General features: G+C 45.5%; 1 protein-coding gene across 6 annotated transcripts; it reads right to left on the bottom strand.

The window, feature by feature from the left end:
* Positions 1 to 19,648: 19,648 nt before the first annotated feature.
* Positions 19,649 to 73,509, bottom strand: LOC135909546 (uncharacterized). 6 transcript variants are annotated; one of them, XM_070527333.1, is made up of 8 exons: positions 73,320 to 73,509; positions 71,458 to 71,764; positions 45,162 to 45,345; positions 41,797 to 41,911; positions 38,527 to 38,788; positions 35,600 to 35,909; positions 29,373 to 29,724; positions 19,649 to 21,197 (listed from the first exon to the last, which is right to left on the bottom strand). In XM_070527333.1, the coding sequence occupies exons 2-8, from the start codon at positions 71,485 to 71,487 to the stop codon at positions 20,798 to 20,800; spliced, it is 1,653 nt and encodes a 550-aa protein (XP_070383434.1). In that variant the 5' UTR covers positions 71,488 to 71,764; positions 73,320 to 73,509; the 3' UTR covers positions 19,649 to 20,797. The 6 variants fall into 6 exon arrangements, 4 of the variants coding, with proteins under 4 accessions (XP_070383434.1, XP_070383431.1, XP_070383432.1 ...); XR_011509034.1 differs by lacking the exons at positions 71,458 to 71,764; positions 73,320 to 73,509 and adding an exon at positions 49,303 to 49,497 and having other exon boundaries at positions 29,373 to 29,513; XR_011509035.1 differs by lacking the exons at positions 71,458 to 71,764; positions 73,320 to 73,509 and adding an exon at positions 49,303 to 49,495 and having other exon boundaries at positions 35,600 to 35,773.
* Positions 73,510 to 106,744: the final 33,235 nt, after the last annotated feature.

Below are 106,744 nucleotides of genomic sequence, written 5' to 3'. Positions count from 1 at the left end.
TTACAAAATGCACGCGGAGGATTCGTTAACTCTCAATAATTTATACAAGAATAAGCTTAGAAAAGTTAGCGGTTGCGCTTGTTGGTTTGACATCATTTTTCCAAAAGGGAGCGCAGAAGCGTAGACGAAAAAGGGGACGTGGACAGGAAAGACGCTCACTTGTAACTAAGTATGTTTTCAGGACAAACCACCAGGAACATTATTGGGCATGCGCTGCCATCGAGAATTATGAAAAAGGTTAATAGTGTTGTACATAAAAATCGCACACCAACGGCGCATGCATCACTACATCAATTATGACAGCTAGTATAGGTGATAGGCACAATGGCACGTGCAAGTAGACTGACAGAAATCGTTCCAAGAAACTTAAGAAGAACATAAGCGGAAAGGATAAGAACACCTGTGAAACGAAGCACATTAAACTCCTCGTCTCCTGTTCTGCCGAAGTGGTATATACAGGCGTTCTAGCAAGCGGGAAAATCGGGAACCTAAGAGATTTTGAGTAGTTTTGAAAAACTACGGAAAAACTCAGGGAATTTGTGCTTCAATCTGGGAAAATTACCTATCAGTTTATTGAAAGGGAAAGAAAGTCGCCCTGCTGCTAGCGTGAGTAAAAGAGGGGGTCGTAACAAATTTTCTGTGACGCCGTGTCGTCATCTGGAGGGGTTGTCGTTGTGCAGTCAACGACCGATTTTCCGCACGGCCGATATTTTTGTGAAATGTCCGATAATGTTAGCGGCTTCACGGCAACACCACATGCCCCATTGAGTCAGTGTATGAGAGTGCCCGTATTATCAAAGGCAAGAAACCTTCGCCTGTCTGATTTTCCGGACTTTTGCAATGACCGCAGGACCGAAACAGCATTTATCAAAGCCAACACCGCCGTTTTGATTATCTCGCCGCCACGAACCAGCGCTCTCGAACACAGATCCGCTGGCAGTCGTTGCCACCAACGCGGCAAAACTAAAAAAAATTAAATTATGGGGTTTTACGTGCCAAAACCACTTTCTGATTATGAGGCACGCCGTAGTGAAGGACTCCGGAAATTTTGACCACCTGGGGTTCTTTAACGTGCACCTAAATCTAAGCACACGGGTGTTTTCGCATTTCGGCCCCATCGAAATGCGGCCGCCGTGGCCGGGATTCGATCCCGCGACCTCGTGCTCAGAAGCCCACCATAGCCACTGAGCAACAACGGCGGGTGCGGCAAAAGTAGGCTTAGCTGCTTCGACCTTTGCTTTTAAGCTTCTTGCCGTTAGGTGCGGTGTTTTTCATTCAAAGAAATTGCCGTAATCAGTAATGGCACTGACTCAGCCTGTGTAATCCTCGCGATTGCCTTCGAAGCTTAGAAAGCATGCGCGTTGCGTAATGCCAGTTTCTGAAAGGCAGCTTTGCCTCACTACAGTATTGTCACGAGGTTAAGCGCACGTGAAGCATTGCGGTGAAGCTTAACATGCGTGTGGAGGGACAATTGGCACGGGACGCAGTAGGCAGTGGCGTAGCCAGGTCGTCTGGCACCCGGGGCCCATAGGTCTTCTGTCAACCTCCTCCCCCCCCCTCCCCTGGCTGTAGTCGAGGAAGGCGAGGATATCAACAATTTCCGGGTTTCAGCACCAGTACAGCCGCCTCGGATACCGCGCACGTCCACCGGGTGCCCCTCTGCTTCGCTTTCGTTCCCAGGGATCGCGAATGCAGCAGGTACTGGCGGCGAGGATTTTGGGAGTCGCCTTTTATCGGAAGCTCCTCGCTGGCGTAGTATGAGGGATCACGCGGCGCGCTCCTCATAGTTTTTGCTATCAGCGCTCACTGAAAACACCATACGGGAGCTCTCCTGGACATTTCTGTAAGTACTTTCGAAACGAGAGAAGGTTTTTGCTGTCAAAATATAATCTTGGGCAAACTGAAAGCGCAGAATCGTTTACAAACGCTATCTCTTTATCGAATACGTACAGTGTACGCCAGTGCGCGCGGTCGCCGTGGTGAAGTCTCCCGAACCGGCGCCTTGCGTTAAAGGTAGGCAAACGCTGAGAGCAAACTATGTGAAATATGTTCTTATAGTGTTTGTATAACTAAATGGAGCGTAATAGAATGAAGTCTCAATGCAGCGATCGACTGCGGGTCTGAATGCATGTCCGCGCGCAATGTTTTGCCTTCGCCGTGTGCGCGTTTTCGCACCGTGCCATGAGCTTTAGGCCGCAGAATATAAGCATTTGCAGCATACAAGCTACCATTGTTGCATGGGCGCTATCAGAGCTGTTCAAAAGTAATTTCATTGCAGAGACTTCGACGCCTACGGGGACTAGGATGCGCCGTCGCGACGATTCAATATTTTTTTTTCTAAATTCTTGGACGTTTCAATATTACTTCTCAAGTTGCGCCGCACTAGATATTTATTGGTGTTCTAAGCGGGCGATTTTCCGCTGCTTCTTTTTTTGTAATCCAGCCCTATTGCAAAAACCAGCGTCTTCCAGTGTGAAACCAGCGCTGGCACTCGCTGGGACTCACTGGGACACCAGTGAGAACGCTGGATAAGAGCTGGGTCACGCTGGAAGAGACGCTGGTTCCACTGCCATGACGCTGGGGCTCACTGATTTGTGCTGTACAGGCGCTGGTTCTCGCTGCAGATCGCTGGTTCGCACTGGAAACTGCGGTGGTTGCGTTTGTGCCGCGCTGGTTCCAGTACGAAAGGTGGAGCGATGCTGAATATTAACGCGATAGCGATAAGGAGCTCGTGTCGCAGAAAAGCCGGTGTCGTCGGCGTCGGGTGTCGGCGTCGGCGGCGTTGACCGTGAGCGATAAATCACGGCAGGCGCTTCATAAATAAAAAGCAACTTCCAAGATTGGCCCGGTGGGAATCGAACCCGGGTCTCCGGAGTGTGAGACAGAGACGCTACCACTCAGCCACGAGTTCGATGCTTCCAAGCGGTGCAAACGCGCCTCTAGTGAATGCGGTGTTGCCTTCGAAACCAGCCGTGGAAAGTTATACTGCGGTGTATATCGGTAATTATGAACATGTAACGTACAGAAGTCACAATTACACGAGTTGCGAAGTGCGTTTCCGCTGCATTTCTTTTGCGCTTTCCGCACACGCAGAGCCATCTTGCGGCAAACACAGAAGACCCCCTCCTCTCAATGTACGGCGCTGCCCCGACAGGAGGCGCGCCGCGCGCGCATTGGGACCGCTGCCAGGCGCGTCGCGGGACTCCCTCTCCCCTGACGACGCTTCGCCGTGCTTCCGGTTTAGATTACTATCTATCTCTCTGCCCGTGCCGATCACGACGTTTGGCTGGCGATGATCGTTTCCCCTCCGAGACACCGAGTTCTTTGGTTCGTTTCGTTCGCTCAGGCGCACGTTTCGTTGTCGCGCCGAACGCTGCGTTGCTCGACGTTCACCGCGTGATAGGTGGGCGCTAAGTCCGATGCGGGGCGCATCGTAAGTGATTGCTGTGCCGTAGCGCATTGTCTTATACCCCTTGGCGGGTCGACGGGAACGCTGTCGCGTCCCACTCTTGAAGGCGAAGCTTAAGCGTCCTCCAATTTTTAAATTCTTTATACAATGTCATCGCTTGATACTCGCCTCTTTTCCTAAATAACGCTATATCTTGGGGTTATAAAACCCTATTTCGTGTCGCAGCTTGAAATAAGGGTGCGTGAGCTGCCCTGTTTATATTCATGGACATTTGAAACTGAAGATCACTTTTGTTTTTGTTTTTTTCATTTTCCCTTTTGACAGGGCGGATAGCTAAATTCTTGAACGAAACCACGTAAGCGCAGATGATGCCGCGTTTTTTAGTAGTTCGCACGTAACATATGACGGGGAGTTGTCGCCGTTGTCGCAGTGTTGTCGAGTGGACATGAAATGCAGAAGTCATTCAGACGCGCGCAAACGGACGCCTAGTTCTAAGCATACATCGCTGACTGATACTACTGCACCTATAACAAAGCTGAGGTGATTCGTGTGCATCCACTTTCCATATTGTACTAAAAAAAAGTTCTGAGGCTCAAATACACACATTTTAGCTTTCGCCTGCTACGCACGCAGAGATCGGTCCCCACCGAAGCTTAGGCCTAGCGTATCCGCCGAGTCCGTCCTCACGCTATCGGCGCGTGAGGACGGACTCGGCGGATACGCTAGGCCTAAGCTTCGGTGGGGACCGATCTCAGGAGGCTCGAGAATCAAGAAATCTAACAAGGATAAATCACTCTTATTTTCAGCTTTCGCATCGGTGTTCTTAAATAAACAATTTTTTCATGTCTACAGTGCCAGCACAAGACGCGATCACCGCAGATGTGACGCCAGAATAGCCTTGGGCTTGTTGGTTTTCCATCCTGCTGTTAATAGCGCAAAATGTAGACAAGAGACGTTTCGTGTCTACATTTTGCGCTATTAACAGCAAGATGTGACGCGTCATAGACACAGATATATGTGCTATCGCCGAAGGCTCCCAGCACTAGCCTGCGCTTCTCTGACGAAGATATATGACTAGGCAGGCGTGTTGACTGAAAGGCATCACTGAACTAAGGAAGCGTTGCATATCCCTTGTGTGAAGAACAAGAAACGGCTATCGAAATCAGCAGTAACAGCCCATACACCGTCCCGGGTCTGTGGTTCATTTAGGAGTTTTTTTTTCGAAGTTAAAACAGTAATCGCAAGTGAAAATAGATGTTGTCGCACTTCCAAGCACACTGCTGATTACGGACAGCAACGTTTTCTTTCTGGTACAGGAGTGAGTTTTAGTTGCTGGGCGATAGCGCATCAACCATGTCTCTACGAGACGTAGCTCTGCGAAACAAACTGCTTCTCGGCTTTTGACATGGGAAATTATCCGTCTATTTCCATCTGACCTCTCCAGTGTAAAGAGAAAGCGTCTTATGAAGGATCTCATTGAAAGTGTGTTCCCTGTTCCATTGTATCGGTTAATGTTTCAACAAGGGCCTGGGCAAGGCGTACTTAAAAGGGTTAAACATGTGTGGATACCGGCAAACGTTAAAACATTCTTCTTCAAGCTTCACACGGGAACATTGCCTGTTAAAACGTGGTTGGAGGAAAGAAGAATTTATGTGCCACGGGGAAGCAGATGCTTTCTGCGCAACAAAGCTGAAATTATCGAACATGTTTTAATTGATTGTAATAATGCCATATTCTTTTGGGATATATTACAGAGAACGTTAAAGATAGACCTACCCCTCAATCCACATGGCATTCGTTCTTTACCACATGAACACGATTTTGAACAGATGGATGTCATCTTTTTACTTGGAATGCACGCAGTCTGGCGTAGTCTGTTGGCATATAGACATTGTGATGTTAAAGGCCGATCTGTGTATGAATATTTTGTGGAAATGGTTGTGAAGGTTCGTGAAGTGTACAAGACGAAGGAATGTGATGAAGCTGTGGTGTCAAGGCTTGACACTTTGACACATATAAAACGAGTGTGATCTATGTTTACAAACTCTTTTGAAGCTTGTAGCCAAGCTGGAAATAAAGGGAAAAAAAGCTGGCGTGGCGTAGTGGTAAAGTGCAGGGCTTGGGATCTGTAGGTCGGACTTTGAAATCCTGTTCCGAGCAGTTTTTTTTATAGCACTAAAAGGATCTTTGTAGCTTTCTTTATTACAAAAAAAGTATATACGGTGTCCAGGCACCGCATACTTAACGCGCTAGCGCTGTTTTTCGCACGAGTAGCCAGTGCCTCCCAGTACGCCAAGCCTTCCCAGCGCGCTGCACTGGGCCCATAATGCGGCGCACTGGGTCCCAGTGGCACAGGGTTTTGCAATAGGAAGTGCATTATTTCATAACAAAAACGTGACCATATGCCATGCTTCTTTTTTAATGTGCTTCTTACCGCTCCCTTTCCACTCCAATGAACTTGCCAGAATCTATAGCATCGACAAGTTCATAGACGAAACCGTGATGACATTAGTCGGGCAGCGGACTCGGGCGAGCGTCTCAGTGCGCGTTTTTCGAACATCGCAGACCCGGCGCCGTAGCAGAAATCGTCCTCGCGTCTGTGCTTGCTACATACCCGAGTTGTAGCCGATGACAGTTCGCCGGTTTTATGTTTCGCGAGCAGAGCCTCACGCAGCTTCTTGTCCTGCGGCTACGTATGAATAAGGCTGACACCGGGCTCCGTTGCGTACGTCCGGCACTGCGGCACCGAGCAGTAGCCTACCATGTAACGCGCCTTCATAGGCAGCCACTACCTATTGTAGTGCTTTCAAGCGTTGTGAAGGAGACACTCAAAGCGAGCAAATCTCGCTACTAAATGAGGACCGCAGCGTACGAGGGAATTTAAACTCTTGTTTTCAGCTCGCTTCGGCGCTCTCGAAGCAGCCGACGCGGCCGCTATGTCCACATGATCCCTAATAGCACGGCCTGCCGACGGAAGCGCCAGCTTTTCCAGTGGTGGAGCTCGAGGCCTATACACGCAGGTGCTGCACTGATAACTTGTGATAAGCGCATGTGCCCATCTTCTGTCAAACTGTAAGACTTGGAAACCAATACAAATGCGGCATCGTGGAAAAACGGCTCACGTCACAAGTAAACAATTTTTTATAAAGTTTTAATTACCAATTTAAAGGCAACATTGCGCTTGCAAAATTGAAGGCCGACATTCATATCCCGCCCAACAACAACTTCACAAAAATCGTCGTAGGTTACTATAGCCCGCAGTATTTTGGCTGTGGACAGCCTTGAATGAAAACGAAAATTAAATTGTGTCTCAGTGACGCTGATCTCCCCACCATATTAGAAAAACGGAAAACGCCACCTGCCTCCCTGCTGCGCGGGCGCCAATGCTATGACAATTACGAGTTCTCTTCATTCTAATCAATAAAGCCTTGTTTTTATTTGCTGCTATACGGACAAACGGCATTAGCCGAGCTGCGGTGCCACGAAAAGATTGGGAACAGATTAGAGCACGCTTCGCGTTAATTCTAGACGTCACCACAAAAAAAAAAAAAGAAGAAGACCGCGATGAAGCCCGTGCCAGCGAAACCTGTTGGTCTGCACTCGCCAAGGAGAGGGTTGACGGATCAACGTCACTGGACCACTATTTCATAATTATATCCCTGCTGCCATACTGGGCGTCGCTCGCAGTGCCATAGTACTGTAGGTTGTAGCACCCAAAATGATTTTGTTTAAGAAGTTTTGGTTGAGTTAATTATATGACTTTGAGTCCTCAATTCTTGCAATTCAAGTGCTTCCTGTATAAGTATTAATTAAGGATATGGTTATTACTTATCTGCCATATTTTTCACGCTACCGAGTTCCTAGTAATCACAGACACATAACTTCATAGAATATCGGGAAATATCCTTACAAAATTCACGTTTTTTTTTGTAAAATTCTGTGCAGCTGACACAGACACTGTACTTGTGACATGAAGTCGCACAACAACAACAGTTTTCTGAAACTTTCGAGGGTAGGAAGAAAAACGTGAAACGTAACGGCAGGTTTCGCAGCGGCTTCATCGGAGCAAGCGGAAGAGGGGAAGTAAAAGCGAGCTGAACATCGTGGCGCCCGCGACTATATACAGCCTGTCGAGTCATACGCCGGCAAACTCTTCGGCCGCACGGATTCTGAAGACGATCCAGAGAATCCCATTCGCGACTTTTGATGGCCGCACTTATGCAACGTCGCTCTCAACGAACGCTTCACCGTAAACGCGAGCGCCCTGCGCGCTGGTTGAACGCCCTCTTGCTGCTGTCTTTGTTCGCTGCGCGTTCTGAACGGAAGAGAAACCCAAGAGCCTCAACGCCTTACAACGCCTGACTGTATGTTTAGCGACGCCTGCTCCCAGCATGAACACTCAGCATGAGCGCACCCCACATTAAACTTTCCGCTAAGGCGAGTGGTTTAGTGACCATTTTGCGAATTAAATTTTTTATCCCGTACATTCGTGCAATTATTTCATGGGGTGTTGATAGAGCTCCACCCGACAATTCTGTGGCGCAACGCATCGGGTGCATGAGATCGGGCTGCTGGATACCGGAGCATTCTTTGCAATTTGCGCCCAGTCAAGCCGGCGGAAAAAGGGGTGTCTTCAGGCGTCTATAACACCGCCCCTCCCCCCCCTCCCACTGGCCCCTTGCACCCGGGGCCCATGGCCCCCCGGCCCCCCCTGTTGCTACGCCACTGGCAGTACATATTCCATACCCACCGTCTCCTGTAATGTACGAGCATCGATATGCCTAATAAATGTACCCTCAGTTCCTTCGGAGCTTTTGCGGAAGTGCCTATGATAATTTCAGCTCTTAAAGGCAGTAAAAGACTTGCTTCTATTTTTTCGTCAGCCCGATTTGATTATTCGGACGTTTTCTTGGCCCCTAGAGAGAAATAAAAATTGCACGTTAACTGTACAACTGACCAAGAGGATCCTTCAAATGGTCCGTGTGCCGAACGCGCGGCGGAACGTGGACGAGAACACAAATGATCGTGGCATTGACGAATGATCTGGAAAGGAACTGTGCCGCCTATTTGAAGGAGCTTGATCTCAAAATGCAGTGTTGGCTGACGCAAAGATGCCGCTGACCCTCATTCAAACCCAAATAAACTCTTGAAAGCAGTGAACCACAAAACAAAGGCATTGTGTGTGGGCTAAGAGTATGTGAGGATAGTTGAGGTTGACTTTCCAACTGTTGAGAAAATCTCACTTGTGACAAAGTTCGGGCCAAATACCAATGATCTTGCGATCATTTGATAGAAATAGGTGATTTTCGAAACTATTTGCTTCTGTATGCATCTCTCTTTATTCCTGTTTGGAAATGTTCCACTAAATTTTCAATTGCCTTTATCAATTTTAATTTGCCAAGATATTTTATTTGCTGTGCATTTTACTGTTTCCCACATTCAGCTTTCTATTTAGAATTAAATATACACTACTCCTTACAAATCAAACTGGATTAAGTTGTTTGTATTTCTTTAAACGCTTTCTTGAATGTGGCAGCATCGGGCGGCGTGTTGTCCCCAGCCTGTCTTGACATAAAATAAAGTTCTGTGTCGCATAGGAAAATCCTGGAAAACTCGGGAAATTTGAAAATGCCAACTTGGTAGACACACTGTATATTCGAAGTGGTATCTGCGACCGTGGCAAAGTTTATATTGGGCAGACGGGGCGCTATGGAAATAGCAAGCTAGGAGAACATTCCTCATTTCTAAAAGCCTTGAGCGATTCCGCGCACCCTCCTGCGCACTGGATAGATTGTGGCTGTAAACACCTTTACGACAAAACCGATATTAAAAGCAGATCTAAAGGCAGTCACGCAAGCGAAATCGTTGAGGTTGGTTAGATTCACGCTCATGCTAACCTTTGTATTAGTGTGACGTCAGTGCACTGATGGATAAAGAATTTAGGTTCCTCGCCCTTGGCTGAAGTTTCAAAGCTCATCCCTTTGTCCTCTTACCCTCGAAAGCTTCCTTTTTTAATGGTATTGGCAGGCCACATCCACGTGTCGTTGTGGCTATCATCTACACTAGCTGTCGTTATTCATGTAATGATGCATGCCCTGTTCTGACGTGATTTCTAAATATAAAAAAATGTAAAAATTTTTCGCAATTCTCGATAGAAGCGCATGCGCAATAACGTTCCTGGTGGTTTCTCTCTGAAAATATACTTATTGCAAGTGAGCGTCTTTCCTGTCCACGTCTCCTTTTTCCGCAACGCATCTGCGTTCACCTTTGCAAAAATAGTTGCAAGCCACACGGTGGTAATTCAATGATTTATTGCAATTGACTGCAGTGTGTACAAATAAATCACGGTCTAAGTTGAGTGCGGTGTGATTGGTGCGAGTGTGTGTTATACATTTAGCGCAGAATATTAAAACATATTTATTCACTGCGAATTTCTTTGATGTTAAAATAGCCATCTAGAGGCGATACGAAACTGCATCGCTCGGCGGGGAGAACACTTAGGGGCGGCTAAAGGAAAGGAGCTTCCGGTCACTTTGCAGATGGCCTAGTCTTCCGGCTGCCTGCTATACCGGCGCTGCATTTCAATTACTACTTTTTCTTTCATGCATGCTGAAAGGCACGCAGGGTAACTTTTAAATACCACTCTATTGCTAGCGCGTTTTTTCGGTTCTTCCATTGGCGTTTTCGCCTGTCGCACACAGGCGTCCACGACAGTGTGCTCTCCGAAGATCATCATCATCATCATCATCATCATCATCATCATTATCAGCCTGGTTAAGCGCACTACAGGGCAAAGGCTTCTCCCACACTTCTGCAAGTACTCCAATCATGTACTAGTTGTGGCCATGTTGTCCCTGTAACTTCTCAATCTCATCCCCCCACCTAACTTTCCGCCGTCCCCTGCTACGCTTCCTTTCCCCTGCAATCCAGTCCGTAACCCTTAATGACCATCGGTTAACTTCCCTCCTCATTACATATCCTGCCCATGCCCATTTCTTTTTCTTCATTTCAACTAAGATGTCATCATTTCGCGTTTTTTCTCTCACCCAATCGGCTCTTATCCCTTAACGTTGCAACTATCATTCTTCTTTCGATAGCTCGTTTCGCCGTCCTCAATTTGAGTAGAACTCTTTTCGTAAGCCTCCATGTTTCGGTCCCGTACGTGAGTACGCTTAAGACACAGCTGTTATACACTTTTCTTTGATCTGATCCCATTTGCATAGTTCCCAAGACTTTGTTTACTTCTTTTGGCATTACATGTGGAATTTGAAATTCCTCTAGATTATTCTCTCTTCCATTATCGTCGTGGGTGCCACTGGTACAGCGCAAATCTCTATTGAACTCCTCAGCCACTTGAACTATCTCATCCACATTAGGAACGATAATGCATACATCTGATTTTTGCCGATTCCTAGCTTCTTCTTTACTGCTTTTAGGCTTCCTCGGTTGCTGGGAGCCTGTTCAATTATATCCATATTATACTTCCTTACGTCAGCTGTCTTACGCTTGTTGATTATTTGGAAAATTCTGCCGGTTCTATTGTAGCTGTGGGGCTAGAGGCTTGCATAGATTGGCGCTTCTTGATCAGATCTTTCGTCTCCTGCGACAGCTTACTGGCATCCTGTCTAAACGAGCTACCGCCGACTTGTAATGCACACTCCTTAATGATGCCCATAAGATTGTCGTTCATATCTTCAACACTAAGTTCGTCTTCCTGAGTTAAAGCCGAATACCTGTTCTGTAGCTTGATCTGGAATTCCGAACTCATTGATCGGCTTCTTATGTACCAATTTTTTCCGTCAGTGTCTTGCATTACTCACTTTCACATCTGTTCACTTTGTTCAATGCTTCGCGCTGTTGGTTGGGTGCTGATTCCTGCTGCGCTGCTCACAGTGCATGTGAAGTGTGTTTGCAGCGTTAGTTGGGTGTCCTGCGGTGCGACGGCAATATTAAAGGAAAGGTTCCGGCCCACAAAACATTTCTGGGGACGCCATAGGTTTTTAACTAAAGTGGACACGGGAGGAACCCCAGAATAGAAATTGGTTGTTGTCACCATTTAGCACTCGTTTGGCCTTTCGCGTATCACAGTGTACCAGATGCGAGTGCAAAAACGAGGAAGACAATAATCCCTTTGTGATGATGGCGCCTTCTGTTTGAGCTCATGTTAGGATTTTGTATTTCCTTACTTTTTCATAACCCACAGTTACTTCAACGGAACCTACGCGAAATCATCGTTCTGTCATCACAGTACAGCCCATTAAGGGAGAATGCCACTGGAGGAAGGTGTTCGTAGATGGCTGAATAATTTAAATGAATAAATATCTACACACAGTTGGCTTAAGACGGCACTCGAGGGTTCTTCAGCGAAGTGCTCGACCGTGACAATTTAACCAGTCTTATTCTTACGTGCTTATAATGCTAAGGTGTTTATTTTGCAACAACAGCGACGTTAGTGGTGTTCTTCAAAAACAGTGTTTACCGATGGATTGCATCCGTCCCCAAAGAAATTGAACTATCCCCGCTGGGTTCTTGCCTGGCTCCCCTTTGCGAGTGAACGCCGTTATGTGACAGTGACGAAGGCTACCAATACGCAGAGGGAAAAAAAGATGCTAGAATTCACTTGGGAAGAATGTTGTGCTCACAGCGAACGAGTTCAATTTCGGAGAAAAAACTGAAGTCTGCTTGGTTTTACAGTTTTTTTTAGAATCGTCAAAAAACATTGATCGTCTTGTTCCGAGCACTCCCTTCCCTTGTTATATCTGCCTCTGTTCTATTACTTCTCCTTCCCAACACTGGTGACCGGCGCTCCTGCGTGATTCGCATATCAATCAAATATGAAGAGCCATGTACGCTTTGTTTTTCACTGTCAAATATAACTTTGCCTTGGATACGCGTTGGAAAACACATGACATTGTTTAACTGGTAGAGAGCTAAACGGGGCCGTAAAATTGTATCTCCAGGATATAATATGTAATATATAATAGTCTTTATTTCAGACAACAAGGTCTCGGATACGAGGGCGAAAGGCAGGTGTGTTCTGCCTGACGGGACCCAAGCACCCGAATGCACACACTCAGAACCTGTGGCCACAGAAAGAACATAAAACACTACCGTCACACAACACAGTTTTATACAAACTAAAAAAAAAATCGAGCAAGGTAAAAGCTTTTACAATCCTAAAGGAAAATGCTTACAAATAAGGAACCGGAGGATCAAAAAAAGGATTCTGTATACACAACCTATTGATTGTTAGGACAGGAAAGGAGGTAAGCTTTAACATCCTTTTTGAAAGAGTTCAGGGACACGCATTTCTGAATAATTCTTACGGCCTGTGTATGTCCGTTGAGAAGACTGGGAATTAAGTATGAAAGCATTTGGGTTCCATAGTTCGTCCTCACAAGTGGAGTTCTCTAATGGTCGTGCCTTAATTCATAAGGCACATTACTACTAGAGTGCAATTGAAGATATTTATAAGGATCGAACTTGATTTCGTTATAGACGTAAGAAAGCAATTTAGACTCATATCATTGATTCGCTTTTAGAACAGAGTGTTCTAAAAAGTACAAACCTGTATGGTCGTTATACGAGTGATTTCCGACATATCTTATCGCTTTTTTCTGTAATGTTATCAACCTCATAAGATTAGTTTTGGTTGTAGACCCCCATATCAGTATACAACAGTAAAGATGAGAATTTATTATAGTGTAGTATAACTGCCATTTCAGCCATTTGGGAACAAGGTTTCTAATTTTGTAGAGCACAGCACACTGAGTGACCTAGATACCTTGGCCCGAATTTTATTAGTATGCTGGGACCAGCTCAAGTGTTTTCGAACAGGACAGCTAAAAATTTGTAGAAAGAAACACGTTCAATTGCATTGTTTTCGAATGTAAGTTGAAGTTCAGAATTTTCAGGTTTGTTGCGTGCTTTAAATAGAAAAAAATAAAACAGGAAAAGCGATATCAATATTTGCAGACAACGGCTGCCGATGTCTGCAAGTGTCCATATCGCGTTTGCTATTTGACAAAGAGCTGAGGATGGTCGCTTTCAAATGTTGTCCATATAAATCCTACGTTTTTTCACACATCATTCACACATGTTTCTGCGATAATCCTTTACAAGAGGCCTTGGCTTTGGTTGAAAAACAAGCTTATTCATACACACGTACAGCGATAAAGACGATGCACATTCTCGTTGACAGTAGAGCACAATGTAAAAATCACAGTTCACGTAGCAACAAAGATATGATCAGACAGCTTAGGCAAAAATGAATCGACGGTCGTACAATCGACAACCTCTTGAGGTAAGAGATTACATTCTCTGTTAGCTTGTGGGAAGTATGAATACTTGAAGGTGTCATTGTGAAATCTATACTACGATAATTGTTTATTGTGCTTCGTTCTTGAAATTCTAGCGTTAAAGTGTACTAAAACCTGCTTTTGTCTAATTTTAGAGCATTCCCCTGGAAAATTACCACGAGAATGAGCCTGAGATATCTAGCACGATCGCTAATTGTTTGGAGTCCGGCGGAGCGTACAAGTTCACCTGGGGAATAATGACGATGGTATTTATTATAAAGCAATCTGGCTGCTTTTCTTTGTATGCTCTCTATCGTCGCTATGGCACATTTAGTGTATGGGAACCAGCACATGGCGCCGTATACTGTAACGGAGAGAATGAGTAAGGTGTACGCCAGTAGTTTGGTAGAGGATGAAACGTATCGATTTGTTTTAGGGAAAAAAGCGCTGAGAGTAATTTTGTTGCTACGTATGACACGTGTTTGTTCCATTTTTGATCGGAAGAAATAATGATCCCCAAATGCTTGTATTCTTGAAAACTTTGTAGTTCTCTTTGCTGAATTTGGTATGGAAACGTTAGTGGTGCTTTCTTTCTCGTGACTGTCATGCGGACCGTTTTTCAAGCAATTAGCGTCTTCTGCCAGTCCTGACAGAATTTCGCTATCTCTTTTAAGTCCGTCATTCAAAACTACCCGATCGTCCTTGGTCTGTATTGCTGTATAAACAATGCAGTCATCTGCGAACATGCTTACCGTTGCATCAATGCCATTTGCTATGTCGTTGATATAAAAGAGGAAGAGAATGGGAGCTAAACATGTGCCCTGAGGCACACAGGATAAAACTTCAACGCAGTTTGAGTATTGGCCTTGGAAATGAACGAATCGTTGACGTCGTAACAAATGTGCTATAACCATTTTGTAAGAATCCCGTATCCCAAAAAACCTTGCAGTTTAGGGATTAGTTTTGGATGCGATACGGGATTAAAGGCTTTTCATAGGTCAAGAAAGATTATGTCTACCTGTCCGTGCTTATCGATTTTTAATGCTAGGTCATGAGTAGTCTCTATTATTAGAGGTGTTGTAGACAAACCACTCCTAAATCCGTGTCCGTTAGGGTTAAAAAAAGAATCACTTTCAACAAAAGTTACTATGTGTTTTAGTATTAAGTCATCAAAAATTTTCCCCGCTGTGCAAGTGAGTGAAATAGCACGGAAATTTGAAGGATTTGTTGCATCACTTTTATGAATAGGAATAATTTTAGCAATCTTCTATTCTTGAGGAACTTGAGATGTTTGCAACAATATTGTAAAAATTAGCAATTAGTATTTAGAAAACCGTTCAGCGTACCTTCTGAGAAAAGCGTTTGGAATCTTATCAGGGCCGCTTGACGTTATTATATCGTGATTAAGTAATAAAGAAACAATTCCCACTTCTGATATAGTTAGCTCATCCGATACGTCACTTATGTCACTTGTCTTTGTCACCTTCTCTGCCTTGGTGTTACTGTCAACTGTGAAAACTGATTGGCAAAATTGACTAAATTGTGTAGCCTTGGTTAAGGCTTCTGTTGGCAATAAGTTGCTCTTCTTCGGAGCCCTAGATATGAGTTAGTGCCAAAATATATGAGCGTTTTTTTAACGAATTTATTTAAGGTTTCATCTAAGTACATTGCTTAGCCGTTCTCGCTGCTATATTAAATGGGTGAGAAAGTTAGCTACTTTTCCTTCTGTACTTGAAGAAAGAAGTTGTTTAGTTTCTGAGTTTCCTGAGCAATGCAATTCTGCGTTTGAAAGCTACAATCTGTCTTGATATCCATGGGATCGTTTTGTGGCTGGCCTTTATTTTCTTACAAATTAATTTTACACAACAGTGCTGAGCACTGGCCCTGAAAAGCACTCGTAAGCTTTTAGTCGGCATGCTTCCGTCGTGGAAACACTGAAGGAATTCGGGGTAAGATCCTTCGAAGAAGTCTAGAACACTAACGTCATCGGCATTTGTCCCGTCGTATATTTGAGTCTTTTTCTTTGGGCTCACGGCCGGTTGTATAATGGTAATGAACACATTAAAGGAGAGCGATTGAGCCGAGCCATTATGACTGCCGTCCCCTTATTAGAGCTTCTGCTTGCTGCGTGCACTAAGCATAAATATCAGCAGAAATGTGCTAGTGAAAACTATATCTGGCGATTCTTGCACATAGAAAAATGCCCATACTTCGAGAATGAAACTATGAGCCGAGAGTGTGAAGGTCCGAATGAATAAATATTGCTGAAAGATGATTGCGATGCAATGCTTTTATTTGTGAAAACAAAGTAGGCATTTCTGGAAGGTTTTGCATAACATATTTAAAACGCCATCACAAAATGCACAGAATGCTTCCGTCTTGTTCACATCACAATTTCACACCTCACACATAGCCAGCATAAGCACTTCAGATTTAAAGGCCATCTGGAACAAAATGTTTAGACAGCACTAAAATTCTCGTTTCAAAGGTTCAGTAGGAAAACGAGAACGCAAAAGCGGGAACCAACGTTTACACAAGTGGACTTGTGATTTTCAAGGCCCTTGGGATTTTACGGGTCAAAACTTCGATGTGATTATGGGGCACACCGTAATGGGGGGTTGTGGAAAGTTTGACCACCTGGGGTTCTCTAACGTACACTTGAATCTAAGTACACGAGTGTTTTCGCACTTTGCCCCCATCGAATTGCGGCTACCGTGGCCGGCATTTCATTCCACGATGTGGTACTTGGCCCGCAACACCACCGCCACTAAGCAACCACGGTGGGTACACCTACGCTAACCTTATCAGTGTTGCGTACACAAACGAAAGCGCAGCAAACGAACGAATTACTGGGAACATCTTGATTTCTTCTTGTAAAACGCCGTCCGCAGTAAAAAAAAAGTTTTGTTCAATTCAGTGTACACTAGAAATGATAACTTGACGCAACCTTCCATTTGAAGCCGCATCTTTACGTGTTCCTCCAGCAATGACACCCCCGTGCGATGTCTCGACATTGGATAGTTTTCAACATCATTATCACCAGCCTGTTTTATGTCCGCTGCAGGACAAATGCCTCTCCCTGCGATCTCCAATTACCCTGTCCTGCTCAACAGATTCCAACTAGCACTCGCGAATACTAATTTCGTCGCTCCACGTAGTCTTCTGCCGTCCTCGACTGTGTTTCCCTTCTGGTGGTATCCATTCTGTAACCGTAATGACTCAATAGTTATCTAACCGGCGCATTCCATGACCGGTCCAACTTAATTTCTTGCTCTTGATGTCAATTAGAATATCGTCTATACCCGTTTGCTCTCTGATCCAAACCGCTCTTTTTCTGTCACTTAACGTTATGCCTAGCCATCTTCGTTCCGTTGCTCTTTGCGCGATCCTTAACTTGTTCTCAAGCTTTTTTGTCAGTCTCCAAGTTCCTGCGCCCTATGTTAGCACTGGTGAATTGCACTGATTGTACACCTTCCTTTTCAATGGTATTGGTAAGCATCCACTCAGGTGCTGACAATGTCTGCCATGTGCGATCCAACCCCTTTTTATTCTTCTGTGAATTTTGTTCTCATGATCAGATTTCCCTGTGAATAATTGGCCTAGGTAAACGTACTCCTTCACCGACTCTAGAGGCTGACTGGCTATCCTGAACTCTCGTTCCTCTGCCCGGAAATCCATCACTATGCTTTTCCTTCTGCACATTAATATTCAACCCCACTCTTACACACTCTCTATTATAGTCCTCAATCATTTGTTGTAACTCGTCTTTGTTGTTGCTGAATAGAACAATATCACCGGCAAACCGAAGGTTGCTGAGATATTCGCCATCGATCCTTACTCCTAAGCCATTTCAGTTTAACAGCTGGAATACTTCTTCCAAGTATTGCAGTTATTATCACTGGAGAGTTTGTGCCTCCCTGTTTAATCCCTTTCTTGGTAGGTATCTTGCTACTCTTCTTATGCAGAATTAAGGCAGCTGCAAAATCTCTGTAGATATTTTCCAAGGCATTTACGTAAGCGTTCTGTACTCCTTGATAACGTTATGCCTCTATGACTGGTGAAATCTCTATTAAATGAAATGCCTTTTCGCAATCTATCAAAGCCATATAGAGAGGCTTATTGTACTGCGTAGATTTTTCGATAACCTGATTAATGACATGGATGTGATCCAATGTAGAGTACTCCTTCCTGAAGCTAGCCTGTTCGCTTGGTTTACTAAAGTCCATAGTTGCCCTTACACTATTGGAGAATATTCTGCAAAATATTTTATGTAACTTACTTAGCTTACTTAGCTTACTCTCAAGCTAACGGGCCTACAATTTTTCAATTCTTTAACGTCTTCCTTTTTGTGGATTAGTATAATGTTTGCATTCTTCCAATTTTTTGGGGATTCTTGCAGTCGATAGGCACTTTGTATAAAGAGCCGCCAGTTTTCCAAGCAGTATGTCGCGTCCTTCCTTCATTATCTCGACTGTTATTGCATCTTCGCCTGCCGCTCTTCCTCGTTTCGCGTCCGTGAGGCCCTCCTGACCTCAATGATAGTTATAAGAGGCGTTTCTATGTCCTGTTCATTACTATTTCTAGTGGAGGTATCCCGACTCCACTGGGTATGATGCAGGTCAGTGTACAATTTTTCCGCTTCTTATACTATATCATAGAGATTGCTGATGATATTATCGCGCTTATCTTTCAGCGCATATACCTCGGGTTTTCGTATTCCACGTTTCTTGCTCACTGATTTCAGGCTGTATTCATTTTTTACAGCTTCCTCAGTCTCTTTCACGTTAGAGTTTAGAATATCACTTATGTCCCCCTTGGTGGTCAGTTTTGACAGTTGGGCACTTGGACATCTTTTCGATTGCACACTTTCTGTGCTTGTCATTTCTTTATTAGGGTCTGTTTACTTTGGAGAGATCGCCTACGTGTTGGCTTTGTGCCTTGCCTCCTACTTCAATTGCTGCCTCTTAAGCCAGCCTAGTTATGGTTTTATTCATTAGCTTTACGTCATCATCTCTCTTCTAGGCTGCCTATTTGTCTGCAAGTACCATCCTGAATTGGTCTGCTTTTACCCTTCTGTATCTAGGTTGATCTGTTTCTTCTTGACCGATTCTGCTCTTTCTTTCTTCAAATTGAGGTGAATCCTAGCCCTCAATGTGCTATGATCACAGCACTTTACCCAAACTGTCACTTCAATATCCTGCACAATGCTGCTATCAGCAGAAAGTATGCAGTCAACTTCATTTCATGTTTCACCATTGGGGCTTTCTAGGTCCACTTTCTGTAGCTACGCTTCCCAAAAAAGGTGTTCATTATTCGCAGCTTATTCCTTTCTGCGAAGTCTACCAGCATCTCTCCTCCAGCGTTACTAGAATCGACGCCATATTTGCCAATTGCTTCTTCGCCAGTCTGCACCTTCAATACAATAAAATTATAATCCTCAGCTTCATTCTTCACAAAGACATATTTCATGTACACGACAAGATATAAAACCCGAATAGCTTGTTTTTCATACAATCGCCTAATATGAGCAATTTATTTCGCTGCTTCATTGATATGGTTTGGTCATATTCCACACAGTATGGCTATATTTTAAGTGAAATACATTGAAATGGATCACCCGTATACCAGAAGCACTTTTTTCGGCGCTTAACCCAAATTTTACGAGCAGTTCGCTTTTGACCTGCATGTACTGGCGTTCACTACTGTGGCTTCTCAAGCAGTTTCACTTGTCAGAGAGTTAGTATTTCAATCGTCTGATAGAATTCCGAACGAAAGCGGTAATACAGTGATGTTTGTACAGCCCACAGTCACTTTATATGAAGCATGACGGACTTCAGTAAAGAAAACATCCAATCAGCCTTAAAAACCTGCAGGTCACGTACATTTTATTCTTTTACGACATGGAAAAAAATAAAGAAGAAATCAAGCGCATCGGCATAAATAAGGTAAGTGAAATGGGACAAAATTTATTTTCAACAATCGTCAATGTAATAAAAGCACATAGCCGTTGTAAAGAATTACAAAATGAGGACTATACAAAAAGTAATGACATAGAATACGACTGAAGGTATCCGTGCAATTACAAGCAGCACCTGGAGTAAATGAAACCATTCGAACGCATCCAATGCGGTTAATGTGTTTGACCTCTGTAGCGCAATTGTGAGATTGGGGCTCTTAAAAAGGAAGATGGTATATATGCGAACTCGCTGGCGCGCTCCATGACTTCCTTCGAATGTCCGTTTAGCTGCTTTGGTTAAGCACCACTCACAGGAACCATCATTGCAACCTCAATTTAGCATAGTGGTGTGATTTGAGCATAGTACCATTACGAGCAAGGCTTTTGATAGCTTCCATTTTCTTGCGTGTAAGTCGCCCATTTTATCGGCCATACGGCAACACCAGTGAGCCTTCGCTACAGCGTAGCCTCTTTACTATACGATCTAACTGCTGCGTCAATGAGGTGGTAACCGCAGCCATAGGAATATGAAAATTCGCACATGGTTTCATTGTCTAAAATGAGGCGTTCGGTACTCTTCTCTTGAAGGGACCTGAATAACTACTCCAAAGACGCTTCTGTGTTCAGATTTGATATTTTGCAGATCAGCTCTTAAAGTATTTAAAAAAATTCTGACATCCATCAGACAGTTTCGCTTTAAACAAGCCATCACTACATCAACGGACCTGGCAAACATTTACACATAGCCCGACGGCATACATTTGCAAGTGGTTTCATTTAGCATCCAATTGTTCTCTGTTGTGTTAGGCTCACTTTTGCTTGACGTAAGCGGCATGCCTTATCTTGATCTCATTGTTAGCAGTGTCGCAAACAAAAATTATTTTCAAAATCTGGATAGGCTGTCTAAATTTTCGCATGCCTCTAACGCAAGAGAAGCGGAAGTTTGTCAATCTATAAAAAAATATGCACTTGCAAGAAACAATGTTGCTGACGTATCTGCTCTGAGGCACATTCTTAGATCAGGTGTCAGTGTCCTACAACGGTGAGAACGGCATGCTCTACGTTTGTCAGAAATTGCCGATAACCTTCCAATATCTTTTGCAGTTCGCCTAAACCCTCTCCTGATTTTCAAATCTACTGACGCTGATCTTCGTCACGCATGCGAACAATAGAAAGCACTTGAAAAACATAAGTACCACGCATTGGAGGATGCGTAACACTAACTATGTACGGCACCAAGTCACCTGTGGAACATGTCAGCTCGCGACGGGCGCAGAGTGTCGGTATTATGCTTGTCTCAACCCCTGTCGTAGTGCTTACGCCGCGATAGTGGGCACACTGGCAGCACAGGAAGTGGGCGTAGGTTGCGTCGACCTCGTACCTCAGTCTCCGAACGTCAGTGTAAATGTGGCACGTCAGGCTCAGCAAGATTTGTAGAGGTTCGCATGGTCCAGTGGCAGTGTTCTTGAGGTCTATTACGAGCTCGCGCAGAAAGGGCATCTCCGTGGTAGTGTCCAATATTCGTGCGAGGTTGCTAAAATTGAGAACACAAGCAATTTCTCTCCGCACCTGATGTCATGACTGAAATGCAACTAGGAGAATGGTTGCCTGTAATTCCACACGGAACAATATGAATGCATCATTGTTTGGAACAACAGCCACATCACTCTAAAACGTTCATATAGAGCTTTGTTTTCTTGCAAGTACTGAAGTACAACAAACAAACTTCCTTAATCAACAGCAGCAAATTATCCGTGCTATTATTAGGCAGCAAACATATTACCTTGTACACATAATTTGTTAAAAGATGGTAAAATAAAGGGAAAAAATTCATAGGGATTTAAAACCACTATATTGTGCACCCATTGAGCAGTGAAAAAGTGCAACGGCGATTGCAAACGAGAGCTCAAAACCATTCAATTGTGACGCCAAGTGCAATTCTTCTCCACATATAGCAACCCGATTCTTGTGTGTGGGTTGCTTTGGCAGTCTTCCTAAGTGGGTCTGTTTGCTTAATTCAAAAGCCCGCACAACACATGAAACAAATAATGGAGGCAATGGTGTAATTACTAGTGAATCAATGTTCCGATGCTCCATATTGCCGCCATGGAAACCCATGTTCGTCATTCGTTGCCAGCAGGACACTCTTGCGCTTGCAGAAGGAAATACCTTGCTACCAAGCAGCGCCGCCGCAAGGCCCTCACAATTTCTTCGCTGCCAAATTTATCGCCAAATAAAGTGATGTTGAGAATAAAAATTACAGTCCACCAGGACGCCACACAAACAACCAACAATATCCGTGATCGAAATGCTATGCAAGTAATCACATTTTTTGAAAAGTTTGGCACCCAACTGCCAAAAAAGCATAGTGTACAAGACATTTACTCGGAGTCTTTTATACAAGATGGCGCTACAAAGGTCGTGCCACGATGCCGCAAAATTTGTTGTTTTCGGAGTTTTGTGCGATATAATATTTCGATATCATGATAGCCTTGTTACAAATAAAACTGAATTTCGAAATGTGGACAATATCCCGACATTTCGCTGTACGCCTAGCGCTAAATGAAAGGCATTGTTCAGTACATAAAACAAGCCCATTTTCAATACAATAACGCTCCCAATGCGTATGTTTTGAGGCAATTTCTTAAGGAAACAGTGCACATAATATGTAAGCAATATTTGTTTTCTGAATACCGCTCGCTCTCTTCCCATCTGCAGTCAGTAAAAGAGCCAATCATTGCCAAATGTCAAGTGTAATCGTTCGAATATTCTCAAGAACATGCACGTTGAAATCTGAAGCAATTATGAAAATGTGGTACAGTAATAAAGACAACATAAATACTTTTCCATGAAGAAGCTGCAAAACATCAAACGCACCCACATTCCTGAAAACACATTACTGATACGGAAGTACCTGTCTACCCTACCACCCACTATAAGCATTCGTGACGCATGGTGATTACCATGACTACATCACTACTTATCTGAAGATCAAAGGTGTGACGAAGTTTACTTAAACCTCGTCGCCCAATCGACTGACCTGCATTTAAAACACGTATGGAGGAAGCCTGTAGAAATCATCTAGCTTGGCACTTGGATAATAAGATCAGACCAACTATTCAAGAATTGAGGAAATTTCAGCTATTCCCTTAACATGCAGAGTGCGATGAGCAATTACAGCGACTTCGAGCCTGCCGACGAAAAAGAGAATGCAAATACCGGCGTACCAAATCGATCCTAGATCTTAGGGAAGCTAAACGCACTCAGAAGACGATTCAGTGGCTTCTTGACATATTCCAGGCCAGTTACCGGAAATTATGATGGGAATTCTCGCACCTCCCTAAGCAGCTTTCACAAGTCTCGATCAGGGTACAAGATCTCGGAAGCCTCAGCAGTGGAGTGTTACCGTTTCAGCACATTTGCTTCACATCAGCGATGTCGCTAAATCAACGCTGATGAAGATTTCTGGGCAAGGTTACGAGGGCCAGAATTCTGCTCTGCTGCCCTTTTTTGAGTCGCTACACTTTGTTCGTGACATGTGCAAATAAATATTCTCGTATTTATGAGAGACTTGGAGGTTTCACTATTTGAGTACCAATGCTGGTCATGTCTAGGACTTGATGGAGTTACACATTTTACGATTGGTATTCTGGGCCCAAATTCTCGAGATAGCATTCTCAAATTTTAAAGGTAAACATGAAAGGAAGAGTCAGTCCCTTAAAATCGAAGTAAAATCAGCTTGTTCTACATTTAACACGTGCCATGTCTTCATTGGGTTCCACATTGTACCGAACTGCTGTATTTGGTAGCTACATTGGTAAAGTGATGAAGAGGAGGGCAGTGAAGCGCCTCCAACAGTGTCGCAAGAGCAACAAGGTATCTCCATGAGCTACGGCTGTCTTCAAACGTGGTCGATCAAGACAGATTGTGATGCATCTCGTGACGTAGGTGCAACGCCGGATACTCCTTAAACGATCACCTGCGCTGCTATTTCTAGACCTCTCTGAGCATGCGGTAACGCGAATCATGAGATAATCATGATAACGTGAATCACGCATTCGAAACTGTAGGAATTGGTGGTCACATTTACAGTTCAATGTGAACATACATGTTTGAAAGTTTATTGCGGTGCCTCAAATTGAACATTTTAACAGCGCAGCTGCTTAAGCTTTTGTTCTTCCGTGGAGCGTTACCAGAAACGTCAGCTCAGCAGTGCACTGCCTCGCGCTGCCTAGCAACCACGTGCGAGAGCGTCGAGCTACGTAAACTCCTCGTGCCCCATGCACGTAAGGTGGAGTCGTATGGTCACAGGCGACTGGAAGCTCGGAACAGCGGTCGCGGAGGTACACCTCTCGCCTCCTCTACTCCGTGCGTACGTGCTGCTGCTATGGGAAGAGTGAAGAAACACCGGACTCCCGAAGAAGCGGCTTACAACGAAGAGCAGCGTACCGTCCAAAGAATAGTGATGCGTCACCGCTAATCTGAGCCGGAACACCCCGCCGAAACCACGGCTGAGAAGAGGCGATGCCGAGTTGAGGATAGTGAGTTTCAGTCCGGGGAACGCGAGACGGTGCCTGAATTGTCGACGTCAGTGAGAAAGCCATCCCAGCCCGCGACTACTCGAAAACTTCCAGGCTCACGACCACCGAAACCTGGGGGTGCGAAAGGCCAGCGCAAATTTCTGGGTTTAGAGTGGCCGAGCCGAGGGTCCTGTGTTTCGCGCCAGAAACTGCGAACCCTGCCGGCTAAATGCTCGGCGCCGCCGGGAATTGGTTGGGGGCCCGCGCATCGCCGAGAATTTCCAACGCCAAGCCCGCAAATACATGGAAGGTGCGAACGGCCGCTTCCAGCGCGTATTCCTCAGCGTATACTTTGGACACAGCTGCTGCATCTGTGACCGGTTCTTGTTCGATGTGAATCTCTCCAAGGTTAGCTCGGTGCGGAGCTTTCGACAGAAGGGCTCTGCCTTGCAACTGCTTCCCGAAGCCTTCTGTGACGCCACCATCCATATCGGCAACCATGAATACTGTCGGACGTTGAGTACGAAGACAGGATCGAAGAATGTGACCGCTGGTACTGAATCACTGCAGATAATAAATCGTCATGGACGTTGAGGGGTTTGTATATATGTGAGTTCCTGAGGCTTGTGTGGCTTACTGGCGTGGCCGTGCATGACCTCGCAAACACTGCGCGACACATAGCAACTCGAGGCGAAACTTAATATGAGCATAATTAAGCCATTCATCACACCGTAAGACTTAGCAAACCTAGTAACGCTTGGTATGAGCGCAGCCAAGCCATCCAGTACCTCGCAAAGCACAGGAAAACCTAGCAACACTTAGTATGAACCTACATGAGCTATGTATAAACTCCCAAAACTTAGGAAAGCTTATCAATACTTAGCAAAAGCCGGAACTAGTTTTCGTTGTGACCCAGCCTTGCACCACTAGCGAAAATTCCCATATTGTTTTTTTTCTGTCGCACTTTTGATGCTCCACCGGGTGGGGTGTTAAGCCCTACGCATTCAAATGCTTTCGAACAGATCTATGGGCGTCGGTCTTGAGAAACAGGGCTACGTAGTATAATGAGGCTACTAACGATGACTTTTCGGTGTAACACACCAATATATTTGGGTGAAAGTGCGAAAGGCCGGTACGAGGGTTTCCATTTAACTACTAGAACAATGCATACTGCTTTGACCAGAAAAGTGCTCTGTGGTTGCCTTCATGCAAAAACCAGATGGTATGGTAAGCTTTTCGTATAGTAAAGCTAACAATCCAAAATAAAAGAACAATCAATTTCGGGGGATCGTCGTCAATAGGGACCTATATTTGGCCCCTACGAATCATATGTTAAAAAGAGGCTTGCATGAATTGTCAGCGAACCGCACTTTTTTTTTTATTGCGATGAAGGCTTGCCTTTAAGGCATAATTCTTGGAGCGTATATGTGTATTATATGTGTGCTGTGAGGCCTGTGTTGTGTATGAATTGAAGCAGTGTTTTGTGAAATCTGTTGTCATGTATCCAGCGGTCATAGCTGGTTGTCACACTGTAGCGGAGGCCGGCTTGCAGTAGGAGACGCGAGCGTTCCGGTTGTAAACCCCTACATGTCCATATTAGGTGGTATGCATCTGATTCCACCGCAGGAACGGAGCAGTATGGACACGTAGCACCCAGTGGTAAATGCGACCAGTTCCACCTTGAGACAACAGCCGGTGTAAGGGCCACCCCGGCCCGAGGCCTCCTAAGCACAACTTCCTCCGCCCTAGTAAGGTGAAGGGGGAGGGAGCAGACACACGGTGGGATAAGAGCGCGTGTGTCCTGCCGGAGAACATTTTTACGGGCTCGCAGCGAGTTACGGGGTTGGGGTTGGAGGGGAATAGGTGCAGGATCAGGATTAGGAGGGCAGTGTGCCTGCTGGTCAGCAGCAATGTTGTAAGGGTTCGCTGAATGGCCTTGAATCCAGTGTACCTTGACGCAAGTAGTTGTCTTACTATTCATAGTGTGTATTCTCTCGCAGATTTCCATCGCCTTATCAACCTTCTTGAGTTCCTGAATAGCCGCTAAAGAATCCGTGAATATATCTAGTTGCTTGATGGTAGGGAGCTTAGATGTCGCATCTTGCACAGCGTCGTGGATGGCTTGAAGTTCCATTACTAGAGCGCTGGTTTCCGTAGACAAATAGCGCTGGTGGCCGCTGATGAAATTATGCGTAGTACTCAGGAATGATGCCCTTCCGCCGTCTGGGAGAATGGCAGCATCCGTATAGACTTTGCAGGTGTTAACGCATGGTGCATCGACGATATTGTGTTCGTCAATAGTACCTGTTGTACCGCTGCGTCGTAACTTCGTTGGCTTATTAGTTGTAATGCTGGTGAATTCCCAGGGAGGCATGGATAGGGCTGATTGTCAATCCGAGAGCCGCGATGAAAATGAGCATTCAACGCAGCGACACCCGGAATAAGTTGCTTTTTTATTTCACGTGCTTTTTCACGTTGCAAGATTAGCTCTGCAATTGTGTTGAGCTGGGCATGTTCCTGTAAGGTTGGTATCGGTGTGATGCGGGGCAGTGCTGTGATTGTGCGCATAGCATCGCGATTAATCGTCTCCAACTGTGCCAGCTGTGCCAAAGTCAGCCGTTGAAACTGTGCTTGATATAAAATTCGTGGCTACAAGACTGCACGCACCAACCGCCGAGGTACGTCAGTACGAGCTCCAGCTGCTTTTGCTGCAATGCGACGAATAAGGTGAAGTGTTTTTGTCGAACTCTGTCTGGTTTTACGGAGCCAGTGTACACCACTGCCGGATTGGTGAATATCGAGACCCAGTATGCGGACCTCAGAAGCCTCAGGGATTGTCACTGCGCCGAGTCTAAATGTAAAGGGGTGCTGCGTGATTCTTGTGCGTCCTTTCTTGTTGGCCACCACAACATGGCTTGATTTTTGGGCGGAAATGTCCAATCCTGCTTTCCGAGCGTAGTTGTTCAGCACATCAAGGCCTTCTTGAAGCTGTTGAGTTGAACCGCACTTAATCCGGAGAAATCATGCGATTCTTTATTGCAATCCATGTGGCTACTGTACCACAATTTTCAGGAGCTTCCTGCGGTATAGCACACTTGATGACGGAAACTCCTGCGCAAGTAACATTCGCAACACTTCAAAGCCTCCAACCTCAAGCATTCCCGACCTATCTTGAACTTTATATGCATACATCTATAGCGGCTACCGAAGCCTTCATGCGTGTTCAACTGATCACGACAGATATTTCATTTCGTATGCTCAGGAAACACATAACATACTGAACTGATTTTCCCTGGCACCATCTGGCTTGCCTACCTACAACGAGGACGTCTACAACGCACGCAATCATCTTTACGCTGCACCCCGGCTCTGTTTAAATAGTTTTTGCGCATGTTAGAAAACCGCCGTCAAACTTTGATGTATACAACAACCCAAGGTACACCTCACTCTTCCTGAATTAAAAAGCTAAGCTGTGGTGGCGTCAAGAGTGTTAGGTGAAGTTACCCAACAATTTTTACACGTGCTGGGGGGGGGGGGGCACTACGCCCCCCTACTTGTTGATACAAACGGTTCTCTCAAATCTGTGTGCTCGACACTAGCTGTTCACATGCCAGAAAAGCTCGTTTAAATACAAACTCAAACAGCTTGTCTGGCAAATTCTACGCGAGAACAGCGTTCGGCGCTTCGCTTGGCACTCGAGTTTCATTTTGAAATAGAAATTTTATGGACATCCTAAGCGCACTTCCATCTTCGTGGCCGCCGTGATGTACAGTATGAAGGCCAAGTGGGATAACAAGGTTGCTCTGGGCTGTATGCTTTTGTTGCAAGTGAAACAATGCGAGGGTGAGCAGTGGATGGTGGCATCTTCGCTCGCTGCAGCTGCCGCTGTTTCTCACGCTACCTTTTCGACAGCGATTGTCCGCGCTCATTGAGTGAAATCTGTTTGTGGCTGCCTGTGCGAGCGTCACACCATGCTTTCCAGTTAGCAAGGAAGTGTTTATGAGTTTGCTCAGCCGATAAAAACTACTATGCTCACTTTGTATAGCTCTCTAATAATTTGGTAAAGTAAGTGATCCTTGTCCTTCCGCACGAAAATGCTATTTAAAAAAAAAACCTCAATCCTGCACTATTTCTTGGGATTTGGAGGCATGCTTTCATTTAATATAAATCTCAATACACCGTGTTCTGAATCAAGCGCCAGATATGCTACATTTACACCATCAAGCAGCTGTTCAAGGACAGCGCATAATTTTTTGAATGGCAACCGGTACACTATGGTGACTGAAAATCATTGCGCTAACTATTCTGCCATGTTTCCCTATGGCAGTGGAAGATCTGCTTCGATTCCACTTGCACGAGGTGGCGCAGCAGCTACACTTCGTTGTTTGATGTATGTCAATAATTTCCACAAAGAGTCGCACATGCTTCCTGGCTCCTGACTTGAAAATGAGGCTGCAACCTGCACTAAAATTGTGCAAAGAAACTTGCACCGACCGTAGATTGATAAGGCATTTTCACCAAGTCAAACTCATTCATATTAGCATGGGCTCATAGTTCTACCTGCGGCATACTTGGAACAGTTAAGGTAGTATAGTACATTGGTGTATTTGTTCACGTTATAGTACACTGAAACCAGTGATGTGTACCATGTTAGGGATACATCACAGACGGCTACTATCAGATGAAAATACAGTGGTAACAATGAACGTGCGCAATGAAGACGAAAGCGCTAGTTCAGGTCCTGAGGTCTGCAGTCCCGTGAGATATGCTTTCATGGTAACATGTCCCGCTTCAATGTTTGGCGCCAACTATAGATTGTGCACTCGTTTTTTGTCGGTCGTCGTATCATTCTTGTAATCCTCTTTTCTAGGGTTTTTACCATTGCATTAATTTTTCTTAGTTCCTATGTATATAAATGTTTTCCCTTTCCTTCGTGCAAAGTATCGAACCCAACTTTTTGGATTGCCTTCTCGGTCATCAGGTGTGCGTCTCTCTCTGCCAATTAAAAAAAAAGCCATAAAGATTGCACAGTAGGTCGTGTACTGTCGGAGTTGGCAAATGCATGCGAAACTTACAACAATTCGCAGTAAGCGTTTCTCCGTTAAATATTCCGCACGTAATCTGTTGTCGAAAGCGTGGATATTTGGGGCCCTACTTTCCTGAACAGAAAGGAAGAGACAAAAACCTACCTGTTGTTAATGTCCAATCCGAGACGAGCATCCGTCTGGAGCAATTCACGGAGCATCTCCTGTCGTCGGGCGTCACGATTTACCAGAACGATGTTTTGAAAGCATGTACCAGCCTGTTCAGCCATTCTTAGTCGGCATAGCCTGCGCAAATACGGTAAGACAAAGTCTATGGACGGGTCGGGAAATGCAGACACTTCAACGTCTATCACTGCGGTTCCCCATCGCAAATTGAAGCGCTGGTAGAAGTGTCCTGGTGACCGGGAGACTGCCGAGATTCTCACGACCAAGGTCTCAATACAAACGTGAACTGTCAGCAGTGCCCTTGTGAACGTTTCCCATTCGGCAAGATGATCTGCGAATAACAACGGTATCAATCTATTTCACATCTGGAAAGTGTTATTTCGAATAGTCACGTAAAAACACAAAGAACGTTTATGAATGCTAGCGGGTAATCAAAAATGTTCTCTTAGAATGATCTGCCCAAATCATGACATTTAATCCAGGACAGCCGCAGCCTACAGTGCGTCTGCCAGTCTCATTATGGTCATCCTGCTGGAAAAAATATTGCTGCGATTTTAATCCCTAAAGTTATGCACAGGTTGTTCGCTATATTAAAAAAATGCATCTTTGGTTGGCTCAATATCGGAGTTTCTTTCCCAGCGTTCGCAATATGTATGTTTCAACTCTATTAACTCACCGTTGATGCCTGCTTCAACAGGTGTTCCCCAAGATGCAGTACTGGGACGTCTTTTATTGCTGATTTTTATTAATGGTCTGCCCCTACAAACCACAGGTAAAATATGCTTTTTTTACTGGTGATTGCGTTTGATGTAGATAATCTCATCTGGTTGTCCTTAACAGTTCTTTTGCTGACTTCTGCAACAGGTCCAGAGCATGGCAAATGAATATCAACCTTTCCAAAGCTCTCTCAACGTCCTTTACACGCCGCTCGTCTCCTTCCTTGCCTATTCCTTTAACAATATTACTTTAAGTAGGGTCTTTGAATTCAAATATTTAGGTAGCCTACTAACACACGATATCTCATGGTCGAAACACATTAACGTCCCCTGTAACAAGGCCTTTAAAAGACAAGGTTACATAAATCGTACACTGCCGTCTTGCTCCCCAAGGAGCTAAACTTCTTGCATATAAAGACCTCATTTGCCCCATCCTCGAATATGCTTGAGTTATACGGAACCAATACAAACACTGACGTAAAAAAACAAGAATCAGTGCAAAAAAAGGCAACGCATTTTGTTTGCAGGATATATGACAAGGAATTTTAGCCGTGTAGCTCTCTTCCCCACTTGCTCTCACTCCTCTTACTGAGCATCACAAACTTGAATTCCTAAATTCCTTCACGCGTAAATCAATCCTATTCGCCTGTCCTCTGTGGACAAAAGACTTCTTTTAAACCCTCATGCACAAGTCCCCATGCTCTAAAATTCAGAACATATTTTTGCCCGCACTGATTCCTTTAAACACACTTTTTTCCGCCAACAATTGAAGTTTGGAATTCATTACCCGGCAACATCCGTTCACTATCACTGAGACAATTATTCACGCAAGCTTGTTTATAAACCTCGTATGTTTGTCGTTCATCCCATTCCTTCAATAATCTCGCTGAGGCTGAAGTATGCGCAAATAAAAGAAATAAAGAAGATATTGAAGAAATTGAAGAACACGGATGAGCACTGAAATCTGCAGATAGCTTTTTCTGCTTGAAATGTGCGGGTATAGCTAAGCAAGACATCCAACCCCTAATAATGCTGCAATAAAAATCACCTATACTGGTTCTTTGTTCCTAGTGTGTCGTGGACAGTATGCCGTTATCAAGCTGTAGATAAAACTCCTGTTAAACAGGACACACAGGGTGATAAGATTTACCTTTACTGATTTCCTGAAATTAACATGAGAATGAAAGTTCGACAATAAGCTATGCGGCGAAGTTAGAAGCGCGATCGTAGCCGTCTTGCATGAGTGATGAATACAGAAAAGAAAATTTGCTCTCGGATATCTCTGAACACGCGCATAGAAGAACGACTCCAATAAGAATGATTTTACGTAAATAAAACTGCCCCTTAGTTTGTAACACAAACATACCCTCTTGCTCCAATAATTAAAAAGGTGAATGTTTCACTTTAGTTCTTCAGGTGTTGGACGGCCTTCTCAATTTGAGCAATCATGGCCCCATAACCTATGTGCAGGCTTAAGTAGATTTCATGTACACCTCAGCTCCAAGTTTTTAAAAAATCGGTGAGATTAAATTTTATCATATGACACAAATGTCGCAGGGGTGGCCTCACCTTGTTTTGTATAGTGTTAGACTGCGTTGCCTATTCTTGACGTGTGAAGTGCCAATGAAAGAGCACGATCTCTCCTAACGCGTCATTTCATGCAGTTCATGTACAAAATTCAGCAGACCGGTGTGTGAGCGCCACCTTTGACATGATTCCAGAACCTAGATGACTTGCGCAAAAACGCAATACAGGTAAACAAAGAAACATCCAAGCCTCCCAAGTAAGGAGATACAAGATAGTGCCCCGTGTTGTCGTTTCATGGTTGCGCTCGTCTTTTCAGCAATATTCGATCGATTTTTCTATCCACGTTTGCTATTAAAGTCAAACTGTTTTCATGCTGGGCTTTAGTCTTACGTTATAAAATTTTGTTAATGGCAGGTTGTGCTTTCCCAATGTTCAATGCTTTCTTTGGTACATTCAGCTATCCTAACGAAACGCATTAATTACATCCTTATTTTTTAAGATACATTTAAGCTTTCTGTCAATATAATATATGCACTCAAGATCTTACTGCAGGTTTCTGTGTCAGTTTTCGAGTCGACTGAGCCAACTGGCTTAAGTAAACCTTTTTTATGTGTTCAAAACGTGTTACTGCCACTTGCGAACACTTCTTGAATTGTGAGATTATGGATTGCGAGAATTTGTTGCGTAGTATTTTTTTACTTTTCGTTACAAAAAAAGAGCCTTATGGAGCTACTAGTATTAGATACCTTTAGTGCTGTTGAGCATGGGTAAATTATGTTACTTGCAAAGTTTCTGCAAACATTTTCCTAAATACTTATCTCTTCTTAAGATCCGATCACATTTAAATGCTCTTTCGTGAAACATCAGCTACTACGCTATGGATGCATAGTTTTCCCGCATGCATCCAACACCAGGCAGCCACTAGAAATAATTTCTTCGAGATATCGATAATGACTGAGGGTCAAACCGCAAGCAAAATTTTTGAAATGCTTAATCTCGCGTCTAGCGCACACCATGATGGTGGTGACCATATTCTCTTATATTCTCTACAATTTGACTTATATTCTCTACAATTTGATGGCGGTTTACGCCGACGCAAAAAGGTAATGAAGGCATGCAAAATTTTGATATAAATAGTACGTACCTCTGATTCGCAAGTGAATTATTTTGCTATGTCGACCATACGAGCATTAGTCAAATATAAAAAAAGAAGTGCCAAGGAGTACATTATTTGGCAATCAATGCGTACCGCCTCCCTAATTTGGATTTGTCCATTTTTTGTAGTCATTTACGTCTACCTACGAAAAGAACAGCAATAATGCGAGAAGGAGGTAGATGCTGAAATCTTGGTACTCAGAGTTTCGGACAGTGCCAAAATATGTTAGCGTTATGATCTTGGTTTCAATAATGGGAAAGAACTAACAGTAATACTTCCCGAATAAAGGCCTGTCTATCGACATCAAATGCTTTGGCAATCCACGCTACAATATTTAGCTTTGGACGATATCCTATGTGTGTGTTATATCTTATACAATAAAGCAGGGGTCGGCGGTAAAACACTTTTCAAGTGCCAAGTGGTGGGGACATGCGAGTTTATACATGAGGCTTTTCGACTGGCCATCAAACTTGTTGGTTGTATTAGCCTTGCACTCTTGAGCAGCTGATTTCTTTTATTTGAGCGTAAACTTGGCAAGACTGACACTCTAAAGATGTGCTTCAGTTAGGCTTTAAAAATCGTGCAAGCATCTAGTGAACATTGTTTCCGTAAACATACCACACGTCTGTTACACTGGTTGTCCGAACCATATCACTGAATAGGTAGCGGAACGAGTGCTAAAGAGAATGCACCACAAATGATACACGTCCGGGTGCCCGAATACAGAGTTCATTCAACCCATACATTCATCAAGTTCATCGAAATATAATTGCAGAACGTAGTAATATTACTGTTGCGTTTTCAAGCCAAAATAAATTAACAAGTCTTGGAGTGAAGAGCAGACCAGGCTGACAGTCAATTTCTCTTTGATGCTGTCAGTTTTACTGCGCTCGGGCGACTCTAACGGGTGGTTCTAAGTACTCGCTACCACTCGTCGAAGGCTGCCAGTTACTCGAGGGAACACAAAGCACGTGACCGACCCATCTCCTTTCCAAACTAAGCCGGCGTAGCCCTCGCGCAATGCTTTCCTGCCCTTTCACTCCCCGACGGAAGCGAAATGGCTCCGATTGGTTGCGCGCGTAGCTTGAGCACGCGTACGCGACCAAAATCCTTGCTACGAGAAGGGGGTTAACCGAGTGCCCGATTTTTATTCAACATATAAGGAGCCCCCAAACAAAGACGCCAAGAACTCAAGGGAAATTACTTGTACCTGATTTCACTATTAGTATGATTAGTATTGTACCTAATTTCAATTAGCAAGTACAAATATTTTCCCCTGCATTTTCCACGGTATCTTTGCTTCTTATGATATGGAGTCCTTGGTAATGACTCGCGCTCCAGCGCCGGTGCAGCTGTGAACTCATCAAACCGCCCTTTCCCGTAGCTGTTCTCCTCTGGGTTAAATTTTTTTTGCGAGAGCAAGACAGCGTCACCGAAATGTTTCCGTCAGTATAAGCATACATGCTTCACTTGAAAAAGGAGCACTTGCATGGTATTCGTTCACTTCACTGCAAAACATGTGACTGCCGACCCCTCTCCAAAGATAGTGTGCTTCTGGGTAAAAGCGTGAGCGAATTGGCCAAGCGAATCATTTAGGCAGAGCACAACCATCTATGGAAACACATGTATCAGAAAATCGTCCATCTCATGTTGAGAAATATTGTAGGAATGTTCGCGCAGGACAATGGATGTTATTCACGAGCAAGGCCCCCTATACATTTCGATATTGTTGTTTGTTGGCTTGCGGGACCTATTCTATTACGCATCCATTTAGTGAAGGTATGTGTAGCTTTAGATCCAGCAAATCAAGACTTCATTGATATCAGCAGAACTGAAAGTTATGAGAGATGGCACGAATTGCTGGTGAAATATTTAGCGCGCATAGTTGACATGGACACAGGACAAGGTGTGTCCCCCTTTCACTGTGTCCTTGTCAATTGTGCGCGCTAAATATTTCACTATGACTTCATTGATAGTTTGTATCATGAGCCCGTGTGTACTTGGTGTCGCAATTTATCCAGTATCGGTTGCGCTACGTTTAAGAACATTAGTGAGAAGTCACACCTACGTTTTCTTGGTACTGCCACACGAGCGCAGCTATATGAGCAAGTGTTCTGTAACGCGATATTTGTGTCTGAACGGCACGTTTGTCAAGTCGAATAATCACACTAGACGAATTGTTCGTGCTGAAAAAGGAAGTACCTCAAAGAGTACTAAGGAAAAAATTAGAATATACGTTTCATTTATTTTAGCTAGTATTTCAAGCAGCGACATTGCCCTTATTCTTTTACGTAAGATTTGTACATTGCTGCAATGTTATTGGGTATTTGCGGAACTTATGCGGGACGGAGAAGTAAAATATTGGTCTTAATACTGTAGCTAAACGTATTTTATAGAATTTTGTCATACGTTTTACATCGTGGCATGAAAATACGCGCACACTGCAAATATATTCGTGCGTAATATACACTGATCATTAATAAATGCCTGCCTGTTGTTTAATGTGGTGAAATGGTCATTATGCAGATACCAAACGATGAAGCATAGAAATATTGCCCAAAATATGTTCGCCTACAATCCATGGCCTGCCATTATTATAAAACTAGAAACGCTGATTTAGGCAGGAATCCTGCGCAATGGCAGCTTAGTTTTCTTGATTGCATCCCAGAGGTGCGTGTAGCATATGCAAATGAAAGAAAGAAGCGCGCACATAACTTCATTCACGGCAGTCGAACATTATAAAGTTCTTCAATTGCTAGATTTCTGGTGCATTGTTAATGCGATTGGTCGCTTTTTCAACTGCTTACGTGTTCCTTCCGCCGCTCCGGCTTCCTCATTGGCAAGCATTAGCTTAATATGGCAGGGCCCTTGTTCCAAGACTTCGAGGTCTGGAAGAACGCGCACCCTTATGCTTGCTTCGTTTTGCTGGCCGAGCGTCATCCTTCGTGTATGTGCGCCAACCAAGCGCTCCAAACTCGGGCCTGCGATACGTGTTCGTATGTTCGCAGTGGCATCCTGAGAGTCGTCGTCGTGTGTCGCCTGCTGCGGAGAAAGCGCACCGTCATCCGGTGCTTCGGAGGCGCCACTTACGTTTCTCTCCCGTGAACGGTCTGCGCTCTGAAGAGGAAAACATATACGCTGTTCCGGAGCCAAAAAGGAAATTGGTGAACAAACTGTGGCAGGCATGAAGCTGCTTCAAGCATCTTCAGCAGCAAAAAGCACAGCCTTCGGTATTAGTTTATTTTATTCTGCAGAAACGGCTCGAAGCTGAAAGTTGGAAGCCACCTATTGGTGAATTCTACAATGCTCCGTAATCAGCTTTCCTTAGAGACGATGTATTGACTGAAACAATGCCGACCCCTGCAGGTTCTTTAAGCAACACGTAAATGGTAAAAGCACGCTTGCATACTCTCCACGCCGGAAGCCAGCCGCTAAAAGATGATTCACAATAGGCCAACGCGACACCGATTTCAGAATGCCGATGGTCGGCAACAACTCTGGAAAGGAAAGAACAGCGTTCCTTCCATTGTGGCGGACCATCTTTCACAATGTACCGACGGTGATCTCTCAGCCGGCTGTCGGGAGATTGTCGGTGTCGGTACAATGTGACAGAGGCACCGACACGAAGTAAAAATGCTGCTCCCGACAGTTAGACTGAAATTGGTGTCGGGTTGGCCTAGTGTAGTTTTGCATGGTATAACCACTTCTTTTCTGGCATATAGCCATGTTCACTGCCCGACTATCATCAGTGGCTTCATTTGAGCACCTGGAAAGTATATTGAGAAATTTACTCGGTCTCTATTTGTACACCGCAACCGCTTTATTTCACGAAGAGGCCTACATATCGCAGCATCTGTCCGCCACAGTATCTAGCGCACACTGGATGTACAAAAGACAAGAAATGACTTCACAATAAAAATTTCAGGGGCCTTTCACTGTGTGGAATGATGACCAGTGGTGCTGTGTATGTAGGCCTCTCAAAGGCGAAGTGCACCTCCGCCGTGGGTCAGCCCAGCATTGTACGATCTTAGGCATCGGTGCACGCATAGGGAGCGGTCAACGCCTGCTTCACAGCCGCGGGTCGACCCGGTATTGCACTATCTTTGGGATAGGTGCGCGTATGGGATGTGATTCACGCCTGGTTCACATCTGCCAAGGGGTGACACGTATTGCACTACCTTCGGGTTTGGCCCAGGTATTGGGAGAGCTTAACGCCTGCTTCATCTGCGACACGGGCCGCCTCGCCATTTCAGTATCTTCGCGATCGGCCCACATATTGGGAGTTTCATGTCTCCACACGGATACAATCCTGGTTGACTAGCCCTTAACAGCACAAGGTTCGGATGCCCTTTGATCGTTATGAACAATTGCTGTTGCAGTTTTGCTGCTCATTTCTGGGCACTGTGAAGCAAATATTGACGTACAACCAGCACCAAGTACGATAAGCCGATCGCTAAGCTGAGAATCTATACATGCGTATACTCGAATTTAGGAGGGACTTGCAAAAGACAGAGTAACCTGGGCAGAAATAGCAGTTTTTACGTGCTAGGTCAAGTTTTCGCAGTAAAGACAGAACGGCCGCGTATTTTCGTTCTTTAAACGCCATTTACTGTAAACGACTTTCAGCAGGTAATTGTGGGTGTGCTCCACCGGTACACAGCAAACGAGAAATCACATTGCACATGTTTCACAATTTGACAATAGTGTCGGAAAGTCGAACATTTTGTTGTCACGCGTTTTCCTTTTTGGAATTCGGGGCACCATTTTATGTCCAATTTTAATAATGGTTCCACGCAATTATTTTGTATGCAGAGCATAGTATAAGCATGCGGACGTATTCTACTGTATGGGAACTTCAAGCGAAAGTATGTTGTCAGCCTTACAATCCTGCAGTGCAACATGATTTCATTTAAGTGATGTAAATTGTTATTTCAATTATCGAATATAGAAATAAATTATACCAAGGTATTTGCCATGTGCTTGCATGACACAAAACGCATCTTTACATAAAGCATGTTGACAAACTGAACTACCACATCTCGAAAGAATGTAGGCAAATCAGGTGATCTTTCAAGAGAGTTAGGAGGAAACAAGCTTCGCAGTTTGGCAGTACTGCCATCAACAAACAGTAATAGGCCGTGCAGTGCTCTTAGGCCTCTTGTCATCGACATCGGTCGTTGCACTTATTGTGATTTAAGTGAACTAAGTCAGGCGAACAGCACCCCAAGATTCAAGCAGCTACAACCTTTGGGCGATGCAAATTATGTCCACCTGCATAATGCTGCAAATCCTGCGCGATGGAGATTTAAATCTTTTACTTCACTTTCTTTCATTCTGCATACGTCTTGCGGAAAGTTTAACGAGATAAGGGAAACATTAGACAGGGTAATAAAATCAGCAACTTGATTTAAAATTCGTGATTTGAGGTTAAAGTACGAACATCTGGTCGACTGAGCTTAACACGTAATGTTGACGGTGTCACTCGTTTTTCGACATGATGTATGCTTAAGCGAGCGATAATCTGAAGAAGGCCACTCATTCAGTCTACATTTAAAGTGCTTGAATAAGCTAATCGATTTCTTTAGTCGTCATTACGGTGCCTTTCATCAAATCGTGCGCGAGAAAATCCTATCAAAATTTTGTACGCTGTAACCGAAACCGACCCTTTACATCAACAGGACGCGGCCGGTTTATCTATTGTTTGCTACTTGAAATTTCCGTCGGGCGTACTCACATGGGTTCCATTCTGAAATGTGTTGGCAGGCGGATCTGACGAAGGCTGATGAAATGCGGAACGCTGACGGTACACACCATGAATGATGCGAGCACTCAACGTAGCATATGTTATTTCACTACTTTCATTGAACATGGCGACAGGTGAGAGCGGCTGTGATGACCCTGCAGTGGAAAGACCTTCTCCTTCTGCTTGCCCGGGTGTTCCCGACGGAGGGGCCTGCGGCGGTTCATGTGTGTTCATGAGGATGTTGAGTAACGGCCTGAAAGTGCAAGTTGAATAGTTTCAGCTCCTCTGTCACTGAATACTTCCCGTTTAGTCAGTTCTGCATGACTGGGTACTTTGTTTACTTGGTGTATGCCTTGCACAGGTGGCCTGAATCTGTGAATTGGATAATTTTCGTTCTAGACGTCCTGTTATACTATGGAAATAAACTGAAAATTGAATTGAATTGAACTTAGCAAGCAAACCAAACACGCTGGTTTTAAATTATGCAAAAATTAAGCTTTCCTATGGCTAGACATTTGCTGGAAAGACAGCTGTTCTGATGACCTAATAAGAGCGTCAACGTAACCTTTCGATCATTCAATAGACGTGTTTAGTGGGCCAGTTGAGTATTTAACATGTGTTTTTGTACATTATAATTTTTTTGTTTTTGGTTTCTCTACGATTGATGAATTTCCACTGACAGTGCTATTCCGGTACAACGGAATAATAAACACTACTTCGGGTCTCTTTGTGTCTCGGTGCTATTATTGAGTAACGTTATCAATACGACCTTCAATGACTAAACGTTTTGCATATTCCGCATGTAAAACAAAAATGATAAAGAAGAGCTATCCGGGGTCAAAGAGCAAGCACTCTTTCCGGCATGACACCGTGAAGAATGCCGGATCAAAGTGTGCAATCATTCCCCCACAAAATAAAACAATTAGGATCACTGTCGATGTATTGTTGGTCATTCAGAGCTTTCTACAATTACAGCACCAAGGTAATCTTTAGGATCTTAGAAATGTTTCTGAATGATGCAATAAGAATATTTCAACAGTTAAAGCTTTCGTAAGACGTGGTTGGAATTTATGCTTCTTTTAACCTCAGCTATTCCTATTCCCTGCAAATTTGCCTAAATTTTGTACTATGATCTGGCATTTACTACAAATGATAAAATAATTGTTTGTAGTTTTATTAAAATACGAAAGTAAGACGTAGGAACACGTTGCAAATATACATGGCAGATACCCAGTGCCAAGCGTGTAACCAGGATTTTTTTTCTGTGGGGGGAACCCATGGTAACTTTGCTATGCAAAATAGGGCGAGGGGGGTGGATCATTGCTAGTTGAAATGAGAATAATGCCCACAATTCGCCACGAAAATGCGTAAGCCCGCTGAATAAAAATGAAATAGGATTTATCTCACAAGTACGCCTGTGAGATACATGAAGAACACTGCCAAGAACAAGTAAACAAACAAAATTGGAAAATAAAGACTTCTAGTATCGTTTTTTGACTTAGCTCTGGAAGAATTATAGAGAACTATATATTTGCCCAACAATCAGTATTCATTCGGGGCCCTTGCTTACTGCTTTATCAAGATATTTATTAAAACTGACTCGTAGTGTTATTTGGGAAGTTCCGTAAAGAAACGCAGCCCTCAGTCCTGAACACCCATGTAAAGCGCCGGACGCTACGGTTCTAGACGTACTGCGCCCACTTCCGAAGGTTAGAAAAACAGCCATATTAGCACAGCAGAGAAGTCTTGGGCGACGCGACTGATAACTGTTAGAAGCGTCATCGAAAACACAGAATCATTCTCCACTTCCGGTGGTGTTTTCTCTACTTCCCTTTTAAATAAAAAATTTGGTCCATAACTATTGTTAAAGAATGGTTAAATTCGTTCATTTTGCCTTTACTTCCTGTATGGATGTTGCCTTGGCTCTCTCCCTTAGTGGATCGCCTAGTTTCTCAACTCCTTACGAGTCTTGCTTCCAGTTGCCAATTTTGCACGAGAACTGCTTTACAATTAGGGAAAAAACCAGACGAGGTAATGTATGACAGTCTTATTGTTTATGGATTTACAGGTTATTACAGGGTTTGATGATGGACGCTGTTTCGCATGATTTTAGTTTCCACATTGTCTAAGCATATCGCGGTTAGATGCTAGCACGAATATGTCAGCCTCACTGTGAGCCGTCGCTCGAGAAAACAATGGAGCACAAGGAAAAGTTTTCTCTGACCGCAACTCGTTCCACGCGAGTATAGACCAGCTGGCTACGACCGGATTTCTTTGCATGGTCCCTGGATCAGTGTAAACAAAGATGGTTGAACTAACAAAGCAACAGATATGCGCGTGACCATTGAATTGACGGGCACAGAAAATGTTGATTGCGAAATAAAATACAAAAACATTAAAGAAAGGTTTAAGCCCTGCCTGCTAATACATGGGGACAACTGAACGCATCTCGACTTAATCGTGCGGGCACCGAATCGATGAGAAAGCTGCTCTTTACACCCCAGGAGATGCCGATAACTACTGCCATCGAAAAGGAGTGAAAAAGGCAGCAAAATGTTCTCCGGCCGAATAGCTTACAAGTCTCATGATTGATTGGACGGCGCTTTAGCAATGTGTGTGAGTAGTGGTGGCATGGAAGGGGAGCGGGGGGGGGGGGGGGTATGCCGCCCCCGCTCCCTCCCTAGGTACGTGCCTTCTGATTGCGGCGCTTGTGCATTGTCTGGAGCTTTTTATTGACCTGTTTACAGACGTGTCGCCCCAAGCAGTCCAAATAAAAAGTCATGTTTGTTTTCGCTGTCCTCAAGATGTTGGTACATTTTTTTAATGTATAGCACAAGGAAACAAGCGCCCTAATTCTTAAATCCTTTGTAGCATGCGTAGAAGAGAAACAGCATGTGCTGCACTCTTTCTTCATTGGTTACAAGACTACAGAAAGCAGCGAACAAGGGCAGAGATGACATACGTTAAAATTATTCCCTTTATATGATACGTACAAATCATACGTTGAATAGAAATGAAAGCGGACAAAAGGTAATTGCTCCAGGTGAAGACGGAATGCCCAACTTTAGTATTGTGCGAGCATTGCTTTGCCAATAAAATATGCCGCAGTGGTTCTGATTTCATTGTATTTTGAGACAGGTTTTCTCAACCTCACCATTTTTGTAGGTACCAGAGATACCTTGTAAGCGAGTAAATCTATCCTGTCTTGCTACTTGTGCCCCTTTTTCTCAATGCGCTGCTTCAAAAAAAAAACCGACATACCACGCTCGTCGTAGGGTCTCCAATATGACTGACGGGAGGACAGCCGCCATTGCAGCCGCGTTTGCTGCTGGAAGATCGGTGCTGTCCTCATACGACGGCTGCGTTACTTGAGAAGCTGAGATGGAAAGAGACTCGAAGGCGTCGGACAAAGTTTGCAGCGGTTCTGGTGCAGCAGCATGTGCATCAGAAATCACATACTTGGTGCCTTTCTTGAGAAACAAATTTGTTTAAAAATCATTGGCAGTCATATTTATTAAACGAATTGCCGAACACTTTCTATTTCTTCTCTATATTATAGGAAAGATGGCCGTTAAGGCAAAATACTCATTGCTAGTGCTGATATCTTGGTAGTCTGTTGGTCTATTGCCTAATCTAGAAGGCAGCAAAAGATGTTAACGATCACATGCACAGATGTAATATAAGTAGAAGCAATTGTGTTTTAGAGCGCAGCTCTTTGGCGTCCGTTCCTGGGTTTCGCGTCGTCGTCGGCGTTGTCGGCCTCGTAACCAGCTCCGCCCCCCTTCGCTGGAGTGGGAGACGAAGGACGCGAGCCGCGAATGGCGGAGACCAATGAGAGCGGCCCCTTCAGTGACGTGCGCGCGCGATGCTGGTGTCATGCGGACCCTCCTTACGGCTCGATGCGCACTCGTGTCTGGTCTCAGCCGATCCGCTCGTTTCGTACTATCGTCTGCTCGCGCCACAGCTCTCGCCCGCGCCTGTTTGGTTCTGTTGGGTCGGTCTCGTTCGCGCTTGCTTTGGTTGTTATTGTGTGAGATTGTTTCTTAATCTGATTGTATGCGCTATGCGAATTGTATAGTACTTTCTGGAAGCCATGCGGCACCAGCGATCACACTGGAACCTTTGACGAGTCATGTATAAACGCCGGCTCGCTTGATCCGCAGATCAGATTTTCGACCATTACCGACTCTGCTACATGTCTCTCTCAAATTCTTTGCTTCAAAATATCGCGAAACGGAAACACGTATAGAGCTGCGCTGAAATTTCGCATTAGGGAGTATCGTAATCGTCGGATAATTTTTTTTTGTTAGGTGTTTGCTCACTGTAGCGGCACGAGCACCTTTGGGGAAGGTGCCAGTATCCTCATCAGCCGCCAGAGCAAGTAGAGGAGACGCGGCATTGAAGAGAAAAGCTGTCCATCAAACCGTTGAGATGTCCGCAAGATCTCGCACGACCGCAAGTGCATCCTAAAAACTTACGATAGTCGACAGTCGGCGACGAACACGCCATGAAACTCGGTTGCGCTATCACATACGGCATTTCAAACAGCGCATATCTTTCAGTCGCGAGAGTACGACAAGCACAAAAGCGAACAAAAGGACTAAAAACTGTTTGAAAAGATAACCCTATTTGAGATCTAAAACCAAGCATCTACATAATTATGAATTATGAAATTTGGTTAAGCTTTTTGTAATGTTCAGCATGCTCCGTTCATCTCTGGATGTCTAGATTAGATTGTCTGAACAAACACGTCACACGCTTAATATAAATGAGGGAACTCTCCCCATCATGCACGCGCTGCTTACGTAACGTTCTGAAGTTTGCATATGCTTCGATGAACTTTCCTTCATCCCATTGTGAACAAGGCTTCGGTAAGGAAGCAGAAACACCTTTTAGATTTCGTCCTTTTTTAGTACTTCTTTTGTTCAGTGTCTGTTGTTTTATTGCTTCATGCTTCATCCCGACCAGACGGGCTTCTGTGAGACCTTTGACTTCAAGAGTGAATAATGTTCTCACCTGTCCTAATCAACGCGGTGTTTTTTTAAGTTGTGAAATAACCCTTACTAAAAAATTACCGACGATTACGTTACTTCCTAATGCGAAATTTGAGCGCAGCAAATAAGCTGTTTCACCTTTTCGATAGATTGAGGCAAAGAAATCGAGCAACACATGTATGCGCTATCACAGAATGTTTTTTTTTATTTTTCACACGTATTCCTTTAACAAAGACTGCACTAACAGTTCTTGACAGTCATGAAGGAAGCTTTGTGGTCGGAGAAATAGACTGATATATGTTCGACTTGGTACACCAATGCTTGATTCTCAAAGACGAGATCTATACAAGTGCCTCGCGAGGTTGTCACAGCCGTGGGACGCGTTACGAGCGAGAGGAACGGGATGTTCTCCCGCATAAGTGTTAGGAAATTGCTGTTTGTCTTTATGACAACATTAAAGTCCCCCACTACTAACATTGGTGTGGATCGATGGACGGTTAATGCGAGTTGCAGGAAGTGCACGACGTCTTTCGTGAGTGCGGTAGCGGACTCACGAAAGCGGTATCAGTCGGTCGCTGCTAGCGCTGGGGGGATGAAAGGGGGGCGGAGCTGGTTACGAGGCCGACGACAACGACGACGCGAAACCCAGGAACGGACGCCAATGAGCCATTTGCGTAGCCAGCCCTCCTCCACAGTCTCTCCTCCTCCCTTCCATCATCCTCCCTCGCCCGGAGAGCCGACAGCGCGCATGCGCGGCGGCGGCGGAGCAGATTCGTCGGCGAGCTGGTTACGAGGCCGACGACGACGCGAAACGCAGGAACGGATGCCAAAGAGCCATTTGTGTAGCCAGCCCTCCTCCACAGTCTCTCCTCCTCCCTTCCATCATCCTCCCTCGCCCGGAGAGCCGACAGCGCGCATGCGCGGCGGCGGCGGAGCAGATTCGTCGGCGAGCTGGTTACGAGGCCGACGACGACGCGAAACCCAGGAACGGACGCCAAAGAGCCATTTGTGTAGCCAGCCCTCCTCCACAGTCTCTCCTCCTCCCTTCCATCATCCTCCCTCGCCCGGAGAGCCGACAGCGCGCATGCGCGGCGGCGGCGGAGCAGATTCGTCGGCGAGCTGGTTACGAGGCCGACGACGACGCGAAACCCAGGAACGGACGCCAAAGAGCTGCGCTCCAAAATATGGAAGGTTTCTAGTAGCTTCTCTGTACACAGAAATACACATATTGCTAGTTGTTCTTTTTTGTCCGAATATCAACAAACCCATCATGATGGGTGATTTTTCCAACTACGCCTGGTCTTCAAGCCATCAGACACCTTCAGTTTCACAGCTCTCAACCCAGGAAGGCAAACATTTGGTGTCTTGATAATTTATTTATGGGCTTTACGCGTGACACCGACAATATAAATTGGAGGCAAGCCATAGTTGGGGAGGGGGTGATAATTCTGGCTACCTGGGGCTCTTTATCCTTCATGTTGTTTTATGGATATGCTTCCGTCGCCGCCGGGATGAAATCCGCGGCCTCGAGCTGGGCAGTGCAATGCCATAGTCACTTGCTTCAGTATTGGGTGTTTTTTTTTTCACTGTAGTTTCATCACTGAGAGGAGTGACCGTGTAAATACTACTTACTTTGTTCATGCACGTTCTGATTGCCTGCCCCAGCAACATTGTTAGTGTGTGCTTGATTTCCCGATGAGGAAGTAATAACCGGACTCCTCAGAGGACCTCCTTCATAGGGATTCCGTAGCAACCGCTCGCTGTCGGGTTGCGTAGGCGAATCATGTTCCTGGGAAATTTCGCTTGTTTCGCCAACCTGCGAGAAGCCGAATGAATGAATGAATGAATGAATGAATGAATGAAATAATGAATGATTCATTGATTCATGAATGATTGATTGATTGATGAATGAATGAATGAATGAATGAATGATGCTTAATGGCGCAAAAGACAGGATGGCCATAGAGAGCCACGCCCGTAGTAATGAGTTCGCTGTATAGTTATGTATTAATGATAAGTGGCTAAAAAGGGGCCTTAAATATAGTTGCTCGAAAGTGCGTAGAATCTGTGTGTAGTAAGATTATAGCGATGGCGAAATGACGTGTACTATGAGTGTTAAGATGCTTTGTGGAAGAATGATACGATATACAAAATATGTCAGATGCAAAAATTCACTGCACGCTTCTTTAGAGCCTTTCAAACACAAGGGCGTGCAGGCATGTGCTATACAAAATTGCCACAGCGGACGTCCGGAACGATGATGCACTACTAATTTAACGGACATATAACATGGGGGATAGCATCATTAAAAAAACGAGGAGTTAAAGAGTTTTTTCGAGTTAAAGAGCTGTTCTTGACCAAGAAACGTAGACGGGTGAACAGGATGCAATAGCAGTATGCAAGATCAAAATGTTTCTTTCTTTCAACTTTGGCCTACCGGCACCAGGAAGAGGTCGGAGTTTCATTTCCAGTAAGTAGAAAATAATTTGTGCCAAATGTGTGTACTATTCTGAGACGACAGAAGAAGACATCAGTTCGTGATTTTGTTGCGGAGGACCAACAACGTAACAGTGGCTCTACCACGCGCCGCGTATTTATTTCTGCTTCCCACATGCATTGACACTGGTTTCGCAGTTTCTTTCATAAGAAAGCCTTCAGATCTGTCACAGGGGCAGCAGCGTATTATTAACAGCGTGGGATGCAATTGATGTGGCCATCTCGTCTGCAGAACGTTACCCCCGATGCCCCCATAGCCAGGTACCCAACATATTGTTACGAAGAGTTTCGAAGAAATGGTTTTATTTACAGGAGGTGGACGATCATAGCGTGATAGTAGCGCAGCTCGGCCTCTCAAACTCCTGGCTCTTTTCGTCTTCTTTCTTCTTGTCAGTGCCTTTCGTATCTGTTACATTTCCCCGCAAGCAGACGAAGCCCGTGGGGTGAGTCAGGATGGACATGCAGGGTAGAAAAGCTTCAGGCGAGCTATACGAGTCAGCCGAGTTCTGCTTGGTCACCGACCATTGCACAGAAGGCGAGCTATGACGCAAGTGAGTCCGCTCAGGCGGTCCACAACTACAAGTGGACCTGAATATTGTAACAAGAACTTTTGGCACATTCTACGCTTGCGTTGCCGCGTCCAAAGAAGGACCAAGTGACCTTTTTCCAACGATACTTGTACTACGTGGCGGTCGCCGTATCACTCTTTCGAACGACTTTGCGAGGCCAGAGTACGAGGATGAGCTATTCTACGGGCTTCTTCGGCGAGATACAAAGTTTTCGACATAGAATCATCACTGTGCAGAATAATAATAATAATAATAATAATAATAATAATATATGGAGTTTTACGTGCCAAAACCACTTTCTGATTATGATGCACGCCGTAGTGGGGGACTCCGGAAATTTTGACCACCTGGGGTTTTTATACGTGCACCAAAATCTAAGTACACGGGTGTTTTCGCATTTCGGCCCCATCGAAATGCGGCCGCCGTGGCTGGGACTCGATCCCGCGACCTCGTGCTCAGCAGCCCAACATCACTGTGCAGAATAAAGGGTAAGGAAGTGTCCAGAGGGCTTCGCGGTAACCTTGCATACAGGAGATAAAATGGGCTATAGTTCGTGATTTCGTGTGGCCTTTGCCCTCTGGCGGCGATATTGTCACGTGGGAGTGACGATTGAGGACTCGGCAAGATAAGTGGATGATGAAAGTAACATTATTGGGCGAACCTGTGCCCAGAAAAACAGGCTACACTCAATGGTCAACGAAAACAGCGAACACAGTCGGCAACCGTCGAAAATCTGATCAGCAGGTCAGGCGCGTCGGTTTTTAAACATCAGTCGTCGAATGTTCCAGAGTAATCGCTGGGACCCGCGCGTCTTCCACAAAGCTCTACATTTTTCGCGTCGTTCACACATGCGATCAGATTACACAAGGTTCAGTCACAGACAGTGGATGGAAGCATCGATAACATTCCAGGAACTTCCAACACATGCAGGCGCATCCTGCGCTGTGCGGTAACATTTATTAGGTGATGAAACGTGTCGTTCAATAAAGACAAACAAGTACACGTGTCAATATATCACCGCCCACCATGGGGTCCAGTTATGGTGTTTCATGCGCCAATCAATGGAACTCGTTCCGGACAGGTGGCCGATTCTTCAACGGTACAACACTAACGCGCTAGGGTCAACTGGCTGGCCGGGCGGCGCCTTCCAACGGCGCAAAGTAACGAGATCGACAAGTTGTTACTGATCTCGTCAATTCTCGTCATTGGAAGCCGCTGATAGGCCGGTCAGTCGACCCTGTACTGCTGTACCCTGTACTGCGGTACTGCTGAAAAATCGGTCAACTGTACGTCATTTTACAGCAAAGATCTACATGGCTAGGTTCTGGAAAAAGTTGGAGCAGTGTAGATCAAGAATTCGTCCCCATACATGGGCCAATACCCAAGATAGGGTAGTACCGGGCCGGCGCGCGGCGGAGGTGAAGCTCATAAGAACAGATAATACACTTTGACTCGCGTTGGCCATGTCTACGTTCGTACCGCTTTCCCTTTTCTGGTGTTCCCAGTGCTTCCGTATCTCTTTTCCTTTCTTTCCGGTCTCCTGCGGTAGCAGACCCGCGAGCGTGCTGCCTACCAACACAGCGAAGCGGAAAGAAATGCGAACCGTCCATGCGGCCCCGATCACGCAAACTTGTAACGTTACACCGCATCAGCGGCAGTGCTTGAGATGGCTGTTCGTGAGGAACCAGTTTTGTGTGGCCTCTGTTGTGCGTGACCGTGGGGTGCACGGAAGTGCGCGTCTGTTGTTCACGGCAGGTTTCGTTAGTCAAAGGTGTCGTTTCAGGTTTTGCAACAATACATGGGTATGCTTACCCCGACGGTGCTCCAAAGTCTTGCGAGGCTGAACATAGTGGAGGAGAAACTAGTCGTGCTTCTCCTTTTATTTATGTACATACGGCGTTTGACACACGGCAATGGACAAGTCACCATTAAGGGACCCACATACACAGCTTCGCTGCTCGTTAACCTTCACTCAGAGGAATGACACCGAATTTTTCAAAGCGCATCGGGAAAGGTGCGAAGAAGCGAGTGATTGAGGGCAATTCCAGCAAGGCCAAGTCCGCTCTTAGCACACAACAGCACTGTCCTTCTGCAGGCGCCTCTGAAAAAGCGCACTGTTTATAGCTGAGCCAAAGAGACCTTCGCAGCCGCATTCCGATGGGGCGTGAAATGAAAAAATGCCATTGCGCTTAGATATAGGTGCAACTTAAAGAGGCGCAGGTGGTTCAAATTGCTGTACTACCCCACTATGGCGTGCGCGAATATCTGATTGTGGTTTCGGCACTCAAAAGCCCATTATTGATATAATTCAACATGATTGAGGATTTCAATCGCTGCTTACTAATAGACCGGCCCTAGTGCTTAGGCACGTTTGCCTGAAGAGCAAAAGTGCCTTTTTGACATTCGAAAAAGATCCAAGATTGCGAAAACATCGTCCAGAATTTTTACAAACGAGCTGCAACTCTCATGGAAACGCTACAATATTTTGCATGCTTCAGATCTCAGACGCTACAGTTACAGGAGAGCTTTGGCCCTTAATAGTAGTCTAAACAATAAGCAATGTTCAAGGGTCCTTGCACATTTGAAATTATGCGTGGTAGGTAAGGCGACGCAACATTGCTATGCTACCGACCCCACAAAGTTGTCCTTACAAGAAAACTAATCAAGGTCGCCTAGAAAGCTACATATAACCAAGTACCAACACTTGCCTGCGTCCCTGGCAATGAATTCGCTTGTATGGGTGCATCATCTTCGACGACTGCGCCTACTTGATCACCATCGCCTTGCATAGTGCTCCGTCGTTCCCACGGTAGATTTGTGGTTGCGTACGTTCGAGTGGATCCTTGTTGCAGCCTGACCCTTCGTTGCGCGGTCGATTCTAGATATGGCTCTAGAACGACTAGTTCGAAGCGCATCAAAGAAAAGTCACGTGTCTCAACAGTTGTTACGACACATAATCAGGCCATGCATATGTTACTCGTAAGACGATGCGATAATAATATTGTGCTTTTCATTCACCTTCAGCTCGGATGGCGGAAAGATGGTATCAGTCGTTTCCCATATATTCGTGAAGACACGCCGTGGTATTGCAGCCGTCGACTTCGTATGGCATCGTATTTGTTTGCTTCATATGTCCCCTAGCAACTAGGTTTTACTAAATGTGCCTGAAAGATTCGTTAATTCTCGATAATATATACAAGAACAAGCTTTAGAATAGTAAACTGCTGGGCTTGCTGCTTTCACATCACTTTTGCAAAGTGGAGCGCTGAAGCATAGCGGAAAAATGAGACGTGGACAGGAAGGACACTCAATTGCAACTAAGTATGCTTTTAGGAAAAAACACCAGGAACGCTATTGCGCATGCGCCACCATGGAGAATTGCGAAAAAGGCTAACAATTTTTTTCTATAAAAAATCGCCAAGCAAGAGAGCATGTATCACTACAGCAATAGCGACAACTAGTGTAGGTGATAGCCACAACGGCACGTGCAAGTGGCCTGACAGAAATAATTCCAAAAAAAACATGAGAAGAACATAAGAAGGAATAACAAGAAGAACACCTGTGGAAAAAAAAACACATGAAACCACGCATCTCCTGTGCCGCCGATGTGCGATATGCAGGCTGTCTACCAAGTAGAAGAAAAGCGAATTCTCCGGGATTCTGAATAGTCTGGAAAAACTAAGGGAGAACGCAGGGACTTTGTGCAATAATCTGGGAAAATTAGCTATCAGTTTCTTGGAAGGGAACGAAAGTCGCCCTAATCTGGCTCGAGTTAAAGAGAGGAATCGCAAAGAATTGTCTTTGACGCCGTGCCGTCGTATGGAGGAGTCACCGGTGTACAGTCAACGACCGATTGTCCGGACGCCCGATTTTTGTGAAATGTCCGATAATGCAGGCGGCTTCGTGGTACCACCACGTGTCCCATAGAGTAAATGCATAAGAGTGTCTGTCATTTCAGACGCAAGAACCCTTCGTAGTCCAATTTTTCGGACGTTTGCAGTGATTACATCTTCGAAACGGCATTAACCAAAGCCAACACCACCGTTTACATTATCTCACCGCCTCGAACCAGCGCTCTCGCATGCATATGCGCTGGCAGCCGCAGCCATCAGCGCAGCAACGCTAGGCTTAGCTGCTTTAAGGATCGCTATTAAGGTTCTAGCCGTTCGGTGCCATGTTTTTCCTTAAAATGAATCGCCGCTGTGCGAAATGGCACTGTCTCAGCCTCTGTAGTCCTCGCGATTGTCTACGAACCTTAGAAAGCATAGGCGTTGCATAATATCGGTTTCCGAAAGCCAGCTTTGCCTTAACACAGTGGTGTCAAGAGGTCAAGCGTATGTAAAATACTGCGTGTGGACGGGCAATTGTCACGGAACACAGTGCATTGGGAGGACAAAAGAAGCATATAGAGTGCTAAAAAGTGGGCACGTCCTGTGCTGCTGGGGCTTAGCAAAGAGACGAGAACTAGGAGTCGGATTCCTGTTTAATAAGGACATAGCTGGTAACATACAGGAATTCTATAGCATTAATGAGAGGATACAGGTCTTGTCGTGAAACTTGATAAGAGGTACAAATTCAAGGTCATACAGGTCTACGCACATACATCCAGTCATGATGACCAGGAAGTCGAAAGCTTTTATGAAGATGTAGAATCGGCGATAGGTAAACTAGAAACAAGATATACTATACTGATGGGCGACTTCAATGCCAGGGTAGGCAAGAAGGAGGTTGGAGAGAATCAGGGGGAGAAAATGGCATACGTTCTAGGAATAGCAGGGGAGAGTTATAAGAAGTGTTTGTACAAAAGAATAATATGCGGATAATAAATACCTTCTTCCGCAAGCGGGATAGCCGAAAGTGGACGTGGAGGAGCCCGAACGGCGAGACTAGAAATGAAATAGACTTCATACTCTGCGCTAACCCAGCTGTCATACAAGATGTGGACGGGATCGGCAAGGTGCATTGCAGTGACCATAGGATGGTAAGAACTCAAATTAGTCTAGACTTGAGGAGGGAACGGAAGAAACTAGTACATAACAAACCGATCAATGAGTCATTGGTAAGAGCGAAAATCGAGGAATTCCAGATCAAGCTACAGAACAGGTAGACTGCTTAAACTCAGGAAGAAGACTTCAGTGTTGAAGCAATGAACGACAATCTTATGGGCATCATTAAGGAGTGTGCAATAGAAGTCGGTGGTAACATTGCTAGACAGGATACGAGTAAGCTATCGCAGTAGAACAAAGATCTGATTAAGAAACGCCAATGTATGAACCCTATAGCCATTAACCCTATAGGTTGAATAGAACTGGCACAACTTTCCAAGTTAACTAGCGTAAGACAGCTGGCATAAGGAAGTGTGATATGAATAGAATTGAACATGCTCTGCGAAACGGAGGAAGCCTAAAAGCAGTGAAGAAGGAACTTGGAATTGGCAAGAATAAGATGTATGCGTTAAGAGAAAAAAGCCGTCAATATCATTAATATTATGGATCAAATAGTTCAAGTGGCCGAGGAGTTCTATGGAGATTTGTACAGTACCAGTGGCACCCAGACAATAATGGAAAAGAAAATATTCTAGAGGAATTTAACATGCCAAAAGTAAAGCCAGAAGAAGTAAAGAAAGGCGTGGGAGCTATGCAAAGGGGCAGGGCAGCTGGGGGAGATCTGGTAACAGCAGATTCGTTGAAGGGCCTTGGGCGGATTGTTCTTGAAAAACTGGCTCCCCTGTATACGCAATGCCTCATGATCTCGAGCGTACCGGAATCTTGGAAGAACGCCAACATAATCTTAATCCATAAGAAAGGGGCCGCCAGAGACTTGATAAATTATAGACCGATCAGCTTACTGTCCGTTGCCTGCAAAGTATTTACTAAGGTAATCGTAAATAGAATCAAGAGCAACTTAGACTTCGGCCAACCAAAGGACCAGGCAGGATTTCCTAAATGCTACTCATCATTAGACCATATTAACACTATCAATCAGGTGATAGAGAAATGTGCCGAATATAACCAACCCTTACATATAGCTTTCATTGATTACGAGAAAGGGTTTGGTTCAGTCGAAAACTCAGCAGTCATTCAGGAATCACGGAATCAGGGTGTAGACGAGCAGGATGCAAAAATACTGAAAGATATCTGTAGCGTCTCCCCAGGCACCGTAGTCCTCCATCAAGAAAGCATCAAAATCCCAATAAAGAAGGGTATCAGGCAGGGAGATACGATCTCTCCAATGCTATTCACAGCGTGTTTACAGGAGGTATTCAGAGACCTGAATTGGGGAAAATTTGGGATAAGAGTTAATGGAGAATATCTTAGTAACTTGTGATTCGGTGATGTTATTTCCTTGCTCAGTAACTCAAGGACCCAATTGCGATGCATGCTGACTGACCTGGAGAGGCAAAGCAGAACGGTGGGTCTAAAAATTAATCTGCAGAAAACTAAAGTAATGTTGAACAGTCTCGGAAGAGAACAGGAGTTAACGACAGGTAGCGAGGCACAGGAAGTGGTAAGGGAATATATCTACTTATGGCAAGGAAGCGACCACGTATCCGGATCATGTGACTGAAATAATCAGATGTATAAGAATGGGTAGCGTGCGTTTGGCAGGCATTTTCAGATCATGAACACCAGGTTGCCATTATCCCTCAAGAGAAAAGTGTATAACAGCTGTGTCTTACCTGTACTCACGTACGGGGCAGAAGCCTGGAGGCTTACGAAAAGGGTTCTCTTAAATTGAGGATGACGCAACGAGCTATGGAAAGAAGAATGATGAGTGTAACGTTAAGTGTATGAAAAGAGCAAATTGGGTGAGGGAACAAGCGCGAGGTAATGACATTTTAGTTGAAATCCAGAAAAAGAATTGGGAACAACATGGCCACAATTAGCACAATACCGGACTAGTTGGAGAAGTATGGGAGACGTCTTGGCCCTGCAGTGGGCGTAGTCAGGCTGATGATGATGATGGCAGTACGTATTCGATAATTATACACGCGTGTACCCGTCGTCTCCTGTTACAGTACGAGCACCGGTATGCCTAGTAATAGGCCTTAAGATATTATTCGGAAATGTTTTCGAGAATTTGATCTTTTAAGGTCAGTAAAAGACATGCATTATTTTTTCGAACTGCCCGATTTGATTTTTCAGACAAATTCATGGCTCCTAGGGAGCACGAAAAATCAGACATTGACTGTACAACTGACCAAGAGGATGCTTGAAATGGTCCGTGGGACGAACGCGAGGCGGAACGTGGACAAGAACAGAATTGATTGTCCCATTGAGGAACGATCTGGGAAAGAACTGTGCCGCCGCTTCTTTGGAAGAGCTTGAGCTCATAATGCAGAGTTGGCTGACGCAAAGATGGAGCTGACCCTCATTCAAACCAAAACAAACTCTTGAAAGCAATTTAACACAAAACGGAGGCATTGTGCGTGGGCTGAGAGTATGTGAGGAAAGTTGAGGTAGACATTCCAACTGTTGAGAACATGTCATTTGTGACGCAGTTCGGGAATAATACCAATGATCTTGCGATCCACAGATAGAAATAGCTCATTTTCCAAAATATTTGCTTTTGTATGCATCTCTTTTTATTCGTATTTGAAAATGTACGGCCCGATTTACAATCGGCTTTACCATTTAGCTTTTCCGAGTATACTTTTTTTGCTGTGCATTTTACTCTCACCTACCTTCAGTTTTCTACATTGAATAAAATAAACACTACTCCTTACTATACAAGCTCGATTAAGGTGTTCTTTGTTATTTTTTCGTTGTTCTTCGTTAACCTCCCTACCATTCTGTTTAACAGAAATGGTAGGGAGGTTAATTAAGGACGGGCCCGTTTGGCTAGCCTACACTTGGGGAGGGGAAAAGGGGAATAATAGATAAAAAGCGAAAACATAAACTTAGTCATTCACAGAGTCAGTCATAGAGGAATATCCGCTGTCACGAGCGTTCGTACCCAACGACTACGCCAACATGACGGGCAAAGGGACGCAAAGGACAATGCAAGGTTGCAGTGGGGCACATTTAAAGGCATGGATGATGGCATTGGCGAGCGAGGCAAGATTGCGCATATTAGTGGATGCACCTGCGCAAACATTGTCGCCGGGAGTGCGTATGATTTAAGCATGCCTGCGTGCGGGCATTGCGGATCATCACGAAAAGCCTGCGCAAATACCCAAGCGTAGACGCCAGGGATCAAAGTAACGACTCGTGGCCGTTCAAAATGCCGTTGGAACAATTTACTAGGAGGCCAACGTGAACTGCGAAGTAGTGTGCATGGAGACGCGATTGCAGGGAAGTGCAAGATAATGACCACCAGACTGCGCCATGGTCGATGCCACTGGCACCGATTGTTATTTCAATGAAACGTTTTGGGTAAAAATACCGATCGATTGTGTGGACTTCAGAAGTTAACGCACCGTTGTGAACGTGGCTACCGAACCTGGCGACCAGGTCAATACGTTGTGGCTGTTCGTAGCAAGAATTTCCGTCAATGAGGTTATTGTGGCAAAGATGTTGCGGATGAACCAACGAAGTTGCGACAAGATTCTGATGAATCTTCGCACCCATGGGGCTTTCATTTGATGATATCAGGGCAAGTGAGATGACATTCCTTTGGAATACTGTTCTGCCTCATTGGGCCTGTAGCTTCATAGCCCTGTGCTTTTAGATGCCTTACTAGTTGCATGCTAGTGAAAAGATTGTAAAAATAACGTACAATTGGAGGGGACAACCTTCTGTTAGGAGTTCATCCCCGATTTAAAAGAGCGGAGCTGCTAATTTACTACAGTCTTCTTTTGTACTGTGTGCAAACTGTGTGCATACTCTGTGTATCTATCTATATGCTCTAGATGTATGCATGCATGCGTTTTGAAAGAGATCTGGTAAATTGAAGAACTTTTTTCTTCTTCCCTCTTTTGCTTTTGGAGGCGGTCGGTCGTCGCTAACGCTCGGTGGTGAGACTTCCAGTGGAAAGGTGCCGACAGAAAAAACGTGTGCTCTCGCGCTGCTGGTTTCCTATAAAATGTCTGTGGAGTCACAGACAGACAGACAGACAGACAGACAGACAGACAGACAGACAGACAGACAGACAGACAGACAGACAGACAGACAGACAGACAGACAGACAGACAGACAGACAGACAGACAGACAGACAGACAGACAGACAGACAGACAGGCAGACAGACAGACAGACAGACAGACGGACGGACGGACGGACGGACGGACGGACGGACGGACGGACGGACGGACGGACGGACGGACGGACGGACGGACGGACGGACGGACGGACGGACAGACAGACAGACAGACAGACAGACATAAACAATGTCGTTTGTAGCTCCTCCGTCACTTTCTGTATTCATAGAAAAAAGTTCCATATCATCCGCATACGAAAGCACTTGTATGGTCTACATTATTGAATAGATCCGCAATAAGATTGTGTCTTGATTATGCATGAACAAAGCGACTCTAAATACAGGCAAAAACAAATGTGACAAACAGCATCCTAGTTCTGGTACTATTAGAAAGTAACTCCAGACAGACAGACAGACAGACAGACAGACAGACAGACAGACAGACAGACAGACAGACAGACAGACAGACAGACAGACAGACAGACAGACAGATAGTCTTGCCGGCTTTAGAAACGGACAGATAGCCTACCCTACTTCTGTCTGATCTTCAAATCTTTCCTTTTTGTACCTTGTGCACTCACTGGAATATAGCAACGGCACACCAAGGTGCTTTGTGAGGCACTAGGCTACAGTTTATGCTCCCATGCATTCATTGGCAAGGCAAGGCAAGAGACTCTGGCCGCATACACGAGTCTCTAGGCTTAGCCAAATTGGCCAGCTGGCACTATAAAAATATGCGGCACAGAAATAAACAATGTCGTTTGTAGCTCCTCCGTCACTTTCTGTATTCATTGAAAAAAGTTCCATATCATCCGCATACGAAAGCACTTGTATGGTGTACATTATTGAATAGATCCGCAATAAGATTGTGTCTTGATTATGCATGAACAAAGCGGCTCTAAATACAGGCAAAAACAAATGTGACAAACAGCATCCTAGTTCTGGTACTATTAGAAAGCAACTCCAAAAGTCCTCTCGACATTCGTCTCTTTTAATGCGCCGACACAACAGAGGTGCCCACGGATACATGATAAGGTGATTGCGTGTGAAGCGCGTGTGAAAAATTGGCGTCCGCATTGGCATGCGCTCGATGATGCACGGTCTGTGAGGCAAGATATCATTGAAAGTAATAGGTAGACGTGTGGCGACCAAACAAAGTGAGTGGACAACCAGTGACTTTGCATGATTACGAAAGGATAGAACGTTGGGCTAGTTGCAGGAACTTGACAGCTTGGCCTTACTCAGGCTTTAAAATCAGCAAAACCTAACCAACTGGCGAGTGCTTTAATTAGCAACAAGGAATCGTCCTTCAATGTGTAGCGTTTCGAGGAAGAAAACAAAGAAAAGAAGCATTCCTATAGCCTAGCGGTAAGAGCATCGGACCGCTCTGCGCACCGTGAAATGTTTTATGCCTGCATTGCGAATGTAGAATCTTTTTTTACGAAACAATGTGAGAGAGCAACCTAGAAACATTCCCTGATGTGCACGAACTGTCAGATTTAGAGAAGTTTTACATGGAGAAGATCCTACAAAGCAACCATCCTATTTGCCTTACGCTATTTCAAGTGATATCATTTCTAGAACGAATGTGGCATGTCGGTTCTTTAAATTTCACAGCTCTAAACACTCGAAATAGATCATCTACATATAGTAGAGTGCTTCACACTGCGTATTGCACACTTTTCATGTGATTTTCGTCCTATGGATTTCGTATATCGCGGTGATATTGCGGGTGCAGGTAGGCTACGTTTTTTTTTTCGTTTTTATTCTGGCTCACAGATTATTGTTTAAAACCGTTCATTTTTTCCCTCTCTCGCTTCTTTTTAATTCACTGATAATTAATGCAACTGAATCTGGTTTATATATCATGTTTCGATTTGAACTTAGGTTCTGAACATTTGTTTTCGTAATTTTGGCTTTACCTGTTGTTTAGAGGTTGCATGATTTCGCTGCAGTGTACAATTTTCGTGCTTTCTTCAGTTGCGCTGGTGCCAACATAATTGGTTCTGAACTGCTGAAGACCGTCTTCGCGCGTTTTCTTCCAGCCTTCTCCATGTATTTTGTACAAATAGAAAACAAATACTGTATGTTTCATTTCATTTAATCTCCCCGCTTGCCACTGGCGTCTTTGCCAATCCATATATTGATTGTGCACCAAGTTATAAGCGCGAAAAAAGAAGCAGCACAACCTAGTACACAACTGCGAGAAAGATGAATAGACAAGAAGAGCGCTGATCAATAACTCTAGGTCCCTTTGAGATACGCAAGCTATAAGGGCAATGGAACACCTGTGCGCATATGAACAAAGCCGGAGGCAGCCATGCGCACTACCTTTCTCTAATAATAGGCTGGAAGAATATATGGAACACGACACCTTAGACCCTGTGTTATTAACATGTAGAGTAAGGAGAAAATATTATTTGCTTTTTAAGAAGGCCCTAGGACCGTAGGCTTCACCTGAGGTAATGTGCTCGTTCCATGGGATCGTAGGTGTACACATTTGTAGTGAGAAAAGTTTTAGGCCGCACTGATTCTACACTGACGCACAAACTCTGGGAGACAAAACCATTTCTACCACTTCTTTCGTATCGTGCATTTCGCTTCTCTCCTCTGGCATCAATTATATACTCTTACCTTGGCGTTGGTTTATTGACAAGCTCCAAAACGTGGCCTCAGCCAAATTTTTCACACAGTGCTCGAGATGAGGGCATACTGTTGCCCGCACGTAGCAGTGTAACATGCTGCAGCGGAGGAATGAGTGCGATGTTGAATCTTCGATTGGTAATACTTGATTTCAAGTAGGAATCCTCGCGAAGCTCTGTATTTTTTCTTCAGATTGCTCAAAATACTCAAATTATAGCTGCGCACATTGTAGCGTACCTCAACAAAAAGGGGAAGAAGGACCTAAAAGATGCCGCTCTTAAACGTACCAGGACACATTTAACGAGTGAAAGCGTGGAAAAGATGGAATCCCATCATTCCCGTAATTCATATTGATTTTCCATATGAGGACGTCCTACAACAGTCAGTCAACTTTCCTGGAGCGCTGTTAGTATCACATTATTTGTTCGACAGTGGCCAAAGTGAGAAATAAAATGGTCCGCTACAGCCACTATGATAGCAATTCTGAATTGCACAATATAATCTGCTCCCGCAACGAAGACGACAACGTTCTGACGCAGATACATAGGGCGTAGCGCTTGCCCCTGACAGCCAATTCTGCAACTGGAACCTTAACAAGGGCGCTTCTCAACGTGAGCTGTTTTGTGCCCACAGAATCACGTGCACAGTCACTTTCTGTTGCCGCTCATTACTTAAGGTTTCGGACTGAAATTTTTATGTAACGCTCTGACTGGTCATAATTAACAATTACATCCTGAATCATTCAACACTTTGAATCACTACAGCTTTCTATTTCGGATTATCAGACACAAACACTCGGAGCATAAAAGTGGAAATAAAAGAAGTTTGCCTTCAGTGGCCCTTTCTGCTGACGCCCCTTTGCCCATGCAAAACTGACATTACTTAAAAACAAGCCGCAGGAACATGTGTTAGTGCTTTATAGTAAAGCGATACAAAAACATTCAAACGATGTTTATTAGGGAGTCGAGCATGTAAGAAACTAAGCTGGCCCGCAACTTTCGTTTTTGATACATGGAAAACAGAACTGAAAAAAATTTCACAGAGAACACCGCCACACACTCAGAAGTGGAGCAACCTCATACGCGTGCAGCAAGTAAATACAGTCCGAGTGAGTTCAGAAGTGCGTCAGCTATAACGCAACAGTCCTGCGCAAGCTGTGCTACGTTGTGCAAGCTGTGCTACGTCTTCCACAATACGCATTACAACATCATATGAAAATGAAGTTATGCCCATTAAAAATTAATAGCAAAACTGCTCTATTCTTTCTGTACAACCGCGCGTTTATAGTTACCAGCGGACTGTTATACCATTTGCTTTTTCATTTCTACATTTTAAAATATTAGACTTGACATAATTGCATCCTTCCCCCACACAAATTGGCCTATACCCGCTGGGTTTATGCCCGCTGGGTTTTTGCGCACCTCCATGTTGCAAGTGAACGCTGTTATGGGACGGATAAGAATGCTACTAAAACTAAGCAAGAAATAAGATGCTAGAATTCAGTGGGGAAGAATGTTGTGCTCAGAGTGAATTAGTTCAGTTTCGAAGAAAGAAGTTGAAGTCTGCTTCGTTTTAGAGTTTTCTTAAACTCGTCGAAAAAAATTGATCGTCTAGTTCCGAGCACTCCCTTCCTTGCTATATCTGTCTCTTTTATATTACTTCTTCCCAACACTGGTGATCGGTGTTCCTCCGTGAGTCGCATGTATAATCAAATATGACTAGGCATGGAGGCTTTCTTCTTCTCTGCCAACTAGCTTCTCTCTCACCCACGCCGGGGATAGGCGTTGGAAAGCTGAACGCAGATACAAACTTGTATCGCCAGCAAGTGTCGGTCATATCAGGCGCTGCCACTCAAGCCCTTGGTGAGGCTTTGGTAGGCCCGATTTCGATGTACGAAACGGACGAACGATTTGTCCGTCCGTGCGTCCGTCCGTCCGTCCGTCCGTCCGTCCGTCCGTCCGTCCGTCCGTCCGTCCGTCCGTCCGTCCGTCTGTCTGTCTGTCTGTCTGTCTGTCTGTCTGTCTGTCTGTCTGTCTGTCTGTCTGTCTGTCTGTCTGTCTGTCTGTCTATCTATCTATCTCTGTCCGTCCGTTTGTCTCTGTGTGTCTGTCAGACTATCTGTCTGTCCAAAGCAGTAGGGTTCGCTATACCTCGTCGAGCCTCAAGAAAAAAAGCAAAAATACTCCTGCTGCATCGATGTTGAAGTCTGAATACTCAACACATAAGGCATTCAAGAGCTGTTCGCGACCCACAAAAATTACGCGGCCATATAATGTCGCTTGTCGTGCACTCCCGATTGCCGGCTAACGGCTGCCACTGTGCAAATATTCATATCGCTTTTGCTGTTTGACAAAGAGCTGAGGATGGTCGCTTTCAAACGCTCTCCATCTACATCATACGGCTATTACATCAAGGCTTTGGGGAAATGAGATACGTAAAGTAACCTTTCATTCATTAACGCTTGCGTTGGGGCTAGTTGGAATATAACAAGTGTCTAAAAAAACAGGGCTGCAAAGTTCAACACAGAGACGATAGCACGCACAAAGCTTCTAACGTGCTGTCGTCATCACCGTGTTCAACTTCACAGGGCTGCTTTTAAAAAAAATGATGGGGTTTTACGTGCCAAAACCACTTTCTGATTATGAGGCACGCCGTAGTGGAGGACTCCGGAAATTTCGACCACCTTGTGTTTTTCAACGTGCACGTAAATCTAAATACACGGGTGTTTTCGCATTTCGCCCCCATCGAAATGCGGCCGCCGAGGCCGGGATTCGATCCCGCGACCTCGTGCTCAGCAGCCTAACACCATAGCCACTGAGCAACCACGGCGGGTAGCTGCTTTTAAAACATACTCTTTCACGCTCGCATTATTTTTTGGAGTACCTTGCCTGATCAATCCTGCAGAGGTTAAGTATGCCTTCAGAGCTAGCGAGCCGAACAGCTCCTTCGTAGTCCGTTTCCTAAACCATTTGCTCTGAACTGCCGCAATCATAAGCTCGAGCGTAGGCGGGTTGATGTGCTTCCATTTTTGATGATAGCCATCCTCTTTATTTATATAGGCGGTGACTTGCTATTGTGAATCTTTAATATGACACATTAGTGCTGTTTACTTTCTACTGATGTAACCTTATCAGGTGTGTAACTTCCAAGGCAAGACGATCACCAAATTTATGTGCTCGGATTGCCAATGATGGCTTTTATTCTCAAACACTCGTTTTAGTCACAGAGCCAACAATTTTCACTTGATTGATACCGGAACCTCCTTGTGCAGCTCCAAACGTTGTCAACACTGCGAGCCAAGCAAACTTACAAAGAGTAATCAATTGAGAAAGACGGAGAAGGACTAGATCTGCGCTTTCTCTTCGCACTTTATTCGACAAAGTCAAAGCGAGATTTTACGGCGGGAACAGGAAAATGAAAATTTCAAGACCACTCAGAATGCATACAAGCATTGTACCATACATGACCAGGTTCCACCAGAATCTGACACCAGCACTTGTCGAGCGTTGCCATTTGGGCAAAGTGCAACCCAATACAATGCTGGCCGAAAGTTATAGTCAAGGTCGTATGAAGTTCAGGCCATTATCGGGGCAAACTTGTTCGGAGCGAAAGGCCCAGTGCGGGACCATATAATTGCCATTTTCAATGCCAGCTTCGGCCGATGCCTGCTGTATGACGAATACAGTATATTCGCTGCCTGTAGAGCACGCAGTCATTATTTCCGCGAACCATTTCTCACTGGCATATTCATAGCATTTGACCTACCCTATCTCCGCCGGTAAGTATCTAAGAAAACGTGCGATATTTACTAGTCTGAAAAGAAAAAAGTTCTAAAGAATGGCAAGTAATAACGGAGAAGAGCACAGAATTTATTTTTTAACAGTTTATTTTCAAATGAATGAGTACAAAACAAGCATATTCAGTCGGAGAAATTGGCTGACTGGATGACATGAAAAGCTTACTTAATCTTTCGTGAAGCTGCTGGAAGATGGTGAGTGTGGAAGGGTCGAGAGGAGAGAAATTGGGCAAAATGCTGAGGACACTGCGCTGATCACGTCTATGGTGGCAAAGAGCTGCCTTGAAGGGGGGGGGGGGCTGGTGAGGCCTCTGAGGAGACCGATTGAGCAAAGGTTTTATGAGTGACTTCCTTCTTTATCATTTGCCCTTATTGGAGCGTGTGCTTGCGGTGGGCACTAAGAACAAATATCAGCAGAGATCTGGGAGGGCAAACTTTATCTAGCGATTCTTGCGCGCTGAGAAATCTCCATACTTCGAGAATAAAACCTTCATCCGAGAGTGTGAAGCTCCTAATCAATAAAAATTGGTGAAATCATTTCGTGAGGCAACGCTTTTATTTGCGAAAACATAAAGCACAAATTTTTGGAAGGTGTTCCAGAACACATTTACAACATCACGAGATGCACAGGATTCATTCGTCTTGTTTGCATTAAAGTTTTACATACGTACCTGATCTTCCGTGGCACCATCTGGCTTGCCGCCCTACAATGAGGACGTATACAACGCACGCAAACATCTTTACACAGCACCCCGGCTCTGCCATTAGCTTGTGCACATCCTAGAAACAACCGTCAAATTTTGATGTATACGCCATTCGAAGGTACACCTCACTATTGCTGAATTATAAAGCAAAGTTGTGGGGGCATCAAAAGTGTTAGGAGAAGTTACCCTACAATTTCCATACGAGGGGCACTACGCCCCACTCCGTGGTCATACTGACGGTTCTCTCTAGTCTGCGTGCTCGACACGAGCAGTTCACATGCGAGAAAAGCTTGTTTTAATCCAGATTAAGACACCTTGTCTGGCGAATTCTACGGCAGGACAGCGTCCAGCGCTTCCGTTGGCAGCCAAAATTATTACTGAACTAGCAATTATATGAACATTCTAAGCGGAATGCCACCTTCGTTGTCGCCATGGCGTACAGTATGAAGGCCAAGTGGGATAACATCGTGGCTGCGGGGCGTACGCTTTAGTTTCAAGTGAAACAATGCGAGGATGGTTGCTTCCACCTGCGGAGCGTACGCTTTAGTTTCAAGTGAAACAACGCGAGGATGCCGAGGATGGTTGCTTCCACCTGAAGCGTGGAAGTGGTGGCAGGGAGTGCGTTCTGCTCTGGTGGCCTGTGCGTATCGTGCAGCAGAGTGCGGCCGTGTGGGCCCGATTTAGAAAACAATCTTGTGGGTACAGAGTCTTGCTGCGCGGAGGGCTGGTACCTTTGTGTGCGCTGTATTATTGCCGCTTACTTCGTACTGTAGTGAGACGTAGCAAGATGGTTGATTCGCTCGCTGCGGCTGCCACTGTTCCCCGCGCAACCCTTTCGATAGCAAGTGTCTGCGATCATCGAGTGACATCTGTTTATGCTTGCCTGTGCACGCGTCACACCTTGCTTGCCAGTTAGGGAGTAAGCAACTACTATCCTCACCTTGTACAGCTTACCTTACCATGTTAGGGATACTGAACAGACGGTCACTATCAGGGCAAAAATGCTTGGACAGTGGTTAGAACGAACGTGCGCGATGAGGACGAGAGCACTAGTTCGCAGCCCGATGTCTGCAGTCCGGTGAAGTCTAGTTTACTAGAAGCAGGTCCTACTTTAATTTTCCCGCCAACTATGATTTCGGGACTCTCCTCGCGCTTTTACCATTAGGGAAATCATAATAAGTTCCTTTGTACTTAATATATTTACCCTTTTCTTCGTACAGCGCATCGAACCCAACTTTCTTGGTTGCCCTCTCAGCCTTCCTTTATGTGTGCGTGTCTCTCTCTGTCAATGAAAAAAGAAGCCACAAAAATTGCACAATAGGTAGTGTAGTGGCGGACTTGGTAAACGCGTAGGAAACATTCAACAATTCGCAGTTAACATTCCTTCGTTAAATTCAGCATGCAATCACTTGCCGAAAACGTGGTTATTTAGGGCCCTACTTTTCTGAAGAGAAAGGAAGAAAGAAAAACGTACCTGTTGGTAACGTTCAAATCGAGACGAGCATCCATCCGGAGCAATTCACGGAACACCTCCTCTTCTCGGAGGTCACAATTTAGCAGCGATATGTCTTGAAAGCATTAATCAGCTTGTTGAACCATTCTTAGTCGACATAGATTCCGCAAATACGGCAACACAAAGTCTGTGCACGGGTCGCGAAACGCAGAGACTTCAACGTCGATCACTGCGATCCCGTCTCGCAAACTGAAGCCCCGGTAGAAGTGTCTGGGTGACCCGGAGACTGCCGAGATGAACAGGCACAAACGGTAAATACAAACGTGACTGGCCAGGAGTGCCCTTGTGAACGTTTCCCAGTCGGCAAGATGATCTGCGAATAACAACGGTGGCAATCTGTTTCGTATGTCAAAACTATCATTGTTTCGAGTGTGCGCGTGTAATGAAAAACTCGTGTGAAAACATGGACAACGTTTATGAATGCCAGCGCGCAATCAAATGTCTTTTTTGGAATGCTCTGCACAAATCTTGACGTCATTTATTCAAAGACAACAGCAGCATACAGTGCGTATGGCGGTCTCATCATGGTCATCGTTCTTGAAATATATTGCTTTGGTTTTAAACACTAAACCTATGCACAAGCGGTTTGCCATAACAAAAAATGCATGTTTGGTTGGCTGGATATCGGACTTTCTTTCCCAGCGTTTGTAATATGTATATTTCAACTCTAACTCACCCTTGATGCCTGTTTCGTCAGGTGTTCTCGAAGGCTCAGTACTGGGTCCTCTTTTATACCTGCTTTTTATTAATGATCTCCCCCTACACACCTCAGTTAAAATACGCCTTTTTACTGGTCATCGCATTTGATATCATACAAAATCTCATACTGATCATCTTGCCTTTAGCAATTGTTTTGCCGACTTCTGTAACTGAACCAAAGCATGGCAAATGAATATCAACTTTTCCAAAACTGTCTTCATGTCCTATACACCACGCTCATCCCCTTCCTTCTTAGCCTATGTCTTTAACAATATTACTTTAAATTGTAAAGCCTCTTGCAGACCCTCGCAAAATTGAGTGCCTAAAATTCCTTCACACGTTAATCAATTCTGCTCCTCTCTCCTCTCTAGGTATTTATTAGACTCTCTCCTAACCCTTGAAGACGACGACGAAGAGTTTCTTGATACAGCGCTGCTTTTTCTAGCTCCGGTTTATTTCTGTGAAAATCTAAGTTTATCCGCTTGTCCTCGCTCCCTGGTCGGTCGTGATGAAAGTGGACGACCCCGCACGTCTGCCGGCGACGGCGGCCTCAGCGGAGGCCGCCTCCATGGAGTGGATCGGTCAGCAGAGCGACAGCGAGGACACCCATGTCTACTCTCTCAGCAGTGAGCACACTTCCGATGACGACTTTCAGCGGGTGCAGAGCCGCAGAGCGAAGAGAAGAAACACCAGGACGTCCTCATCGTCAAGCACGCAAACAGTAGGACACACGCAGAGGCCGGACGCCAATAGCATCATATTTATGCCCTTGCTTTCCACCGTCAACATGAAGCTACTCAACAGGCAATCTGCGTCGATGTCACTGGAAGCTCTGGTACCAAATGAAATATCAGACATTCGAGTCCACACCCTAAAAAATCTACTGGCGGTTGATGTCCTGCATGCGGCTGCTCCGAGCACTCTACGCAGCGTAGCGGACATCGATGGCATTCAGGTTCTCTCTGACATCCGTCTGAGATCTGACGTAGTCGCACGACGACGCTATGACGTAGACGTCGCCATCCTTAATAACGACTTCCCGATTCTTATCAAGCCAGCTAATGATGAGGTCATTGCTGATGTTAAGCGGCTGGGCAGTTCACGCTGCGGGAAGATTGCATTCAAGGGTAAAATATACGCTCGCATGTTAAGGTGGGACACTTCAAACATGCAGTGCGGCCTTTCATTGCGAAACCTCTTCAGTGCCCCAAATGCATGAAACTGGGACACGTGAGCAGCGTCTGCAAAATTCAGGGAGCATGCCCCCGTTGCGCCGAGCCCCACGCTGCAGATAAATGTGGCGCGACTGTAATGAAGTGTGCAAACTACGGAGGGTCACACGAACCTTCATCGAAGAAATGCCCGCATATTAAGAAGGGAATGGCTATCTTGAAAGAGATGGCGAGAGATCATTCATCTCATTGCCAAGCCGCTGATAAAAACAGGAAGCGACGTTCCCCTCGCCGGCGATCCTCAAGGAAGGGTGTTGTCTCTGCGACGCGCATGCCACTGCCTACAACACCACCTCCTCTTCTGCCGCCCAGGCCAGACACTGTGGAAAGCACCGCGAACAAGGCGACTGAGAAGACCACATCTGTGGAATCTTGGCCGGCTCTACCGAAACGACAGCATCCACCGACAGAATCACAGGAAAGTTTTTTTTGACAACCCCCAATGTCTACTCTCAGTGATTTCTGCGAGCAAGTCAGGCAGGTGACTTATATGCTGCAATCGCTAATTAAAACAATGCGCATCAAACTGAAGAAGCTGCAAACCCCTGCAGCTTGAAGTACTCTGCAAATACTAGATGCACTAAATCCAGTGCTTGCTAGCATCGTTTAAGCATCATGGCTCGACCAATGTTCCCCTTCCGCACTGAAGTTATAAGTGCATCGATCTTTCAGTGGAATGCTACGGCTCTAAGGACCCGTATAGCAGACTTTCGCCAATTTGTTTTTCCAAATCGCTTTCTCATACCGGTAATTTGCGAACCAAATACAGTACCTCCACTCAGACTATCCGGTTACGAATCTTTCGTCTCGTCCACATGCGGCGCGAGCACGAAAGTAATCATCTACATCTGCACGGACTTTACATTGGTCGCTAACGCGGTACAGCCTCATGACGACAACCAATATGTCCGCCTGCATATCCAAAAGAAGGATGTGTCATTTACACTAATGGGGCCTACAATGGCCCCATGATATACCCTGGATACCTTTAGTGCTGCTCAGCATGGCTAAATTATATTACCTGGGAAGGTTATGCAAACTTTTGCCTAAATACTTATCTCTTCTTAAAATCCGATAACATTTAAATGCACTTTCGTGAAATATCAGCAACAACGCTGTGGATCCGTAGCTTTTCCGCAAGCAGCCAACACGGGGCAGCCAATAGAAATATTTTGGTAGAGAGACCGATAATGACTGTGAGGGTCAAACCAGAAGAAACATTTTTGAAATGCTGAGTCTCACTGTTTAGCGCACACCATGATGATGGCGACCAGAATACACATTGGAAGCTTCGTGCGCATGAGTGGACCTAAATAAGTCCCCTACATTACCATTTAATTACAGAAGGCGAAAGCAAACTAACGACTCGACCCCTTGCCAGGTGCTTGAAATTCCAATCTTGATGTTCGAGATCCTGTCATGGGCCCTGTTTGTTCGTCGCTTGTCGGCATCTTCTCGTCTTTTGTTGTCACAAGTTCGATTGTCATCACAATGTTGTAGTGAAGCAAGAATCTGGCAGAACAATCAGGCCATCCGAATCCCTACACGAAGTTGCAAGGTGGCGTATAAGGGCTCATTGGTCAAGACGTGTAAACCGGGCGGGTTGGTATTAAATACTCATGAAAATAGGCCAAAAGAACGCAATTATTAACGAAAACGAGGCGTTCGTCCCGTCCTGCCTTTTTCATTCGTTGTTGTATCAGTCTGTTTTCGCAAATATTATTTGTTCATCTGCCTATTCCAAAAATTTATGTACTACGTGACGCCCTTCGTCAGACTGATGTTCCACAGTCAGCGCCATGCTCATGACTGCTGCTGGCTAATGCTCCTCTGACTAGATCTCGTACCCATCAACAAATTCCCAGGAGTGTAAACGTGTGAGCAGCCGTCGCCCTAGCTCAATTATTAGAGCAACGCATGTGCTGTGCAGAGTGAGTTTCCCCACCATCCGCGGGCAAATTAATTGCATTATTGTCCTTTTTCGTTTAATTTGTTCTTATCGTTTGCATATTCTATATTATAAATAAGACATGCTACCAATATTCTTTCTTTGACTTGAGGAGCTGTTTGCTTCGTAATGTCGCAATGTAGGGAAGCCCATGAGAAATAATTTTTGAAGATGAAGGAATGACTGCAGCATGGTGGGATTATTTAAATAGACTGCTGTGCAGAATGAGCTTATTTGCTCAATTAAATTATTCACCGATAGCAGAGCAAGTGACCTGATTACCAATACAAAACACTCTTGACTTAGATGCTCATATGAATTGATGGCTGTTCACGCCGGAGCAACAACTGAATGAAGGCATATAAAATTTGGATATAGATATGAGACGCCTCCGATTGGCAAGGGGTATTTCATTGCAGTGTCCACCATATGAACATCGGTCAAATAGAAAACGAACAAGGAGTGCCAAGCAGTACATTATTTGGCAATCAACATGTGTACTGCCTCCCTGCTTTGGCTTTGTCCGGTTTGTTTCAAAGTTATTTACTGCTAGCTACGAAGAGAACCGCAATAATGCCAAAAGGACGTAGTAGCTAAAATCTTCATTAGCAGGGTTCCGGACAGTGCCAAAATATGTTAACGTTATGCTCTTGGTTTCAATAATAGGAAATAACTAACAGCTATACTGCCTGGATAAAGGCCTGCCTATTAACTTCAAATGCTATTTATATATATGCTACAATACTGAGCTTTCAGTGATATCCTATGTGTGTTATATGCCATACAATACAGTCCGCGTCAGCTGTAATCACTTTTCAAGTGCCACGTGGCGATGCCACGGGTTTATACTAGAAATTCGTTTTAATTGGCAATCAAACATGTTGGTTTTATAAACCTTGCACTCGCAAGCAATTTACTCGAGTGTAAACTTGGCAAGACTAACATTCTAAAGATGTGCTTTAGTTGGGATTTAAAAATCGTGCAAATATCTAGTCAACATAGATTTCAGGCAACATGCCATACGTCTGTTACGCAGCTTGTCCAAACCATATCAATGAATAGGTGGGAAAACGAGTGCTAAAGCAAATTCATCGAAAATGAGATACGTTAGCGAGCCAAAATGCCGAGTAGAAAATCGGCAATTAATCCATACATTCATCAAGTTCATGAAAATATATTTGCAGAACGTAGTGATATTACTGTTGCGTTCTCAAGCCAAAATAAATTAACAAGCCTTGGCGGGAAGAGCGGATCAGGCTCACAATCTCTTTCTCTTTGATGCTTTCAGATTTACTCTGCTTGGGCGGCTCTAATGGCTGGACAGGCGCGCCCACGGCGAGCCATTTCACGTATGAGTTGTCGCCGTGGCTCGTCGAAGGCTGCCAGTTACTCGAGGGAACACACAGTGCGTTGCCGTCCCATCTGTTTTCTGAGTATGTACTGAACCCAAACGAAGTCGGCGTACCTCTCGCGCAATACTTCCCTGTGCTTTTCCACCCCGACGGAAGCAAAATGGCTCTGATTGGTTGCGCGCGTTATGTGAGCGCGCGCCTATGCAATAGTAATCCTTGCTAGAAGAAGAAAAGGGGGGTTAACCAAGGGACCGATTTTACTAACCATAAAAAAGCCAACAAACACACCAAGTTCAACTCAAGGAGAATTATTTTTACATAATTTCACTAAATAATTTCATAACTTTTATATTTAGTTCTACTTGTGTGTACAAGTATTCTCTCCTGTCTTCTTGGTATATTAGCTTGTTAGCTACTCATGATATGGAATCCTTGATAATGAGTGACGCTCCAGCGCCGGCACAGCTGTCAACTAATCAAGCCACTGTTTACTGCAACTGCTCTCCTTCGTGTTTTTTTCTTCGCGTGACGAGCAAGACAATGTCACCGAAACTTCTCAGCCAATACAAGCATACAAACGTCGCTTGAAAGAGGAGCATTTCAATGGTTTTCGTGCAATTTACTGCAAAACATGTGACTGTCGACCTATGTAACGATAGTGTGTTTCTGGATTTGCCAAACTAATCATTTACGCAAAACACAACCATCTGTGGAAAAACATTTATCATGAAATCATCCATCTTATTTCGAAAGAATATTGTGGAAATGGTTGCACATGAGATAAATGTTAATCATGAGCAAGGTCCCCTAAACGTTGTGATATTGTTGTTGGTATGCTTCCCGGCACATCTTTTATTACGCATCCATTAGGCGAAGGTATATGTAGGTTTTGATCCCGCAAATCAAGGTTTCACTGATAGTTTGTATGATGTGCGCGTGTGTGCTTGGCGTCGCTCTTTTATCCAGTATCGGCTCGGCTATGCTTAAGACCTTTACTTAAAAGTCGCAATTACGTTTTCTTGGTACTGCCAGCACAAGTGCAGCTCTTTGAGAACGTGTTCTGTAACGCGATATTTGTGACTGAACGGCGGATTCGTCAGCGAGAATATTCACACTAGATGAATTGTTTGTGCTATAAAAGGAAGCACTTTAGAAACTACTAAATAAGGTAATTAGAATATGTTCTATTTCGTTTGAGCGGGTATTTCAACCACTCGCATTGCCTCTATTCCATATATCGTAAAATTTGCGCATTGCTGAAACACTATTGGGTGTTTGAGGAACTTATGTGGCATACACTAGAATATTTATTTTTTATATATTTATTCAGTTTACCCTACAAGCTCGCAGGAGCATTCGGTAGTCGGGGAGGGGGGGGGGAGTTACCAAAGTATGACACTGTACTGTAGGTAGACGTATTTTATACAATTCTGCCTTACGTTTTGCATCGTTTGATGACAATACGTGCACAACGCAAATATATTGGTGTGTTATATACACTCATCATTTTTAAATGTGTGCCTGTTGTTTAATATGCTGAAATAGGCATTATGCAGATAGCCAACGATGAGACGCAGGAAAAGGTCTCAAAATATGTTCTCATATATATCGATGGCTTGCCATTATTATAGAACTAGGAACGTAGAATTAGGCATGAATCATGCACAATGGCAGCTTAGTTCTCTTTATTTCCTCTCGGAGGTGCGTGTAGCACATGCGAATGAAACAAAGAAGTACGCAAACATCCCAATTAACGGCACTCTAACTTTGTAAAGTCGTTCAACATTGCTAGATGTCTGGAGCATTGTTAATGCAATTGGTTGGTTTTCCACTACTTACGTGTTCCTTCCGGCACTCCGGCTTCATCATCGGCAAGCATTAGCTTAAGGCGGCAGGTCCTTTGATCCAAGACTTTGAGGTCTGGAAGAACGCGCACCCTTATGATTGCTTCGTTTTGCTGGCCGAGCATCATCCTTCGTGTATGTGCGCCAACCAAGCGTTCCAAACTCAGGCCTGCGATATGCATTCGTCCATTCGCAACAGCGTCTGAGGCGTCATCCTCTGTCGCCTGCTGCGGAGATAGCCTACCGTCATCCGGTGCATTGGAGGCGCCGCCTACGTTTCTCTCCTGTGTACTGTCTGAGCCCTGGAGAGGAAACATATGCGCTGTTCTGGAGCAACAAAAGGAAATTGGTGAACAAAGTGCAGCAGGCATTACATGGCTTCAAGCATTTGCAGTGCCTCCATTACTAGTTTATTTTATTCTGCAGAAACGGCTGTGAAGCTGAAAGTTGGAAGCCACCTGTTGGTGAATTCTTCATCGCCCTGCAGTAACAGTTTGGTTGAGCGACGATGTAAAGACTGAAACAATGTTGACCACTGCAGGTTCTTTAAGAAGCCCGTAAATGGTAAAAGCACGCATATTTTATTATTTTATTAGAATTTCTTTAACAGCACAGAAAATGTCACCGTGCATAGACGGCGGCAGTTCTCTGGAAGAAATAGTCGCTGCGCTAATTCCTATCCGGTGGCGTCGTTCTCACAGTAAGTGGGAGCCGTATTGCCCAGCAACCCGTGCTACCAACACAGGAATATTTCCCTACATCTAGAGATGTGTAGTCCGCTCTAGCTAAAGGGGCAATTTCTCGTAAATAAAAGGAAATTTTGTAGTAAGGAGAAACAAATGCTTCGATGCTGCGACGATAGATATGTTGAACTGCTACCACGAAGGCATGTTTGCATTCCTATGGGCACAAGCTATCCCTACGTGAACATACTACGTATGACTAATGATCGCGGTGCAGCGTAGGGAGGAAATATTGCTAAGTAAACTATGAGGTAAAGGTGCCTTTTGATCGTTAATAAACTACTGCTGCGGCCAATTGTGGTGTTTATTTCTGCCTGTTGTGAACCAAGTATTGACGTGTAAAAGGCGAAAAAGAAAACTTTTGCTGTAACATCAAAAAGCATAAGAGAACATCGCGCCGTCAGCACACAGACACTCAGCACCAAGTACGATAAGCCGGTGGCTGTGCTGAGAGTCTATACATGCCTATACTAAAATATAACACGAAGTGGCAAATGACACAGCAACCTCGACAGAAATAGCAGTTGTGACGTGTAGGGCCAGTTTTCGCATGCAGGAAAGTTAAAGAAAACGGCCATGTATATTCGTACTGTAAAAGACATACTCTAAGTGACCTTAAGCACGTAATTGCGGGTGTGCTTCACCGGTACACTGCAAATGAGAAAACCCATTGCACATGCTTGACAGCTTTACAAAGGTGTCGTAAAGTCGCACACTGCATGGCCACGCGTATTCCTTTATTGAAGGCCGGGCACCCATTTTCTGTCCAATTTCAGAAAAGGTTCCACGTAATCAGTCAGTAAGGATCAGTCAGTAAGGAAGATTGCGAAGACATCGCCCTGCATTTTTAAGTACGTGGTGCAACTTTCATAGAAACGCTATGACATATTGCAGGCTTGAGATCTCAGGCGCTACAGTTACGGGGACGATGTATTGGTTATTAGTAGTCAAAATAAGCAATGTTCATGGGACGCATTCCCTGAACACAGGAAATTATGCATGTCAGGAAAGCCGGCACAACATTGCTAGCCTACCGACCCCAAAAAGTGGTCCTGACAAGAAAACTAGTCAACGTCGCCGAGAAAGCTACAGACAGCAAAGTACCGGCACTTGCCTGCGTCCTTGACAATGATTTCGCTTGTATGGGCGCATCATCTTCGAAGACTGCGTGTACTTGATCACCATCTCCTTGCATATTGATATGTCGTTCCCACCGTGGATTTGTGGTTCCGAGCGTTCGAGCAGATCGTTGGTGCCACCGTACCCTTCCTTGCTCGGTCTGTTCTAGACATGGCGCTAGAACAACTATTTCGAAGCGCATGTATGAAAAGTCACGTGTCTCAACAGAAGTTACGGCACATAAGCAGGCGATGCTTACGTTGCTCGTGAGACGGTGAGATAATATTATTTCGCTTTTCATGCACCTTCAATTCGGATAGCGTAAAGATGATATCAGTCGTTTCCCATATATTCGATGAGACACGCAGTGGTATTCTAGCCGTCGGCTTTGTGTGGAATCATATTTGTTTGCTTGATATATCCCCTCTCCACTGCGTTTTGCAAAATGTACTTGCAAGATTGGTTAACTTTAAATAATATATAAAAGAATATGGTATAGAATAGCAAGCTGCTGGGCTTGTTGCTTTCCAATCATTTTTCCAAAGGGGAGCGAAGGAGCGTAGACGAAAAAGGGCACGTGGGCTGGAAACCAGCTCACTAGCAACTAAATATATTTTCAGGACAAACCACCAGGAACGCTATAGCGCATGCGCCGCCTACGAAAATAGTGAAAAGGATAACTTTTTTTGTATATAAAAGTCGCCGAACAACGGAGCATGCATCACTAGATCAATAATGATGGTTTTTGTGGGTGATAGCCGCAACGGCACGTGCAAGTGGCCTCACATCAAACATTCCAAAAAACATAAGAACATAAGAAGGCATAAGAAGAACAAGCCCTGTGAAAAGAAACACCTGAAATCCCTCGTCTCCTGTGCCGCTGAAGTCGTACGTGCAGGTTGTCTACCAAGCGCGAAAAGCGGCAATTCTCAGGGATTTTGAATAGTCTGGAAAAATTAAGCGAAAACTCAATGAAATTGTGCTTCAATCTAGGCAAATTAGCTATCAGTTCATTGAAAGGGAATGAAATTCGCCCTACTGCTGGCTCGAGTAACAGACAGGAATCGTAACAAATTGTCTTACGCCGTCTCGTCAGCTGGAGCAGTTGCAGGTGTACAGTGAACGACCGATTTTCCGGACGCCCGATTTTTGTGAAATGTCCGATAAAGCTGGCGGCTTCGTGGCACCACCACGTGCCCCATAGAGTCAATGTATCAGAACGTCTGTAATTTCAGACCCGAGAAACCTCCGCTGCCCAATTTTCCGGACCTTTGAAACGACCGCAGGTCCGAAACGGCATTAATCAAATGCAAGACCGCTGTTCTGCTTATCTCGCCACCTTGAACCAGCGTTCACGCCCGCAGATCCGCTGGCAGCCGAAGCAACCAACGCGGCAATGTTAGGCTTAGCTGCTCCAACGTTCGCTATTATGGTTCTTGCCGTTCAATGCCGTGTTTTTCATTGAAAGAATTCGCCGCTGTCAGTTGTGGCACAGACTCAGCCTATGTAATCATCGCGATTGCCTTCGAAGCATCGAAAGCATGCGCATTGCGAGCATTAAAAACAGCACTAAGCAACAGGACGAGTGAAGGGACACAGAGAACAAGTGTTTAAATTAAATTCAATTTTGGGGTTTTACGTGCCAAAACCACTTTCTGATTATGAGGCACGCCGTAGTGGGGGACTCCGGAAATTTCGACCACCTGGGGTTGTTTAACGTGCACCTAAATCTAAGTACACGGGTGTTTTCGCATTTCGCCCCCATCGAAATGCGGCCGCCGTGGCCGGGATCAAGTGTTTGACGTAGTAGTTCTGGGGAAACCCGCAAAGTGAAGTAATGAATAAAGGGAAAATCAGACATCCACCCGTTCGTAACAATTGCTACCAAGGAAACCCACACGGGTTCCTCGAAAGAAAGGCCTCAGAGTTGAAGAAAAATTCGTTCAGGTCCGGGACTCAAATCCGGGACCACCGCCTTTCCGGGGCAGCCGCTCTACCATCCGAGCTAACCAGGCGGCTAGCAGATGGCAGGGCGCAGTCGAATTTGTCGACAACACGAAGCAAATGCAAGTGTTTGACGTAGTAGTTCTGCGGAAACCCGCGAGGTGGAGAGAAGTAATGAATAAAGGGAAAATCAGACATCCACCCGTTCGTAGCAATTGCTACGAGCGGATGGATGTCTGATTTTCCCTTTATTCGCACAGAGAACAGCGCTGACTAGCAACCAAAGTATCTTTATTTTTTCGATCAGCATATATCTACTTCGTCGCTATCTCAACCCATAAAATCAACAGAATTGAGCATGCGCAGGGGGTATTGCAATTAATGCGATAGGAAGGCAATCTCCTTCGGAAGGAGATAAATATAGGGAAGGCTTACACATGCTTCGCCACTAACATGAATGCGGAAAGCTTCGCAAATAAGGCGTGCGCGGTCATCGCGGTATTTTGACAGGTAGGTCACATCTTTTAAAGACGGCTTGCAGCCGCATTCATTGCAATGCAGTGATAACTGAGTATCTTTAGCTCGTTTTTGAAGTTTGAGTGCTCACGCATGCGGTCATTCATGCAACTCCCCGTTTGGCCGATATAGGAACGCTTGCATGACTGGGGAATCTTATACACCACACAGTCACAACAGTCAGTAACAAACCTGGGGCTGCGCTGTTTTTTTAAAACTTTTTTTGTTGTTCTTAGTTGTCCGATTGACTGCACCCAAGCGTTTTTATATCAGCTGCATTTATAGGAAGCAGTGCTGAAAGGTTTTGGGCAAGGGAAAGGGGAATAACGGAATGCTGGTTCTGGAACAGCGAGAGAGAACGGCGTTTTCTCTCCTCGAGATCATATCTAAACGCCATGGTCTCGGAACCGTTCTAACTCCTTAAAGGCCAACTTTAACAAAATTATCAACCACGTAAAAAGCCCCATTTCAGATAATCTAGACATCCAGTAGCCTGGGGGCAAAATTTTACGCCTAAAATACAGGTCAATGCGCCACAATGAACTCTCAAAAACTAAAGTTTTTCATACCGAAACTGCAAAACTAACGCCGCCATCACCGCCCGGCGGAAGTGAAGCACAGTGAAGAATGCAGAAAAACAGCACCCGTGCTGTCTGGTTTCCTTCCTTGTATGCAGTTCCGGTGTATCAGCGAACAGGTGTCGCACGTCGTCTTGCCACAGAGTTAGTATACTTTGATAGCTGCTTCGTCAGCGGCGATAGCCTAGTTGTGCGCCCGCGAATTTCTTTTCTTTCGAAGTATTCTGTGAGTCCAACCTTTTTTTCTCCAGTAAAACTCTTGCTTGGCCTCGTTGGTTCATGCTTGAATGAGTGAAGAGCAAGGCGCAATAGACCAGGACAGAAGAAGAACACAAGCGACAGGACCGGCGCCTCTTTCCACTATCTGGTTGTCGACGTTCATTATCAAGGCCTCGGTGCGTTCTACCTCCGCTCGAAGAAGAGCGCATTGGAACCTGGCCAAGCTAGAGGTTCGGTATAGTAAGGCTTAACGCAGACGCGATCAACGCGTGGCGCAGTTATACTACATTGGCGAAAATTGGATGCTCTACGTTCTTTTGTGTATGGCGCAGGAATCGAACATGTCCTAATACAAACCACAGCAGCTGGAACAAGGTGCATCGCGTGCTAGCTTGGCCGACCAGCAGCAGGCTGTTCGAGTTCATTGAAGCGAGCTTGTTGTGTTTGCCCCTTCGGCATAAAATGGAGCGCTCGCTCGCCCCGCACTTGCCCGGTACAGATGAGGCAACAAACTGACCATGACGCTGCTGCGGATTACGTTTGATGCTGAAGGTAAAGTTTTAGCGATCGTCGCGCCTCCGGCATGATGCATCCGACTTCACCGGCAGCCGCCTGACTCGCTGGTAGCGCCAGACTGGTCGACGGTTGAAACCGATCTGATAACTATAGTCTTCTGTAGTAAAACATTATAAGTAGCTGAGGCTTGGCACGGCCGGGCTAGAGGCGCCATGTGCTAAGTGTAGAGTAACCGCAAGGCTTACGAAAAGGGTTCTACTTAAATTGAGGACGAGGCAACAAGCTATGGAAAGAAGAATGATAGGTGTAACGTTAAGGGATAAGAAGAGAGCAGATTGGGTGAGGGAACAAACGCGAGTTAATGATATCTTAGTTGAAATCAAGAAAAAGAAACGGGCATGGGCAGGACACCTAATGAGCAGGGAAGATAACCGATGGTCATTAAGGGTTACGGAATGGATTCCAAGGGAAGGGAAGTGTAGCAGAGGGCGGCAGAAAGTTAGGTGGGTGGAAGAGATTAAGAAGTTTGCAGGGACAACATGGCCACAATTAGTATATGACCGGGGTAGTTGGAGAAGTATGGGAGAGACCTTCGCCCTGCAGTGGGCATAGCCAGGGTGATGATGATGATGACGGTGATGATGAAACTCACGGCTAAAACCACTCACGGCCACACAGGCCGGATTACGGCCGTGATAAAGCTTCGCCCATTTTGCTCTGGTAGCATTGCATACATGCATTTACTGCCGCTGCATTTACACCATGGCCGCCGCATCGCATTCTCCTCCGTGACAAATGCAGCACGCGGTTATTCCAGCTTCTGGCGCTAATAGCGTCAGACAATTTTTGTTCGTCTACTTTGACACGTCCGTTGTAGAGACGCACGAACTATCCTGAAGATGGTGCACCACCGGATATGAGTGCTGGAGATTATCGCCCCTGAATACCATTTACCTTTCAATGGTACCTTTGGTTTTCGTGCGCCATCATATGGTACTTATAGTCATCCCGAGATAGCGTTCGCTAAGGAAATCTTTATTGATATGTCACTATGCTTGCTTGCTTGGTCCAAACTTTTGGCGCTTACCCTCCACGGGGGGTTGGCCAAGCCGGCGGTTAAAGGTGAAAGAGAAGGAGAGAGAGGAAAACCTAAAGGGAAAAGTAAATTAGGGTTACATATAACGTTCATGTTAATTAAGGAATAGATTTACGTGGTAGATATAGAAATAGAACAAGCATTTCTAATTCATAAAGAGCAACTTTTGAGTGCTTTTTTGGGTGGTATTAGTATAATTTCGAAGACACAACCAACGACCTAATCATATATCCAATTATTGATTTGCAGGATTTGCAGATTTATTTGGAGAAGCATTTAATTAGCGAAAGTGTTGCAGTGGTTGAAGTCCAAATAATAAGACCCGGAGGTTTCGAAATGAAAATTCTACTTTCTTCCTGTGATTTCTAAATCGACGGCATACTATTGTAAAATGATACATGCTTTCGGGGTCGTGGCAGGTAGGACACCGAGGGAACAGTCCCAGACCAGACCTGTATGGGTAAAAACTTGCTGGTGGAATGCGGCATTGTAATATTCATATCGAGTTTTATCATTTACGTGCGGGACACCCATTATTCCTCCATGAAAAGGACAATCGAGAAATTCCAACGTTTCGATTTTCAGTTTTGTGCAATCTTGGAAAAATGAAAAACTTCTAAACCTAGTCGCAGTGACATAAGCCGAACTAGCTATAACGGACATAACAGGTCTATCAAGGGACGTCCGCGCAAGTGTGTCTCCCATTTCGTTTAAAGATATACCGCGATGGCCTGGAAGTCATACGAACTTCATGAGGCTTATGTTTGAGGGGATTAGGGATTTTAATGCATTGGTTACAACAGCGTTTGAAAATGAAGTGAGTGCTGTGCGTACTGACAGTGAATCAGTCACTATAACTGATGTAGGATAGTTTGAAGGATATTTTCGATGAGCTGAGATAACGGCTGATAGTTCAGCAAAAAATATGGACCTGATATCCGGAAGGCGCAATGCATATGACTAGGAGAGAGACTCGGAGAAAAAGTGCCCACACCGTCTATCGCATGATTCATTGATGCAGCAGTAACGATCACATAATCTATTGCCAATTGCGTTAGATGGCCTTTTAGCATGACGTATAAATATGTATGGGGCAGGAGTTCAGCAATTGATGGAAATGTGATCATCAAGTTTAATCTTTCTATAAGGCAAGGGTCATCATCATCATCATCATCAGCCTGGTTACGCCCACTGCAGGGTAAGGGCCTTTCCTCTACTTCCACAACTGCCCCAGTCATTGCTTATTGTGGCCATGTTGTCCCTGAAAAAATCACATCCGCCCAGCTCACTTTCTGCCGCCCCCTGCTACGCTTCCTTTCCTTTGAAATCCAGTCTGTAACGCTTAATGATCATCGGTGATCTTCCCTTCTAATCACATGTCCGGCCCATGCTAATTTTTTTCTTAATTTCTACTAAGATCGCATTATCTCACGTTTCTTCCCTCACCCAGTCTGCCCTTTTCTTATCCCTTAACGTTACACGCATCGTTCTTCTTTTTATAGCTCGTTGCGTCGTTCTCAATTTAAGCAGAACCATCTTCGTAAGCCTTCAGGTTTCTTCCTCGTACGTGAGTACTGGTAAGACACAGCTGTTATACATTTTTCTCTTGAGGGATAATGACAACCTGCTGTTCATGATCTGGGAATGCCTGCCGATCGCACCACAGCCCATTCTTATTCTTCTGATTATTTCTGTCTCATGATCCGGATCCGCAGTCACTACCTGCCCTAAGTAGATGTATTCCCTTACGACTTCCAGTGCCTCGCTGCCTATTGTAAATTGCTGTTCTCTCCCGAGACTGTTAAGCATTACTTTAGTTTTCTGCAGAATAATTTTTAGACCCACCCTTCTGCTTTGCCTCTCCAGGTCAGTGAGCATGCATTGCAATTGGTCCCCTGAGTTACTAAGCAAGGCAATATCATCAGCGAATCGCAAGTTACTAAGGTATTCTCCATTAACTTTTATCCCCAATTCTTCCCAATCCAGGTCTCTGAATACCTCCTGTAAACACGCTGTCAATAGCATTGGAAATATCGTATCTCCTTGCCTGACGCCTTTCTTTATTGGGATTTTGTTGCTTGCTTTATGGAGGACTAAGGTAGCTGTGGAGCCGTTATAGATATGTTTCAGTATCTTTACATATGGCTCGTCTACACCCTGATTTCGTAATGCCTCCATGACTCTTGAGGTTTTTAATGAATCAAATGCCTTCTCGTCATCAACGAAAGCTATATATAAGGGTTGGCTATATTTCGCACATTACTTTATCACCTGATTGATAGTGTGAATATTGTCTACTTTTGAGTAGCCTTTACGAAGATCCTGCCTGGTCCTTTAGTTGAAAGATGTCTAAGGTGTTCCTGATTATATTTGTGATTACCTTAGTAAATATCTTGTACCAACGGACAGTAAACTGATCCGTCTACAATTTTTCAAGTCTTTGGCGTCCCCTTTCGTATAGGTTAGGATTATGTTAGCGTTCTTCCAAGATTCCAGTACGCTCGAGGTCATGAGGCATTGCGTATACAGGTTGGCCAGTTTTCCTAGAACAATCTGCCCACCATCCTTCAACAAATCTGCTCTTACCTAATCCTACCCAGCTGCCTTCCCCCTTTGCATAGCTCCCAAGGCTTTCTTTACTTCTTCCGGCGTTACTTGTGAGATTTCAAATTCCTCTAGAATATTCTCTTTTCCATTATCGTCGTGGGTACTGTATACTGGTACTGTATAAATCTCTATAGAACTCCTCAGTCAATTGAAGTATCTCATACATATTAGTGATGATATTGCTGGCTTTGTCTCTTAACGCATGCCTAGTTCTGATTGTTGCCTATTACTAGTTTGTTGTTGACTGCTTTTAGGATTCCTCCGTTCCTGAGAGAATGTTCAATTCTATCCACAATATACTTCCTTATGTCAGCTGTCTTACGCTTGTTGATTAATTTGGAAGGTTCTACCAGTTCTATTCTAACCGTAGGATTAGAGGCTTTCATACATTGGTGTTTCTTATTGAGATATTTTGCCTCCTGCGATAGTTTACCGGTATTCTGTTTAACGTAGTTACCACCGACTTCTGTTGCACACTTCTTAATGGTTCCCATAAAATTGACGTTCATTGCTTCAACACTAAGGTTCTCTTCCTGAGTTAAAGCCGAATACCTGTTGCATAGCTTGATCCGGAATTCCTCTATTTTCCCTCTTACCGCTAACTCATTGATCGGCTTCTTTTGTACCAATTTCTTCCGTTCCCTCCTCAAGTCTAGGCTAATTAAAGTTCTCACCACCCTATGGTCACATCAGCGCACGTTGCCGATCACGTCCCCATCTTGTATGATGCCAGAGTTAGCTCAGAGTATAGGGTGTATTTCATTTTTAGTCTCGCTATTCGGGCTCCTCCGCATCCACTTTCGGCTATCCCGCTTGTGGAAGAAGCTATTTGTTATGCGCACATCATTATGTTCTGCCAACTCTAGTAATAACTCTCCCCCGCCATTTCAAGAGCCTATCCCATATTCCCGCACTGACTTGTCTCCAGCCTGCTTCTTGCCTACGCTGGCATTGAAATCGCCCATCAGTATAGTTTATTTTGTTTTGACTTTACCAAGTCTTCAGAGAAATTTTCGATTTCCCGGTCACCATGACCGGATGTAGCAGCGTATACCTGTACGACCTTAAATTTGTACGTCTTATTAAGTTTCACAAGGCCTGCCACCATCCCTTTAATGCTATAGAATTCTTGTATGTTATCTGCTATATATCTTTATTAATAAGTAATCCGACTCCTAGTTCTCGTCTCTTCGCTAAGCCCCGGTAGCACAGGACGTGCCCGCTTTTTAGCACTGTTTATGCTTCTTTTGTCCTAACTTCACTGAGCCCTGTTATATCCAATTTACTGCCCTATAATTCCCCCAATAGCACTGCTAGACCCACCTCACTATACAACGTTCTAGCGTTTAGCGTTGCCTGGTTCAGGTTCCAATGGCGGCCTGTTCGGTCCCAGGGATTCTTGGCACTCTCAGCTGCGTCACAGGTCTGACCACTGCCGTGGTCAGTTGCTTCGCAGCTACTGGGGACTGAGGGCCTGGGTTCGGTTGTTCTATTCATACAACAAGCGTATTGCAAGGGTATGGCTACCAAATTATCTCGCCTTTATGAACGTTTAGTGGATGTAGCTCAGCTCTTAGAGACAAAACCTGGCGTATATTTAAGCGGGACGAATGCTTATAGAAAAATGCGCTCATTTCACGAATTGAAAGTAATTGTGGTCGTCTCAAATGAGAATCATTACTGTTTAAATACGTACTTACATTTCGAATGCGAAATTGGCAGGGAAGAGTAAGCAGTCGCGCTTCCTAATAGAAAACATTGTTCGCTGCAAATTTTGGTAAACCAAGACAATTTTGAAGAGCCTCCCTCTCTAGGAGAACCAGAGGGTTAGTTTCAAGCGCCGCACGCCTGAGCCGACACCGACGACACCGGCTTTTCTGCGACACGAGCTCCTTAACGCTGTCGCGTTAAAATAAAGGCTAGTATGCTTCGCATCCTGGGCTTAACCTTAGCTAAGCCACAGCCATTTTTTTTAATGGTTTCTGCCAGGCCACAACCACGTGCCGTTGTTGCTATCACCTATACACCAGCTGTCGTTATTTATGTATTGACCCATGCCCTGTTCTGACGTGATTTCTAAATATAAAAAAAATGTCAACATTTTTAGCGATTCTCGATAGCAGCGCATGCGCAAGAACGTTCCTGGTCGTTTCTCTCTGAAAATATACTTAGTTGCAAGTGAGCGTCTTTCCTGCCCACGTGTCCTTTTTCCGCAACGCTTCTGCGTTCCCCTTTGCAAAAATAGCTAAAAAGCCACACGGCGGTAATTCAATGGTGTGTTGCAATTGACTTCAGTGTGTACAAATAAATCATGGTCTAATTATGAGCGGTATGATTGGTGAAACTGTCTGTTTCACTTTTACCGCAGATAATTGAATTATATATTGTTACTGCGAATTTGTGTGATGTTAAAATAACCATCTAGAGGCGATACGAAACTGCTTCACTGGGCGGGGAGAACACTTACGGGCAGCCACAGGAAAGGAGCTCCCAGTCACTTTGCGCATGGCCTAATCTGCCGGCTGCCTGCTACACCGGTGCTGCATTTGAATTACTACTTTTTCTTTCATGCGTGCTGAAAAGCACGCAGGGTGACTTTTAAATAACACTCTATTGCTAGTGCGTTTTTAGGTCCTTGAGTTGGCGTTTTCGCCTGTCGCACAAAGGCTTCCAGGACAGTGTACTCTCCGAAGCAAGTCAATATGAACGCCTGACGGACTGCATCATTACACCAAGCCCCGCGATACATGGGCTTGCCCGCCCTCAAAATCATAGAGAGTGTGTGGCTGTCTTGCACTCATCATCATCAGCAGCAGCCTGGTTAAGCCCACTGCAGGGCAAAGGCTTCTCCCATACTTCTCCAACTACCCCGGTCATGTACTAATTGTGGCCATGTTGTCCCTGCAAACTTCTCAATCTCATCCTCCCACCTAACTTTATGACGTCCCCTGCTACGCTTCCCTTCCCTTGCAATCCAGTTCGTAACCCTTAATGACCATCGGTTATCTTCCCTCCTCATTACATGGCCTGCTCGTGCCCATTTTTTTTTCTTCATTTCAACTAAGATGTCATTAACTCGCGTTTGTTCCCTCACCCAATCGGCTCTTTTCTTATCCCCTAACGTTACACCTATCATTCTTCTTTCCATGGCTCGTTGCGTCGTCCTCAATTTAAGTAGAGCCCTTTTCGTAAGCCTCCAGGATTCTGCCCCGCACGTGAGTACGGTTAAGACATTGCTGTTATACACTTTTCTATGAACTGATCCTCCCCAGCTGCCTTCCCCCTTTGCATAGTTCCCAAGACTTTCTTTACTTCTTCCGGCGTTACTTGTGGGATTTGAAATTGCTCTAGACTATTCTCTCTTCCATTATCGTTGTGGGTGCCACTGGTACAGCACAAATCTCTATAGAACTCCTCAGCCACTTGAACTATCTCATCCATATTATTAATGAAATTGCCTGCTTTGTCTGCTGACGCATACATCTGATCCTTGCCTATTCCTAGTTTCTTCTTCACTGCTTTTAGGCTTCCTCTGTTAGTGAGAGCCTGTTCAATTCTATCCATATTATACGTCCTTATGTTAGCTGTCTCACGCTTGTTGATTAATTTGGAAAGTTCTGCCTGTTCTATTCTAGCTGTAGGGTTAGAGGCTTTCCTACATTGGCGCTTCTTGAAAAGGTCTTTCGTCTCCTGCGATAGCTTACTGGCATCCTGTCTAAACGAGCTACCACCGACTTCTACTGCACACTCCTTAATGATGCCCATAGGATTGTCGTTAATATCTTGAACACTAAGGTCCTCTCCCTGAGTTAAAGCCGAATACCTGTTCTGTAGCTTGATCCGGAATTCCTCTATTTTCCCTCTTACCGCTAACTCGTTGATCGGCTTCTTATGTACCAATTTCTTCCGTCAGTGTCTTGCATTACTCACTTGCATATCTGTTCACTTTGTTCAATGCTTCGCGCTGTCGCTTGGGTGTTGAATGTTGCTGCCCTGCTCACAGAGCATGTGAAGTGTGTTTGCAGCGTTAGTTGGGTGCCCTGCGGTTTGACGTCGATATTAAAGCAAAGGTTCCGGCACGCAAAGCCCTTCTGGTGACGCCATAAGTTTTTAACTAAAGTGGACACGGGAGGAACCCCGGAATAGAAATTGGTTGTTGTCACCGCTTAGCACTTGTTTGGCTTTTCGGGTATCTAGCACCCCAAACCCATTCTTCCCACAACTAACCTTAGCGCATCTGCAGATCGAACAAGCTTCTGACCGGTGGGACGGATATTGAAATATGTCAAAGAAAGGTCAGAAGAATCAAATCGTAGGTCAGGTCAGCGGATCAGAGGTAAATCACCGCAATGAAGTGCAGTTGCACGAGCGGCTCGTGCAACTGCTAGGTTGGGCCCACGGATCGCTCTCCTGCATTTTTGCCGAGAAATCAGGTATTTTGATACGGTTTCTCGAAATTTTACCTGGGGGTTATTTTTAAACGTGTAGGGAACCGATTCGACGCGAAAAACCGAGAAAAAAGGCCTTATTTCTTATTTTTTCGAGAGCTCTCTTTGCCACCGGCCGCCGGGCCCAATATGGCCATGGCTCGTACCTTTTGAGCCTGGCCCTGCCGACCACGCGCAAGGCGCATAACGTTTCGCCGTCCCCATCCCCCACGCGGCCTCCGGCCGCCGAGGATTCGCCCCGCTCCCGGGGATCGGACTTCTCGGAGGACGGGGACGCGGCGATCGCGCATTTCTGCGACCTAGTTGATCAGTTGCCGGCGACGACAGACAACCAGCCCTCCCGCCGGCGGCGAGGAGGAGTAGGTGCTCTCTTCCGTCTCGGAGGGCACGGCCGTGGCTGTCGCGCTTCCGTCGGACCTCGGGGAGCCGGACCCAGAGGCGTGTGAGGGAACTCGAGGAGGAGGTCCTCACTTTCTGCACGCTGCCGGCGAACAAGGTCTCGGTGGAGGCGCGCAAGTTCGTGATGGCGAAGGTGTTCGAGCTGGTGGCCCTCTGCTCCGACCTGAGGGCGGAGGCGGCCACGGAGCGTGGCGCGGCCCTTGCCTTACAGGGCCCGCTGGTCGAGGCGCGCCCCGGGAGGCCGCGGAGATGCAGAGGCGAGTCGTGATTGCGGAGGGCATTGCGGAGGGCGTGACTGCCGCAATGCCCTCATTGAGTTGTCACGACTCAATGAGTCAAGTCGTCAATGAGTCGTCATTCCGGAGGGCGTGATTGCGAAGTTGCGCCTGCGGATGAGGTTGCCGCGCCCTCGGGTTATGGCGGCACGGATGGCTCGGGGCGTGCGCCCGCCGGGCGAATGGATTACGCGGCCGCGTTGAAAGTGGGCATCGCGCCCGCTGCCGGCGCGGTTCGAGGCGGCCCTGGTGGTGTGGCGGCGAGCGCCGAGGCGGGGAGGCCTGGTGCGACGCACGCGCACGTCGCCTTGCTGACACCGGTGGCGGCGACCGCGACGCCGGCGCGGGATGGCCTCCGGCTGCTGAAGAGCAACATCGACCCCAAGCACCAAGGACATCAAGGACGTGTCGCCGCGCCACACTCGGTACCGGCTGACCGTGTTCACCGATAGTAAACAGTCGCTAGAAAACCTAAAACAGGCGATACGCGCGTCGCACAGAAAGGAAACCCGCACGTGAAGTTTTAGGGAGTCGATCCCGACATCGGGCCCGACGAATTTATCAGAACGCTTAACGATCGCTACCAGGGGCTCGAGCTAGATCTCGAGAAATTCAGGGTGCGTGTCACGTTCAGGGAGAGGGCAGGTATGCGCGCGTACGTGGCCGAGGTTGACCCAGAGGGATACCGAAAGATCATGTCGAGACCGCGTTTCTCGGTCGGTTGGACGTCGGTGTGCGCGCGAGAAGACATGCACGTGCCGACGTGCACGTTCTGTGCGACGTACGGGCACGAGCGTACGACGTGCCCGCACAAGGCGGACCCGGCCAAAGCGCAGTGCATGAAGTGCGGCGGCAACCACCTGGCCGAAACGTGCAACGTGCGAATGGGGGACGCGGCCGTGTGCTGCTCGGAGTGCGGCAGGGCGGGCCGGAACGACACGAGTCACCCCACATGATTCCCCGAATGCCCCGTTCAAGTGGAAATGGTAGCCCGCCTCAAGGCGCGCACCCACTACGGGGAAACAAACTAGAGCGGGCGCTACGGGGAGGGGGGGAACGAAGGAGGAGGGACGCTCGAGGACGGGCGAGCGTTATGGGAACGTCCATTCAAAAAGTCAAATGCAACAGCCAGACGAGATGCGAATAATGCAGATAAACATGGGCCACGCCAGGCGCGCACTAACGGCCGTGACACGTCGAATGGACGAACAAAATATATGAATAGCAGCAATCATTGACCCGCCTTGTACAAAGAAAGTGCGGCCGCAGCTGCTGACGCATTTCACATTCTTTGGCGAGCAGGAAGAACAGCAGGAAGAACTTCGACGTATTCCGGGTGTACATTTCCTGGCGAGTGGTCGCGGTGCGGTGCACGAGAGGGGAACGCACATGGCTGTTGATCGTGGCGTAAGCGCCGCCGCACAGCTCGATGTACCCAACACTGGACGCGATTTCAGCGTGTTTGGACGGCGAACGGACGCAAGAAATACTAATCATGGGCCATGTGAACGCCAAACACGCCATGCGGAGTCCCAGAGTAAACGACAACCGTGGCTCTCGCTTAATCGAGTTTGCGGCGGCGCACGCGTTGGTGGTGCTCAACGACGCGGCATCCCCCACCCTCCCCACTTACTCCAACATGTACACCGAAAGTTGAATCGACGTGACACTGGCGACCCCTGCACTCGTCCGGCGAGAATATAAGTGGCGGGTGTCATCGGACGAGACGTTCTCCGAACACAGTGCAATAGACCTGGTTTTGTACAGTGAAAACAACGTGCAAGAAAAGCGTCTCACCAAGTGCGGCATACAGAACTTCGTAGCGGAATTGAAAAGTTTCGATGGCTCGAGCGGGCGAGCGGAGCGGACGTCAGATCGGCACAGGCGCTCGACACGCTACTCGCCAAAATATATGAAGTCATAGAAAGCGCGCAACAAACACCTCAGGCCGGTTCTCCCGCACAAACCAGGAAAAAGTTTGTGGACCCCGGAATCGCAGATGGAAAAGAAGCGAACACGGGCCTTGCGGCGCAGATGTCAAAGGTGCCGAGATGACGCGCTCCGACCGGTCTACCGGCGCATGTACAGCGAAGCGCTCGTAAAATTCTGCCGAAGAACTGAGCGTGAAAAAGAGAATGACGCACGCGAACGGTGCGCCGATTCCAGCCGCAAATCCGTATTCACAGAACCGTTCCAGGCAGCGTTCGGCAAAACAAAGGGTTGACTGCTTTTGCCGCCGCTAAAACGACCCGACGGCAGCTATACCGAAAGTGTCCTGCAGTCCGCCGAGCTGCTTTTGAACACGCTAATAGCCAAGGACGACACCCAAACAGACCAGCCCATGCACAGGGAAATTCGAGAGCAGGACGCTCAGCCCTACGAATCGCACGGACAGGACCGTCAGTTCACCGCCGGCGACGTTGAAGCGACGCTGGACAAACTGGTGGCCGGATCGGCGCCGGGACCGGACGGCCTAACTGCGGACGTAGTGGCTGCGCTCTGCACGACCCACCAGCGGTTCATGCTAAACGTCTTCAACACAGCGCTCACCATGGGCTATTTCCCTAAGACATGGAGAAAGGGAAGATGCATTTTCATCGGTAAACCCGGCAAACCACCTGACGCGCCTCAAGCATACCGATCCATATGCATGACATCCATACTCGGCAAAGTATTAGAAAGATTACTGTATGGGCGGGGCGCCGGGCGCACGCCGGCGCCTCCGTTCGCGCGGCGGAGCCAATCAGGGGCAGGAGAAGACGCCGAGAGACATCCCCAACGGCCGGACCAGCACACACCTCTACCACTGGGTTCCAAGTGTCCACACTATACCCGATTGGTTTCCGCCAAATAAACTTCTCGGACACTTATTTACCGGGCACGAACATTTTGTAGCATACCTACACAGGTTCAACCTCCGCGCTTCTAACCTGTGCACGTGAGGCGCTGTGTGCGGTGACGTGCGCACTATCTTACCATCTGCCCCAACACTGCGCACGTCGTTCGATAACTATGTGACGTAGCCCACCTGCAGTCTTTGTCTCCTGACAGATACGCTGGTCTTCTAAATTCTAGACGCTCGCGGGCCTTACTTCTGCGACTAGTGTCAAGAATGGCGAGCCGCTGAGCAGGATTGCCACCTTGCCACCCGATTACGACAAGGGGTGCAAGACGCGTACCTCTCCCTCTCCGTCGCTGCAGCTGCGAGGCGTTCAAAGAAGCGGCCTTTGCGCTGGAATCCGCCGCCTTCCTCCAGCCCCTTCGACATTGTGACGGAACTGGTTCGGTGCGTGGACAATGATTCCGGAGTTCCCCAACGCGGAGCTGATTTGACACGCACGGACAAACTGCCGTGGGGACGACGTATTTTGGTGCGTCTCACGTTTTGGCATGGCACGGAACAACCAGCGACCCTCGATCGGCGTCGATAGTTCCCGGAACGGCACCCTGACAACGTCGTCGTCGGACATCAGAGCGCGGTTGCCTTTGTGTACGTAAACTGGTCTGCAGAGCAGCGGCGCGTTGGTGATGAGTAAACGAACAGTCGCCGCGTCGTAGGACCGGCGGATCGAGTGTATAAAAACTGTGGTTGTGCGAATGCTGAGAACACTTCTCTTGAGCAGTCATGTTAGACTGAGTCACTTCTCTCATGCAGTCATGTTGGACTGTTACTCTTTTTCTCAAGCAGTCATGTTAGACTGATTTAATTTCTGTAAATAACCCTCTTCCTCGTTCTCGATGAGAAGCAGTTCTTCACTTCATCAACGATCTCAGCGTAAATAAGTTGGACGACGGCATGGGCCAGCTACCTTCGAATTCATGCCGAACTCCAATCTTGGCAAAGGACCACGGACCATGGGATTGAACCCCCAATCCTGACAACTGGCTGACAGCGGTGAGATGGACTTTGCGACATGGTGCTGTATCTGCGGTGAGTGCTTGGTTTTTGCTTTGACTCTCTAGGCTTCATTTTGTGGTTGTTCTGTTTAGAACAGTAGGGAAGCTAGATTGTTGTGTGTTAGCTAGGTTGTGTTTTACTAGCTAGATTTAGAGAGCAGAATCAAGGCAGTAAAGCAGCAGTCATGGAATTAAGGACACTGCTGAGAGACGAGTTGTTGATTGTTGGTGAGGAACTGGGCCTAGATGTACGCAAGGAAATGCTAAAATCAGAATTATTGCATATCATTTCCGAACAGGCCAGTGAGGAAGGAATTGAACTGGGGTTTGAACTTCTGAAAAAGAGAGAAGAACGAGAGAGAAAAGAAAGGGAGGAACGCGATAAAGATCGCGAGTTAAGAAAAATGCAACTTGAACTTGAAAGCAAACGTTTGGAGTTGTCTCAAGGAAGTGAAGGCGCTCTGGGACGATCAAGTGAGGCAGAATCATACCGCATGGACAGGCTATTAAACCCATTTGAGGTCGGGACCGACATAGGCTTCATCTTCATCTTTACCTTCATACCTTCATCTTTCTCACCGCCACGGGACAGTTCAGGTGTCCACTCAGAATTGAGACAGTTACGGTGCCCTTAATTTACTACCTCCTTTTGTCCTTTTTATAACAAACGACTACTAGTGCTACTACTTCTACAACATTGGTTGGCGCTGGTCACAGCTGTGTTGCTATGATTGTGTGAATCTTGCATGTACCGATTAAGCTCTGGAAATTGTAGGCACCTGTTAGAGAAATCTTCATACGCTCTGCTCAACTTCAAGCTCGGGGGATCAGCTTAGTGTCCTTGTACATACAATTCTCACTCGAGCCACTTGAAAGTGCTTTGTGCACGAGGAATAGATGGCAGTAGAAGACGAAGCATAGTAGGCTGATATAGTACGCTGATACAGGGTTTGTAGTGTTCCTTGAAACCCTTGAATGGTGAAAATACCGTTTCCAAGGCCATTGGAGCCTTTAAGTTTTATGGACTGCTGCTTAAGAGGTCCCTCACTGGGATTGGCCATTTTTGACAAGCAAGCATAGCATATAGATGACACGCTGGCAAATTGTGCCTGCAGAGTATTGCGGCACTGTGAAAACATGAGATTTCTTTAGAGCAAATTCCTCACTCCTTCATTCTCATGGCAGTGCGAACCCAGCCAGAGTGCCACGGTAACATGCACAAATGCCTCTTTGCAGTGCATGTTTCTTCACTCACCAGGACTAATAATCCAAAGTGGAAGAAACAACGGTACAAGAAAGGAGGCAGAGCTTATGTGGCTGTAAGTCTCTCGGCTAAGACGGGGAGGGAACACCGCTTGGGACTAGTACTATAGGGAGAGAGCGTCTCCATCGACAGTGAGGCTCTGCTCCGAGTAGAATGGTAACAGGACAGCTAATTTATTCTATCTGCTTTCTATCTGATTTGAAAAAAATTCGTGTGATAAAACGCTTGTTAAACGGCGCTTTACAGCTTCGAATCTATAGCCAAAATTTGCAATAGGGCCTGGTGTGAGGCACTTTCATAATCCTTGAATTTTGTTTTCAGCTGAGCTTCGTAGATTTTCATAAGCATAACTGAGCACAAGGTTTGTGCAAGCGAACAGTCAAGGCAATCCAGTTTGATTAACACGTTCGTGGTAAGCAGCTAACATTGTACTGACTGGTGATGCAGAAAAGGCTTAGCAAGTGTTGTTTTCTTATTATTATTATTGTTTGCTCCTTAAGGCAAGTGTTTTCATTTCACGCTATCAGTTGTCATGGTGCTCCAATCCTTGAAAATGCTTTCTCAAAGCCTTGTTAGTCTGAAAACCTTTGAACTTTTTCTGCAAAAGCTACTATAAGCCCTGTTCACAGCTTGCTTCTAGGTTATGTAGCCTTGCAGTCTTTTCATATGCAAGGCATTGTCTTGCCTCTCTTGTGCAGCAGCTTCAAAGCAGCAAATATTTGTGCGCTGTATTGTGCATAATTTCCAGGGCAACATCTAGTGTCGGCCCACATTTGGTAAGCATGGCTAGTGGCATAACTAGCAGCATGTTTATGCTTTGATGTCACCTAAAGTGACACTAACAAGAAAAATTACTTGATGTCGCCTAAAGTGACACTGACAAGAAAAATTACTTGAGCTATGTTAGCAAGTTATGCTTCTACGGCACCAAGAAAGTGACTGTTATTGTAAAAAGGGCCTTGGCCAACGAGAAAAAGGTGGGTGGCGATGCCGCCTAGGCGTTTATGCACCAGCTTGTCTTGATGTGATGGATAATGGTGGCATTTGCTCGGGCCTAGGCGATTTTTTTATTGGTAAAGATGGAATGTATTCTGCCCTGAAAACCAGAGGGAAATGAAGCGAGTCTTGAAAAGTTTTACTATGCCACAGCAGCCCAAATATGCATCTATATCGGCACAAAATTTTTAAAAATGGAACTCTAACCTTCTAGCCTGTGTATTAGCACAAAATGAATGAAAGTGGAGTTCTCAGAAAAAATTTATCAGCATAAACTGATTGGGTGTTTCTCTCAATAGTTTCGCTTTAAGACTGGAGTCTTATGGAACGTCTTCAAGTAGCGTGATGCTTTTTTAGCAGTTGAGTGACAGCAGAGTAACACAGTAATACCTCAAGGGAGTACCCACACTGTCAACATGGGTGCATCGGAGAGTATCTAGAGTGAAGAAATGTAGCGCTTATGCTAATGGCCAAGAGAGCAGTTTTGAAATAACATCCTCTCAACATGATGTGGTATTGATAGCAGATTCGTTTCAAGGAATTACACAGGTAGTTCCGAAGCAAACATCAAGCAGCATTTAATGAGCAGCTAGGTACAGCCAACATAGGCAGGCATAATGATGTTTAAATGTGGAGTGTGCTATGCGTAGTACCGCAACACCTTCGCTGCCCGAAACAATGAGACTCGGGTGCACGAAAGGCTAGTCATCGGTGTTCATTAAAGCTCATTCCTGCAAGCATGGGCGTGCCGAGAAAAAGCGCATCCCGCTAAGGAAGGGAAGCTGTGCTCCTCGGTGTGCCTTTGTATGATCGCTTTACATGAATAGGCAAACCGCATCTGAAGAACTGCAAGAACGTAAAGCACAGGTGTCTTATCTGTGTTGCCGGAGAAGGCAAAAGTTTCCCCACTTTTTCTCAAGCAGATCACAAATCGGAACCACTTGTTCAGCCTGAGCAGTGCTCCAACCTCGGCTCCATTGTCGCAACTCATACTGAATGTGATATGGCACAGTGGTGCAGACGGATATACACAAAGCCGGCACTTCTAAGGAGGTTTTTGGCTGCAGTGGTGCAAGTGAAATTTACAGTCGCTTGCAGATTTATGCACTACAGCCAGAAAGGAAACCTGGCATATGCCAACCCAAAGAATGGTGTGCCAGTTTTACAGATTGGGCTAATTGACTTTTCACAAGATGGTAGCACTGCCCTCCGGACTCCAGGGCACGGAGGGTTCCACACTATTGCAAACAGTGTGGATAGAGTGAACAGGTTTTGTCAGGCATGAACCTTCAAAAAGCTGTGAAAGTGAACTGGTTCACTACAAAATCAGTAATTACAATATGTTAATTATTCTCAGCTATCTGGTACCATATCTTCGGAGTGGCTGCGCCAGTCCTGTCTTGTCATTTTCTCGCTTACGTATTCTTCCTCGGTAAAGGTGACACTATGGCCAGCTTGGAGCACTATCGGTACATTGGCTTAACATGATATTTGCCTCTAGTATTTCTTGCTTGGTCCGTTCTTAGTGGTTGAACCTCGTGATTTGGTTTGTCGTATTCAGATCTGGAAATAATATTTCAGACAATGTTTTGTGAGCAGAGAGGTAAACACCTGTGGGGTTAGATATCCGGTGGACCATTAGGGTTACAGAATGGGTGCCAAGAGAAGGGAAGCGCAGTCGAGGACAGCTGAAGGCGCTAGTTTGAATCGGCTGGTGCAGGACAGGGGTAACAGGAGATCACAGGGAGAAGCCTTCGTCCTGCAATGGACATAAAATTGATGATGATTATGATTATGAGAACCTTGCTTCCTTGCTTCGACATTGCCACTGCTGCTGTTACTAATTTGCATACCACTTTAGGAGATGGTTCAGAGAAGTGTGGCAGAGAGGAAAGATGATGTGAGAAACTCGTTTGGATCTTCGCTCCGCGTTGCATGTGCACAATGCCTTCCCGACTGCGCTAATTATCCGTGACCCCTCGCAACAGCGTTGCAGAAACTGCAGCGCTTACTGTTCTACTAATGTGCCAAGTCCAGAGGGGTAGAACCGATGCAGTCACGAAACAAGTGAATAGCAGCGTTTACATTCTGTTTTACAGTCTGTGAGTATGAATCCACTGCTATGTTCAGTTTTGAAGACTGAAACCTGTTTTGGCTGTTTTAATTGGTCATGCAACTTCACTGCCTATTTAAAAGCAGTGGCTGTTTGGGCATCCAGGTGCTACTCTAAATGCCCATTATTTTTGCGCAATCTTGCCGGCTTTCCAGCGTGTTTATCTACTATGCCCCTCAAAGATTTGACAAGTCTTATCCCATAGCAGTGGTTTGATTTCAAGACTGCCTTGTAGCACTGCTATTCTTGCTTCTATTGAATTGTCTGGATTGGTTCCAGTGATGTTATGGTGAAGTTATCTCAGACGCACTGGCTATGGCCCCGGACAGTGTTACTTTACTGGGAGTGAACCCATACATTATTTTTCCTGTGCAGAAACACAGTGTGCAGAGAACAAAGATGCACTCTTAGCAGCACTTGCACAAATAGTTCCTTCATTCTTTCTAAGTGAAGTTACTGGAAGGCAGATGTGCAAACACACAGGAAGGAATGAACATGCGAAACAAGTAGCATCAATTAGAAACTAACTCAGCCTAACTGTTTGTTGACTGGCTTTGTGGCTAACACTTCATTACATTGTTGTGATCGCTAGCGCGCTGCGAAGTTTGCACACAGTATAGTTTTGTTTAGGCACGAGCACGAAGTTATGCTCATGGCTTTGCATATCATTAATAGCAGTAGTTTGTGCATAAGTCGGCCCTCGGTTATCTTGCTCGAACGAGAAATGTACTGCGTAAATAGTTAGTCTTAGCAACTGCCCGCACGTGTCCATGATTGACAGGTTGACACTGCTTCAACTTGAGTATGTGCAGATACCGTATTTATGTGATTATAAGGCCAGGGCACATTTGGGGTACCTAAGGAAAAGAACGTAGGTATGCACACTGATATAAGGCGATATAGAGTAGCTGACAGATTATTGAGGCAAAAGCCTTAAGTGGCTCGTTATGGCACCAAATATGGGGGTCGAACCCTCGAGTTTTCGTGGGAAAAAGCAATAGGAAGTAACACATCAGAATGAAAATGTCGAGTAACGTAATGAATGTCTCGTGTGCAGGCGGGCTTTCACCTTCGTCCTCTTTAGTGTATGCTAAAGTGACTGCCACCTTTTCAGGATTGACGGGGATAACCTGAAATACCAAATAATCGTTAGCCCCTGGAATAATTCTTGCGAATCATATACAAATTTTACCTTGAGACGCAACTTCATGGTAACCTCATTTTCGCCTTATAGTGTGGCTTTACGGCAGTGCACGACGTGCTTCCATGAAGGCACCAATCAGGCAGAATTCATGTTGCCGTGATGTTACACCTCGAGGCAGAATTTACATATAACCCACACCCATGCTTTGCTGCTAAATTTTTCTAATTCTTGGTGCAGGCTACATGTACAAAAAGTACGGTGCTGCCTCACCTAGCAAGGCTTATTGCTAAAATTTTAGCTACTGGCACCATATTGACATAGTAACTGAACCTATCAGCCTTGCACATGAGGTGGGAGATCACTTTAAGGCTGACTCTGGAGGAAAAGAATACCTCACCTTATATTGGAATAAATGTGCTAACTTTTGTCTCTTCCTTCGCTTTCCTCCACTGTGCAACTCTACAGTTGATAGCCTGTGTTGTCCGTGTAGTTCCTTTTGTGGGTGTTTGCACATCTGAATTTTCAGTACGATGAAAGATGTAAATAAATATTATTTATTTTTCGCTTATGGATTGTTGGAAGGCTGATGCACATAACTTGGTTCATGCAAAAACGGCATACTTTGATGATGAGTTGTTTATTCATCTTGTGTCTTGTCGGACTGTTTCTGCGAATAATGCATCTCCACCAGCTAACCGTAACGTCAGCTGTCATTAAAACATGTGCTTTCACAAAGGTGAGGCTGGCACGCTTTATAAGCACGTGGAAAAATTGTGAGATGCAATGTTTCCTCCTGTAACATGCTGGCTTGCAATGCTTTTCATGACTGTCTTTTACATGCCAAGATAGGAGAGAAAAAGACCTGCTACATCATGTGTACTCATCTTCCATCAGCTGTGTTTGACATTGCATGATCGTGACTTGTTGGGCAGCACCACCAAGCAGTGGCAGCATTACTTGTAATGCTTTTTTTTAAATGTCAGCATTTATTCATGTGGCTGCTATTGTCAAGTTTTCCTGGTCAATTTGGAACAGCTTTCTGTTTTATGGATCGAAACACATGCTTCTTGTGTTGATTTAGGGTGTGCATGCAGGTTATAGTGGCATATGACAATTGGTCTGTGTGGCATTGAGATTGCCATTACATTATGTATAGGACCAGCCATTTGATCAGGCCTCCTGAGCAGTGGAGCAAAAAAAGGCGTACGAATTGACCAGTGGAATTCACCTTTGGTCATTGGACACACTTGAAAATTTGTGTTGGTACTTTTTTGAAGTATGTCGCTCTACCTTAGTACAGTAAAAGATCGAATCGAAACTGGCCTGTAAAAGGTGGCTGAGATAGCATGACCTGACTGTGCATGTTTATGAAGTTTAAAACTAGGTACAAGGTTAAGGTTGTGGTCACCTTTTATTCCTATTTTTGTTCTTGCATTTTAGTTTTGAAGACCCTTCTATAGCACTCACAGTGGTCTTTTGTTTTGTGTATGTGTGTGTGTGTCGGTTGCCTGTGTGACATTGATTTGCCAGTTTCTTGGAGTACACCGAGTATGCACTGTTCCTAGTGCATCACTGCTGTTTCTTTTTTTTTGCACTTTTAAACTTGATAAGATAGAACCTTCATAACATGTGATTCTGTGGGAGGCTAGTTCCTTCTATTTTCCAACAGTCTGAATGTGTTTCCATCAGCTGGAATACTGATGCTAAGTACCTCACTCTCTTAAGCGTTGCCTACTAGAAGCGCTATATCAAAGTACGCAGTCCACCTTTTCTCTGCTGTGCCTCATATATCGAGGTGCGTGCACATTTCGGTTGTGCTGAAGAACTCTGTACAGTGACTGCTTGCAAATCACTGGGAGTGCAAATGTGGCAAGTCATTATTTTTTGGCAGCTTAATTATGAAAGTCATTGCTGCCAAAGTGCGCACATGTGTCTGTGTGCTGTGCTCTGCTTGGATTCTTGAGGAATAAAGCCATAGCATGCCAGTATGTGGTGTGTTTTCTCTTTGGGCACTAGCGAGTCTCAAAAAGTCAGTCTCGCCTAAAGACAAAGTATTGATAGCCATAGCCAATTAGGGCACAACTACACAATGTAAGGTTCATAGTCCTATCGGCCATACTGGTATATAGCAAGATGTGTAAATATGTGGACAACCACTTCCCTGTCCACCTGAAAACAAAAGCAGAAATAAACGTTGGGGAGAACCTACACCTGTAAAAATGCATACCACGTTTAAAGCCAATGAAAAATAAATGAGAAGGGGTTATTAAACAAAAGCCAAAGCGCCAAATTTGGTAATAAAAGCCAATGTGAAAAATATTGATTGGGCAATGGTAACGCATTGGTGTCCCATGACGTCTCGGCGAGCTCAGAAGCCCTTGCGCCAGGCTTTTAATGAGAATGAAATTATGAGTCTGAAACGAGTTGGCATGGGCATACCATAAAAAAAAGTGAGAGAAATTCCCCTTCCCGGCGCAAATTAAAGTAAACACAAAAAAGGGAAAGAAGAGAAAAGAAAAAAAATGGTAACTAAGTACAGGGGGTGAAGTACATAGGTAAATGACCCATCAGTAGGTCCGTAAGGCTGGTGTGAGATGAGAAAGAAAAATACAAAAAAAATCAAAAGGTAAGAAAGAAAAAGGGGAAAAAGAAAATAGAAACACTGGCTGGCGCACACACTGTCACACTCGATGCAGGCTTGCCGACAGGTTCCAGCGGAAAGTCCAAAGCACAGCTCGACGAATCCACATGGAGCTTCTTCTTGCCTGGCCCATCTCGTCGACGGCTTCTTGAAACATCAGCTTGCGGGTACGGTCTGATGCGTTCTCTCCCGAGTGTGTATTAATAGGTGTATGCCACTTGTTTCTATCATGCGGGCGAGGCAAAGCCTCTCCATGCCTTCCATGTAGTTACTTGAAGTGTTGTATGAAACAGGAATTGTATACATATATGTGAAGAAAGAAAACTTTATCCAGTGGGATTCGAACCACCGACGTTTGGTTCCGCGCAATGAACTGCCACAGTCCTCCTTTCCCAATGTCATATTGGTTTGACGGCGGCCTGGTCAGTCGATAGGACGTGAGGCGACCTGGCGGACAGCTCTCCACCAGTCTACGACACACTGCCCCCGTCTCGGTGGGAATGCGCGCCTCCACTACGTTCTGGCGTCTCTTCCACCGCAATCGGGCCGTTCTGTCCACCACACGGGCGACGCATATGTCACGGTGGGCAACAGGACTTGCCTTTATAATTGGCGTTTGTTCTTCCGGGTGAGCGCCGCCGCGTCCATGTGCAGAAATGAAATGGATTTTATCGCCAGCGTTTCACCCTTGCGCTGAAGATGCACGGCGTTATCAAAGAAGGATGGACGCCGCGGTCAGTCATCACGCCCAATAGGTTTGCCGCATTGCGAAATTTCGTGCCTCTTTTGTTGCGGTCAATTTTGAATGTGGGCAAGCTCTTCTCCATGCCGCCTTTGCCAAGAGAGAAGAGAACGCAGATGGTCCTATCGTGGTTCAACTTCGCTTTGCTGAGACGCGACCATTCTTTAATGCGGTCTATTGCGCCAGTGGCCTTTGCGATCGTTTCTTGTCTGTTCTTAGCCGGTACTAGTAGGACAGTGTCGTCCGCGTATGCCTGCACGCGAATGCCCCCCGGCATCGGCAGTCGCAGCCATAGAGTTTCTCACTACATTACCTAGATGGAAATCTGGCGCTGCTGCGCTGTGGTATGCATGGGAATGCCGGTATATTGTGGATTCGGATTGGCATCGTTCTCGTAGAGACAGGACACCTTGAAGACGCGCTTGGCAAGTACCCTTCCGTCTGTCACAATGATTCACTTTCTACTAGAACAGCACGTGAAAAGCTGTTTTGGCTTTATATTATTACGCAAAAACATGTTTTGTTTAACTATGAGAACTTGTTATTGTGTGTACGACTACATGTTACGTAAAAAGTATCAGCGTGCCGCTAAAGTTGGAGGACAAACGACAAGGTTCACGCTCGCTTTGAAACAGTTTGTCGTCTGTTCTTGCTTTTCTTCGCTTGGTCATGCATTGTGAGTGAGTAAAGATGTAATATATGTGAATGGAAGCATTTTATGAAGATTTTACTTTGAGAGCGCGTTATTTGCGTAGCCATAGCCACGTTTTAGACGAAGCCTCTTACAACACCAGCCAACACGAGCCTCGCCGACACATATACCGTCATTCCCATGACGGCACGGCGCCCCCTTAAGAAACCCCCATAGACGGTGGCGCCAGATTACCCTCTAGGTGTTATAGTGAGAAACTCAATGGTCGCAGCAGACCGTCCAGCACCGCGTTCCAGAGCTCGGGTGACAGCAGAGATCTCCGAGGGCTCCCCAGCGACGCCTCCGCCGTGGCCGCCCCGGAGCGCGATTGAAACGTGACCGTTCGGTGCGTCAGGAACGCGTGCAACAGTTGCAGCAAGTTGTTCGGGCATCCACGCTCCCTGAGGTATCGCATCGCTAAGGGATGCCACATGCTGTCAAAAGCTCCTTGGAAGTCCGAGGAGATTACCGTCACCGATGTATTCTAGAACTGGTGCATGTGGATAAACTGGCATAGATCTTGTAGCGCCGTCACGGAGCTCCTGCCGTGTGTAAATCCGTACTGGTATGGGTGAATGAGGCCTCGCGTTACCAGGAAATGATATGGGCTACCATGTAGCAATCTCTCCAATACTTTCCCCAAAATAGATTACATGCATACCGGGCGATATGCACTTGGCAATTCCAGTGGTCGGCCTGGTTTTCGAATAGAAATGACCTTACTTTGTCGCCAGGCCTGCGGGAAATGTCCGAGAGCAAGTGCAGCATTAGAGATCATGAGAACAAACTGAGTATGGGCGCGACACATGGCAGCGACAATGTCAGTCGTGAGGCCTTCCGGTCCGGGTGCTGAGCTCGCCGGCATTTTGCCCAATACCGCGTATAGGTCTCCTTTCGTGAATCCGCAGTCTTTGATAGCAGTGCGGTAAGGCTGCTGCATCCGTCGACAGATGTCACTGTGACTTGATGCATCGTGATCTTCATTGTCTCTGGCAATTGGCGTCTCCAATAAAAGTTGCGCTGATTGCAGCACGCCCTTCGTCAGACTACCGTCGGGTAATCGTAGGGGCGGTAAAACAGTTCTTACGTTTGTTTTACCGAACGCCACTTTAAACGGTTCCGCAAACAAAGACCGCTTGCTACACGCAGTGCATCTTTCTTTCACATCGCATTCTTTCTCTCTTTCAATGTTTCGTCGGAATTCAGCTAGTGCCGAACTATAAAATGCCCTGTGCATGGCCCTGAGCGCAGTGTCTCGGCATCTTTGAAACCAGCGACGCATGGAATTCACTTGCTTTTTCTGCATCCTTAGTACCGGCATCCACCAGCTCTTTCCTTTATTGTTGTATCCGACCGGTCTCATTTGCTTCTTACGTTCCTTTCCAATGATTTCGTACATTTCCTTAATGAGCATGTCGAGTGCCTGATTCGACCCGACAACCGCACCGCTTGCTTTTTGAAACCATGCGCGCTCTTGTAACAACGTGATGAGCATTTCGTCTACCACACTGCATGAGACGCTTCTCCCGCCGCTGCGTTCTGGTGCCCATAACGATGTCAGTGATATGGTGTGCCGAAACGGAATCATCGTCAGCACCGGTCCATTCGTATCCGTGCTAATTAAGTGCGGGGTTGCCAAAGTCGCATTTATCCAACTTTGTGTATATTTATTCATGTGTGTTGGCGGCGATGCTGCGTTATTGAGCACATTTGCCACCGAAAATTTCAATGAGGCGCGAACATCTGTTGTCGTTTGCGCTTGGGGCCCGCATTTCATGATGAGCATTGAAGTCACCCATTATGATGACCCTCTCTAATTGGCATTTCGCAAGGCTGGTCGCGATTCCGTCTAGCGTTGCGTCCATCGGCTTGTGGTGGGGTGCTTACGCCGAAATGACCGTCCACTCATAGTCAGCCCCACTGCAACGTATAGCAACCACTTGCTTGGAGATGTAAATTGGGAACATGTCAAATGGCGGTCTGTGCGCCACGACAGCAGTGAGATCGCGTTCCCTTTAGCCGAAACATATGAATTGCGGCGGCAACTGTGGTGCGTTTCCTTTCAGTGCGTATGGATTGCATATGGCCACCACCGAAATCTCACATTCTTCCATTCTGCGTGTGATCGCTGCAGTCGTGCGTTTGGTATGATTAAAAACTGACTTGCGAACAGTTTTACTGAAGCGGTCATTACAGCTCTGATGTCTGTTCAAGTACCATCGGCTCCATATCTTGCAGATCATTCACCAAACGCACGACGCGCTACCTGTCCGGTTGTAATTCTGTCCAGCCCATTCCCCTCCGCACGGCACTCGCACGCTCTGCGTTGCGCTCCGTATTGGTGCGCGCCCGGAGTCGCGCCACTCTCTCCAGAAGGACCGTGCAACTTGGAAAGCCTGTCGGGCGATTTGTTGCGTGAACCACCTTTTTACACTCGGAGCAGTATACTGCTTCATCGCCCATTTGAACTCTGCACGTTACCACCAAGTGGTTTTCACCGCACTTCATACATGTCGCTTTAGATGGTTCGGCTTTATGCGGGCACGTCGTGTGACCATGTCCATACGTCGCAGTAGGTGCACGTAGGTATGTGTAGGTCCTCTGAGGCCAATACTGACGTCCATCCGACAGATAGGCGGGGCCGTATGCGCTTGAGTGCCGGGGCATAATGGAAGAGAAGGAGCGATTCCAACCTTGTAGCAAATTATACAAAGCATCAATGTGAGCCAGTGTTTAGTAACACAGTAATTTTAGACGGGCACAGTGACATGATTAGAGGCCTACTTTAGCAGGTACATGGAACTGTGTACCGGCCAGCCTTCTCTCTCCTTAACGGGACACTAAAGGCAAATACTAAGTTGACGTGGACTGCTTACATACCATTCCAGAAATCTCACAAAGCCCGTCTTGCACCAAGAAAACACTTAGCTTACAATGAAATTGCATCTGAAGAGTCCGAATGCCTTTTTCGAAATTCACGGTTCACGGTTTTAAACGTCAGCGAGATATTGAAAGCAATGTTCTGCTCGCCGGGAAGAAAAGTCCTGAGTGAAGTATTTTCGAACAAACCGGTATAGTATCAGTCATGATGTTTTCCCAATGTGAAGTTTCTTATTCAAGTCGCTCTCCGATGCACATCTATTTTCGCGAAAAGATGAAATCATACATTGCTGTCTTTCCACCGTCATGACATGCATAACAGTACACAACAAGTCTTTCGACGACTGTATGTTACAAGGGAGCTGCATATGTACACCCTTTTATACATTTTTAAATGTGCGTGCCTCAAAACTCCCGTGCCCTTTACAAGGAGGCAAAGCAAACCAGTAAGGCATGTGCTGACACCTGGTGTAGCAAGAGGAAAGCTAAGAAACCACCCAATGCAACACCGGTGCTAGTGTCTACGGGAGCTGCAATCGGGGCAGTTCTGCTACAGTGCTCTAGAATCTGCCCATATTCTAGAGCACTGTAGTTCTGCTAGAGTGTACTAGAATAAGGTAGAGTGGGCCAGATGGCGCTCTGCTGCTAAGGTACCGCCTGTGGAAAAATTGTGCGAGGGTGCTGCGAGCAAACTGGATTGTGGCGGAGACGCGCTCCGCGGCATATTCAACATGCTTTTGCTGCGGGTGCGACGCTGATTGTGCATTGTAGACACTGAGAATGGTGCTTTAATTTCAAATGCAAATTTACGTTTAGACAATTTTGCCAAACATGTATATTTGACGCGTGGATTATACAACTTGACATTATAAATTTTGCTGTCATTGCCAAATGCGTCGTCTGCTAGCAAGCGCGCATTCGTTGCGCGGATGCCCTGTTTTTGTTGTAGTGAGCTTGTACAGTGCATTCTTTAAATGTCTCTATTTGCATTGGTGCCCCCATGGCTCCTGTTAGTTGTTACGAATCGTAATTTTAGCCTGGTGAAGTGCTGTCTTCAACACGTTTTAAATGTAACACAGCCACCGATCTGCAACATGAAGCTACCTAAGAAAATTTCCTCGTGTTGTTTCACGCCTGCTTGTTCTTGGAATTATAAAAAGCACAGACAATAATTTAAGAAAACAATATTATAGCGAAATAAACCAGGTTTACTAAGCACATGGCACGAAGAATCAATCAATCAATCAATCAATCATTTTATTTCCTTAAAGAAGGAGGAGTACAGGACTAAAAGCTGGGACAGCTTGACGAGGTCCCGACCCCTTATAAGTTGGCATAGCAGCAAGATGACAGCCAGTCATACACAAGAAAAGAAAAAAAAAAGAAAAAAGAAAGAAACAAAAAAAAAACATCACAATGTAACGGGTAATACAGAGTGAAACAAGACGGCAAGAAATAATCAACACTCATAAATAACAGTGGAAAACAAAATTAGGAGAAGGCAATGTCTAGTCTTGCAAATAAATAAATTGACAAAAACGTTTAATGCGAGAGTTTCGGTTTCTGGAGGGATCAAAATTTTGTCGGTCTAATAGGTTTAAAAGCGAAGGTAATGTATAGGATAAAGATTGCTCATCATAAGAGGTCCTTGGGGTAGGTACGAACCACATTTCTTTATGTCGGGTCTGTAGAATATTTGTATTTTCCCGAAGTTTTGCCAGATGAATTGTATCATCAATACCAAATTTTACGAAATCTTTGTAGCACAACATCAACCTATAATTGTAAAAACAAAATACAGGAAGAATTTCATATTTAGAAAAAAGTGATTTTGTGGAGTGCGTATAATGGACACCAGCTATGTAACGCACAACTCTTTTTTGTAGCAAATGTAGTTTGTGCAAGTTTGTCACACCAGTTGTACCCCACACCATGACGCAGTACTGCATGACAGATACCACCAGAGCATTGTACAGCATAATTTTTACCTTGGTCGGGAGTAAGCGACGCAGACGAGCAATAACACCAATGGCAGATGACAATTTAGATTGCAGATGATCAACATGCTCATTCCAGGTTAGGTGCTTTGTAAAACGCACCCCAAGGATATTAACGCAATCCACTATCTCTAACTGCTCACTGCCCAGACACAAATTCATATTAGTTGTCAACAACTTTCCTCTAGGCGCGTACAAGATAACTTTTGTTTTCTTAGGGTTGATTTTTAAGCAGTTTATCACGAAGTTTATCACGAAGTTTATCAAGAGAAGCGGATGACTAAACTTCTTGGTAAATCTAATGGTACACAGACATATTCACGACATATATATAGTATAATAGAATAATTACCAGATACTCTAAATGCACAGACTGAAAAAGTGATAACTCTTGACCGGAATATGCGTGTTTGCAGTAACAAACGCCGCACCGCCAAAACGTTCTTCATGGTGGTGCTCTGTTCATGGGAGTGCGCAAGGCAGCTTCGACAACAGCGTGTGGGCTGGAGTGTTATCACGGATGGAACTAGCGTGCACAACAGTTCTAGTCCAGATGGAACTGACCCCAAATATACCAATGGGATTTCCGAGAAGGAATCGTGTCAATCATTGGACGCCATTATGATGATGAATCGCTTTTTTTTGCAAGAGGAATTGTGTGAAGACCAGTGTGTTAATACATGTAAGTGTCCGTGTTTTTCTATGCTAACTCCTTGTTTGTTCAGTGTTTGCTCATATTGTACTTTTTTTGATGACCATGTGCCCACTACTGTAATAATCCCTATCGGGATTGACAGTATTGTGAAATAAAATAAATATGGTGTGATGTGGTGCAAGGCCAAAAAGCACCAGGCCAGTGTTAATGAGTTTGCAGTGGAGCTATGAATTGCGAGATGTAGATGGTATGCGGCTGTAAAGGGGCCTAAAATCCTGTCGCTGTAAAGTGCGTAAAACCTATGTTATTTGCCACGATCCGTTAACGTTACCCAGCATCTTAGGTCCAATGCCCGGTCCTTCAAAACAGCGGCGAGTTTTGTATTTGTTGTTCAAATACCTGTCAGAAATTGGTCTAATGGGAAAGCTTTAAAAATTGAACATTTCATATACAAAAGCCTAGATCTGCCTGCCATGTCACCTGTAAATATTAGTGTCAGGTCTACTTATGCATTCCATACTCATTTTCATTCTATTTTTCTTGCACTATCTTCTGGAATCTTAATCCCATTTCCCATCCCTATACAGAGTAACATGAAGCGGTTGTATACGCGCCGACAAAATCCTGTTTTAATAAATATTTACCTCTAACATATCTTATTATATCATCATTATTTCACAATGCAACTTTCTTGTCCATAGCAGACCTCATTAGCCACTGGCATGGAGAGAGAGAGACTCTTTATTTCTCTCTCTCTCTCTCTCTAATAAACTTTATTGCTAGACCAGGCTTCTTGAGCCCAAATGTGGGTGACCTGGACTGAGCAGGCCACCCACCTTTGGGCTCAAGAAGCCTGGTCTAGCAATAAAGTTTTTTTGTCTCTCTCTCTCTCTAATAAAGAGTCTCTCTCTCTCCATGCCAGTGGCTAATGAGGTCTGCTATGGACAAGAAAGTTACATTGTGAAATAATGATGATATAACAAAATATGTTAGAGGTAAATATTTGCAAGAAGCAATACTGCCTTAACAAAGCCCTTGAAATGCAAGGGCCTGGAGGCATGCGTTGTACAAAAATTGGAGGACGCTTAAGCTTCGCCTTCAAGAGTGGGACGCGACAGCGTTCCCGTCGACCCGCCAAGGGGTATAAGACAATGCGCTACGGCACAGCAATCACTTACGATGCGCCCCGCATCGGACTTAGCGCCCACCTATCACGCGGTGAACGTCGAGCAACGCAGCGTTCGGCGCGACAACGAAACGTGCGCCTGAGCGAACGAAACGAACCAAAGAACTCGGTGTCTCGGAGGGGAAACGATCTACGCCAGCCAAACGTCGTGATCGGCACGGGCAGAGAGATAGATAGTAATCTAAACCGGAAGCACGGCGAAGCGTCGTCAGGGGAGAGGGAGTCCCGCGACGCGCCTGGCAGCGGTCCCAATGCGCGCGCGGCGCGCCTCCTGTCGGGGCAGCGCCGTACATTGAGAGGAGGGGGTCTTCTGTGTTTGCCGCAAGATGGCTCTGCGTGTGCGGAAAGCGCAAAAGAAATGCAGCGGAAACGCACTTCGCAACTCGTGTAATTGTGACTTCTGTACGTTACATGTTCATAATTACCGATATACACCGCAGTATAACTTTCCACGGCTGGTTTCGAAGGCAACACCGCATTCACTAGAGGCGCGTTTGCACCGCTTGGAAGCATCGAACTCGTGGCTGAGTGGTAGCGTCTCTGTCTCACACTCCGGAGACCCGGGTTCGATTCCCACCGGGCCAATCTTGGAAGTTGCTTTTTATTTATGAAGCGC

This window comes from Dermacentor albipictus, chromosome 10 (genome assembly GCF_038994185.2).
Source record: "Dermacentor albipictus isolate Rhodes 1998 colony chromosome 10, USDA_Dalb.pri_finalv2, whole genome shotgun sequence".
Lineage (NCBI taxonomy): Eukaryota > Metazoa > Arthropoda > Arachnida > Ixodida > Ixodidae > Dermacentor > Dermacentor albipictus.
The sequence above is the reverse complement of the archived record's forward strand: the minus strand, read 5'-3'. Positions and strand labels throughout refer to the sequence as shown.

Excerpts from the sequence above, each read along its gene's own strand:
- LOC135909546 (XM_070527330.1), bottom strand. The coding sequence starts at position 49,383 with ATGCAAGGCGATGGTGATCAAGTAGGCGCAGTCGTCGAAGATGATGCA. Across the intron at positions 29,725-35,599 it reads CGGAGCGGCGGAAGGAACAC|ATCATCTTGCCGAATGGGAA; the intron begins GTAAGCAGTTGA and ends TGTTATTCGCAG. Across the intron at positions 21,198-29,372 it reads GGATTGGACATTAACAACAG|CAACCTCGCACGAATATTGG; the intron begins GTAGGTTTTTGT and ends TCTCAATTTTAG.